The following is a 121345-nucleotide window of genomic DNA, read 5'->3' on the forward strand; positions in this document are numbered from 1 at the left end:
CAGGACAGGTGAATTCAGTTTGATGATGCCTGGGTCTTGGGGTTAAGGGGAAATGTCACTATTATGCTATTTAAAATGCCTTATTGTGTGTTTGATTTAAGGACAGCTTTTGATTTAAGGACAGCTGGTTTGTAGATCTGTTTATTTTGGTTGTGTTACCTTACCCACCGTTAATTGCTTGTCACCATGACCGTTGATCCAAGGCTAGTCTAGGTTGACATGCAAAAACGTTTCATCTCAGCTTGAGTTAACATCTAGAAGCTACCGTTTCATCATATGCTTGTCAGAGCTTGTTTGTAGAGGTTATAACGTCTTTTTTTTTTTTTTTATCAACAACTTTGTTGAGAAAAGAAACGTCAGAAATGTCATTTTAACAGACTATCTTTTGACTACAACATGCTGTAATTGTACTAGTTACATTTAAAACGTTTCATTGTAGCTTGTTTTTGTTTGAATCAATTGAATGTAACAATTAACGGAATGCTAGCTGTTGACCTTCATGTGAAAAAGAACAGATCTACAAGCTAACAACCTGTAGTATGGGCTTAGCTTGTAGATCTGTTCTTTTTTTTGCACAGGACACCGTTGTACTAGCAGTTCAGTGGTGGGAGAAACAGGCCAACTCAGATTTGATTGACTTTAGTAAAAGTAGTAATACCATAATGTAGAAATATTCTGTTGCAACTAGTGGTGTAAAGTAACTAAGTACATTTTCTCAAGTACTGTACTTACTAGCTCCAATCGGAACCTCTCCCACCGCTCCGAGGGAGAGGTTCCAAATGGGGCTATGTACTTACGTACACTTTTGAGGTATTTTTACTTACAAAAAACATATATTAACCACTTCAGCCCTATATACATTTCGGCCATTTGAAAATAGCCGATCTACAAGCTCACAATGCCTCGCGATGTGCTGCATTGTGAGCTTGTAGATCAGCTATTTTCAAAATACTTTTTTGATATCATTATTAATTATATATCATAATATATATATCAATCATTTGAAAACGTGTAATATGGGACATTCTGCATGATGAGTACTTTCTTTGAGTACTTTCTACTGGTACTTTGAGTACATTTCGATACCAATACTTTAATACTTTTACTCAAGTAAATGTGTTGTAACAGAGTACTTCTACAGTGTAGAGGGGAAAAAGTCTAGTGTCTCTACACCAAATCTTGTCACTAAAAATAGCCGATCTACAAGCTCACAAGTTAGATGCTATTTCTGCTCAATATTATTGAAGTATATGCTATTAGGGCAGCTTATTGGCCATGGTTGTAATTTAATGATAATCACCTGTTATTTGTTTAAAATAAATTGGGATATGTTTACCCATAAAATCTTTTTTTTATTTCATAATATACAAGAAAGACAAGCATTTGGTAAAGTTGTAGTACATTTAACAAATGATTACATGATACATCACTAACTCATTTGATTACAAAGATTTTGATCGGTTAATATTTGTCTAATATTTGTCTAATCAATGACTTTTTGTACTTATTTGTGTGATAGGTGTGCACACCTCGCAGACAACGTTCCAGACATGCATGTAAGGGTACAGTGTTGCACTGTAGCACTTTAATATGAATGTTCTACGTTTTGTATGTATTAGCTTGCTTTACTTTTCGTTAATGTCGTGTAGAAAGCTCTTATCTCCATATTCTAACTGTTTTTTCGTAAATTAAATCCCTACTTGACAATACTACAGCGTCACTCAAAAGTAGCAGATCTACAAGCTCGAAACGCAGCACGAAACAACGCGTTTTGAGCTTGTAGATCTGCTGCTTTTGCAATTTTCTAATTAGAATCCTGAAAAGTAACAGTTTTGGACATTCCACCAAACAGAGACGACTTGTAGTTTTTTAAATACTGTGTCAATCCTAATTTTGTACGATTTATAATGTTTTAACATTCAAACTGAAAGAATGTAATACATTTAGCACCAGAAGGACTTGAACTGAACTTTCCTACTTAGGTTGCATGAGCTGTTAGGGGTTTATTTATGTCATTTTTATCCTTTATTTAGATCCTAGAGCAGAGGGAGGAGACGGCAGAGATGCCCGTAGGTCAGAGAGAGGAGAGACCAGGAGGACGGAGCAAGAAAAGGCTTGCTAAAGTTGCACGGTGGATTGGAAAGCGGATCCGTGGGATTCGCAAGGCGTGGACCTGCTGTCTGAACCACCAGGTACCCCTTGGGGACATTTTCTTTTGCATCATACTGCTTTGTTGTGTAAAAGTGTTTATGAGCAACAAACCCAATAATCCTGTTTCTTCAGAGTAAACTTGATCATCCTCTGAAGAACTAACTGAAACAGAATTAACATGATATTTCACTTGTTTATCATCTGTAGGGCTCTTTTTAAGAACACGACTAACAAAAATGTTATCTCTCAATCTACTCATTCTACTGTACAGGAGAGCACCACCAAAGACGCAGACTTCACCTTGCCAGAACCCACCGGTGACCTGCGACCTCTCACACTGGACCACGGCCGCTGTGGGGGGAAACTTGGCGAACCCTCTGAGGACAATGAGACGGGGTTGCTGTCTGCCACCCTCTTCCAGCCTTCCTTCACTGGTGAGATGTGTTTATATGTGTACAATGTGCAATTTCGAAATAGGTGATAACCTGTTCCTTCCACCAGGCCTCTTCTTCTTCTTCTTCTTTTTCTTTTTGTTAAACAAATTTGAATAAATTATTTATTTACTCTTCCTAAATTTGCCTGCTATTCTGCATTGCTACAGTTTTCAAATGATGTAGTCTTTATTACATAACCTCATAGATAGATAGATATTTTGAATGTTTCAGTTGATGTTGCACTACTGTTTTATACTCTTACTGTACTCTTTCCATTATTATTTTACTAACTTGTAGCTGCAATTTAACAATTATGATTGGAATTTCTATGTATTCCTGGATCTGTGCTTCTCAAACGTATTTAACTTCAAGGACCCTACGGGTCCATTTGGTTCCATTTGTACACTCTCAGAGTTACAGGCCTGTAAGGGTCCATTTGGAACCCCCTCAAGGAACCCTCAGAGTCCCCGGATCCCAGTTTCAGAACCATTGTCCTAGACCTTTTTATTTATGACACACTGGTATCGGATCGGTACTCGGTATCGACCGATACGATCGGTATCGGGAAGGAAAAACTAGTATGGGTACATCTCGATAGATAGATAGATAGATATTCAACACGTTGTTATATTGTTGTTAGTTTTAAAATGCAGTAAAAGCTCAACATGGTTTCATGTTTCTCATCCTGTAGTGAGTTCTGGAGGAGTTCTGGAGGAGACAGAGCGGATGACATCATCCTCCCACAGCCACAGCCCAGACTCCATATATCCAGAGATGGATACTTCCATTAAAGGTAAGCTACTGTATGCAGTAGAATGTAAGGGCACAGCTCTTAATCCAAGTAATCGCTTGTATTAAAAAATCGATAATGGATACTTTAATAAAATCTATTAATAATCTATCCCTATTTTGTCCATGTAATTATAGGTTAAACGTTTCAAAAGAAGATCAAAATGATTTGGATATAATAAAAGGTTTCTATCTACAAGCTCGTAACACGTCACATTGTGATGTGTTATGAGCTTGTAGATCTGTTATTTTCGCAGGACACCGTTGTGCGCAAAAAACACGATTTGATTAATCGAGAAAGTAATCGATAGACTAATCGCTAAGAAAGTAATTGATAGTGGCAGGTAGCCCTAATAATTTAGATAGATAGATAGATAGATTGATTAAACTTGTATTTTTTTCCTTCTGTTTAGCTCTTTTAGATATATGTTTGACATACAAATATGTCCAACAAGAGCCTTTGGGGGAGGAAGGGACCGTCTTTGGAGGCTACCGTAGAGCTGACAGCCTGCCTGTAAGGATCACACACACACACACACACACACACACACACACACACACACACACCTTATTTATTGACCTATCATCGATGAAGCCATGATTGATATATTTGTGTCTCTCTCCTCAAGGTGGCAATGAAATACATCCCGAAGGAGCAGGTGCCCTACACAGTAGTGGTGAGTTGTTTTTAGTTGTTTGAAATGTTCACCAGTTTCTCCCCTATTATGTGGGAGAATCTATTCTAGACAATACATTTACCTGAAACCAGTCACTGTCATGGCCATTGCTAGTCAATGCACCTGACAGTAAAATATATAAAATATTCTAGTAGATAATTATGTCTTTGTTACTGTGACTTCAGACTGTGAACGGGAACCTGGTCAGGATTCCCACGGAGGTGTTGCTGCAGAGACAGGTAGCAGGGACCTCTGTTGGTGGTTCTGCAGCCGTCACCCTGCTTGACTGGGTTGACCTGGGTCAGCAGGTGGTCCTGGTCCTGGAGAGACCCGTCCCCTCCTTGGACCTGGACTACTACATCATTGAAAGAGGAGGCAGCCTGCCGGAGCATGAGGCTAAGGTAAGAGGATGGATGGATGGTTGGCCCAGGGGCCCTTGACTACCAGGGGCCCTTGGGCCATGAGGCTTAAAGCTCAAATATGCTAATGCAGGCCCCTCATTTTATACAAGCCCTCTCCTATATGGCCGTAAACTGCATGGGCCCCCTGCACTGTCCGTTCTCGGTAGTGTGGAGGGGGGGGGCTTCAAAGATACTTTACCCAGGGGCCCCTGCAAGTCTTAATCCATCCCTGCAATCTCCCAGCTTTCCTAAAACTCTGTGGAAACAATTAGATTAAAAAATGAACACTGCTTTGCAGAACGTGTGTGTGTGTGTGTGTGTGTGTGTTGGGGGGGGGGGGGGGGGGGGGTGGGTACTATGTCCTTTCAATAGATTAATCTAAGTCAGCGCTACTCATCATGCGGCCCCAACGCAGCGTCTTTTCCGTTCAAATATATGGGTTGCTTCATTTCTTTTCAAAAACAAACAGACAGACATACATACTGTACATACATACAGGTGCGTCAATTGTTACAGGTATAATGCATAGTTTTCTATGCATTTCGTTTTTTGGGGGGGGGGGTTTGACCCCCATTTTTTTAGGATGGATAGGTGTCCCTTATTTCAATCTCTGGGAGTCGGCAACCCTAACCTTGCCATACCTTAGCTTTTGCTGTAACTGATGCCACTGGACATACACACAAAATAAACGGGTACAGTGAAAAGAATATGATGTAAAAATGTACATTTTCTTATAACAATGTGTTACAAAATCAAAAAATCCAAAATAGGACCGACATTTTTAGCTTGCGGCCCCTTGGACTTCTGGTATTTTGCTGAGTGGCCCCTGAGCCATCTTAAGTTGAGTAGCCCTGATCGAGGTCATGACAGCAGTCCAACAGTCTCATAACATGTCTTTCTCTGTCATATCCCCTGGCCCTGTCTCTCTCTCTCTCTCTCAGGCCATAATAAAGCAGCTGGTGGACGCACTGATGGACTTCCAGCATAAAGGTGTTTTTCACAGGGACATCAAGCTGGAGAACATAATCGTGCAGACAGGCTCTCGGGGTCCAGTAGTCAGGGTGATAGACTTTGGCTGTAGCTGCACCCACACAGATGAGGAATACACCGTCAGAGCTGGTACAATATTGTTTTGTATTTTTCTTTTGTGTGCCAACTTTCCCCATTATCTGCCAGTATAGTCGTTATGGCAATTCCCTGATATCGCCACACACTTACTTGTGTGTAATCTTGTCACTGCTGACCCCTACTGGCTGTTTGTTGGACTGGTTGGTCCCAGGGATGATATCACACCTCCTCCTATACATACACATGGAATCGCCTTTTTTGATTGAATACTTTATTAGCAGTTTTTAAAAAAAGGCACAGTTCAATACAATATGGGGTCCTTTGTACTCAATTCATAGAAAATTTGGAGGAACCACCCTATTCCTCACAGTTCAACATGCCTGCTGACAGGCGTACTTGATCAATCTGTAGGAGTTGCTAATGCAGTGACAAAAAACACCGACTGGCTCCCCTCCCACAATATTCTTGTTTGACCATTTCTGTCTGCTCTGGACATTGTATGGGCAGAACATAAGGTTACAATGCCTGCTTGTTAGGTTTCACTTGCTCTTACCCTTTCTTTCTCTCTGTGTGTATTCTAGGAACCTTCGAAAACAACCCTCCAGAGTTCTTTGGAGATGGGCTCTATGGAGATGGGCGCTACAGGGCAGTTCCCTTCACAGTGTGGCAACTTGGAGTGGTGATGTACGTCATCGTGTTTGGATGCTATCCCTTCGACTGGGATGATGACATCAGCCGCCAAGTGCTACAGATGGACTCTGACCAGCTGTCCCAATGTAAGCCATACACACACTCAAGTACACAGCTAAATACTTCATTTTATTTATTTTCACTTATCCTTTAAGCTTTAATGTCTTACTGTACCACATGCTGTTTACATTGCTGACTAATAAAGTATAAAATAAAATAAAATAAACTATGAACTTTTACACTCTCATTGTTACATTTAGACTGCGTCGTATGGATGTATGCAAACATGCTTGCTTTCACATGTCTCTTTGTCACTCTCTCTCACCCACAGTACACTCACTCGCACACACACACACACCTTTTCACTAACTTTTAATTCTATCTTTTCAGGTGGCCAGGACTTTTTGAGCCACTGTCTCGTCAAAGACCCAGCATCCAGGGCGACATTACTGGACCTGTTGCACCACCCCTGGATACGTCTTTAATCATGGATCTTTAGACACATCTTCTCCACCCCAACTATTTCCAAGCAGGTATTGTATCAGTTGTAAAAACTGACCGGAGATAGACAGACAGACAGACACACACACACACACACACACACACACACACACACACACACACACACACACACACACACACACACACACACACACACACACACACACACACACACACACACACACACACACACACACACACACACGTTATTGTGTGCTATACATTTTGTCTACCCAGTTGCACATCTTTGTTGATGTGAGACAAGGAACGATATTACAATTCTTCATATGTAATAAATAAAGATTGAGGCTAAACGTTTGTTCAGTGATATTAGCTTAAAATTAGCCGCAAATGTAAATAGTAAATTTACATTTACTTTACATATTAAAATCTTTCCATTTGTATTGCCTAAGTAAATAATTACCAGTTTACTAAAACCTTTACTTACACACCATTTTCTTAACCCACAAGATCTATTGATTAAAATATAATGCAAGTTTGTTTGTTTCTTAATCAGGAGAGCACAGATCACCTGGACAGAGGGACGACCACAAACTTCAGCAGGAAGAAAAAGGCCCGAACAGTGTCCAGGATGGCCCTCGACTTGATGAGGAACCAGCACTTTGAGGTTCCATTCATAGCGTTCTACTGGAGGGGGTATGTGGAACCAGAACTGAACATCAATGACCTGTGAAAGGTGTGGCAGTGGGATGAGAAGTGAACTCAGCTGAAGAACCGCAAGCAGAACCTGAAGCGTCTCTTCCAGAGGATGCAGTCCTACCAGTGTGAGCAGATCTCCGCTAACCCTGACAAATCCCTGGCCGATGGCACCTTGAACACCACCGACATAGAGAGGCTGAAACACGTCCAGAACTTTGACTAGCTGAGGGATGTGCATGACCACTTCCTGCTGTACTATGGCCTAGACATCCCCAAGATAAAGAACTCTGTGGAGGTCAAGGATCGTCGGAAGCAGGCCTCACACAGAGACATTTACAGCTTCTGCCAGAGAGTGGGGCTTCATGGGTTGACCAAATAATTTGGCTTGACACCAGAGCAGTTCGGAGAAAATTTGCGACACCACTACCAGCGCCACAAGACGCAGCAGTTCCCAGATGAACCTGTGAAGCTGGCCAAAGATTATGTCTGCAATCAGTTCACCACTCTTGAGGCAGTGCTTGAAGCTACAAGGTACATGGTGGCCATGCAGATCGCCTGGGAGCCCCTAGTTCGACAAGTTCTCAGGCAGACGTTCCAGGAGAGGGCGAACGTCAACATCAAGCCGACCATAAAAGGCAAGAAGGAGATAGACGAGGCTCACTTCGCCTACGCTTTCAAGTACCTGAAGAATAAGCCTGTGAAAGAGCTGAACAGGGATGAGTTCCTCAAGATGTGCTTGGCTGAGGAGGAGGGGCTGCTCAACATAGACATCTGTATTGATATGATTGGTGTCAAAGGGCGTCCTGGTAACCAGACATACTTGATGAGATCAAACAGTTCTTCTGCAGGGGTTTGTTCAGGCACCAGTGGACCTTGACCATAGAGAGAGCCCTCAAACAGTTCCTCTACCCTCAGATGTCCAAGGAACTAAAGAACAAGCTCATTGCTGAGGCCAAGGAGAACATTGTCCAAGTAAGTGAGCCTGATACCTGATACTCTTTGCCAGTCGTGGAAGAAGTACTCAGATTTTTAATTTAAGTTAATGCAGCAATACCACACAATATAAACATATTTGGATACATGTAAAAGGCCTGTATTCAAGACGTTACTTGAGTCAAAATACAAAAGTATTGGCATCAAAATATACAAATAAATCAAAACAATGCATCAAACATTTCCGAAAAGAGCAGATCTACAATCTCTCAAGCCGGCTATTTTCGAATAGCCAAAGTATAAAACAGGGCTTAAGTGGTTCATGTATGTTTTGTATTGATAATATAAATCTGCAAAGAAACTAGTAACTAAAGTCACATTAGTCGCATTTCTGACTAATAAAGTATTCAATCAATGAAAAAAGAACACACAGCACCTGTGTTTCCTAGGAGCCTATGTAAGGAGCCTATAACAGCAGGTTTTTTAACATGATGGAACTGTGCCCTGTATGTAGGGAGTCAAGTGGCTAACCACATAACAATCTGCACTTGAACATCTCTACATTTTAACTGCTATGATTGTATTTCATGTCAGCCCAGCTTGTAAAACTTGATGAACACCAACATCCACAACATAAACACACTGACACAGCTAAAGGATAATCTTTCCAGATGTGTAGTAATAAATCGGTGTCCTCCGTCTGTCTGCCCCTGTGTTCAGGTTGATTTCAGAGACTACCCTCCCCTGCTACGACAGGCTGTGTCCATAGCCATGAAGCTCCAAGATCCTCTGGTGGAGTATGCTCATGTCTGCAGCAGTGACCAGGACATCCTCAGTCTGCCTCAAACTGCACCCTCTACAGGTGAGAGATGGGGGAATGGTGGGTGGAGGGTCAGGAGGCGCAGTGAAACCCTTTAATACATTTTAAAATGAGGATTCAATTGAAAAGTCGAGCTGAAAATAGTCCTTAGAGAAAAAATTGACTTACAAACAAAATTCAAATGTCCATGACTTACTAACTCGCAATGATCTTTAGCAAACATTAACTCAGTTATTCAGGTAAGCTCTGTAATGTAATGACTACAAGCCCACAACGTGTCGCAAAGTGTTATGAGCTTGTAGGCTATTTAAAAAAAGGGGTTAGGGAAAAATTAAAAAACATTTTAACAACACAAATCTTGTACGAGGATCTCTTGCACAAAATATTTTCAGATGGTGGGTCTGCGGCCAAATACATATTTATTTTGGGTCCTTGACATGAAAAGGATTGAGAACAACCGCTTTAACTGAATAACTGTGTAATGTTAACCTGTTTTGTTTGTGTTTTATTTCCCCCATCAGGAGCACATAGTGAAAGAAGACCTGAAAGAAGAGGTGGGAGTGGATATGAACAGAGCCATCGCCCATCCTTACACCCAGAGCTTGGTCCAGTTTGTGTGCGACCTTGGACCCAGGAAGGGCTCTCAGCTCCTCAAGGTGTGTGTGATCATTGTTCATTCATGATATGTCAGGAAGAGCACCTGGGAAAAGCCTGGTTCAGATGTAATGGGGTGTGGATCAGGTCATGTTATGAGGGAAAGTTTGGTAAATATTCAGTTCAGTTTATGAATTCAGTCTGCAGCGGCTACATGTAAGAGATTTCAGTTTCTGAACTGCATATTACTTTACCTGCCATACTGCTATATTAGTGTGCCTGGTTCTGCAGATCATCCATTTAGTTTTCTTGTGTCTTTTCAGATTCTGAAACAGAAGAACACAAAACAGTGCCGGTTTCATCAAGATTGACACTGCGTCACTCAGAGACAGAACAGACTCGTACATTGATGTTCTGGATGGTTCCCGGGTCCACCCGGGGACGGACGAGTTGGCTCTGAAGATGGCTGCGGACCCCCAGAGTATGACAAGTTGGCAGAGGATGACAACAAGTCGGCGGAAGCCCTGGACGAGATCCTGGAGAACCCGGAGCATCTTAAACACTTGGACCTAAAGGGAGAAAGGGTTATGGCAAGAAGGGAATCACTCTTCATGATTTCCGCACTGAGCTGAGCTGCAGGTACAGAGACTTAAGAGTTCCTTCCAGAGTCCCCAACACAGAGCAGGTCTTTAACCTGCTCACAAAGGAGACACCACAGACCTTCTATATAGGGAAGCTGATCACCAGCGTGGTAATGGGCATCGTTCACCAGCGGCCGCAAGGGAAGAGAAGATATGACCAGGCCATCCGTAACAAGTTAACAGGGCTGTGGCAACAGGACAACTTCCCTGAACTCAGCCAGGTGTGGGACCGCTTTGACAGCAGCTCCTGTCCAGGCCAGGCCATTAGTGTTCGGACCAGGTTGGACAACGGCATCGAGGGGTTCATTCGCACCCAGTTCCTCAGCGACAACGTGGTCAAACACCCTGAGGAGAGGGTCAAGGTGGGCATGACAGTCTGTGCCGCACCTCCGACCTGATGGACAAGAGCAACGAGTGGAAGCTCCGCAAGGACAGATACTATGATTGAGACATGGAGACAGTCCTTCAAAGATGAGGAACAATTATGGAAGAAAGCACATCAAAACCCTAAGCGTGCAATCATCCACCCCACCAACCTCCACAATAACTTTTAGTCCATGCACCAGGGAGTGGTGACCTGGAAGGTAATGATATTTGTAAATAAAATTGTATATATATAGTAATAACACTGTATGTATGACATTCAATCAAACTTTAATAAAACTGTTCATATGGAATCTTTACAGTCTTTAAAGTCTTTTTGTTAATATGGACAAATGTTGCATTATTGAAGCCCAATGAGTGATGGAGTGGAGTGAGTCTATGTTGGAATGTGTATTGCAGAAAAATCAAGAAAAAAATATTACAAATAAGAATCAGTGTATGGGTAATGAGAATTAAATAGAATCTTTATTCCCATATTTACAGAGAACGTGTACAGGTTTTCTTTTCACTCATAAACACGCACGAACATTGATCAAACAACAACAAACAAAACTAGGATCAGTCAGAAACATCACGTAGCCTACTTGAATCCACACTGGACAGGTTTTAAAATGTTTGTCATGTTACAGTCAGGGGTGAGTTAAGGGTGATTTACTCAAATATTTTCCTCAGTGTAGCTAAAGATTTATGGGATTGCCACTAACAACAATATCCAGTTAGACAAGAGGACAAACCAATAACTACTTCATTTGAAAGGGTGAACAACACTGAACATGAAACAAAGACATTTCATCCAGGTTAATTGCACTCTTGGCAAAATATTGTATTTCAAACTGATATGATTTTGCTTGAGCGAGACACAACCCCCAACATCTTTGGAGATCAATTGGAAATTATAGTTACAGGAGATTATTAATTCGTATGACCACAAGAGCCGTAACTTATCTTTTGTCCCACATGTATGTGAAAATATTTCAGTCCAGCTTTAAACAAAAACATTGATAGTAAAATGTGAAATCCTCTGCTCTTCATAGACTGGATGAATGAGGACACCTGGTGGAGGATTTTACTGGGTAGTCAGTTCATAGCAATGGTTCTCAAATATTTTCATGTCAAGGCAAAGTGGTATAAAGTAACTAAGTACATGTACTCAAGTACTTTACCTAAGTAAAATGTTGAGGTATTTCCAATGTTCAGTACTTTTACTTCTATTCCACTACATCTCAGAGGCAAATCTTGTCCTTTTTACTCCACTACAATTATTTGAAAACTGTAGTTACTAGTTATTTTGTAGATTTGGATTATTACAAAACATATATTAACCACTTCAGCCCTATACACATTTTGGCCATTTGAAAATAGCAGATCTACAAGCTCACAAGCTTGTAGATCTGCTTTTTTAATAAGATTTTATACATTTCATACTTTTGAAAACCTGTGAAATGGGACATTCTGCATAATGAGTACTTTCTACTTTTGGTACTTAAAGTACATTTTGATACCAATACTTTTGTGATTTTACTTAAGTAAATTTGGAATTCTGGACTTTTACTTGTAACAGAGTATACATTGCAGTACTGATACTTTTACTTAAGTAAAACATTTGAGTACTTTTTCCACCACTGGAAACATGCTTAGACTATTTCTTTTACAGAGGACAGAGCTTTATCACATGGTGCATCGACATTCAGCTGAAACTATCTGCCAAACCAATGAACTTGTGCCCTGTCCCTGTACTGTCATCAAGGGAGAGTAAGTGAAGAGGGTGGACTTTTATAGTACATTGTACATTGGAGTCCAGAAACCTGGACTTGATTTGACTTTGTTAAGCTTTGTTGTTGTTCTGCTTTATGTCTGGGATGAATTAAGACTCAAGGCCCTGGGCCAATTAATTTGGCCCACCACCACCACCACCAGACCCCGAGAACCAAGTTGTAATGCCAGTTCCTTGGTCAACGGCAATGGTAGGAGACTTATCTAGTCAATAGATGTCTTTTGGTGTGGCAGAAAAACGGAATATCTACAGAATATGCAACTCCACACAGAAAGACTCTCTGCCCGGGTTTAAACCCAGGATCTTCTTGCTGTGGGGCAACAGTGCTAATCACTCTGCCACCGTGGATGGATGTATCTGCAAAGAAGCAGCACATTCTAAAACATGCTTCACACACATCTTCAACTCGGCCGCACAGAGGATCTGTAAAATCACCACAGTATCAAGGTGGGCACTGGGCAGGGCACCCAAAATGTGTTATTAAACCAATTGCTTAAGTAATATGTGAAATATGGTCACAATCTACCCTTTTGTTTGTTCCTGAGTCGTGGCATTAGATTATGGCCAGAAATTGTTGCAGTCATCGTGAAGTTGACCTTTGACATTTTGGATATAAAACGTCATCACTATCATTTTATCCTAGACATTTTTGTGAAGTGTTGTCATAATCTTTCTTTAGTTATGGCGCAAAGTGTGTTTTGTGCGCTCACAGTGACCTTGATATTTGACCTTTGTCCACCAAATTCTAATCAGTTCATCTTTGGTCAGATAGACGTACTGATGTAAAGAGGTATGAATGTATGTACAGACATAATGCTTCCAGCCATGGCTGTCGCCAGCAGAGGCATAAAAAAAGCAGGGAGGGGCAAATTTGTGTTTTAATGAGAGTAATTTTCAACTGGAAGAAAGTGTCAAGAAATACAGGCGATTGTAAAAAAAAAATATTGTGGAAAAGTTCTTTTATTTCTATAATGTAATTCAAAAATGTAAACTTTTATATTCCACATTCATCACACATTAAGTGAAATATTTCAAGCCAAAAGTCTACCTGTAATTAATTAATTCCTTAAATTGTATATTGGATATACGGTCTGGATAATCACCAGATAGATATACGGTACTATATGTAAATATGTAGTACATAATAGTGCTTAATATGTTGAGGGGGGGGGGGGGGGGTTGGAATAATTTGTGTCATATTCCTTACATATTCCTTACCTGCACATTAACTTTTCCAAGATATTCTTATTGTTTGACATGCACATGTACACATGCTGTAACACGTGGTTCCCAAATTATTTGCCTGGGCACAAAAAAATTGAAAACCACTGCTGCTCTCAGTGTGATGTGGAGAAAACCCTATTTCCTGCTACTGTAATGACCACAGTATATTATGCAAACACCAGAGAAGTGGAGGTTAGCTCTGGGAGTGGCTGCGTTGTGGGCTGCGGGCCAGACTGGCAGAGGACCGACGCACAGGCTGTCATGTTGAAACCACACAGTGGTGCATTGTGGGAGACGGCACGGGTCAGTGGTATTGTGAACTGAACGGAGAACTCTAGTCTCTCATCACCTGAGACAGGGCCGCACCTTACGAGGGAATTCAGCCAAGGTACACAGTGTCAGGAGAGAGGAGTTGGGAGAACATTGAAACAAATTATCAAATGTATCCGATTCATGAAATTTGAAAAGAGAGAGAGAGAGAGAGAGAGAGAGAGAGAGAGAGAGAGAGAGAGAGAGAGAGAGAGAGAGAGAGAGAGAGAGAGAGAGTAAAAAAGGCCAATGGTAAGATGGATTTGTGAGCTTCAACAGAGGATTTTTGGTCCAATGTGTTTGACTGTGACAATGATTTATTTACTTTTTAAAGTCAGAACTCCAATTAGATGAAGTGTGTTGTTTTCCTCTGTCATTGAGAGGCAGCCTAACAGAGGGAAGCCAGGTTTCTCCTAATCCATGGATTATGGAGGTCTGGGAGTGGTACCTAAATAACTACTGTAAGGCGAGGGGAGGACCATGGTTTGCCACATGCGCTTGTGTTTACATTGAAGCCACAACACATACTGTCATTTCCTTTTATCACTGATCCCAGCTTGGCAGGTGCCCCAGTGTAGTCAACCTGCACATCCACAGGCTTCAGTGAAGTCAAGCACTGAAGTATTTTTCTCCCCTGGAGTTTGGTTTCAGTAGTTAACGTCTGGCACATTTTCAAAAAGTGGCCACTGAACAAACTGGATTTCATAGATCTAGAATGAGGAACAAAAGTGTGTTTGTGGTTTCTCAGGTTGAAGTGTCTAGCAGTACTGTAATCCATCCGGTGAACTGTGTAGTGACATTCTCAAGAGGCCAGAGGAGTAAAAAACCATTGGGCTCAAACAATGGCTGCAGCTGGGCATCACTCATCTCACTTCCAAACACCAGGGTATCGTGTTGCTCCGGCAAGAATCTTGAGAAGATTGGACTCTTTTGCAGCCATTTAGCGCCCGCACACATCCTCCAATTCCTTTCCACCCACCCGCCACTGTGCAGGAAAAAGAAAAGCTAGGTGTTGAGCCACTTGATCTGCTGAGAGGAGTGTTGGTGTTTGAGAATAGTGCAGCTGTGTAGTCGCCATCTGTGCATAAAAGGTATTCTCGGAATGCCAACCAGAAAGTTCCTTATTGTAGTAAGTGAAAAGGCAGTGTTTTTGCATTCAAGCGTTGATCTTGATTAACAGTGACATGTCAAAAACAGAGTGATTTGGGCGTTCATGTCATTCATAATGGAATATTAGGTTACTTGTAAAACTTTTCCATTGCATGGCGCAGATGTTTTAAAATTCACTAGAATCGCTTCTTTTTTTTAACAATGCAGTTATTATTTTAAGTGATTTCTCGTTCAGAAATACATTGCTATAGTTAAAATACATATTCAATATTTTAGATTTTTTAAATGACTTGAATGAATTTTCACAAAGTGCTACAGCTTGCAAAACACTCAGCCTTTCCAAAACACGTTTCACTTTCTTTCTTTCTTTCATTTGATATTGGAGTGAGCCCAAACACTATTGTTTTCTTAGTTGTACAGAGATCATCTCTTTTGTTGGCTTGTAATTTGTTTCTTTAGTTTAGTTTCAATGACATGTTTCCCATTGCCCTAAACCTCTACCACTTTCAGGCAATATAGCAACACTTTAATATTGGTCCTAGCTGTCCATGAGAACTGATGACCAAGGGAGCATCAAATGCTAATTGATCTCCTTTGATCTGTGCTATGAGGCCCTTAATTGGTGTGGGAACACATAAGTGCTGTTTGGCATAGGAGATTGGTGTGGGAACACATAAGTTCTGTATAGCATAGGAGATAGAAACCACCATCTACACAGAGTGCAGGACTTTAACAATGCTATAACTGCAATGGATGGATTAGTGTACATCATTTACACTTAGGATAATTAATTAATAATAATATCCCCAGAGCTTGACGTCAATTCCTATAATTTGCATCACCACAAAGTACAAACTTCTCTTGTCTGGGACAATGAACTTCAAACAAAACGCTATCTTACAATATTTTTACAGTTACAGTATATGTGACAACTCATTCACCTGAGTACTTTAAAGGGAATTACATGGGTCTTCATCAGAAAGTTGTGGTGATCACAAAGATATTTATAACAACACTTTTTTTCTGTCAGTGATACAATGAACAGTATAAGTCTTGTTGTTTCGCTCCTATTGTCTAAAACCCACTATAGTCTGTTTCTGGCAGTTTTGGTGCATTCTTCTTTGGTCTCAGATAGCTTAAACTGTGCAGATTGTGTTTAGTCTGGCGCCTCACTTTGTGACATGAGGAGGGAAATCTAGCTTTCTACGATGGACTGAATAACAATATTTATGAGAATGTCATCCTAAGATAGTTCTGATAAATGGTGACCTTGATTTTTTTTACTCCCTTGATCATGATGAGTTCATGAACTTCATGTTTTAATTGGTTTGAGGCATTTAAAAGCTGCAGTTCTACAACACAGAATAAATTAACTGTTCTTGTGAAATGCCCATTTTGCCTCATATCATTGTAGCTGAGAGAGAAATATTCTTTAACTATTTTTGAACAGTCCTATCAGTGGAACCAAGACCAAATTTCCCCCATAACTAGAAACAAGAGAACCAAGTCTCTAATCTGTGATGTCATCAAGTGCAGCCTGGTGCTCCACTGACAGTGAATGAGAGATTTACTTTTTTAACTCAAAGAGTGTTTGAACATTCAAAGGAAGCTTGTAGACTTGCACTCATTTTGGTATCGACTTGATTAATAATAATGAATGGATGTGGCAGATTAGACAGCAACAGTGTCTCGCACAGCGTGGCTTATCAGTGAAAAGTTGCCAACAAAGTACATTATCTTAAGACAGCTGGAACAAACTGATAACAGCATATAAAACATCCATGTTTGCTTTCTTTTGTACATTTATTTAATTAGTAGACGAACATTAAATTCATCTTTTGCATCATAGACTTGTGTTTGGACTTTCCCCTCTCTTCCTGGCTGTGTGCTGATTCACTGTATTTTCCAGGTAGTTTGGTCATCATTTTGGAATTCACAGTTCACACACCTTATCATTATATGGACTTAGTTTAAAGAGACTGCAGAAATACTCCATTTAGTCTAAAAATCTAAATAGATCCTGTTCACATAGTACTTTATTATTCCCATTTAATGCCTTTTAGTGATAACAATACATATGCCCTCTCATGCATGTAAAAATACGTAGCTAATTTTCCAGTGCCAGTTCTCTTTTTTGAGATCTGTGTTTCTCTATCAGTTTGGAGGAGACAGACTGTCTACTGAGAGCAGGTGATCATTATCTACCATCCCAAGCAGACAGACAGGCCTGCTGTTCATGCCTCACTGTATGTGGGTGGTATGCTGTGCTGTGATATGTGCACAGTAAGGCTCTACCTTTCTCTAGCACACACCGTGCTCCAGCTATCATAACTTTGAATAAATAGCTAAACATGTGTGCAGTATAATTGTGAAAAAGCACTTGCATGGCCATGTTTTTTTTAAACATTACTTTTTTCCGCCTATTATGCAATGTACATATATGATTGAGATATCCCTGAATATTTACATATACTCTCTCTCTCTCTCTCTCTCTCTCTCTCTCTCTCTCTCTCTCTCTCTCTCTCTCTCTCTCTCTCTCTCTCTCTATATATATATATATATATATATATATATATATATATATATATGGAGTTATGGCACTTTGAAAGGGGACACAGGTGAAAATGATTTTACTTGTTTTAAACATGACATGTCATTACCTGCAGTGCCCTCATACATCAGTGTTGGCTTCAAAGCATATTTATTCACTTTTTTCAGTGGCAAAGACACTGGAAATGTCACCCTGACCTTTAAAACGTAAACTAAACCGTGCAACTGCCCATCTGTTTGTCAATATTCATTCACCATCCTGGACATTAAACGCAGTCAATGTGAAAACATAGGTCATGGTTCTTTTGATGAACTAATTGCACTTCAAGTGCAACGCCGTCATATTTACAAATTACTCGTCTGTGACCTCTGTTTCAACTTAAATTGACATTTCTAACCCCAGACGGTCTTTTTAAACAGCGTGGGAAACGCGGCAAGATCAAAAGGAGCCGGTGATCGGCTACTGTCCTCTCGGTGGGAGGGTTTACAAACATGTGTGCACCTGTACGTTGGGCACACTTTAAAACGTTGCCTTGTTTAGCAGCACGCCTGTTTGCCAGAACCAGTCCTGAACACATGAGAGATGGATGCCATTAACGACAAATCCCCCGGCGACCAACAAGTACAACTTTTGGACCTCAGCGCCAGCAGCACAGCCGAGTCGAGGCGCTCATGCGAGGGTCCAGAGAAGACTGACCCCAGTGACCCGGCCAGAGAGGATGACCACAACCTGCTGAAGCCCCCGTATTCCTACGTGGCTCTCATCGCCATGGCGATCAAGGACAGCCACGACAAGAGACAGACCCTGAGCGGGATATACGAGTACATCGTCTCGACGTTCCCCTACTACGAGAAGAACAAGAAGGGCTGGCAGAACAGCATCCGACACAACCTCAGCCTCAACGAGTGCTTCATCAAGGTGCCCAGAGAAAGTAGTGGAACGGGGACGGACGCCAGGAAAGGCAACTACTGGATGCTGGACTACGCGTTCGAGGACATGTTCGAGAAGGGGAACTACCGGCGACGGAGGAGGGTGAAGAGACCGTATCGACCCCCGAGCGTGATGCCTTACTTATCTTCCGGGAGCCCAGCAGTCGACTATCATCACCCAGAGCCCCTTTACCACCTGCCGGAGAAGCATGTGTACCTGCAGCACGCGGCGCCGTACGGCAGTGGGTCCCCGTGGAGCTCCCCGCAGTCCACCGGCTACAGCCTCCCGTCACCGGCGCAGAGCAGCGGCTACCCCAGTCCCGTCTCTCCGAGTGGATTTACCAACCTGAGCCCAGTGGGCTCGTATTACCCGAGCCCCCACTTCCACCACCCCACCTACGGCTACCAGTACCACCACCCGTCCGTCGCTTTGGTCCCATCGTCACACAACGGCTATCCCTACGGTGGCAGCATGACCCAGCCGATGAGCCCCACCGGAGGCACCCTCTCCGTCGCGAGCTACTCCCATCAGTTCTACGCCAGACAGCCGGACATGTCCTTTGCGCACTCGGTTTGAACACATGACCCACTGACTGACAAGCTTTAACATCTGTTCAACATTTCAATTAATTCGTCATTTAGTGAGGTAAAAAAATGTAAATGTGCCAAGTGTTCAAGTGTGCCAATTAGGCTTATACTGTTTGGGGTTTAAGTTGCAAAGTGGCACCCATTAAGTTTTATTTTCAAATTTGCCTGATATTGTTTGATTTAGATTAGGCCTAGACTGGTAGGTTATTTATTAGGCTACACAGTTGTGCTGTTTAACATGCAAAGAAATTAAGTCCAGAAATGGCACCAATTACGTTTTATTTTCTGTTTATGGTCATGTGTATGGCAGTTTGCCCCTCTGTCCGTTATTGCTTAATTGCCTATATATCTTTAGGTATTCCATACATTTTTGTTTTTTACAGGCTGACATATTTTTGTTACAGAGTTTGTTGTACAGAGATACACTTGTGTTAATTTATTTCTGTTGTTTGTTCTAAACAATTTAAATATGTTCTGTAGCCTAGTAGCTACACCACCAAACCTCTGTGAAGGCTATTATTTTAGTTTCTAACTCGAGGTACAGTTTGATATTGAACGGTTACTTGATGTATAACATCATGTTTGTTACAATAAAAAAATATTTTTGCAACACTGTCTTTTCATGCTTGTTCCATTTCAAATGCCATTTTGCTCTTTAATTTATGGTCAAATGCATGCTTTAATGGTAATAGATTGGATAGAAAGATGTTTTTTTACTTAAAAAATACAAATGAGCTTATTTGGCCCATTTATATATTAAGTTTGAATAGTCTAACGTACATTTGTTTATTTTATGTCTACTGTATGTACATTTTATGTTGGCCTATTTTCTCCTAGGATAGTGGTATAAATGTAAAATCTGTCATTTACAGCAAAACGCATTTTTGCCTGTAGTTGAGTTGTTAACAACAATTAACCTGGATGTCATCAGTGGTGGAAAAAGTACTCACAAAAGTATCAATACTGAAATGTAGAAATACTCCGGAATTCAAAAATGTCTTGAATAAAAGTACAAACGTATATTTGGCATCAAAATATACTTAAGTAAAAAGTAAAAGTACTAATTTTGCACAATGTCCCATTTCACAAGTTTTCAGATCTCTAAAAAATATTTAGAAAATAGCCTAAGTATAGGTCTGAAGTGGTTAATGTATGTTTTACAAAGTAACTTAAGTTTTCAAATAATTGTGGTGGAGTAAAAGTATTTGCCCCGCACTGAGATGTATAGTGGAGTAGAAGTAAAAGTTTTAAAAACTGGAAATACTCCAATAAAGTAAAAAATACCTCAAAATTGTACTTAAGTACAGTACTTGAGTAAATGTACTTAGTTACTTTACACCACTGGATGTCATGCATGGAATTTCTTCTTTCCTTTGCGGGCAAGTGTACTACAGCCTGATTTACAATCTGCAGTACGACGGTGTCACACACCCCAAACACAGGTGAGGCTCATGGGATGGGACTTGTTGTTAGCTTGTATATCCGTTATTTTTGTCAATAGACACCCTCGCAAGTCGCAACTAAGCAATGGAGTTTGAATTATGTTTACTACACCAACACCATTGACGCATAAAAATGAAGATAGGCCCTTTTGCGAAATTCTGATACCATGGGCAAAGGGCATAGATTTATTGTCCTCGTTAAAAAGCAGAAAGTATCCCCTTTGACACGTTTACTAGTTGATTCAATCTATGAAATGATTAAATTAATCTATAATTGTTGATTCAACTAAGAATCAACAATTATAGAGTAATTTAACCATATAGATCGATTAGGTCTATCATTAGGCTATGGTCATCATCACCAGTATATAATTGCTGGATATGTTAAAGAATATTTGAGTCTTGAGCGCTCTCCAGGTTAAAAAAATAAAACATAAAAATCTCAATCAAATGAGAAATATTACACTAGAACACAAAAAGGAAAAAACTGGATCACCTTTTCCAGGCTCCGTTCCATCACCATACTCGCCTGTCATTCGTTCAGTTGTCTTCTTGTACATCCACAAATATTAGTTTTGTGTGACATGAGAGTCAGACGTATGGTATGTATTTCTAATAGATTCTAGATTTCTTTTCCTGATGATCGATTGGTTTGTTAAACAAACTTTGTTTCAAGAAGAATGAATAATGTAAAGGGGAGAAGGAAGGATGAAATCGACCATATTGGAACGTATCCACGTCTTGCGACGTAAATCCGTTTCCTGTATGCAGGCGAGGAGGAGGAGCAGTGTTGCCATGTCCGCTTATTATAAGCGATTTTGGGCTTGTTTTTCTGTAAAGTTGCTTGTAAATATTGGTAGTTGTTGCGGGTTGCGGCTTTTTGGGCTTGTTTTTTAAAGTATAGTTGCTTAATATTTGGGCTTGTTTCCAAATGTTTTAATTATTGTTTAAACAATAATTAAGGACCCCCAAATTAATATGTATTTGTCCGTAGCGCAGAGCCCCATCTGAAATTGTTTTGTGCCAGAGACGGAAGTGTTTTTAAAATGTTTATTTAAAAAAGCGCAAAGAGCTTGTAGATCTGCTATTTATATACCATATTTAATAAATACCCTTTGTTTTGCAGTTTTCAAAAAAATAAATTATCACATAATCAAATGTTTTATAGTCATGATTCACCAGGGGCCTAGATGGCTTGAGTCTAGGCTTAAAATAAATATATAAATAGTTTTGGAAATCTCATGGGAAAAATGAATGGGCTTTGGATCGGTGGAACCACAAAATGGCCGCCACTGCTACTCTGGGCTTGTTTTCCTAGACCTAGTTACTTATTTCTCACGCAGATTCTGGCAACACTGCGGAGGAGGAGTTCTGCCTGCCCGCGTGTGCGCCTAGTTTCTTCGGCTCGCGGGTGAAAGAAACAGAACAACTAAGATCAAATGTTTACTACTATTTACTACTGAACCTGCTGCTTAAATGTATTCCTGGATGGAGATGGAAGTTTTGAACCAGTTCTTCACGGAATACCCGCACATATTATATGGTGGATGTGGAGCCACAGCAGTCGCCGCTGGAGGAGCGCTGATCTACAAAATAGCGACGAGGTATAGTAATGGTACTACCCTCCTTGCCTAGTGTGGCCATTGTTGCCATGTTGTGGTTCTCAAATATTTTCATGAAAATGTTTTATGCCACAGGGGAGCATTTGTGTTAAAATAACAAACAAAAAAAACAAAAATCCACATTTTATTGCAAGAGTTTTTGAAAATAGCCGATGCATTATAGGTTTAAATGTTCTCATGTGGCCTAAGTTGCTTCTTCAGGTCTTGTTTTCCTAGACCTTGTTGCTTATTTCTCTCACAAAATATGGCAACACTTCCTTTGGCCTGCTGGTGTATTTTAGCCCATTGAGGATTTTGCTGATAAGTTAGCGACCCAGTTTTAAACGCAATACTGACATGGAATAACAAATACAAAAAATATGTTAATGATCCGTACTAACATATCTAATAGCAAATCCTCCACTTCTCAAGAGGGATCACTTGTCAACAGTTTAATAGCTAATAGTAGCCTAGCTTGTTAACACGGTAAAGTGTTAAGATGCAGCCCTGAACTGAATTGAACCAATACAACGATATTTAACCAATCTGTATTAATACAATATAACTAGTGCATGCAGCGGTTGTTTGGAGGAGGTGGTCTGGTCTCCCTAGTCCCTCCCTACTCTTCCACTGAGAAATGTAGACCCCTGGTGTGTCGGGTAGGACACCTACTGGTGTTTGACTAGTAGTACAATATCATACTGGGACACGTTACACAGCCAATAGACTTAAAGCACATTTATTTTAACATTACAGACGACCAGGATGTCATGTGTTGTCATTTCTACAGCAGTTGTTACATGGTAGAAAGCAATGGAGGCAGGAATTTGTGATTATGAACTAATAATCAGAATCATCTTTATTGTCACAGGTTTACAGGTGCAAAACAGTGGGTGAAATCAGTTTTTGTGCAAGCTCTAGCCTTGGATCAAGACTATCTATGATGGTTATTTTATTGTACACTGCTGGTCCTGAGTACGATTTTCGTTTTCATGTGCAAGCATGTAAAATGACAAGTAAAGTGAACCTTGAACCTTGATAGATGTATTTGATCGAGTCTGACTTTTACTTTCGTATCTTATCATAGATATGCAAATGTGAAAAAATATAAAATACACCTACGATAGTCTTGATCCAAGGCTACGCAAGCTCCATCGTTTTGATTTTAAAAAGGAATTAATACAGTTCTTATCCTTGCTCCAAATTATTAAAAAGAAACCTCACTTGGCCGTGAACTTTTCTATGACCTCGAAGGAAAATGTATGTTGCAAAGTAGTTTTATAAGTAGATCAAGAATGACAATTCAAAGCCTCTCCTTATCTTATTGTCTTATAGAAAGAAGCCTGTCCATGCCAATGTCAACTGTTGGTTCTGCAATCAGAATACAGTGGTGCCCTATGGGAATAGGAACTGTTGGGACTGCCCTGTTTGTGATCAATACAATGGTTTCCAGGAGGTAAGCTGAACAAAATATTAGTAGTTACCATTTGTCAATATGGTTTCTCATGTGATTACTCACAATGTGTTTCGATGCGATGTGTTGTGTGAGCTTATAGATTGTGTATTTTTGTGTGACGCCATTGTACAACAAAGGATAAAATAGGGCTGTAGTTAATCAGACTAATTAATTCAGCTGATTCTGAAAATCACCTTGATTTGTTGAAAAAACATTCAATTAATTGACTAAAAAGATAATTGATAGATGAATCGCTAAAAAGATAATTGATAGTTACAGCCCTAATTGTATTTATGTTTTTGTCTTGTCTTGTTGCATCATCAGAATGGCGACTACAATAAACCCATCCCAGCTCAGTATATGGAAAATCTAAACCATGGAGTTTCGGCTAGCCTTCAGCCACCGGAGACTCCCAAGACACTCCAGTGGGTCAACTGCCAGATGCTCCTCTGCAGGAAGTGCAATAACAACCAGTCCGTCAAGATCAAGCAGTTGGCTTCATTCATCCCAAGGGATGATGTATGTATTGAATGATAGTATGATAGTGATCATTGCTATAAAGCAGTGGTTATCAAACTTTTTCATGTCAAGAACCCCCAAATTGACACTTATTAGCCCGCAGACCTCCATTTGAAAAGATAAGCCCCCATAAGAGAAGATCTTTACGGCTCTAGCAGTGATTCTCAACCATTGTAATTTCAAGGATCCCCAGTTTGACTTGCATTAGGCTACGGATCCCCATTTAATGGCATTTCTATCTCTGGGACCCCAATTCATATTGTCTATGTTAATCTATGTTAATTTAACTCTAACCCTAACGGGTCCATTTGGTTCCATTTGGTTCCATTTGTACAATCTCAGAGTTACAGACCCATAAGGGTCCATTTGGTTCCTATCCATCATTTAGCTGGGGTCCTGGGGACCCCCTGGAACCCCCCCCCCCCCAAGTACCCCTGAGGGTACTTGGGGGGGGGGGGGGGGGGGGTATAAAGTGTTTGTTCTGTAACAGGGTCTCCCCATCTCTCCAGCTCTTGAGTAAACGGTCAGGGTACCAATTTGATCCAAAAAGGAGAGCGAACCCCACAAGCAACTTCAATTGTATAGTATTCAGTTCCCATTTTGTCTGCTTATTTATAATGTTTTCTAGTTAATATGAGTTCTTTCTCCTGATTGGATAAAATTAGTATCCCAAGCTAAAAATGTATTTTCTGTTTACTAAAGAGCTGGAGAGAAGTTAGTTAACACGTACTTTTACAAATATAACTTATACCACATTTACGACAAAATAACACCAATAATGGAAACGTCATAAAATAACCAAGGAGGTAAAGGTATGGGGGATCAAGGCCTTCTGTTATATACCGTATAAGTTTGTCATATGTGTTTTTTCTCTCTCCTAGGAGAACTACGACGAGGAGATTGAGGCATATAAACACCATCTGGAGCAGACCTACAAGTTGTGCCGCCCGTGCCAGACAGCAATAGAGTACTACATCAAATACCAGAACCGGCAGCTCCGCACGGTGCTCTTAAACCATCAACTCCGACGCAGCCGAGAATCTGACAAGGGTTTCACAAAGGTCAATACAAATTAAATGTCCCAACTTATGGTTAGAAATTGCTTCCCCCAAACACAAACTTGTTGCATGTGTGAATGTCTTTCTCTAAAATCTGTGATTTAAAAAGCCCTCAGGCTTTCATGGAGTAGAAGTTGATCCCGGAATTTGTCAGTGTGTGCTTACAAACGCCTAACGATAGAGAATTATTGTCATTTTAAACATTCTCTCTTCCCACAGAGCTCTTCCATCACTACTCCCATGGGTGTGATACTGCTGCGTGTCCTGGCCTTCCTCGCCTGCTCCTTCCTGGTGGCAACAGCTGTCTTCGGGACAACAGACCAGACCGTGTCCCCCATTGCCCCCCCAACACTCAGCGGAGGGGTCGTCCCTCCCAAACCCAGCCCCTTCAACGATTCCACCTCCAACAACAACAACAGTGATGGCACCAGATATGCACACGTGTGGCAGCACTGGCAGGGGCTACTGGACTTGCTCCCTGATGCAGCTGTAGAAAAAGCCAAGTTGGCTTGGCAGTATGGAAGAAACAACCAGATCGCTGTGGCCTCTGTTGGCCTGTTGACTTGCATCACTGGTATCTTCTTGGCTGGACCTGTCAGGTAAGGAAGGCAACACTTTGTCTCTTATTGAACAGCAGACATGTTTTGAAGCTCAGAATAATATGCTGATAGAATTGTAATTCTTTTTTTGGGGGGGATTTATTTTGGGGATTTTGGGCCTTTTATTGATAGGATAGTAGTTGAAGCTCAGAATAATATGCTGATAGAATTGTAATTCTTTTTTGGGGGGGGATTTATTTTGGGGATTTTGGGCCTTTTATTGATAGGATAGTAGTTTGACAGGAGATGGGGAGTGACATAGAGACACACGGCCGGAATCGGAAGGCCTACAAATTCACGCCCACTTTTGAGACAGTGCCGCTACTCGAGGTCCGTTAGAACGATGAACTGCAGCTGCCAATGCAATCTCTATGAGAGGCATTGTAAAATACCGTAATTTCACTGGTTAACTACTGAGGCTGTAGCGATTTTCTTTGTGTTCTGATAAACTGTCCCATTTGTTTAATTTATCCTTTTTAATGTCCCATATCTGTCATCTCGATATACTTGCCACAATATACTATAATTTACTCCCATCAGTGTGTCAAAAGTTCTAGCTTCTGAAATCTTACGTTTAAGTGGTCGCATGGTATATACGTCATGGACGCATCCCTTGAGGTTTTCAATACCCAGAAAACCTGCGAAAGTGGCCGTTTTCAATATGTTTTGGTCATTATCTCTGGAACAGAAGGTCCAATCTGCTCGGTTCAAAGCTTGTTGGATGCGTGACTTTGAGGACACATTTTCGGGTTGTTTGGGGTTTCTAGGGGAGGCGAGATCTTAGTTGGGCAGGCGACCGCCTGTCCTGCCTCTACAGTGGTTACGCCACTGGTCGGCGCTCGTAAAGACAGTGATGTCACTGAAATGCGACAACTTGTCTGTCTGCTGCCCCCCACCCCCTCTTCTTCTCCCCCCCCCCCCCCCTCTTTCTTTCTATGGAAACTAACGTTGCGATGGGAACGATGTACAAAAACGAATTTCACCCACTTTTCTTACCTTGTAAACCTGTGATGTGACAATAAAACTGATTCTGATTCTGCTGTCTACCCTCTGCTGTGTTAACATTATGGGTAACTCGTTAAAGTGGCAAATTAAATGTGAAACACATCAACTATTAAGAAAACAAGAAGATATGTTGACAAAGACACTCCATACATTTGGAAACATATTTTTATTTAAATCAATATCCTCTCCAGTTAATGTATGAATATTTTAAAAGTAGGCGTACTCATATCCTCTCATAGGGAATGCATTGGCAGCTGCAGTTCATAGTTCTCACGGACCTCGAGTAGCGGCGCTGTCTCAAAAGTGGGCGTGCAATTTGTAGTTCCCGTGTTGGTCTATGCAGCAAAGGTTGTCGGGATCCGGTCAGGCTACTTTGGAGCCTAGGTGACCGGACGGCTACACCAGCGATCCAGGCCGATTGTATTTTAACAGAATTATTCAACTAAATGAAATGGTATATTATATGGGTGTGAAAGTGCATTGATGCTTGATCGTATTCGTAAGGTGTTAGTTTAACTGCATTAATTTGGAATTAAATTTTTTATAAATTGTTTATTTCTTTGGCTAAAATAAAATGACATATTAACCATAATGTGAGGACGGAGGACTTGAAGCTTATTTAGTGGTCATTTCTATTGTCTACATTCCACAAATACAGAGTAAATCAGTCTGGAGCAAATTGTAAAAAAAAATATGTCTTTCCAGATTGAGGAGAATTGATGCTATGGCCTCTGTGCTGTGGTTCCTGGTCATGTGCGTGTACTTGGCTGAGATCTACCTGACGGGCATCTCGGATTGGCTGGACACTGCCAAGCTGAGCACCACCGCCCTCTGTTGCCTGGTTGGCTTTGCCGCTGCTGTGGCAACACGCAAATCCGTGGGACAGAGAAGAGCCAGAGGTCGAAGGTCAGAATCTGAACAGTAACATTTAAATGTGTTTTAAGACCACCCTGTGCATCTTAGGAGCATCATGGCTACACAATGGGAACTATAATATGACAATGTCATATTTCTTTTTTGAATGACGCTGTCTTTTCATTTCATGTTTCAGCCTCACTCTCATTGCTACTACTTTATTAACCAACTAATATAATTAAGCTGTTACATGGGGGGAAAGACTGGCCTTCAGAGTTTGTTAGTTGGAACATACTATGAAACCATTGAACACTACTGTTAACAATGTAGGAAGATTGTGTAGCATTTCTAACGTTTGACTAACGTGGGAGGGGGAGAGGCTTAGCATGACATTCATTTGTCATGCTAAGCCTAACTAAAGATCTGCCTCTTAAATAATCATATTTCCCATGTAGTTGTACAGCATCTAAACACATTTTAAAGGATTGGGCTTCGCATTTCCAAATATTAAGTTACCATCTTTGGAACCCATCATTATTATCCATGATTATATTGTGTCTAAGTTACACAATAACAGATAGTATGGCAGGGCGGTATGAAAATAAAATGATATCACAATATAATTTGAAGCACTGACGTTGATATACAGTATATCGTCGGTGTCCGGGACGAACCAGCTAACTCCATTTTCAGCTTTTTTTTTTTTTTTCATAAATCAACGCTATTGAACACCCTTTACGTCTGTGTAAAAAATCAAAACATTTTAACCAATGAAAAGTATTCAAAAGAGCCTCTGACGAAAACTCCCAACTCCATTGGATCCTCAAACTGTCCGTCAAAAACAAACAACTCCCCCCTCTCCTCTCCAGTGCTGCGTTTTAACAGCATGAGCAGAGCGCGCTGCGCAGTGAGCCAGGAGGAGGATCACGTAAACACACTCCCCGTAGTCTGTTAAAACTATGCAGTGTACCTGTTTATCAAACTTAGCACTGACGCTAATGTTATGAAAACAAGTAATTATATTTCTAAAATCTATTAAGTGTTTAATGAGGAGAGCAATGTGACAAGAAGAAAGGCGTTCATAGCATTTCTGTCGCGCTGAAACCTCTCCCTCAGCAGCTAGTGGAGCTATTGTTTGGACACTTAACTCCATTTCAGCTTGATTTCTGCTCGTCTGAAACTACTATCTCCACTAGCGCTGGGTAAAGTGTTGATTTACCCGCGATTTGGGTAAAGTGTTGATAATATAATGACACATGCAAGTATCTGACAATATATAAAGTCACTATACCAACTTTGATGAGGCAGTATTGATTTGTTTTAAAAATATAAGGTTTTCTTCATTTCCTGAAAAACTTATATTTTGTTTTCTCGTTTCCTGAACAATGAGCGTTTTGGAGTTAGCGATTTCAGGCTGGACAGCAGAGATATACTGTATATCACGGTAGATTCCTTTTTCTTAAAATTTCAATATAAAAGCTTCTGAAGGGTTGAAGCACTGGTGTGGCAACTGCATAGCAGCTATTATGGTACTCTTAAATTAATTACTAGGACGTAGTTTAAGAACATTTATTGTGCAAAACTGCAGTACTAGAAACAAATAACCTTTTCTCAAGGTTATCTCTCTAATATCTCTCTAATAAATGAAAAACACTTTATGATATTTTTAAAGTCTAACTGCACAAAGTGAAAATAAAAACGGACTTCAAATACAGCTGGAAAAAAAAGTGAAATAAAAACAAGCTCTACCTGTCATCACAGTATAGTCAAAATCCATACTGTAGGGCAAATTCATACCTTCTATACCTTTGCTTATACCCCACCCCTGCTGTAGGTCTTTATGCTATTGTCACGTACGCCTCTAAGGTATTCATATAAAACCAAAAGATGACCATTTATACCATTAATATACAAAAACGTTTAAAGCATTATTTTATCAATCTAAGTCATAACAGATTAAAAACATATAAGATCGCCCATCGCACAGGATTAAAATACTGTACATGAACTTCAATGGTCTGGTCTTACCAGTTGCGTGATCAAAACTGTTACATCTCGTTGCCACTTGGGGCCGCCAATGTACGCAAAGTGTGAAAGCTCTCAAGTAAGCTAAATACAAGTAAGCTAAATACAGGGTATTTCGCATTTTGTTTAAAAGTTTTATCTAATCCTTCGAAACATTTATGCCACAAGTTGTCTTACTGGCATATACTTGACCTGCTTTGATGTTTTTAAGGAGAACAGTGTCTGCATAGGTGTTTGAGGCCTTGTTTTATACCAAACATTTAACATGAAACATGAGTCATGTTAACATGGTAATTTTATTTTAAATAATTCATCAGTTATTTTTAATCTTTTGAACCTTGCACAAAATTTATAAAAGGAGGTATGACTTTAAAAAAATATTTATATATCATCACACTATTTACCTTTAGACTTTTCAATGCAAAACTTAAAACTCATGGAGTTTCCTTGCAGAATTGTGAGCCGTTTTTATTCTTTGTAATTTTATGTACCATCTACTGTATCTGGAGGGTACTGGAATTGACCATGGACATGAGAGTTCACTGAAAGGTTATGTGTTGTAATCATGGTCATGGTATGATGATTTTTCTCTCTATTGAACTAATCTAGTCCGGCACGCGACATTTCCGGCACGTGACACATTCGCACAACAGGGCGTAAATGTAATTAATTATAATGTTGCGGCGGAAATCGTAGCGGTCTGAATTACCCTTAGCAGATGTGAGTCTTTGTTTTTTAAATGGCACATCAGCATAACTTCAGTACTAGAATATCCTACTCAAGTAGAAGTATTAAAGGAGTAGTTCACCCAATTTTTTCTTCTTTTTTCTATCAATTACACACCCCATGAAGCCTTGAATTCATGGAAATTGTTTTAGTTTTTGTCGCATTCCTGAGCCAATAATTTGATGATCGGTAGGAGACTCAAGTGAGTCTTGAGTCTCCTACTAAACAGCCACCCGGTCATCGAATTATTGGCTCAGGAATGCGACAAAGAATTCTCCATGAATTGAAGGCTTCATGGGTTGTGTAATTCAGTGGTTCTCAACCTGTGGGTCGGGACCCCCGGCGGGTCCCCACATGGTTTTTGGGGGGTCCCCAGATAACTGTAAAGTGACAATTTAAGGACTTTTAAGGCCTTTTTAATACCTAATAACTAAAAGAAAAAGACCATTACTGCATTAAACGTAATCAACAAACTATTAAAAAAATTGTCAAACATTGGCCAAATTGTCAAATAATATAAGAAAGGGGCACAAATTGTGAAAATAGCTGATCTACAAGCTCACAATGCCTCGCAACGCGAGATACAATATTTATCTATAAGTCAAAACAAAATGTAATGCCTCAACTAATACATTCAAGTGCTTGTCAGGGTCAAATATGCCTGAAAAGGTTGAGAACCACTGGTGTAATTGATAGAAATTAAGTAATTTCTTTGGGTGAACTACTCCTTTTAGTACTGTTACTTCAATAAAATATTATTCAAGTAAAAGAAAGATTACTTGTTGAATACTACTAAAGTAAAAGTACAAACTGTTGACCGTCTTTTCTTTATTAGAAAGCTTTCTCAAACAGCCTTATGAAGGGAAAGAGGTTGACTGCATGCTCTAAATATAGCCTTTTGCCATAACGGCGTAACTGTAGGCTACTCAAAAAGTACATGGAAAAAGCTGCTCATTTCCAGCTACAGAGTATTTTTAATTAGGTACTTTCCGTCCCAGGCAAATTGTCAAATTAAACATGGTGTTAGAACATTTTTCTATTAAAATAGGAGATGGGATTCTCAAACAGGCAATAGTCCAAAAGATGAAGAAAGAAAAGGGAAGCCTCTGTACAATGGCAGCACGTTTCGAGTGTTGCAAGTGTTTTTTTGTTTTTGTTTTAACACAGTTTCTAATGAAAGTGGAATTTAGCTATTTTTATTATTTAAAACGTACTGCACTAGACTTTTTGATATTTCTTCTCCCCCTTCCTCCGTCCCTTGATACTTCGTCCATTATTGACCCTAGTGATAGTAACATTGTACTATATAAGCACTGGTTGGTAGAATGTATATCCCACCCTCAATGCATGCATTAACCTTCTACCAGTGCACTTTGTATTTGTCATTCAGTTTGTTGAATGGCGCTTTTTAAAAAAAACATATAATGGACGATACTGAAATAGGAAGGTAGACATAGTATTGTAAAATTCAGTATTTAAGTAGTAGCTGTCTGTTAGTTTTACTGTGAAGTGTAATTTGCATGTTGTGCTGTCCTGTAGATGTTCTCAGACCAGCATCTTTGTTGCAGTAATAGCCAGTTCCTGATTGTTTCGGCAACAAAACTGCTGGCCAATATTGAACATTAAAGATGCAGTTGTATACGTTCCTAATTGATGTTTTGCGTGGGCATAGTATACCATGATATGACAATATTATTGTCTCTGACATTGCTTTGTCCGTCTACTGATGAGCTGTAATATATTTATTGTGATGTTTCATTTATCAAGCCAATAAAACATTTTTTTTACCATTATTATTACCACATTTTGGCATTCTACAGGAATGTCATGGTGACAACACACTGAAACTGTCAAATATACAGTTTTAATGGCTTGTTAAATGAATTGCATCACGTTAATACATAATTATACACTAAAATGAACCTTTTTGGACTACAGATGAAACTAAAGTGTGATTGGATGTTCCATCCTATCAACAGCTGTTCAAGCTGTGTGTAATGCTGTACTAGGGCTGGGCAAGATGACAAAATCAAATATGATATTTTTGACCAAATACCTCGATATCGATATTGTGATGATGATAATGTATTGTAGTGAAAATAGCATATCTACAAGCTCACGATACGTCGCATTGTGATCGGTTATTTTCTCTATTTTGGAAATTCTGAGTTTTTGTAAAGTGTAAAATAAGGCTTAAAGGGATAGTTCACCCCCAAAATGACTAGTTACCCCATGGAGACTTGAATTCATGGATATTTGTTTGTTTTTGTCGCCTTCCTAAGCCAATAATTTGATGACCGGCAGCGGTTCCGATAGGAGACACAACGAGTCTTCTTTGTGTCTCCGATCGGAACCGCTGCCTACCTATAATCAAATTATTGGCTTAGGAATGCGACAAAAACTAAAATAATATCCATGAATTCAAGTCTCCGTGGGGTGACTAATTGATACAATCGTCAAGTGATTGAAACCAAAATCACTGGTTTTTGACAAAGATAGTTTGACAAAGATAGTTGACAAGGGGGACAAAGATAGTTTATCTGCACTACCATACTTTGTATCTTTTGTGTGTTTGTGATCTAGTTGAGCTAAAGCATAAAATGTATGCTCCTCGCCAAAGTAAGGTCTTGTATGCTCTTGACGACCAGGTTTAGCTTTTCTTTCTATGCCCAAAATGCAGGTTTGTTGTTCTGGTATGTTATTTTTAACAAAGAACAATTATGTGGCTCATCCTGTTTGGGGTATTTAGAGTATTCTGATGTCTTCCTGATAAACTGTATGACCTCAACCTCCCCTTTTACCAAGTACTCATCTTTTGAACAACACCAGAGTGTTTTGAGCACAAATCTAGTACATTCAAAGCCTAATGTTTGCATAGGCAAGAATATGTTGTCCATCATGTTGATTGAGTATTTGTAACTGAAAAAAGCATTACCTTTTCCACTGAAGCATAAATCGGGTCTAAGGGTGCGGTCACACCGAACTTTAATTAAGTTCGTTGCCATTTAAGGATTTCCGCAACAAAACGCTCCGTTCCCATTGAAAAGCATTGGCAGAATCCGCCCGCATAGGTAGAATCAAAGTTCGGTGTGACTGCACCCAAAGGTGCCAAATGTAGCTGGAGCATATAGAATTCTGTGAAACACATTTGTGGCAAATTAACAAGGGAGTGGCGAAAGATAGCCATATGACTACCTATTTATGCTAATTGTATGAATATGATTTTAATACACAATTATACTGAATATTTGTAGCTAACAAATGTGATTATCTTCTGTATTTGTGTTTGTTACTCATAAGTCATTATGTAGTTTGCGGTTTCTGTACCTGGCAAACATTTTATCAATGTTATGTATGAGTTACAGAAACACAAACTTGTGTGCAAGGTTTCTTTGTATTAAAACCTAACATACCAAATGTACAGTAGGTACTTTATAACTCTTGCGTGTGGGATGTGCCATATAAAGCTAATAGCTAATCAGAATGTATTTAGATTTAACTACTTGTGTTTTTGTATTTTCTGAAGCAATTTGATCACTTTGGTTGATTCCGTCCGGGGCTGAAGACCAAATTAAATGCATTCTCTTTGGGTGCTGCATCTTAAAAGGAGTAATATTGCTAAATTTAAGAATTAAATTATGTTATTCCTATAGCATATGTCGAGTCTGATCTGTTTTTTGTACTTTCCTCTATAACTAAGACCCAAAGAAACGAGTGGGGTAGTCCAGTTTAAAACGGGACATTTACATAAAAACGGGTCTGTGGCCGATTTTGGGCCACAAGTGTCACAACCCTATGTTTGGGAAACACTGGTGTAATCTAATCTGTGACAGCATAGCAATGTGCTGGTCTACAAACTGAAACTGGACTCATGGATTGTTTGTCTGAACTTTTACATGCAAGAGGAGGGTTTTTCAGGGCTTTAACACCTTGTTTTCTTTTGTAGTTTAACATCCAAATTACTGTTATTTTGTGGAAGTGCAATTCTGACCTGGGATGTGTCCGTTGTCCCTGGAAAATATTATTGGTCCATGACAGTCACTTTTTTATTTTTTATTTTTAAGTATTTGTATGAAGTGTTCTATTTGTGGAGCTGTACATTGTTATGATTACATTCTGTTTTGGGGCAAGCTAAGTGATATAAATTAATGGAGAACCTAGTGTGTGTGTGCGTGAGTGACTTTTAGGACTCTGAGATTGGGAATAACATACATGAATGCTGAAATTCATTGTTGTCTACCCCTTTTTATGAATTCAACTACTATTAAACTATCTTTTTGGGGACTTTTGTAGGAGTGATTGCTGTATATTGAATGTAATAAAAAAACTGTGAAAGGACATGCCTTCTCCGTTTGGTGTTCTTCATCAAAAGTTGTTTTCCCCCCTCCCAGTTGTACTGGTAGAGTCCAATTCTTCCCTATAAGGACATCCTTAATTCATACAGGATATGTCAATGTCCATTACCAACTCTATGTAGAAACCAGAGTTTGACCATGTTCTGGTTAAACCTCCTGTCAGTTGTCTCCAGAATGACAAAGTCTCCTTGTAGTACCACTGAAAAAAGAATTGAATGACTTTGTCTCTATGTGAAGCATTTGAGCAGTTGCTGAGCAGCATTTCTCAGTTGGCTCCTTTGTCAGTAGGCACTGTTAACAGTCCCATGATTGTACGGCAGCTGTAATAGCCTATGAAGGGATAGTGTGTTTAGTTTTTTAGTCTGGTGTCTTTCTTCATGCAGCACGTGCTGGACAGGTGGTTTGACCACAACGTTTGTCCAATGCATGGATGATTAGAGCCCCATGACGAGCAATAATTGTGCAGTTATTTGACTGGCTAGGGTCTTAACTCCTTGCATAGGTCAGTTAATTGGCCACTGATTCTGATGTCATTTTTATCACGTTAAATTTAGTGTGTAGCAGAATTTGTTTTTTTGTGGAATTTTTCATTCCTTAAGTCCAGCCAGAAATGCCCTAAAAACGGTTGTAGTGTAAACTTTTGGCTTTGACCTTTTGCTCCATTAGTGTTGAGCTTTTTATGAATGCATGGTCACAGGAGGACTTGTCTTTTTTTTTAAGAATACACTCGCCAACTGCAAAAGGAGTTAATGATCTGTTGCTTTACTCTTACATAGGATCACAAATAAAACATGACAGCCTTGTACAGACCCAGAAGGACTGTGATGTCGGATTGTAGACAATTATGTTGCTTTGTTGTTTTGCAGATACCTTGCGGGCAGCTCTATGGGCCCTCCCTTCAGTTGCAATCCTCCCCTGCTCTCCGCCACCGCCTTCCCCAGCCAGGCGGCGTCTTTCGTTCCCACCCCGCCCCCCAACCTCTCCAAGCTCATCAACCATCACCAGCAGAGTCCCAGGGAGCGGAAGGCCTCCCCTTCCTCCCTGCCCGGACGTCTTAACAGAGCCCTCTGCCTCGGCACAATGCCCTCCCTTGCTAGGACAGGTAAAAAACGGTTGCATTTTCTGTTTTGGCAAAGTATAGACGACAAAACCATAAAGGTTGTGGTTAACCCGTTAAGACCTGGAACGCATCTATGTCACTTTTTCATTTGAGCTTAAAAAAAGCATTATTTTACACTTTGGCTATTCAAAAATAGCAGATCTACAAGCTGCCGCGCTATGAGCTTGTAGATCTGCTATTTTTGAAAAAACGTGAAAATGTGTGCAAATCTTTGAATATATGTATATTCTTTTAAAGCAAGCATTAACTCAAATCTTTGCTTCTGGGGGTCCCTGGAACAAAATATTTTGAGGTGGGGGGGTCCGCGGTCAAATGCGTATAATTTTGGGGGTCCTTGACAATTATGAAAAAGTTTGAGAACCACTGATATAGAAACATACGTTTTTCAGAAAACCGTTAGGATTTAGAAGACATTTTGCAGAATCGGAACCTCAGGCCTCAATGGGTTAAAGACGACTGTCAGTGCATGGAATGTCGTGATGCATATTCTGGTGAGAGCGCTTTGGTCAGTCAGTGGATGATTGCATGCTGGAAGCTGCTCTGAGAACCCTGGTTTGTTTGCAGTCTTCTTCAGGTGGCAAATACATTTAACATTAAGTTGTCAGATTGAAAGCAGGTTGAAAGTGGTTACGTCTTGTCTGTGGGTTTTATAAATTACCAATGAAAAGTAGGCTTGTGACTGAATAGTCGCTACATTGGATCCATTTAGATTTATTTTGCAACAATTAGTATAACCCATGCAATAATATAGCATGGGTTATACTAAACGGGTGTCAGATATTGCTTATATTAGACGCTTTTTAAATGTTGTACATACCAGTATATAGATGGGTGACGAATTAAAGGAAAAGCCTGAATAAAGGAGTGGAGAAACAGAAGGAATGCAGATGCTTCCATACAAATGTACTGCATGATACAGTTATGCAGGTAACATCCTATCATGCTCTGTGGCATGTGTACAAATGGAGAGCAAGCCCAGTTGAACCTTGATGTTAGATCAAGATGTCAAGACAAAAAGATTCAAGTGATTATTGGGGCCGGCAGTCGCAAAGATTGTTCAACTGGCTAGTTATTAGTGACTAAAGTGACATGTGCATTTCAATCTATGGAGAGCACTAGTAGTGTACGTGGTCGGAAATTGTGACTTTGACTGTAATGCTCATGCATTAGTTCAATACGTAAGGAAAAACAGAAGAGCTACTCGAGTGACTGAGCATGTCAATTGCGGGATGTGATGAGACTGTGTCAGCAAGAACGATCTGTCAACAACTACATAGAAAGTGATATTATAGTTCAGTTGCAGGGCATAAACCCCTCATTAAAGAAAACAAAATTTTCAGAGTTAAGTGGTATAACAATAGGCACTGGTCTATAGAGATGTGGATGAAAGTGATATGGTCAGATGAGTCGTCCTACTGAGAGTTCAACACCGCGCTCAACCATGTACGTATCAATCGGACATTAGTAAAGTTTGTGGGCTTGTTTGCTGATTAATTGGTCTGACTCTAAAAGATATGTGCTCTAGTGTCTTTCTCTGTTTGTCCTTCTAATCTACTGTGAAGTTACCCTGAGTGTTTTTATTGATCTCTTTGTCCTTAACTGAGAGCACCACGTCTATGAAGAAGCTGGCTGAAGTGCGAGTGTGTCTCTGATGCATGATGCATGCAGGCCTTGTCTGATCATCTGATTACAGAAGGTATTACACTTTTTGTGATGTTTGATTAACGGTCTGGCTGTGTGTCTTATTTTCAGAATCAGGGTACCTCTTTAGTGGAAGCAGACCTTCATCACAATGTAAAGACTCCCCATCTTCAGGTATGAAATCACCAAGTCTTTCAAGGTCTTAGCGCCCCTTGCTGGCTGATCTGGTTATGGCACAGACTAACGTAAATGTCAACCCTCCTCCACTGTCTCTCTTCCACTGTCCTGTCTGAATAAATAATGAAGATGCCATTCTAAATCTAGAATTGAAAAGTCACCACCATTTCACAATGATCATTTGATTGATATCCAATTAAAATTTTCAATTCAATTTTATTAAAGTGTCAAATCACAACAAGTTGTCTCAAGACACTTGACATGTAGAGAAGAGACCCGACAGTCCCACCCTGAGCAAGCAATTTTGCGACAGTGGCAACGAAAAACTCCCCCTTAACTGGAAGAAACGTCAGGCAGACCCTAGGCGCTAGGGTGGGGGCCTTCTGCCTCGACCGTGTCGGGGGGAAAGAAGAGAGAGAGAGGGAGAGACAGAGGAAAGACAGAAAGTGGTAACAATAACAATAGTAGCAAATATAATAGTGTAAGATAGTATATGATATAGTATATGATATATCCCTTACTGTTCTTCACAGACTACTTCTCCCTGAAGTCAGGGAGTCGGCCGTCATCTCCAGGACCCTCTCCGACACCCTCAGTGGCAGGTTCGGTGACATCAAGTTCCAGCTCTGCCCTTCATCGACGTCCACTCATCAGCCCTGCCCGCCTCAACATCAGTGGCCGAAAACTTCGACTCTTCTCACCCGAGGTGGAGCCCCCACCTATGTCCCCACCTGTTTCCCCGTCCCACTTCTTTGTGGAGCCTGCCCCTTCGATTTACAGTGGCCGCTTTTCCCCCGATACATCACCCTTCCAAAGCCAGAATGGTAAGTCTTTCAAGGGCCAAAATGTAATAGTTTGTTGTGGTTATCAGTCAAGGCTGCAAGGAATATGTCAAGAAATATATTTGTGCCCTGGGGTGAAATTTTTTAAAAGTGAAATTAGGTGTACATACTGTATACAGTAAACATGTATCCCATGCACAATAGACTTAATAACTTAATTTGTAGAGCACCTTTCACAGACATCAGAGTCACAAAGTGCTTCACAACAATAAAAATAAAACATGTCAATAATAAAATAAGAAGACAAAAATTCAAACAATCGGCACTATTATGTCTTAAAGAAGCTCATTAGTAATTGCAACTAATGTGTGAACATTTGCCTTAATGACCGACCCCCGATATGTGTTTTAGATTTAAGTTCATTGCTGAGAGAGGGCAGCGTCATTCATGAAGAGGAGAGGAGGGCCAGTTCTTCAGAGTCCTCAGCATGCCTGGTCGACACCACCACCCACAGCCCGGAGAGCGCACCTCCATCCAAAGGTGAGCTGAGCAGTCTGAGTTAAACATGGGATGGAAATGTGTCTCTTAGTTAACCCATTAAAACCGGGAAAGCATCTGTGTCATTTTAGATTTGAGCTAAAAAGCATTATTTTATACTTTGGCTATTCTTTTTTTTTTATTGTGACAATTTGTGCAAATCTTTGGATATATATATTCTTTTAAAGCGAACATTTTTAACTCAAATCTTGGCTTCTGGGGGTCCCTGGAACTAAACATTTTGAGATGGGGGTCCGCGGCCAAATACACATAATGTTGGGGCTCCTTGACATGAAAAAGTTCGAGCACCACTGATATTACAGCAACATACGTTTTTCAGAAAACTTATGTCATGTCAGAGTGGTGTCATTAAAGTCCTATTTTTTTTTAAACTGACCTAAAATGAAAGCCATCTAAAATGCACATCTAAATCTGAAAGTTTTCAAAAGTCTTGTAAAAGCATGTAATGTTCTTGTACCTAATGTATGTTTGTATATATATGTTTTTGTTTGACATTGACTGTGTTTTGTCCACAATTTTATTTCTAGGTTTTGTGATGCGGCTCATATGGCCAGGGCTTTTATTAGTAAGCCTGACCGCCAACTTGTTCTTTGCCTCCGTCTACATGTACCGCAACTGGAGATGAGCCTTTGGTAGATCTGCTGTTGTTTCATTTCCTGATGGGCACCGTGTGAGTCAGCCTCAGGTCCTTCTCAGTTGGGTTTGCGTTTTGTCAATTGACATGGGTGCTTCAGCAGCACAGGAGAATGTTTTATCTCCTCTCTGACAATAGCTGTTTGGGTTTGGTTAGCCAAAGATTCTAATGTGGGCTGACAAAGTTTCTTTGCACATGTCTATTGTGGCTGCAGTCGTGCAAAATGGCTAGGGAATGCCGTGAGATGCAGAATTAGGCTGTTAAATTTGTGATTGTTCATAGCTCCAAAAAAAATCCCTTTAAATGTGATCTGGCCTCGTTTTGTTATGTATAGTGGTTTGTTGCTGCAAACTCCAAATAATTTACGCCTTTACTTGACTCCAGTGTATGAGTTAAAAGCTCAGCTCTTAGCAGTGATGGTTTGATGTTTTTCTTTAAACCATGCTGTGAAATGTGCAATAAACATACAATTCAAAGAATGCTGCTTTTACACAGAAGACCATTACCTCCTGCTTAAAACTACAACTTTGAGCAGCATATTATTACTTAGTGGCATCTACAGTACAAGTGACTACAAATGCAATGTAGTTTCTATGTTACAATTTCTATGTCACTGTTACAATGCAATGCTTGATATAGCGGGCACTTGCAGTAGCTGTCAAAAGAATGTATATTTTAGTCACTACAGGATAAACACATCCATGGGATTGTCATAAAAGAGGACAACCTGAACTACATATATTCAAGTCAATTCCTTGTTTTAATACTCTACAGGTCAGTGCAGATTTTTGAATTTTATTTACAATTAAAAATTTCTCTCAAAAAACACATACTGAAAATGTGAGTTGTTCAGGTAGTGCTATTATGCATCTGCGCTTATGAAAATCACAGATATTTACTTATAAGAAGTAATACTCTTGAAACTGGACATGTCTTAAACATGAAGATATCATGTTTATTTGCATGTAATTATAAGATGTATATGTGTATCCGTTAACATGTCTACCTGAACATAAAACTGAGCCTCTTTGCTTTTCAAATGCAAATATTCAATATATTTTTATTTTATTTTATTTTCATTATAAAATTACTGAAAAAGGTTATACACTTACTGGACAATACATTTGAGGGTTGTTTTTTTTTGCAAAAAAAATTATTATGGAAATGTTACTATTTTCAAAATGTTCTGTTATTCATATTTGCATATGAAAAGCACAGATGTTTAATTTCATGTATCTGAGGAAAATCCTGCCTCTACTTCTACTGTGTGTGTGCACTGTGCATGTGAGCAACGTGCACATATGTATGGATGAAGGAGTCATATATATAGTTTGGCATGTATAGGCCTATAATGTACATAAACAAGACATAATTCATACTTTTCATACACATACATGCACTGCATTGTCTGAGGGCTTTCCTGATTGTTTATATGTTTATAAAGTATTTATTGAATGATGACGCGGTTTGTGTTGGGAGTATTTTGTTTTGAATATACAACTATTCTTTGGAGTATGTGACAAACAATGCCGTTATGCATGTTTGCATATGAAACAAGATTGTTATAAGGAATCCAGTGTGCAGAAATAGATCTCAAGCTTTATTTATTGTAAAGCAAAGTTAAAACAAAGTTTTCAAGGTCCTTTCTTGTAAAGCAAAAACTAAACATTTTGAGAGTAAAGTGAAAGTACAACCTGCAGCTGAGAACAACTGAGTTTATAACCTAATGAATAGTCTTTAAATAATGAATGAATCCAATAGTTTTGGACAGCTACTATAACCTTTAACTATACTGTACACACATGCCAACTGAATGTCCCTTTTTATATGTAAATAATTTCCCTGGAAAGCAAGCTCTTTCCTTGAAAGAACTCTTGAATGACCATAGATATGTTCATTATGTTGAAATGTAAATATTCTCTTTCTGCCTGGCTAAGATCTTTTTGTGTCTTGGATGAGACTGAACTCCTGTATTTATGTTTGTATTCACTGTCTTAACTCAAGAGATTGACAAACGGTTATAATTTCAGGACTTCACCTCATGGCAGGTACTGCCATTGGCTCTTTACTCTTTGATCTACACAGGTCAATACAAATGTGCCACTTTCAGATTATTTATTTGACATATGCATGCTCTCATATTCCCTCTTGAATCTTGTGTTTGTACTAATTGTGTGAGGTATTGTTGTTTCACTATTTTGCATCCAACACTGCTGTATGTAGTACTGTTTGATCTATGTTCACAGTGTTAGGAAAATAATTTATTTTGAATCCATATTTCTTTACTTTAAACAGTCTTTTTCTAATAAAAAATGTTTTATGTACAGTTTTACGGTGCTGCTGTAGAAATTAATTTTATTGATTTGTTACATCCTGTATTTCTTTTTAAATTGCATCAGCTGTTACAGAAATGGTTAGGATTTCTAGCTGCTTCTGAGTCTATTAATTTATGCTTTCAGCTTTGTGTAATACGCCCCCTTCTGGCAATTAGTATACTTGCAATTTGTTTCTAACATCTTAACCTGAATAACAAGCTGTCCACTATACTGTATTAAGTGTAGTGAACAGAAATATTTCAGCTCTGAACTTGGCCTAAGTGCTTAGAAAAGACAATGGTCTAAATGGACAGAGATAGAAACTGGAGCAAAGAAATGTTATAGTGAAAGACGGAATTAAGTTTAACCATAGTTGATAAAGCAACAATTTACAAGTTTATGGCTAATTGAGAATTCAGATTTGAATCCTTTTCAAAGTAGAGACAGGACAACATAATATGGATTTAGACGAAAAAGCTACAAATATTCTCTTCTGAGGAAATGCCATACACTGGCAATCCGTTTGGACATGAAAGCCAAGCTCTGTGGTTTGCATTCATTGTTGCATAGATCTCTGTTTCTCAACCAGTTGGCTCACATCACGGTGTCGGAAAACATTAAACTATTAATTCTATTGGATCCTAAATTGATATTGAAGGGAAGATTTGGATACAGGCGTATAACCTGTTAACAAAGCCTGTCAAATGTATCAACATATTTTGAATCTCTGCTTATTGTGAGGGTGGACATTAGTCCCAACTTAGCCCAATTTGTTTTGAAAATAGTTGCACATCTTGTAGAGTGGGAGGTGAAACATAGAATTCAATTGTCACCATTTGAAAATCCTATGTGGACCTACATGGGCTGGATATGTTTCAAGAGACTCATTAAGAGAACACTATATATATATTATATATATATATATATACTTTTTTTTTCTCACACACACAAACAGACAATTTAGGATTGAACACGTTAAGCAACCTTCCCCTTGACAAATACAAATGTAATCATACTACTGCTGTGCTGACAGTAAAGTTAAGTTACTCTGGCTCAAAGACACTTGTTGGTCATATGGGCCAAGAGTGTATCCTGTGGCTTTGGCCCACAGTAAAAAGAGCGGGTTCATGGCAGCTCTAAATTTCTCTTAATCTGCACAATTACTTCCTGTTTTCATCAGCTGGTTACATTCACAAATACTTTGGCATGCTTAGAACTTGGACTGAGTTTTGTCGCTGCATTTATGGCTGTATGGCCTTTAGACCATTTTCAGTAAAGAAGTTGGAGTTCTTTGGTGATTGTCCACTACACTTTATGTGTATAATAGGGACTATAACTTTAACCAAACTTTAAAAGGTCATTGTGCAATGATCCAGTTATATTTATTTGACCAGTATTTGTAGCCGAGGCTTAGCATATATTTTATTAACATATACCTTTGTTGAACATAAGTTCAACCAACATTATGTAATTTACTCCTTTGCAGTTAAGAGTAAATGACTTATAGCACCGCATGCCCTTCAATGACCCTGGTCCCTCCATTTCCCCTTTCTTTATTAAGGCAATAAACTTCTATTGTGGTTTATGTTCCACTTTCCATGGGAATTGTGTCAGTGTTTATATTTAGCCTACTACTAAGCATAACCAGCTTCATGTAGTTCTTATTGCTGGGTGCATATCAAATTATTTAACAAGCTATAGGCACTAAACATTTCAGCTGCCAATCACAATTCACAACATGTGTATTTTGTTCATGTGTTGAACATTTTGAACAAGAAATGGGACATTCTGCATAATGAGTACTTTCTACTTTTGATACTTTAAGTACATTTTTAATACTGGACTTTACTTAACAGAGTATTTCTGTATTGCAGTATTGATACGTGTACTTAATTAAAACATTGCAGTAGCCTACTTTTTCCACCACTGGCAATAAGGGTAGGTAGGTAGGCTACATTATTGGACAGGAGTAGGACATTATTGAGCTCGTTTTACTTTCATTTCAGAAGAGAGAGTGAGGGGAGGGCTTTAGTTCAGACGTTCCCCTAACTGTTAACAGTTAACCAGGGATGAAAGAGCAAGCAAGAGCTCAGTGGCAACAGGCAGCCAGTGCAACATCCTTACTCGAATGACAACGCACTGTCTTGCGCCACCACACCACATCATTTCATCTGCGTTGTAAATTCGCGGTGGTCCAGTTAGATCTGGGTAAAGTAAACACATACTTTTGGATTATATTTTCTATAGGTAGCCTATGTCCCTTGGAGGGATAATTATTAGACGATAACAACCACCACCACGTTCTACAGACTGCAGTGCAGTTCTTCATTGAAGAATATGAAGAAGAGATAACCGACAGCAAGGCTTGTAAAGCGGAGGCAAGTATTTGATGGTACAGGTTTGCTTATATATAGCCCTGGTCCAGAGCGTTTGATAGTCAGTTCTCTCTAACGCCCTGACATGCGCGCTGCTCTGCTCATAGACCGAAAATTCCACTGCCGTCCGAGGGCTCCGTCTTTAGTAAAAAAAAATGAATACAACTATTTCGCTACTTACCGAAACAAAGGCTGTTTTGTGTTTTTGAAAGTCCATTCTCCAGGGTGGGAGGCCTTTCAGCACCCCACCTTCTCTGTACAATACACTTTTTTGGCAGAAAATAAAATATGTCCGCAGACGGAACTTATTTTATTTATTCCACTGCGCCCTCTACAGATCTGGTTAATCGTAATTTACCTCGACCAGATGTGTAGAGGGCGCAGTGGAGTAAAAAAACAAGAATTTCCACCTGGCCGACATATTTTATTTTCTGCACAAAAAGTGCATGCAGAGAAGGTGGGGTGCTGAGAGGCTTACCACCTTGGAGAATAGACTTTCAACAACACAAAACTGCCTTTGTTTCGGTGAGTTGCGAAATAGTTTTGTTTATTTCTTTACTAAAGACTGAGACCTCGCACGGCAGTGGAATCTTCGGTCTATGGGCAGAGCAGCACGCCTGGCAGCAGGGCGTTAGAGAGAACTCACTAACGCTCTGGACCAGGGCTAACACATGTACAAGACTCAATTAGACAGTAGGTCTATTCTCATATTACTATGCTACTAACTGGATATATAGCCTATCTTTTCCCGCGTTGTTGCTAACCAAGAAAATGTCTGGTCTTATGTGTATAATATTGTTTGGCTTATAGGCTTTACATTTTACACGTTTATAACTTCTATAAACGGCGTCTTAAGTAAAATGGGTCTACTAAATAAGTTGAAGACAATATAATGTAGGCTTTATAGCCTATGTTGACCTAATTGAAAAGTTAAGTATTTTTTTCCGTAATATGAAGTAGCCTAGGCATGCAGTATGAGTTATGTTATAGCACTGGACATTACAGTTGCCATTCCTGTTTTCTGTCCATACAAATAATTGTCAAAATTTGCCAAGAACAGACCAATTTCAGTTCTTCCTTCCTGTATGATTCTTGTTTGTTGGATGTCTGTGTTGACAGTTTGTGACATAATTGTGTATAAGCCATTTTGCTTTTTTTTGCAGTGCCCTCAATCTACTGTATAAATAGCCTACATGTTTATTCTAGAATGTATAGCTTCTAAAGTGTAGGCTACTGCTAGAAGACATAACAGAAAATATGGAAATGTATCAGGTCAGGTGTATAGCAAGAAAATGTCCCATAAACTATGGCCTTTATAGCCAAGCACAGCATTTTCGGTTAATAGTGTTTTTCCTGTTCTGTAAATACATTATTGCAGAATGCAAATGCAATGTGTTGGGTGCACAAAGAATACTGAACATAGTCCTATGAAAATTAATTAATTAACAATCTATCAAATTCCTATTATCATAAATACACGCACACGCACACGCACACGCACACACACACACACACACACACACACACACACACACACACACACACACACACACACACACACACACACACACAAACACACAAACACACACACACACACACACACACACACACACACACACACACACACACACATATTTATATTTGCATATAGATACAACTAAGCCAGGACATTTCATACTGGGTGTTAACCAAACCCCTGGCTGTGTTGCCTTTGTATGAATGGCTAGCCTGGAGTTCCGGTGAGCAGCAGTGGTGCTGACGGTAAATGAGAGGCCGTCATCATGCCCCCGGGGAAGTATGGGATGCAGGAGGAGTGGGAGCAGGAGGGGGACCAGGAGATCATGATGGACTTCCTCCTGCCAACTGGTATCTTCCTCAAATTCCCAGTGTCTCGTAATGACACCATCAAAAACATCAAAAAGGTAGGTCCCTACATCCCTGGTCATTTTCCCACTTACAACGGAATTGCCTTTTAGCCAATAAAAACATATCCAGAAATTACGCTGTATTTCAGTGGAACTTAGATTATAGTGTCATGTTTCATTATAAATTAGCATAGTATTTTTACCCTATTTTTCTAATTATTCAATCACATGTTGAAGCACAGTGCAGTAAACATTATTCTCTCTGTAGCTAAATGTTATTATTTACAATAATATGCTTTTGGATGTTTTTATTTGGTGAAACATTCATTGATTGATATTGGTATTATTGATTCATCTGAATCTTTTAATTCTACACAGGTCAAAATGGACTTAAATGTTATGTGGTAATGTAGCTGTTATAAAGAAAGGCACAGCTTCTGTCCACAATATAAAATAAATGTCCGAGTCTTTGCTGAGGTAGATCTGCTGCTATAGTCATTGATGCCAGTTTGAATGCCAACCGTTCTGCCACTTAAGTCAGTTTGATTTAGCTGTGGTAAGTAATGATACTCTTGGAAGCTGCTAAGAGATTAAATAGTCTTTGGAGATTGCTTTATTGACAAGGAAGGAATGCTTCTGAAACATTTGTGAAGCATCACTCATTTTAATAAAGGAGAGATCAAGTTGTTGCAAACAAAGGTTTTTTGTTGAATAAAAGAGACCCCCCCCCCCCCCCCTCATTGAGTCTAAGATGTTGGTGGTGGCAGTGCAGATGCACCTCCTTCCACCTCAACTCCCGAAAATGTATTTTAATGAGGTGGAGCTGGGGGGATGGAGGTGGGTTGCTCGTTGCTTGCTGAAAAGAGAATGACGTGACGATGAGAGGCAGTGATATTTAAAGACGGATGCCAATCGCCTGATTGGCTGACTGCAGATTGGCAGATTCTGATTCGCTAGTAGTGCTCTTCTTCAAGTTGTGGATGAAAGGATTTTTCGGGGTGATTTACCATCAATAAACAAAGTGCAATATGAAAGTGTGAGAGAAGAGATCTCCCTGATTGAGCTACATTACAAAAGGTGGTTATCATTTTAGCTCATTAAATAAATCTGAGACCTTCAGGGTAAACTTTTATATTGAGCCGAAGAATAACTGAAATACTTCTACAAGGCAATTTCACTTGACAGATTACATTACATTACATTACATTACAGTCATTTAGCAGACGCTTTTATCCAAAGCGACTTACAATAAGTGTATTCAACATAGGTAGGGAATGAAAACTACTAATCACCAGAAGTCTTTAGTGCATTTTCTGCAAAAAACAAGCAACCAAGAGTATACCTAGCGCTAAGGTAAAAGTGCAATATATCAGCTACCTATTTCCTTAAACAGATGAGACAAAATAGCTAAATCAAATGAGCATGAGCTAAAACAAATAAGTGTATCGACTAAACAAGATCCAATAAACAATCCAATAATCCAATAAACAATACAGCAATAGAAAACAAGCGTTCGTACAACTAGTTAACAACAAGTAGGTCAGGCAGAGAGGAAGGGTAGTGTTTCCTGAAGAGGTGAGTTGAGCGTTCAGTTAGGGTCACTACAGATGACAGTTGTTTTCATCAGTTACCTTCATGTTAAGGACAAAACTCTTCACTGTGTACTAGTATCAACAACATACAGGGTAAGGTTCTGGTGCTTGCAATTTATTGTTGACTTCATCTCTTGTCAGATGGTTTGGAGAAACGCCAGCAGCGAGCCCCTGTTCAGGGCCCTGGGTAACCCAGATGCATACGTCTTTACCTGTATCAACCAGACAGCTGAGAGGGAGGAGCTAGAGGAAGAATCCAGGCGAATATGTGATGTCCGGCCCTTCATATCTGTCCTGAGGCTGGTGGCAAGGGAGGGTGACCGAGTGGAGAAGCTCACCAACACACAAATCAGCCTCTTGATTGGTGGCAAAGGTCAGAGTCAGTCAGCCTTCAGGGACAGTGCATTTCGGAGACTACAGCAGCATAAACCCCAATCCCAGAACTGGGCAGCTGCAAACCTGAGCCAAGTTTTAGTTTTTGGTCTTTATCTACAAATATATGGTATTACTTTCTTTGTCATTGTACAACATTGGATTTATTCCTAAGATTAAGTAATACTTAATTTTGTGGGCCCGCAGTGCTAATATCTGGCCCTGCAAATTATTTCGTACAATATCTGACAGTCCCACATATAGGCTATGGTGTCCAAATAGAAAATCTACCCCCACCTGAAGAATGCGTAATATACTTTTATCCTAGGTGAGAGTAAACCTTTTTAATGTACTAAATGTCCTCTAAGTACAACATTCAAGGATTAGGCCTGCACAAACTTATTATGCGAGCATTTCTATCTCCACCTATATAATTTAATTACACATGCAGTTCTGTCAATATGTAGATATTATAATTATACCACACAAATCTGTATTTATTAACTTTAATAGCAATATAGTTATTATTATTGTATATAAAGCAGTCTGTTGCAGTTCCAGTTTTTATATTAGCCAATGATTATGTTCTGGCCCACCATCCAATGGCTTCGGAAAAAAATTGGTCTGAGGCTGAACTTACTTGCCGTGTCGACTGCTTCTATAGCTTTTGAAACAATTACGGCACTGTACCCTTCTCGTTGTATTATTCTTCTTCATCTCCGGGAATAATTTGCGTCATTGTTATGTTCTAGGTCTGCATGATTTTGAGGCCCAGAAGAACCATGAAGTGAATGAGTTCCGGACCAATATGAGAACATTCTGTGAAGAGAAAGCCCTGGAGCGACAGAGGTTGCCATGGGACCAATGGATGGAGTATAGTTTCCCATGTGACTTGGAGCCATGCTCCCAGCCGGTGCCAGGGAGCATGATGTCAAAAAGCGCCAAAAAGATCTTCATCAATGTCAAGTTTGAGCAAAGTGAGGTGAGTATTTTATTGGTACCGTAAGTCAGAGAACACCAAATGGTTTTTGATAGTATAGGGCGTCAACCACAATAAACAGAAAACCTTTGATAGGGAAACCTGTGGTTCTACCTTGCATAGACACACTCTGGAATATGGTTTTAGGTACAAGTCAGCCTCTGGAAATCCCCCTCCCACACCACAAACACCACTCTACAAACCTTCTCATATATATATATATATATATATATATATATATATATATATATATATATATATATATATATATATATATATATATACAGTATATATACACACACACACACATATACACACACACATATACATTGCATAATGACGGAGGGCACTAGCCAGGAAACCTGACAAATCTACCAGCTTGAATTTATGTGAAATATTCTCCTCTGTAGCAGGATCCTCGGGCACAGTATGCAGTCTGCAATTTAGTATATTTGCATGAACATTTTTGTCTGTCTGTCTGTCTGTCTGTCTGTCTGTCTGTCTGTCTGTCTGTCTGTCTGTCTGTCTGTCTGTCTGTCTGTCTGTCTGTCTGTCTGTCTGTCTGTCTGTCTGTCTGTCTGTCTGTCTGTCTGTCTGTCTGTCTATATCTATATCTATATCTATATCTATATCTATATCTATATCATAATTTCCAGCGCAATTCTTTGAGTTACTATACGTGGTCATTTTGTTTGCTATAGGAAAGCTTTATGCTACAGCAGGATCCTCGGGAGTTCCCAGCGGTTCTAAAGAAGGCTGCCCTCAAAAAGAAGGCCACTGTCTTTCGTTCAGTGCGACTGGAGCCTGAGGACTATACCTTACAGATCAACGGAACGTGGGAGTACATCTATGGGAGCCATCCTCTATGCCAGTTCAAAGTGAGTGACCTCAACAACAGTGACCTGTTTTGTCTGGGGAATTAAGTGTTATATTCTTGGTGGATGTTGTCTGTGTCTGTGTATCATCAGGGTTGACTCTTTGTCTGTTTGGTATTTTGTCTGTATTGTGTCTTGAAATGAAAGTCATTTGTTGTCAGATCAGAGTGGGGTGACTCAAGCTTGTTGGTGGCAGTAGACTCCGCTGTTGATTTTGAAACTCCAGCTACCTGCAGGGATGACTCATATCTGTATAGCAGCCCTGCAGCAGGGAACTGCATCCAACCACACATAATTACATTTTGACTGCATTAACCTACAGCAAATGAACAGCCTCCAGGAGTCAACCAGTGCTATGTGGAGACAGGGAAATATCTGAGGGTGAACTGAGTGATGGCTCAACTAGTACCCACCCCCACCCCATCTCTCTCTGTTTCTCTTCACTCCACTAAATCCAGTTCACCCTGAAGAGATGGCAGAAATAAAACAAATATGGAAACTCTGCACTGTAGCCTAGTACAGTAAATCAAAATGTTTGCATTGTCTGGACTCCAAACCAAAAGCATCACATTTTGAATACAGTGTCCCATTTTTAATACGTGCTATGTACATTCTGAGGAGGGGTTTACAGTGTCCCTGGATCTCTGTTTTTCCTTAGTACATTTTCTCCTGTTTGAGAAGTGGTGAAAACCCCCATCTGACCATGGTTCACCGCTCTACCATCACCAAATACCAGGAGGAGCAGGACAGCCTGTGCAGCCAGGTTTCCAAGAGTCACTCCTCAAACAGACCTCCACCGCTGCCTCTAAAGAAGGTGAGAGGTTAGCCTCTTGAACTACAGTCGTGTTTCATTAACAGGACAAGACTCTCTGTCTTTTGAGAAGCTGTTGTTTCTCAACCAGGAGGTCTGTTGTGTGGACTTTGGCATGCTCCAAACTTGCTGCTATGTAGCAGCATGTTGATAATTTACTTGTTCCCTTTTACTTTCTTTTTTTCCCTTCATGAGCCTATATCTCATCTGCTTGGTTTACTTTACTATTGATTACTGGGTTCTGTCAAGAGTACGATTGTGTTTTATCCAAAGTGTTAAAAGTAAGTCATTATGAAGTTTGAGACATACTGTATGATCGGACATATGTCTCTCTTTTATTTCAGTGGATATCGTTTGGATCCTGATACAAATAGATTTAATCAGCATCATCCTCTTTCAGAATACGTTTCTCTTCCTTTTTAAAGTTAGTTTTGAAATACCATCCTATGTTTTTTGCCTTTCTATTTCGTCATTGTGCCCAAAGATGTAATGATAGAAATTGTTTTGTGAGCCCAAACTGTAAACACGAATGTAGTGAAAATATAAAAGGATATACTGTAGGAAAATGTAATATCCACTGCTCTCTTTTCTCTCTTTTCAACAGCAAAACACTTCATCTTTGTGGTCCATTAATGAGCCATTTTACATTCATCTGGTGCAGGGCAGCCGAGTCAATGCGGATGAAGGAATGAAGGTTGGTTTTGTGTGGGTTTCTTACTTTGCTGCTCAATGAAGAGTAGCATTTGCTTGTTTACCAATTTCTCAATTTCAGTTGTAGGAACAGAGGGTTTGACATGTAAATGACAGGGTCACATGTCCCTGACCACACGTTTCCCATAATTCATCGAGGCGGTTGGTTGAAACTTCAAAACAGGAAGTGGGGAGGGCCTATCTGACTTTCACGTATCATTGTGGGGCCTAGATTCTTAGAAAAGGACAGCATTCACACTCTGTCTCGCCTGTAATGCACTTCTGTTTTTATATAAGAGTGATGGATGTCGTTACTACTGCAGATAGGCATTATGGGCCTGGCCTATCTTTAAACTGCCTTTATGTTTGTTCAAGTTGTGAAACTACAGTACACTGCAAATGTCTGTTAGAAACTTTGGGCACATGCTTGATGAACACAATGATATTTACAACAATATGTTTTCCACTTCGTTTCACTGACCTTTGCAAAGTTCTTCCGTTTTGTAAGGACATATTTCACAAATTTGACAGACAAGAATAATATTGAAAGCACAAATCTGGGTTAATGTGTGTCTGCGTTTGTCTTTTTGATCCAGTTTCATAACTAACTGTGTTACTGTTTAGGTGGCTTATTAAGTGTAAGTGCACTTCCGGCTGCTGCCTCTGAGCCCCATCATGACTCACGGCAAATTTGTCCCGTCACATAATTTATTAGCCATGGCTACGGTTGGCAAGGCCAAGGTCTGAAAAAATATCCCCGGGGAGAGTATCCACTCATATATTTAGTAAAGCTGGATTCGTTCCAGTCTGACTTTGAATCAAAACTGGTAATGGGCCAAGCATTATTGCTCACACAAGATTTAATCTTGAGTCTGAACAAAGTGGATCTCTTGGTTGTTTATTATTTTTGACAGACTATACACTTCAGCGAAAGACATTCATGATCTCCTTATAATAAACAACCAGACCTTTGAATCATATTTTGAAAGATACAGGAACTGCAGGCCTAAACTGTCAATGATAATGTGTAAGCAATGCTGTATGTATGCGTGTGTTGCAGCTTGTGGTCCAGGCTGGATTGTTCCATGGCAGTGAGTTGCTTTGTAAGGTGGTGACAAGCTCGGAAGTGGCAGTAATCTCCGAGCCACTGTGGGACCAGAAGCTGGAGTTTGACATCAATGTGGCTGACCTGCCACGCATGAGCCGTCTGTGCTTCGCCCTCTATGCTGTCATTGAGAAGGCCAAGAAGCCCAGAGGCACCAAAAAGAAGAATAAGAAAGCTGTAAGTCCGCCTGCACTTAAGCCTTATTTCACACTTCGTCACATGACAGTGTTGCGCTAGTTGAATATAACAGATTTTCTTTTTTGCTTCGTTATTTTCGGCCAGGCAACACCGATTTGCTTAACACCATGTGGTTTTCAAACTCTATGTGTGTGTGTGTGTGGGCACGTGCACGTGTGTGTGTGTGTGTGTGTGTGTGTGTGTGTGTGTGTGTGTGTGTGTGTGTGTGTGTGTGTGTGTGTGTGTGTGTGTGTGTGTGTGTGTGTGTGTGTGTGTGTGTGTGTGTGTGTGTGTGTGTGTGTGTGTGTGTGTGTGTGTGTGTCTGTGCGAGAGAGAGAGTGAGCAAGCGAGCATGTTTTTCACTGGTGGGTGTGAATCTATTAGCAATCACAAACAGACATGCTTCCTCTCTGGTCTGTAGTATGTGTAGTGTGTTGTGTAGGTGGGTGTGTTTTGCTGCAGTGTCTGGGTTGTGCAAGTGTGTTCAGTGGCAACACTGCGGTTAACGTCTCATCCGCTTCTAGTCTTTTATCTTGTCAACGCTCCAAAGAAGGAAGGAAGGAAGGGATCCGAGTGCATTTCATGGAATTCTAAATGCATTTTCACAGTTGCCATATGTAGATATGCTGTGGCCCCGCCCCTCTACAATTCAACTTTGACTACTGTGAACTGTGAAGATAATCTGCTATCCATCTCCACAGATCTGTTCTGAGAAAGGTTTAGGTGTTAAGATAAAAAAAAACGATGCAATTTCATCTATTGTTCTTGTTGTTCCTCTTTATTTGCTCTTTAAGATTCTGTGTGAAAAACAAAAAAGAAGGAGAGACATTTTCTTCACTCACTTTAAACTGGCAGAGATGGTGGCTCCCATAGATGAACTCCCCACGTTCTGTTGACCTGTAAGGTGTAGTCCTCCTCAGGCTTCAGTCTGACTGAACGAAAGACAGTAGCTTTCTTTTTGAGGGCAGCCTTCCTTTAGAACCACTTGGGAACGTTTTAATTTCCTGTTGTAGCATAAAGCTTTCCTGTAGGGGTGTGTGTGTGTGTGTGTGTGTGTGTGTGTGTGTGTGTGTGTGTGTGTGTGTGTGTGTGTGTGTGTGTGTGTGTGTGTGTGTGTGTGTGTGTGTGTGTGTGTGTGTGTGTGTGTGTGTGTGTGTGTGTGTGTGTGTGTGTGTGTGTGTGTGTGTGTGTATACTGTATATATATGTATATATGGAGCATATACTGTACGCTTGTGTCATAATAATAATCCATCAATAGTGAACATAAAGCTTCTGTTGGCAAAGCCCAAAGCTTTGCTCGACATCACATGACCTGACACACAATACACTCTGAAGCACAGTCAACAACAACAGCAACTTCCCCTTTTATCATGGTGGCTGATTCAGTTTTGTTTTTGAGGCAGAGCAGCTGTTGTTGTGGGAGAGGCGAGTGCCCAGGTGTGTTTTTGGCGGGCATCGTTTGACATCGCTTCTGCTTTCTCAGCTACTTCTCTCTTCTGTTTCCCGAAGGAGAAGTGCCCTCGGCCAGACACCAGAAAGGCTGACGAAAGTTGATCTATTTTGGCCATTGCTGCTTGTTTTCTTTTAACGGCTCTGTTTTCATCTGTTGTTGTTGTTGGTTCAGGTTAAGCTTAATTTACACTCCATCGCATGACGGTGTAGCTTGTCAAAAATAACCGATTTGCAAGCTAACAACGCATCGTTAGCTTGAAAATGTGTTCTTGTCTGCAAGCGATGCCGTCGTACAACTGAGTATAAATTAAGGTTTATTTTTCACGTTTGTTTTGACATTTCAGTTGAGAAACATTTCCCCAAATTTGTATCCATTCATTTCCATCTTTTGAATAATTAAATTCAAAGTATCCCTGTAATACATTTTATTTTATCTGGCTTTAATTTTAGTACTTGATTGTGCTGTTTAAATCCAAAAGAAAATCATGAATAAAGTTTACATGTTTATGGGTTTTAGAACAGACGTACATAATATAATTATTCCCCATTGTTAATATATGGTCTACAACATGTTTTCTCTTTGAAGAAGTCCTCAGCCAAAGCAGAAATGTTTTTTCAAGTCAAGGTGCATTCGGGTGATGCAAGAATGAGTTGTGTCTAAGACATTTTGTATTCTGTTATTCATTTCAAAACTGGTGGGTTCATTCTGAAGAGCCCTCTGGAATTTTCCAGAGTGCGGTTAAAAATATTACACATGTTCTGCAGATGTTAAATCATAGCTTGTTTTTTACATTGCTTTTGCATGCATGTATTATTTCCCTTTTGTTTATGTCATCATTTATAGTTGATGATTAGAACGATCTATCGTTCACAATGCACTTTTTTCACTATATTTACATGACACTGTTGTACAACAACAGTAGATTATAAAGAATCAATTTATCAAGAAATCGTGTCAATTCATTGATACTGTGTTTAACAGAATACTGTTAAAAAAACAAAAACAAACAAATGAGTAAAAAAGGTAATCCATAGAATAACCATCAAGGGATTTAAGCCTATCCTGTTGTTGCTCTGTAGGAGAATACTAGCTTAAAGGAAAACATATATATTTCAAATTCATGTAGATTTACAAAAGAAGAAATATGAAATATGAGTCACTCTTTTTCTCCTCTCCCCCACCCCACTACCACCAGGACTGTCCAATTGCCTGGGTGAACACCATGGTGTTTGACTACAAGGACCAGCTGAAGACCGGAGAGTTCCTCCTGTCCACATGGCCATCTGTTCCCGGTATTCAATTCAATTCAATTCAATATTTATTTCAGACCCAAGGGAGATCCATATCACAACAAAAACACAACACAATAAAAATAAAAATAAAAAGACTTCCACCATGTTCAGTTTTGAACATACAGACAAGTGCGCCAATGGTTCCACAGTCTAGAGGAGAACCTGACAGAACTACTTAGGGTTAGTTATGACAGCATTGATGTAATTTACTGACTCGGATGCCCAACACATAAAACTATACGTAACATTGCGTAGCACAGCAGAGCAGGTGGGTACCAACACTAACAAACATCTGGCTTGCACTGGAGCTTCTTTGAGCTCTCAGCAGCAGCTCATACACTCATTATAAGCCACTGTGATGCTGCCTTGTTTGTTGCGACACCACAGGTGGGCAGTTTCACACTCAGTCAAATTTACTCAACTTGATCAAAACCACAGTTCACAATGCTCCCACACTACCTGGCAACACTGTAGAGAGACACACAGTCATTGTGAACCTCACACATCCACTGTGAACCTCACACATCCACACATCTACGCGTCTACAGTAAAGAAGAAAACAATACTTAGTTGACTGGAGTCCTCCGGTGCTCCACCCTAGACCCCGTCCTGGTTCGCTCTACACTAAATATCTACAAGCTCACAACGTGTTGCATTGAGATGTGTTGTGAGCTTGTAGATTTTTCACCTAAGGTTTGCCCCATAATAAGGATGTAACAATTCCTATAATTATCGATACAAATATGTGACGATTCAAATCAGTCAATCACAATATTATTTTTAAGTACAGAATCTAGTTTGCTCTCCTTGTTTTGTTTTTTTATTGTTGTTGTTTTTGCATGCGTCACTGTTGTACTACGGAGTATAAATTAGGCTTTAGCTGTAAAGTTGTGAATCTGAACCATTCTTTAACTTGATATAGAAAAGATTAGATAAATAAAATACAGTATTAAAGGAATACAACAACAACAAATCATGAGATTTTGTTTGCGTGATCTGGTATCAGGAAATGTAATCGTGAGTTAAGTGAATCATTACATCCCTAGACGCTATGATTCAAGTGGCTAAGATCAGATGACTGTGGAAACCTGTAAAATGCAACATTTTTGCAACAGGTTTTTATTGTTCTCTAGCAGAACATTTATTGCAATGTTCTGTGTTACATTTTGTATCCCCAGATGACAAAAGTGAATTGTTGAACCCAATGGGAACAGTAGAGAAGAACCCCAATGTTGACAGTGCAGCTGGACTCCTCATTCGCTTCTGCAGCATCCGGCCTCACCCTCTCTATTACCCTCCACTCGACAAGGTACAGAATACCCATCTAGTTCAAATACCTGTTTATGTACCCAATTAAACCTCTGCCATTAGTTTCTGGTAATGCTGACCTCATATAAGTAAATAAATGTAAATAAAAATAATTGATAGGTGATTGGGGGTCCTTGAAATTAAAAAGGTTGAGAACCACTGCAGTATATCGAATCATTTTGTTTTTGTCGCATTCCTAAGCCAATAATTTTATGTAATTGAAAGAAAATAAGTCTTTTTTTTTTGGGTTACTCCTTTAACAAGAAGCACTTACGCAGTCCAACAATGTGCACTTTAACTTTTCTGTGTCATGCTTGTTATTTATTGGTGTATTTTGTTTTTAATCCCTAAAATGTTTTTATTGTATTTTTATGTTGGAGACTGTCTATGAGTCAAAGACATATTTCTGTCTTGGACAATACAAAAAAATCTATTTTCAGACAAGTCATATGGCGAGGAATGGTGATATTGTTGTCGCCACTAAAGAAGAAGTAAGTGGAAATATGTGTTATATTACTTTTTTTTATTATAATAATAAGAAAAATAATAACTGATTTCTTCTGTCCACAAAGCATTCTACACTACAGTGTGCTAATTTCTATACACGTTCTTTGGTTTCATCACTCTCCATAGCACACAAAGCTCCAAGAGATAATGGACAACAAAAACCACACAGAGGTTTTTGAGGATGAGAAGGATCTCCTGTGGAAGCTCCGTGGCGATATCCAAGAACGCTACCCGGAGAATCTGTCCAAACTGCTCCTCATCACCAAGTGGAATAAACAAGAGGATGTAGCGCAGGTATGTAAGAGGTGAAACCACTTAATGACAATGCTTAGTTACACTGATTACACCCAACACCAATGCAACTCTCCAAACAGCTCATCTCAAAATCCATAAGGGATATGAGAATTATTGGAAGTAGTACATTGTTGAAAAGTGCGGAAAGAAATAATATTGCTATACATTTTCTGGTGTTGTACTGACTATAATCTAATGTAACATCTAATGTTCTGACATTTGTGTGATGAGTCATTTTCAGCTACAGACAACAGTCCACAGGCATCACATTTTGGCCTGGGAAATATATTTGAATTAATCAAAATGCGGAAACCTTGTTTTCTCAGCTTCCTTCTATCTTCTTCAGTCAGCGTTTTACTTCCATACAATATATGTTTCTGCAGAAAATACCTACCGTAACTCATTTGCAGGGCTGGGCAATATGGACAAATATTAAAATATGTTAATATTGTCAATATGATACTTCAATATGAATATGTTGACGATAATATTGATATTGTGACGATGATATGAATTATCTTTTTCTTTTTTCCTAAAAAGTGAAAATAGCCGCTAGCTCACAAGCTCACAACACGTCACAATGCAACGTGTTGAGAGCTTGTAGATCTGGCTTTTTTCAGTATTTTCTGACAATGTATGACAATTTCCCCCAGACGATATCTAGGCTCATGACATCGATATGATATCGATATATTGTCCAGCCCTATTCATTTGATTCTCCACAGATGGTGACTTTACTGAGAAACTGGCCTGAACTCGCCGCCCTCCATGCATTAGAGCTCTTAGACTACAGTTTTCCCGACCCAGCAGTCCGTTCTTTCACTATTAGATGCCTCAGGAAGCTCAGGTACAGTACATACAATGCTGCCACTCTTTTTAAATACCTGTTATTCTTGTGCCTCACTGGGAAATATACACCCTTATACTGTAGTCCAGTGGTTCTGAAAAAAGAGGGGTTCCAGGGGGTCCCCAGCAAAATCAGGAACAGTTATCTACTTTAACCCTATTTTATACTTTGGCTATTAGAAAATCTACAAGGTCAGAACACATCGCATAGCGACTCGCTGTGAGCTTGAAGATCGACTATTTTTTATTTTATTTTTTAATATATATTTTGGCTATTTATGCCTTTATTTGGTAGTACAGTGGACGGTTCGTCAGGCTCTGCTGTCAGGCTGTATCAGAGCCTATGTGGTACACGCCTTAACCACTCGGCCAACGGCGCCCCAGATCGACTATTTTCAAAAGATTTTGAAAAATAGTAATAATTGGAATACATCTTCTCTGGTGGTACCTGGCACAAAAACCTTTCAGAAGGGGGTCCGCAGACAAATCACATGGGGACCCTTCCTTGACATGAAAATGTTTGAGAACCACTGCTATAGTCAACATACTTGAGTAGTATAGCTACTATACTTACTACTAGGCATGTAACGATTTATCGCAAATCGATTAAAAACGATTCAAACTGGTGACAATTTAAATCGATTTACTAAAAGATTTAACGTGATGCAAACAGCAGAGGGCGAGTAAAAAAGAGAGAAGAAAATGCTGGATTTGTGAAAAGATTTTTCGCTCATTTGTCTGGAAAATTATTTTGTATAAAAAAATCGTGAAAAATCGTATCGTGAACCTAGCATCGTGATTCGAATCGTATCGTTGAGTGAATCGTTACATGCCTACTTACTACTTACTTACTATACAGCTAAAACAGAAACACCTCCAGCTGCAATCCCTCTGTGCAAACTTTCACACATAAACACACAATCACAGGAAATCACATCCACACATGCGTGCTGTCACATGGAACAGATGTCACATATCTGTCGCATATATCTGTCGCATATATACAGCAACATCTTTTTTTCCTTTGTCTCCAGTGATGATGACCTACTGCAGTATTTAATGCAGCTTGTCCAGGTCTTGAAATATGAGTCTTACTTAGACTGTGACCTCACCACTTTCCTACTAGAGAGAGCCCTGTCCAATAAGAGGATAGGACACTTCCTCTTTTGGCATCTCAGGTCTGATTTTCTGTATTTTTATGTTTTTTTAATGTGTATACTATGCAATCTAAAATAAAAATGTGGTTATGTTAAACAACTGCATACACAGTATACCTTTTGCACGTTCTGTTTTTACTGTGCTTGATAAAACATAATTTCTTTGACCCTTGAACTCAGGTCAATAGAAGATATTACAGTAGGTTGTGACATCTTCGGTTGTGAGTGGAAAATGTGACTGAAGCTATGATCTTTGCTGTAGGTCAGAGATGCACGTAGCGTCAGTGAGTTTGCGTTTTGGCCTGATTCTAGAGGCCTACTGCAGGGGAAACATCTGCCACATCAAGGGCTTAACCAAGCAGGTAAGCACCAAAACATTTACAACAAGCAGTTCAGTTCATTTCAGTAGCTTAACCACTCCCACAGGTCTTTACTAGAGAGTAGACACTAGACACCCTCCTCTTTTTGCTCTATGCGAAATATCTTCGCAGAAAATAGCTGATCTGCAAGCTCACAACGCATCGCAACGCGGCGAATGTTCCCCCCAGAATAGGAATGCTAGGGTTCAAGTTTAATGTCTCTTTGTCATGACCATTCTGAGGCCAAACCGCACCACTTTGTTCTGTGACAGTGTTGTGCGGGTGGTTATCATTTGTGTTTCCACAGAGAGGTAGAGAGGGAGTGTGAGAGGAGGAGGGAGGGAGGGATGGAGAGAGAGGGAGAGGGGGAGAAGAGAGAGCCCACGCTATTACACAGCCAATGCTGGGTACTAAAACCTGAACACACTTATCGATTGTCAGCAAAATAACCCTCGTTTAGGCCAGGCAAGCTTTAGTTTGTACTGCATCTTGCTTGTACCATAAAAATAAGGATATAGTCATTCTCACAGCTGAACCTGGTTCAATTCTGACCCAAGGCGCTTTACTGCATGTTATCCCCCCACTCTCTCCAGGCTCTCTTCTTGTCTCTGAAATTATCTACATATTTACACATGTGGTCAGTTGCTTTGGTTTAGCTGCTACCAAACAGTAAACACATTTCTGTCTTCCTGTTGAAAGTTGTGTATATGACAGAAGGACTGCAGTGATTGGTCAGGCTTAGCCATTACCGATCAAAATAAATATATGACTTGACCAGATCCCTACTTTCATTGGAATGGAGGTGCTTTGCTGAGGACCAGTCCATGTTTGTACAAAACCATTGAGAACCTGAATATCCTGTAACCAACGATGTCATAACATGCAATTGAGTGTCTAGTGTCTAGGTGACAACGACTTGTGTTCTATGAATAGTTGTGGATTTGGAAATGTATCGTTGAATGTCCTCAACTGCCTGGCAGTAGTAAATAGTCAGACATGCATTCAGAGTAGCCTTTTGTGTTTATTCTCAAGAGTGCTTTCCCACCACAGGGCCTAAAACCAATAATTAAATACCTGCGTCATTAAGCACTCCCACTGGTTTGGTTTGGCTGCGCTGAGCATGGTTATGAAACAGTGCCAACTGGGCATGGTTTAAAGCATTCTGCAAATGGAAATGCAATTGAAACGGTTAACCATTCTCAGAACAGTTCTATGGTGTGGTGGAAAATTATTCAGTTCGGTATAAATTAGTTTAGTTAAATTCTTGTCTAGGGAGATTACGTTTAGTTTACTTTAGTTTAGTTGAAGTGAGTTTAGAGATCAATTTCACATTAAAAAAAAAAAATTAAGCAAACAGGATAATAAAAACAAAACCACAGTGAAAATATGATAATGGATTATATAAACTGTACACTAGTCTGGTGTGTGAAATGTGATTATTTTCCTGACTTGTTCCATTCAACACAGAACGAGGCCCTGATGAAAATGAAGGCCCTGAGTGACTTTGTCAAGTCAGGTTCCTGCAAAACGACCGCGGAGGACTTGAAGCTGGTCATCAAACAGGAGGCCTACCTGGAGGCCCTGTCCGACCTGCTGTCCCCTCTCAATCCCAGCATCATCCTCTCTGAGATCTAGTATGTGCTGGAGCAACACGCACATGCACACACACATACACACACACACGTAGGGGTGCTACAGTTAATCAAGCTAGTCATTGTAATCAATTTAAATGAAATAATAGACTTTTTTTTTTAATTAAGATTGGGGTGAAAATCTTTTTAAAATGTTTCTTATCTGTTATCTTTTCTATTATAAATGTTTTGCTTTGATGTTTGTTTGTGTAATGAGTGTTTGCTGTTGCAGCGTGGACAAATGCAAGTTCATGGATTCTAAGATGAAGCCGCTGTGGTTGATGTACAAGAAAAGGTCGACCCAGGGAGACACAGTGGGAATAATCTTCAAGAATGGGGATGGTGAGAGACAGGATGAGATGAACACTTGTTTCACTTGTTTTAAATCCCTCTTAAAAAACTATTTCTACAGAATGGAAAGTAAAACAGACCTGGTACTGTATATTTTGATTTATAGTGGGGGAAATACAGAGAATACAGAATAGCATAGTCTCCATCAACAAATCAACACAGAAAGTGTGTCAATATAACCCTATAAATTGAAAATAAGCCCAGATTGGGCCTTTTAATGTGTAGAATCATGTTATTTTACTAAATCTAAACTCATTAGTCATTACTGCACCTCCCTCCAGATCTTCGACAAGACATGCTGACCCTTCAGATGATCCGGTTGATGGAGAACCTCTGGAAGAAAGAGGGCCTGGATCTGAGGTACAGTATATGCCGCTGTTAGCCATAAGGGTCTATTTAGTTCTATCTGTACACTCTGAGATATGGGAGTCCGTGGCCTAAAAACATACCAAACTGGGTGGCCTTGAAATAAAACAATTTGAGAACCACTGTGGAGCAGCGTTTCTACCTGAGTCTGCGGGACCTCATGAAGTGACAGGTTTCCTGTCATGTGGTCATTCGAATGTGAACGTGTCTCTCTCTCCACTTGCAGGATGATCCCCTACGGCTGCCTGTCCACTGGAAACAAGGCAGGCCTCATCGAGGTGGTGAAAAACGCTGACACCATCGCCAACATCCAACGCAACAACAGCAACAGCGCTGCCACCGCTGCCTTCAACAAGGACGCTCTGCTCAACTGGCTCAAATCCAAGAATCCCGAGTGAGTAAGAACATGGGTTCATTTTCACCATGTCGTATATGCTTCAGCGACATGACCTTAATTATACCCTTAGTATTGATCCCTCTCGTAGCTATGGGTAACTTTTGTCTTTGTGTAGTTGGGACTTCAGAAGTGTACTTCAAAATAGATTCAAGCAAAATAAGACTGGATAAGAAACCATAAGCTTGTTGAGGGGATATTTTTTTATGTTATTTTATTTATCCTAGAAAGTGAATGTTTAGCTTTTAAGTCTAAAGTTCTTCAGTATTGCATTAAGCTCCAAGAACAGGAGCATTGAATACTTTATTGGACAGAAATGTAAACAGCATGAGGTACAGTCAGACCTTTGAGCTAAAAGAAAAACACAGATTCAGTCAGTGTCTGTGCCAGGTCAGGCCCGGTCTGCTGCCAGACGGAACAGCTTGGTAATTAGTCTGCAATGCAGGAGCCTCCAAATTGAACCTGCAAATGGTAGAACAGCGTAATGACTGAACACAATAAACCCCACGCACGTCTAGAGCAGCCATGACAGGACAGGGCAGTCAATCATTTACTGGCCTCAGGAACCCCTCTGTGAATGTGTGCTTGCGCGCATGTGTGTATCTTTGTGTGCTTATTTGCAAATTACTATATATATATATATATATATGTACACACAAATATCTCTGCTGTCCGGCCGCAATCAGTTAACTCCAAAACGCTCATTTTTCAGGAAATGAAAAAACTAAATATACGTTTTTCAGGAAATGAAGAAAACCTTATATTTTTTAAAACAAAGCAATACTGCCTCATCAAAGTTGTTATAGTGACTTTATATATTGTCAGATACTTGCATGTATCATTATATTATCACCACTTTACCCAAATCCAGCTCAAGTGGAGATAGGAGTTTTGTCCGAACAGCTGACGCCTGACAATAGCGCCAATCGCAGCAGAGGGAGAGGTTTCAAATGGGGGCTGACAATGGATCTCCAAGCCCAGAATGCATCACGTGTGAATTAATGCCCTGATGCTTCATGACACTTATTATATAGGCCTACAATAATAAACAGGACTTTCAATATTACAATAACTTCTGCAAAGAGGGGTTCACAGAGTTGGAGTTTCAGTAGAACTAGCGAGAGAAATGCTATGAACTCCTTTCTTGTCATATTGCTCTCCTCATTAAACACTTCATAGATTTTAGAAATAGAATTAATTGTTTTCATAACATTAGCGTCAGTGCTAAGTTTGATAAACAGGTACACTGCATAGTTTTAACAGATTACGGGGCAGAAAACCCTGCGTCGTTACAGTTTGTTTATGTCCGCAGCAGATCTGTCTGTGTCGGCTCACTGCATTGGGCTGTGGAACGGCACAGCAGCAGGAGGAGAGGGGGTGGAGTTGCATGGTTTGACGGACAGTTTGAGGATCCAATGGAGTTGGGAGGTTTTGTCAGAGGCGCTTTTTGATACTTTTCATTGGTTCCATTTTTTTTTTACACAGGGTGTTCAATAGCGTTGAACGGTATATACAAATTTACAATTTCCACCCGACAGTGACGATATTAACCTTTTTGTGTGTGTTTTTGAAAAAATAAGCCTGCTTTGCATTAAAATGATTTCTTGGCAAAATATATAATTGCACCAAAATATTTCATGTATAGTCTATGATGTATTTGTTGGCAGGGACAAACTTGATGAAGCAATAGAGGAGTTCACACTGTCCTGTGCTGGCTACTGTGTAGCTACTTACGTCTTGGGCATTGGAGATCGTCACAATGACAATATTATGATCAGGGAAACTGGACAGGTAAGATTTTTAACTGAGATGTTTTCCTCAATAGGAATGTTTTGTTTGTCAATGAGCATACATAATGTTTATTGTACAAGTAGCCCCCTTGTACCACAAGGAGGCGACCTTACATTAGCTGCATAAATCACTTAATTTCATTTTGTTGCTAATCCTGAATGTATATGGTTGTTTTTCATGCACATGACATAGTTCAAGCTGATTTAAAAAACATCTCTCCTCTCCACTAAAGAATCATCAAATCTCAGACATTGAGTAATCCTGGCCTGCTTTACGTTACTTGCTACAGGGTTGATATCTAAATCAATGCTTATATGCCAGAGGAGAATGTTACTCTGGAAATACTCACAAGAGAGAATGAGTTTCAAAAGCTAAAAACAACTGGAAATCCTTACAGCAAACCAAATTTCAGTTTCAAGACAATGAAGATTTAAATTGAGTAGCAATAGAAGCTGATACCAGGCTACTGGTATTTATTACTCCTCACTTTTGTTCATCAGTTATTCCACATCGACTTTGGGCACTTCCTGGGGAACTTCAAGAGGAAACTGGGGATTAACAGGGAACGTGTGCCTTTCATTTTGACATATGACTTTGTCCATGTCATCCAACAAGGAAGGACCAACAACAGTGAGAAGTTTGAGAGGTACAGCTACTGTAGAACGCTGTCATCATTTTTTAAATGCCATGTTGCCGTCTGTAGGTTATTGGATGCTGTGTCAGCCTCTGAAAATGATTTTGTCTTGTTTGTCTGTGTGATGTCAGGTTCAGGGAATGCTGTGAGAAGGCTTATAAGATCCTGTGTCGGAATGGGACTCTGTTTGTCAACCTCTTCGCTATGATGAAGGCAGCAGGCCTGCCTGAGCTCTCCTCCTTCAAGGATATCCAATATCTAAAGGTATGAAATGAAACCTAATGATGGAGTTGATGAAGTGATCATGATGGTTGTGATAATGACTGTGGTGATGATGATGATGATGATGATGATGATGATGATGATGATGATGATGATGATGATGATGATGATGATGATGATGATGATGATGATTATGATTACAGTACAGTGTAACAATGTTTTCTTTTCAAAAGGATTCTTTAGCTTTGGGAAAATCAGAGGAAGAGGCACTGAAGAATTTCAAAGTTAAATTCAACGAAGCGCTGCGGGAGAGCTGGAAGACGAAGGTGAACTGGATGATGCATTCCTTGGCCAAAGAGATATAGTCAATGATGTCATGGTGTCATAAAGATGAAGAACACTGAATGAAAGACACTTTAAGAGAGCATGCAAAAAGCATGGCTTTTAATCTCTGGAGCCAAAAGGGGGAGAAGATGCACTGAAATATTTATCGTTACTAATGCCATTCAAAGAAGGTTAACATGTTTACATCTGACTGGGCAGTTGTTCTTATAAACTTACTACCAACTGCAGGTACCTAAAGATAATAATATGACTGTGGATTATCAAGTTTGATCACACAAAGATGTTCAAGGCCATGATGAAAGGAAACAGCAGCACTCATTAATCATTCATTACAAAGTGAAATGCCTTTATAGTGGTGACATTGCAGCAAGGATAGGAAATAAATGTAGCACACTGATGTGTTGGAACTCCTATCTGAAAACCACCAGCTTATGTAAACACCTAATCATGGCTGAAAGAGGGACTGGAAGGATGTTTAATACACTGTAAGTAACGGTCCTCCTCCAGTCTTTCATATGGTTTACATCAACTGATGGTTCTATATGTTTGCATTGCAATGCCGTCTTTTAAACATCACAATATCTTGTTTTGTTTTCCCTTTTAATTTAAGAGATTTTTTGATTTTAAAGTATTTGTACAGAGCATTGAACATAACCTGTTCAATGCATTGAACATTGAACATTTTGAAGGTACTTAAGGAAGATACTTTACTTATTTTAATATATAATCCTGCCTTGATTTATGTTGCCTTTGGAGGTGCCTGAAACTTTTTGGACCAATATGACTTTATTAATATTAAGACAAGAAAGTAATTTTGAATGAATACTATACTAGATTAATCAGTAGCTAAATCTCTAAGAAAATAGTAGACTCTTTATCGTAATTATGACATGATTCATTGTGAGACCAAAATATCTTCCTGCATTTACAGTACCTAATCTCTTATAAGTGCAAATGTAGAATCAGCATGAATTCCTAGTTCATCAACATTACAGCAGCTAATCGTATGAAGTACAAAGGTCACCACAATAGACTCCAGATGTTTCTGTGATTCTAAAATGATGTGAACGGGAGTGTCAGGAGAATGAAGTTGCCTCAGGTATCAGGTGCGCCGTACATAGAAATCAGGAACCAGACCATGACATGTAATACCATGGTCCAATAAAATAGGCCTAGATTGGGAGACTGAAAAAAATAGCAAGCCATAGCATGGGGACCTCGATGTTGCTCAATATATTTTAGTACATTGTGTTTATGAACATTTTGGCCCATTTAACTGTGCCTAAAAATGAAAATCTGGATCAGATGCACTCTTTGAGATGATGCAGTAGTGTGTGTGTGTGTGTGTGTGTGTGTGTGTGTGTGTGTGTGTGTGTGTGTGTGTGTGTGTGTGTGTGTGTGTGTGTGTGTGTGTGTGTGTGTGTGTGTGTGTGTGTGTGTGTGTGTGTGTGTGTGTGTGCGTGTGTGCGCGCATGTGTGTGCGCGCATGTGTGTGCGTGTGTGTTAGTTTCTAATATTTAAGTTATGCACTGTAATACTGTATCATGTTGCAGGATTTATTTTTCTACGTGCCAACTACTGTCCATCTTATTTTCGGTTTAAGAGTGGCAATCATCTCTATGCTTTAGCATATTTACTGCTGTGCTAAATAGCAATTAAGCCTATGGTTGTTTTCTTTTTATGGTGCTGTCAAATAATATTGCATAGATGTTGTTAATCCCAGAAGTTATTTGTATACACAGTAAAATCCTCAGTGGTAATTATGGGTCCATTTGGTAACATTTGTACACTCAGAGTTACAAATGGATTATGAACACATGCAGGATTTTATGGAAGTAGTAGTTTGGGAATATTTCCAATGAAAAGGGTTATTGTTGCATTTTGTGGGATGTCTAACTAAAGAGGTGTAATTTCATTTGGTGGTACACATTTCAATAACCATTAAGATGAAGATCGAGAGTCATACAGCAGTGTTTCACCACTGGTTTCACACTGGGACCAGAATTATGTTCACTATGAAGTCGGGACTCACTTGATCCGGGTCCGGGAGATTCTTGCAATCTGACTGTGGGTGCTGAAACACTGGTTGAGAAACATTGCTGTACACAGTACCAAACTCTGCAAGTTACAGGCATTGTGACATATAATGTGATTGTGAATGCATTTTTTTTTTATTGATTGTATTGGGCTATGACAAAAGTTGTGAGTTTTGTTATTGGCCATGCATTCTTGTGCGCAGCTAAAACAATCATCTTTTTAATGGAAGATTTTCTGGTGCTGATCTCTGCTTTATCCTCATTCTTTATCTATTCCTTCTCTACTCATTGTTAAAACTGAAGCCCACACCTTCCATGGTAGGAGTGAGCTTGTCAGGCTAGGCAGTATCTATATTGGGTCACTGGAATTATTTATAATACACTTCCACAAAAGGATTTACAATATAAACACTAAAGACACACTTAATACACTTCAATCTTTCTCAGTAGGCTACACTCTTCCTCTTCCTCACCACCAGCACCACAGAGCAGGGCTGACCCATAAACCAAAGATCAGTAGGCTACATACAGTACATGTGTGAGCAGTCAAACTGAAAGTGGAAAGTACATTGTCTATTCACATTCACAGATATAAACCCTTGTCAAGACCTATGACATTTAAGAAGAAGATCAGGAATCAGAAGAAGAATTTATATGTGTGTATGTACACACACACACACACACACACACACACACACACACACACACACACACACACACGCACGCACGCACGGACGGACGCACACACACACACACACACACACACACACACACACACAGTCACACAGAAAGAGAGAGAGAGAGATAATGATATTATTAAGGATTAGTGGGACACGATTAGAATTTGGCATATGACATTATGATCAAAAATATATATTTTTGAGTGATACCGTGCACATTATCCAGTGGTGTAAAGTAAGTACATTTATATTCAAGTACCGTACCTAAAAAACTAAAATGTTGAGGTATATTTACTTTCCAATTTTCTGTACTTTTACTTCTACTCCACTACATCTCAGAGGCAAATATTAAAAACATACATTACCCACTTCAGCCCTATATACATTTCGGTAATTTGAAAATGATCTACAAGCTCACAATGCGTCGTAATGTGACGCATTGTGAGCTTGTAGATCTGCTTTTTTCAAAAGATTTTTATAAATTTGAAAACTTGTGAAATGGGACATTCTGCATAATGAGTACTTTGGTACTTTTAAAGTACATTTTCATACCAATACTTTTGTACTTTTACTCAAATACATTTTGTATTCAGGACTTTCACTTGTAACAGTAAGTATTTCTACATTGCAGTATTGATACTTTTACTTAAGTAAAACATTTGAGCACTTTTTTCACCACTACACAATGCACATTAGTCCCTAGCAGAGCCCTTTGAGATAAGGTTTTGGACCCCCCCCTCCTCCCCCTTTAATGTTGTTATTTGTGCAGAGGAGGGAGAGGGCGCCCCTAGTGGTTAGGAATGAGCAGCCAGCGGGAGGGAGCCTGTGAATCCCATCTGATCGCCACACAGAGCCTGGCTGCCTGTAGGAGGGATGTGACCCCGGAACAGGACGCCCTCCTGAAACAACACTCCATTCAAATACAACACAGAAGAAAGAAGAAAAACTGGACCAGGAGGGGTAAGCTCATAATAATATGGCGTTTTCTCTCAACAGGTACACGCTACGTGATTCCAGTGGTTTTAAACGGTAACATGTGCTAAGTATTCCTCAACGGTTTACACACTTCTTCTGCTCGACCAAGCGGTACCTGGATGGGATTCGTTGGCACCGTAGGAACTTCATTCAGGCTTTTGTCTCCAGCCTGCTAGCGAGCTAGCTTAGCTGTATGTAGCATTTGCTTGCTTTTGCAGCAAGAGAATATATCGCGGTTTCGTTTGAGATTTTATTTCAACGTTTGTGTACATTTAGTGTAGGTGCAAACCCCCCGACTTATTTACAAAACGGCCATTTGGTGTTGGCTTTACGGTCGGGATATTTAAAAAGCCGTCGATGTGCTACAATGTAACAGTTTGTGCTACAGTGTAACAGTTTGTGCTACAATGCATCAGTTTGTGCTCTGCTGCTGTAGCATGGTTGGTCAGATGATTCCATATGGTTGGAACCCCTTAGCCTTGGATCAAGACTATCATATATGTATTTTTATCGAGTCTGGCTTTAATTTAAGTCAGACTATAAAATACATCCATGGTAGTCTTGATCCAAAGCTAGAAACCCCTCTAGAATTTCCAAACGACCCAAGGCAACAACCAAGTCTTCTGTTCATACAGTTTCAACAAACTGTTTTTTTCCGACTTGGGTTAAACAATAAGGATAGATTATTGCCACACTGTCTTCTTTTTATATCCAGCCTCAGCATGTAACGTACTATTGCGTTTGAAACCAGATATTCCACTGGATAAATATTTACCAGTCAGCTAAAGGGAAGGGACACTTTAAGTCTCCCCCTAATCTTGGGGGAAGTAAAAACAGCCTCTCTGGCTGTCTCACACATTTGGGGGGGAAAAAAACCCGTTTGTTCAACTTTTACTTGAATTCTGCAGTCACTAAATATTCAGTGATTTAAAGTGGTTGGCCTCCTCTGCTGTTCACACGGCTACCACCATCAATATCAATGTGCCGTTGCATTTTCTATTTTTGTCTCCCACTTCACCCATGAATATAATTGTGCTGCTGCACGTCTGCCTTCTCCAACTGTCAGCTAGCTGACAACATGTTCAGCTGTGAAGCTGGCACACTGCCTGCTGCAAGAGGGCATTGACGAGTGGTGTGTGTGTGTGTGTGAGGGAGTGGAGTGTGAGGGGTTGGCCGTGGGCAAAAGATCCGGATTTTCCTGGCATCTAGCAAACTTGGTTATGTCTCTCAGTACGTCAAGGCTGTCTTAGTTTGCACATTCCCCCAGCTGACTGGATTTTGGAATGAGATAAGGACAGGACCGACCATCCCTCCCTCTCTCTCTTCCTTGTCTCCTCATGCTTGTGGCAGGTGCTCTTCTTCAGTGGCTGTTCAGGCCCCAAGGGAGCTTCATCAGCTGCCAGCCAGCAGCAGCCTCAGAGAGGGGAGGGCTAGCCTAGTTCATCTCTCAACCTCATACATACCCTGGTTGGCACATCCACTTGTCAGCCCTGTCCAACATCGTGCTACACAGTAGACTATTCTGGAGTAGAGTGGTGTTGAACTTCTTCCGTAGAACCGTGGGTTACAATCTGATCATGATATATGTCAAAATATTGTCTGTCATTATTAGCCGTTGCTGCTGTGCTCTGTGAAAGACTCAACCGAAAGTAGTGTTCAGTGTCATTGTATGCCGAAAAAGGTTTCAAAATCACACTTTTAGCACAATGTAAACAAAGCACATTCTGCCAATAATATATAATGAAACAAGTTACATCCTTTTTCTCCGCCCACTCGCTGGCAGCAGTGCTCACATCACACCAATATTGGTGAGTGGTGACCTATCTATTTGTTGAGCTAGAGAATTTTATTCTGCTGAATTGCCTGCATACGATGTATGCAGGCAATTCAGCAGAATGGCTTAGGAGCTGCATCCAGAGACTGAATATCCCAGAATACCACACTTATTGGACCTGCTAACATACATTTTCTTGCCACTTTTGCACTAATGAGAAATATACAAATGTATTCTTGTTCCAACAGTGTATACTAACTATAATTGGCTATAGCAGTTAACTTCACAACACAGAATTGTATGCCCTACCTACCTTGACGGTGGTTCTTTTGAAATGTTGCAGTCTTCTCCCCATGGGACCAGCTTAAGCAGCAGCTTCTGTTTCAGTTCCTCAGAGAGCCCATGTGATGCAAGCAGAGACATACTGAGAGATCATAGACCATATTCTAATATGTTCAGTTCAGTTGTGTAGGCTGGTGTATGGGTTGTTTGCAATCAAATGTAATGCAAAAACTAGCATAATCCAGCATCTTTAACCACATGAACCTACCATTCCTATTCTGAGGCTAACATAATAGCAGATCTACAAGTTTTTAGATCAGCTATTTTTTGCAAAGAGATTTAGCATAGAGCGAAAACAGGACCTTGTATAGAGCCTTTGGGAACCGTGTCAACTACAGTATAGGGTGAAGTGGTCAAATTAGTCTATTGTCTTATGTCTAAGTTAAAATCAGATTTTGAAAATGTAGAAAATAGAAATATTCCAGTTTTATGTTGAATTCAGTAAAGCTGGCGGCTGGCCAGTTAAGTGCTGTAAGCTATCACTGAAGATGGTATGCCTGCAGCAACGTTGGTAAATTATTTAGCCTAGCTCCAAGCTAGTGGTGGTGGTTTGATAGCTTAGTCATTGTAATGTTTGAACTCTCTGTATGTTGTGTAACTTGTGTATGAATATACTTGGTTGGTAGCATTATAAAAATGGCACAGCAGTTAAAGCTGTTCCTCTGCATTGGCACAAGGTATCAAAATGTGAACTATGCTGTCAGTTGTGTGATATATACTCTTGCGTGGAGGACCTGATGAAGATCCTCAAATCATTGTCTAGTTGAGGTATTAAGTCTGAATTTGGGCTTGGTGGGTTCTACATGTTAAATGATGCCTTCACTTAACCCAGAAGAACCCACTGTCGTTGAGCGTATAATATCTTTCCACTAAATACACTAGTAAGGACGCATGTCCAGCTGAAATTGTCCGAACAGAAGAAGATTTAAATCCACCCAGGAATCAAACAATGAACTGAGCTTATATGGTCAAGCAGGATACTTTGAATTCATGCCTCACGTGGTGACAACAAGACATGACCTACTTATCAATCATATTTTCACAATCCAGCTCATCACCATTGTCCCCAAATACTGTGGCCATTGTTGTGGCCACTGTAAATGTGAGGAAAAGCGTAGCACAAAGACAGCAGGCAGACATCCAGTAGGACCAAGCCAGAGCCTTTTTGGCCTGCAGCGTCTGCATGTCTGCCTCTCGCTGATTCAGCATGTGAGTTGTACTGGCTCTGTAGATGTCAAAAAAGTTTTTCTTTAAATCATTCATTCTTGTTGATGAATACTAGTCTGTACTCTACTTTAGCAAACATGTTACCTAGGTTTCATGACTGGAGTGGATTAGCCAATGATTTTCAGTTGAAGAGTGCCCCCTACTGAGCATACTGTATGTGTTTGTGACTTGGGCACTTTTCATGTCTTGCGCACTTGTGTGTATGCATGTGTGCTGCTGTGCTCGTGTGAACCTGCTCCGAAACAGCTGCTCCGTAGAAACATGCCTAGTTGTTGGCAAGTGAGCTGGCAAACGCTGTAGGCAGCCTACTTCAGTTTCTCACACATTGGCCTGGGTCATCGGACCACTTCACTACAGAATGCAAGTAATTTGTACCTCTAAACTTCTTCTCAGTGTAACCTACTTATACCGTACTCGGGGTACCATGAAGATCAGGCCTTTCGTGGCATTTGTGTAAGGCTAAGCTAGTAAGCTCTAATCGGTGTCTGTTTGTAAGTCCAACGCAGTTGTTAGCCTACTTCAGTTCCTCGCACATTGGCCTGGCTCAGCGGACCACTTCATGACTGAATGCAAAAGTAATTTGTACCTCTCAACTTCTTCTCAGGGTAACCTACTTCTACCTTACTCAGGGTATCGTGTCATGAAGATCAGGCCTTTCGTGGCATTTGTGTCAGGCTGTAGTGCCATACAGTATCTGTAATCTCCTGTTTCCAATGTGTGCTGGAGGGACACGGTCAGCAAGGCAACTGGAAGTCATCAGTTACTCCCTGGTGTTCAGAGTTAATAATGGGGTCAACAGGTGAACTGGACTGTGTGTGTGTGCCATCAGTCAAGTGCAAGTACACTGTAGTGGTCCTCCTGATCCTTCTGGATCCCACACGAAAGCCTATCACATTGCAAACTGTAATCTTGTGCGGCAGTTAGACCTTTATTGCACTCCATGGCCTAGGGCCGAGTGTAAGAGGAGTACACAACACACACACACACACTGTTGAAATGCTCTCAAGTAATCTTCCTCTTATTCTGGCCCTCATTTTAAGGCTCGGACAAGGCCATGTGTAGCACAGCGGTACCCGACCCTTTGTGGATCAGGGTCCACTTAAAAATCTCGAAAGTGGCAGCTGTCCTCCCATTTGACCACTTTATTTTCAGAGCATATTTATCTTAATGATAACCAATCGATTATGTTCCGGCTTGGCTCAATGGAACTAACATAGTATGCTTTTAAGTTCCTAAACTTCCTATTTGTTGTTATGACAATAAACTCATTTGTCAAGGTTTTATAGAAAAAATACCATTACATTTTTCTTTTACATAATTATTTTAAATATTAATGTTATATTATCATAACAATTTTTGTTTGGGGGCCCACTTGCAATATCCTCAGGGTCCACAGGTTGGGAATTGCTAGTGTAGCGTCTTTCAGAATTGTTGCACACGCCTCCAGCATAGCAGTGTCTGGCTGTCTGCTGTCATTTAGCAAATCGCTCCCATTGAAAATGGACCCAATTTGATGTAACTGTAGAAAAATGTATATGCACACAGTTGCACACTAGTCTAGATACTGAGGTAATAACATCACTTGGCTCTTAGAATTTCAGACATGTCGTCCTGCCGTACCATTTTAATTTCCACACCGTGAAGTGTTCATAGGTGGCAGTGGTTATATTTTATTTCCTTATTTCCTTGCCGTTGTTAAACAAAAAACACAGCACTCACCCACGCCACTCAATAAACCAGATCTATATAAGAAGTGATCATAAAATGCATCCTATTTTCTTTTGCTGTGTACAGATTAGAAATGGCCTGTGTGTGTTTTCTTTGGCTCCCACAGCTTCAGTATTGGCAATACAGAGATTTAACCAGGCTGTTTAGTAGGGCTGGGCAATTAACCAAAATTATAATGATACCGATATTTAGAACCAATAACCGACTTAATCTTACTAGGTTAATCAAATGATCAAAAATCTGTTGGATCGGTTTCTTATGCTCTAAACAGGGTGTACTGTGGATTTTTTAGCTAGTGGAGCGCATACACACGCACGTGAGCGATCGCTGATTGAAATAACCTCTTTAATATGTAGGTCTATTTATTAACCCACAATATACTGTATATCGAATTTTATTCTGTTTACTTGTATAATGGAGTTGTCATATGCATGCATTTACCTTGCAGACGCCACCTCTGTAATGTAATTAGTTCATGAATCCATCAGCCACTGTTATCCAACTCTTTTGACTGCTTCAGACAAAACATCTGACACCTACAGTAGGCTACTTAGCATGTCACACAATGGACCATTGATATGCATCCAGTCAGGTCGGTCATTCCTGTTAATTCTGACACTCGGCGTCGACAGCTTTTGTAAACGAGGTGCGAAAACTGCGAATGGGTTGTTTTTATTCGGGTATGCGGGTGCATGTGTGTGCGTACCTTCAGAGCAAGTGGTGCTGCACTCAACTTTGCTCCACCGGCAGTGCACCCCTGGCTCTAAATATCAATGAATCAACACGCATCGCAACGTGTTGCAAGCTTGTAGATCTTTCACTATATATATATATATATATATATATATATATATATATATATATATATATATATATTCATTCATTAATTGTAACTGAGGCAAAAGTTTGAAATAATCGCGTTATTGAAATCATATCACCCCCAGCCCTACTGCCTGTCTAGCACGGTTCAGACATCAACAGCCCACTGAACCCAGCATCACAACAACAACGCGGACGAGAGTCCAACACTGGCACACAGAGGGGGGATTAGACCCAGATCAGCACTAAAGAAAGCCTTTGATTATCACTGGAATATTAGCTGCTGTATGTCTGAAGCCTGCCTGAGATTCCCTCAGGGGGATTAGTGTTGAGCGAGAGCCCACCATCAATGCACAGCACGTGCGCACCAGAGATTTTGACTTGGTTCTTATAGCGGCCCTTGAAAAGAAACAAAAAACAGACTGTATATCATATTAGACACATGCAGGACTTGGGGTGCAAGTGCAACAATTAATCAAACAAATCCATTTTAAAACATTAGCGATATAATAAAGATCTATGTCCAAAAATAGTGGTTAATCAGACCGATTTAGTTAAAATATTTTAATAAATCAATTGGGACTTTTTTCACGTCAATTTGTTTGGTATATTAAAAAAATCTAAAAGAATAAACACGCTTCTCGATTATTCAAGTAATCGAAATAATGATTGGAAAGAAGATAATCGATAGTTGCTATAGGTATAATGTTGCTATGCTGCATTTATATAAAATGCAGCATATAGTTCCCAACAAGGGATGGCCTAGAATGGATCTTGTTTTGCTGAAGTAGCGCATATATGTGACTCAAGAGTCGGTGTCTATAAATAGGAGAGCGAGTTAGTTTGGGGGTTTTGTGTTGTAATTCCCCTAGAGAATCTGTTCACATAACGGCGCAAGGAAAAGCTAGGAGTCAACTTACAGGGGAATTAGGATCTGCCCTGTGGTTCTTTTATTTGTTGAGCGAGGCTGTGTGTAGTCCTACATTAGAGTGACTCTTTTGACATCTGTATCGGCAATTATAGATTTCTACATTGATTATAGAATTATTTCAAAATAGCAGATTTACAAGCTCACAATACGTTGCATTACGATGTGTTGTGAGCTTGTTGATAGATTTTTTAATAACTTAAATCAAATACATTTTTGACAAAATGTTGGCCAAAACATTGGTAATCGGTGGTATTGAACTCTCCTAAATTGGCATTGTATCCAAAAATCTGTATTTGCCAGAAAGTCTTGAAAGAATCTCAGTACAATTGTGTGCTTCAAATAAGTACAAGTGACAGCATAGCTACTATTATATAAAGGCTAATTTCTCACTAGGTAGCTTATAATATCTGGCCTTTTAGTGCAGCCAGGCCAGCCTGACATGGGCAAAGCATTTGAAATTGTTTTAAATTAGTTTGATTGGATTTCATCAGTGCATGAATGAATGATTTATTTTCGTGTCCGGCTGCCTTTCACAGCCCATCCCTTACGGGATTATTTAAACAGTTTTTCCAGTGCAAACATGCTGACACAAAAAAATAATAAACTAAATAAATAAATACAGAGAGAGAGAGAGAACGTATCTCTATTTTGGGAAATAATCATGAGTCTACCTTTCCACCCCTCCCTACCTGAAGCAGAGCTGCTGAATTTCACATCAGGATGGTATCTCTGTTCCCCTCAATGTTTTTAAAGTGTCTTACAAACACAGTACATTGATACAACAATGATCTTTGAGAGCATCCTCCCTTTTCTCATCCTTCCATTGTTTCTTCTTTCTACAGTCTGTCCCTATGGAATTCTGAGGAGCGATGTTTTTTTAAAGTGTTTTTTTCTTAGCTCTTACACAAGACATTCTCGTTGATGTGTGGATAGATGAAAAGAAACCTGGATGGTAGTAATGAGGAGAAATACAGCTTTCAGTAACTGAGCATTGATTGATTGTATGAGATGTGCTCTGTTTGCAAATAAAAAAGCTAACCTCACACAATCCTTGCCTGGAAGTGTTAGCCTAGCCCCAATGTACATAGGATGATCTTGGATAGGTTCTATCAATCAAACCCTCTATCTTTATCCTTATCAAAAAGCAAAATGTTGACACTGTGAAGAAGAAACCAGAAAATATTTTTGAAAATGAACAACAACTATGCATCAGACGCTAACAGAATATAGTATAATTCATGGGTGTATTTTTTTTATATCTTGCTTCATGTGTAGTGTAGCCAGTAGGTCTCTGTCTGCCTGCCTGCCTGGAGTCTTGGCCCTCCCATTTGTCAGAAGTAGAGAGTGGGGGAGACATGATCAAACGTGTCACTGACTATCATTGCTCTGAGACACTGCCCCCGCCAACCACCCATCCCTGTCCTCCGCCCCTCCCATCACCACCACTGCCAATCCCCAAAGGTGCACCAAGCGACTGAACTGTCAGAGGCGAGCTCTCTCCATCTTTCATGTCTTGCTTTGAGTCCTCTGGGTTGCTTTCCAGTTAAACTCTGCCCGGCGCTCAATTTGCCATGGATGGTTCCTCTCTGCAGACTTCGACACTCAATGTAGAACGCCATTGACAATGCCACATTACAAGCACAATATACCTCACATATTTCTATGTTGTGTAACCCGGCTTTATGCTCCGTTTACTGTGTGGTTTGAACACAGCTGAGAGGAGAAAGTCAACCAAACAACGGAGCACACGGCTAAAGGTTGCCATACTTCACATTGGCTGTCGCCAGGAGTATGATCCCCTGCTGATCTGAGCCTGTAGCACCCACACTCCAGCCAACAGTGCCCCATGCATCCTCCTCCCCTGCGGGCTTTAGGGAGGAGTGGTGAGCCAGCTTCTCAATTAAATATAACCCCACATCAAACAGGCTGTCAACGTGCATTAGTGGTCCTTTGTATAGATAAGAGGCCAAATGAAATCACCAGAACTATCATGGTCTCTGCCCTCCCCCCCATGGGCTTTTTATAGGGTATTCAGAGAAAATAATTAAATAACTAACCCCCCTGACTTACATACTGATATTCACTCCCCATAATAACTATTTTCATTTCATTTCCTGAATTATTTCCTCTAGTTGTGCATATTTTAAAGAAATTCCATTAAGATATTTCACTTTGTCAAATACTAGCTTTGGCATTAGTGAATAATTAGACCAGACTTTAAACCATGTCTTTTTGTTAGAGGGATCTGATGTGACAGCAGCCACCCCTTGATCAATATACCATCGCACAGCAGGGCCGATCCCTTTTCTGTCATTTGCATTAGCAATGGCAGCTCCTTTCATCGCCGTCTCTTTCCCTGCACTTTTTCCCCCTCTTTGCCTGTAATTTGAATCTCCGCAGCTCAGACTGACAGTGAAAATAGGTCATTAGTAATGGGGAGAATAAGAGATGGAAGGAGCAGGCAGGGGCGAGATCTATGAGAAAAATGCCATGCAATATTAATGAGAGCCATTTATGCTGTGAAGTGCTGTGAAAACCTGCTCTGTGAATGCACTGTGGCCAGCACTCTAACTTCCTAGCTCATTAATGTTTGTATTGGGCTTAACCACTAAGCTCTATATACTTTGTCGTACAACGAATAGCAAAAATTGCGGATCTACAAGCTCACAACGCGTCGCATCACAAGGTGTGGTAAGCTTGTATGTCGGCTATTTTCTCTGTTCCTTTTCTTAATTTTTTTTTTTTTTTTTTAAATGTTAGAAAATGTTCTTCAAAATAAGGTTGAAAGTGGTTAAAGGAGAATTCCGGACAAATTAAGTGTTATCTTTGATGTCTCGTTACTCACCTACCGATGTGAAAAGTAGCGTTCTTTTTTTTCATATATTCCCCTGTCGTCATTTTTTAAACCCCCTCCGTTGTCATAATGGGAGCGCGTGGCTAAGGGAAATTCGTCTATTATAACCGACGCAAAGATGTTTTTTTCACTACTAGTATTCATAGTAGAGTCTCATGATAGTCAAACATGCGTTGAAACTATCTGCGAGGCTGCCGTCAATGGCGAACGATTTAACACTGGTTGCTTGTTTCTTCCAGAACCTGGCAACTCGTGTTTCATCAAAGATAACACTTAATTTGTCCGGAATTCTCCTTTAACCAAAGGTGGTTAAAAATTCAGCATCATACTCCCTAATGTGAGTGCAGTAAAACTGGTTAATCGGTCAGAAATTGTCTTGTTACAGATGTGTTTATGACAAAAGCAATAAACTGTTAAAGAGAAATTAATTGATCAATCACAATCAATCAATCAACACAGTTACAGGTAAAAGTGAGGTGAAACTCACTACTTTTTTAATGCAGGCTTTCACGTTTGTAGTTCAAGGAGTAAAAAGAGATGGGAAATATAAGAGGGCACAAAAAGCCTGAAAATAGCAGCATGTTAAAAATCTGTATCATGTCATTTACAGAGGTCCTAAATCACATGTAATGCATACAATATAGTGCATGTCAGTATTATGTAGGTAAAAACATTTTGGATTGGAAGAGAAATAATTTGACCGCTAACACTTGACTTCAATGTATCAGGCCCATATTAGAGCAAGCACTAATAATTGTGCTGCCTGATGTCTGAAAACAAAATGAGATGCCTGTCAGGGATTTTCTCCTGCTGGTGGTGTATGTATGTTATGACATGGATGTCTTTGTGTCTATAGAGCTACCGGAGCAGGGGGGATGAACCGCGAGGAGGCCCCGGGGAAGTCTCCTGAAGAGTTGTACGTCCAACAGAAAGTGCGGGTCCTGCTCATGCTCAAGAAAATGGGATCAAATGTAAGTACATTGTGCTTTGATGTGAAAAAAACGTGGCCACCTTATGGGTACATTTGTACACTTAACACTGAGGGATTTACTGTGTAGGAAATAAACTTGAGCCCAAGCAGTTTCCTAGTACTGCAATTCCACTGAAAAGGTCTATAGTTTTATAGACTGCGGATAATGTGCCAGATACTGTTCAGCCTTGGATATTCTCTATCTCATGTGCACAGAGTTTAATTTATACCAACGATTTCACACATGACCCTGGCTGATGTCAGGCAGTGACATCAGTGCTATTATATGCACAGTAAAACTTGATTATTAGACCCCAATCTTTTTACTGATTATTTGATTTGGAAACACCAATTAGCACACCTAGATTTCTGCTCAGTCTTTAGGTTTATTTAAACACTTCGGGTGCCGGCCTACTTGGGCGCCACGCAAGTCGGGAACGATGCAATTCGGAAATACATGCCTACCCGTTTGTGCAATAGATAGACCAATTATTTGTTTACAAAAATTGAGACTGCACTCGCAGGTGCCGGTTTCATCCAAAAGATCCCCTAACCTGTTGTTTTTGGGAGTGCTGGTTTCTGTTCATTCAACCACCTCTCAATGTGACGTTGTCTGATAAGGGGTCTTATACTCTTTTACCTGATGTAGTCGTTGTACATGTTAGCTGACATGTTGGAGGCTCAGGCTTAACTCACATTTTCTCACATGTTATATTGGCAAAGTGGTACAAACGTGACGATCAGCTCAGCCTATCAGTGACGCTAAACGGGTAGGGTTGGCCAATCAGGGAAGCCGGTGCCCACACCCCTCCCAACAGAGATTCAGTGCGTCTTCCGCAGACCCCGCGGTCAGTCAGATACAGACATGCGTGTTTTTTTTGTTTTTTGTAAACCGCTGCTCCAATCGAATTGCCACTCAGCGCGCCCTCGGTCACACAAGGCAAGTTTGAGGCCTTTATGTTGTGTGGCGCCCGAGTCATACAGACTGCCAGACAGACGCAGGTTTCGTACCTATATACCCATTAGGTTTATTTAATTTGTGTGTAAAGTGTAAATGGTGATGTTGAATTGCACATGCTCTCAGAGGATGTCACCGTTTTTCTGTTTCAGTAAGATTTAGCCATAAAAATGGCTTTCCAAGGTGTTGTGTTTAAGTGGTTCAACAAAGCTAAAGACAAGTGTCCTGACATTTTAGTTTAAATTGAGAGGAATGGGTCCACGGAGGGCTGATTATTGACGTCCGATCCCTCATGTGTACAGACTGAGAGGATAAAGCTTATTAGAATAATCACACTTAGCACAAGACATGTAAACACTGTAATCAAACTATTGCCTTAACCTGATTAGCCCCAGTAATCTGGTTAATTGTAAAGCATGTAAATGCTTGAAAGACGCCTCCTGATTAAAGCCCACCCCATCATCTAATGTTCTACAGAATGTTCTCTCCAATGTTCCAAATGACAGAACTCTGGCTGTCATCCAGAATTTATTGAAGAACAGTAGCTTTTAAATGTGAGTCTTGCTCTGTTAATTTCTTGTTGATCATTGACTGTGCTGAGGCTGTACTGAGCATTGGATGACTTATGCCACCCAGGTCATGAAGACAGTTTCTGCAATGTCACATTTCAGACATTGGAAAGATGGGTTCCATCACATTAGGGCTGGGTGGTGTGATGTAAAAGTGTTAGGAAGATATTTGTGAACCAAACACCTAATCAATTATGTAGAATTTCTCTGTACAAATACAAAATCTTTATTGTCTAAAATAATTGTATCACCATAAAAACGTTGAACATAGAACATTGTATATGATACCTCCAAATGTATTTGCACAGCAGGCCAATTCCTTTGTTTTTGCAATGGACTGAATTCCCTTGGGTTTGAGATAATAAAAAATGTCCAGGTATTGACACCTGTATGTGTTAAACTACATTTCAATTAAAGTATTGTAATTGGAGTAAATTAAACAAGGTACCGGGGCCTACTCTGGGACCACTTAACACATTGATTGCCTAGAACGAGTTAACTCGTTTTTACTCGTTTTTAAAATCCATCACTTGATTGCCTAGATCGAGTTAACTCGTTTTTAAGAAAAAAAAAATTCTTCAATTTTTTCAATTTTTTTATTTGACCCAAAGACCAAGGAGATATGATTAGTCGAAGATCTAGACTCCTATCCACTTCCTTGTTAACTTAAAACTTTAAAATTTTGTATCTCAGCTCCTGAGTACTTTTTTTTTTTCAATGAAAAATCTCTGGCAATAAACTGCAAAAAATCTGAAATAACTCAGGCAATCAATGTGTTAAGTGGAGAATAATGTAAGTCGGGAATGATGCAAGTGGGAATGCATTCCCCACCCAGTTATGCAATACTCGTTGTACCTGCTGTCAGAGTACTCCCTGTTCCCGTTGTTAAACAGTGCGCGAGTGCGGTACCCGTTACCACAGTACTAATAACTTCAGATGTTACAATTAGTGGGTTATTTATAACCTGACAAAGGCCTACTCATGATGCAAATCAGGAACGATGCATGTTGGATGCAATAGCCTTTGTACTCTCGACAACCGCCGGTCCGACTGAATTTCCACTTAAGTGTGGCACTGCACACTTCCGGGTCATCGGCGATACACAGTACACACTCAAGTTTGAAGTAAGACACACAAACAGATACAGGTTTTGGGAATTTATAGATAGATCAAACTTAATGGTTGTGTAAGTGATGTTTTTGTTTAAAACTAAAAGTTTTTGGTAGAAAACGTTAAAGATCTACTGTATTCTGATAGTATCATTTCTATAGTGTTTGTTCAGTAACAGGGGTCTCTCCTTCTCGCCAGCTCTTTAATAAACAAAATACATTTTCAGGTGGGTTGCCAATTTTGTCCAATCAGGAGAGAGTACCCATTTATCAGCTTGATGTTTGTTTATAGTGTACCAGTTCCAATTTTGTGTGCTCATTTATTTGTGTCATCACTTCCAATTCCACTTCATCCTGTATCCTGTATGAGTTCTCTCTCCTGCATTTTCTGTTTATTAAAGAGCGGAGACACAGGGAGACCCCTGTTACTGAACCAACACATTATAGCAATGAATGCTATGAGAATATAGAGCTATTTAACACTTAGTTGAACAAAACAATATCACATGACTGCAGCCTCTTTCATTTGTTTGTTTCAGCCCCCCCCCCTCTCTACTGTTTAGGAGGTGAAATGCATCCTTAAAGGGGTAGTTCACCCCCAAAATAACTTTTTTTCTATGGATTACTCACCCCATGGAGCCTTGAATTCATGGATATTTTTTTGTTTTCGTCGCATTCCTTCCTTTATTATTTGATTATAATAAATTTAGCCCCATTGATTCCGGTAGGAGACACAAATGCATTTGTGTGACAAAAACAAAAAAATATCTATGAATTCAAGGCTCCAGGTGGTGAGGAATACATAGAAAAAAAGTTATTTTGGGGGTGAACTACCCCTTTAACTAGGTTGAGGTCTCATGATTGACTTGGCCAGTCTAAAACCTTCCACTTTTTCTCCCTAATGAAGTCCTTTGTTGTGATTGCAGTGTTTTTGGGTCATTGTCTTGCTGCATTATGAAGTTCCTCCCAATTAGTTTGGATGTATTTCTGCGTACGTTGGCAGACAGAAGGTTGATTTAAAGTTTTGAATTCATTCTGTTGCTACCATCATGACTTACATCATCAATAAAGTAGGGATTCACCAATACATTTTGTCAGTGCATCCGTATCGGCAAAAATCTGGATCTGCATCGGACCTGAACATCTGGCATTGGTCAGGCTCTAATAATGATAATCTTCAAGACAAATTCAAATGTTCAGAGTCATGTGGAAGAGAAGATTTGTGTGGCTGGAATATGAACAATGTGGTGTACTCAAGCATGTTTCCACGACAGGCAGACAGCACAATTTCTTTATGGAGAGCCACTTGTTTACAGAACAACAGCTACACATGCAGTTGAGGTGGTGGAATGCAGCAGGGAGTTTTGTGGGTTTAAGAGAAAGACCAGGATTTGTATTCTACATATAAACCCTCAAATTTACATTTTAATGAATCTTTTCAAATAAAACAAAAGCCTTGCTCTGAAACTATAACTGATAAAGAGGCATCTAGTAAACCACATGGCAGTGGAAAACATTACCAGAAAGAAAAAACTTTATGTAGATTAGATGCTGTTAACCTTGTCTCATTCCATATGTACACGTTTACAAGAAAATGCCTGAGTGCCCATCCCTGTGTTGCGGAGGTACAGCTCTGAGTGGGATCATATCTTGAAGGATGGCACAGTCTTTGTCACGTCTGAAGTTAAATGACAAATCTGACCTTCAGCGAATATGTCACATGCCAAATTTGACATTTGTGTGCCTGCTGGCACTGTCCTAACAGCAGTACACTCATTGGCGTTGGTATTGTATTCAGACACCTGGGGTCATGACAGAATCCCAGTCAAAACGGTGTTCTCTGCCACTGTCTGTTCAGAGAGCAGGGGCAGCAAAATGGATGAACATTGCAAAGCACTGCCACAACAATCACTAATATACTAGTTCTACTATGTAGTTTCCCATTATTTTGTTTCTCACAAATGGCAGTAAACCATGTGCTTAATATCCGAGTTTGTTTATTGTTTATTATGTCATGATAGGTAAAACGATTCCAGATTAAAGTAGAGGTACGCAGAGACATGTAGGTGGATAGTGGATAGATGGTGGAAGTACATTGAGGAATATGGGTATAGATGTGATGTACATGTACTTGTAGAAGTGTATACTTGGACATTATATTCCTGCCAGTGAAGATAGAGGACTGAAGGTTTCCCTGAGGACTGAGTTACATCCCACATGTACTGAGACATTTTCTTAATACCTCTTTAAGTGTATATGCATATAGTATATTTTAAAAGGATAAACTGGAAAGAGGTTCTGTGTATATAGAGGATTTATTATCCTGTGACACTGGCTTTCTCAAATAAAATAAATTCCAATGTATGCTATTGATCTTAAGCCAGTCAATTTAGGTTTACAATGTGTTAACTATGGGCTCAACAGAATTGAGGTTTTCTTGACATCAGGTGATGACATTTGTCAGTGTACAAGATATCTTGAAATTCCATTAGATTTAAAAAACAAAATGTCCTATGAGTCCATTGGGAGAGAGTTGTTCTTATTCACATACTGTATGTAACTGTCCGTTTTCATTCAAGGGCAAATGGGTTTTCCTTATAGGATGTGTTTTTGCTTTGTGTTATTGTTTTATGGTCTCTAATATCACTTTCTCCCTTGCTTTCAGCTCACGCCGAGTGAAGAGGCTTTTCTCCGGAATTATGCGGGCGTGGTCCACAGTCAGATGAGCCAACTACCACAGCACAACATAGACCAGGGTAAGGCTCCTATTGGGACACGCATACACACACACTCAGACAAGTAAAGCTCGTTCAAACCCAGACTACAAACGCTACCTCATCTATCCTAAAGACTACTGCACCCTGAGCTCAGACTAGGGAAAGCCTCTCTATACAAACACACACTCTTTAACCAACCTCAGAGCCCATACACCAAGAGGCTTAACCCCTTGATACCTGGAACGCATCTGTGTCACTTTAGATGTCTTTGGCTATTCAAAAATAGCAGATATACAAGCTCATAGCGCTGCACCGAGTGCCGCGCTATGAGCTTGTAGATCTGCTATTTTTGAAAAATCTTGAAAACATTTTTTTTAGATTTTTTTCCAAAAACTGTTATGATTTAGATTTTTTTTAAAGAATCGCCTCAGTTCTTAATGGGTTAATCGAAATCCTCAGTTTGAGGCCAGTAGAGAGCACTGTGATTAGTCACAGAGCAGTGTGTCTGACTGCAAGTGAATGACTCAAATCTGTCATGATTACATCTAGGGGTGCAGCTGTTAATTGGAACAGAATGGATTATACAAAGTATTATACTTTATTTTTTTCATTTGCACTTTTTTGAAAACAACTTTTAACCTCCAATAGGTTAAAACAAGCACATCCCTATTAGATGAGATTGTTATAAAAAAAAATTGCAGCTCTACAAGCTCATAGCTTATGTCTTTGATTCAGACACACCTTTACTCCAAAGATAGCAAGGTTTATATGTTTAACCAATATGATATGTATACATAGATAGCTGTACAATGGCACATGCAATTGCAAACAAGCTAGACACCAGAGTGTGCTACAGAGCTTCTGCTTTTCCTCCAGTTTTTTGACCTTCCAATTTGTAAAGGTTTCTACCACAAGATGGCGGTATATTAATACAAATTGAAGTATGCTGGCTCACTGCCACTGCAGGTACCTCTGCAATCAGCAGCCAAGCTGTTCAAGGATTGTGATTGCCTTTTTCTTTCCAAAATGAAACACGACTTATCAGCTCCCTTCCAGGCTCAGTCCAAATCCAGCCTTCAGATGAGTCTTGTAACTCCCCGCTGGCCCTTTGGTAGTGACCCTGCTGGGTCTTAGGTTCAGGCCAGTCCCATCTTTTATTAGACCCTTGGGGGAAGTAGCACTGTGAGAAAATTGCCTGTGACACCGTACCTGAAAGGAATTCTTATCTGCGTAGGTTTTCTAAAAAGGAAAGACGGACATTTTTGGCCATGCCTATGAGATTAGGCGGTACATGATATGACTGTGTCCAATGAACAAGCTAGCAGGATTAGGTTCACGGTGATAATAGCAGGTTTAAGGTAGCCAAAGAAATTCATGCTGAGATTGCTGATCCATTTCTTCTTCTTTTTGATTCAATCCATATAGCATTAAACTGCGTCACTATTTAATTTTAGCCCCATTCTTCAGTATGAGATGCATAAAAAGTAACATTCGGTTGTATCATGCAGAGATCCATTGCATCATTCACAGTGATCAAACAGTTGCACAAGCCATTGCATTAACTACTGTAGGACAGACTATGCCATGTTATTTTAAAAGTAGATGAAGAGTATGATGGTGGGGGACTGTTTTCTTCATATATAATCTAATTATATGATGATGGACCTGTTTTGTTCTGATTAAACTAGGAGTGCAACAGCTAATCAAACAAATGGATTATAAGAAATAATCCATGTTATTCAAATATTTGATTTAACACAAATTTAAATGTTTTTCCTTATTTTTTTGTTTTTTTCATTTAAAAAATAAAATGGCAAAAATAACCGATCTACAAGCTCAAAACGCGTCGCATCATTATATATATATATATATATATATATATATATATATATATATATATATATATATATATATATATATAATTTTTTTTTATTTTTTTAACACTTCTCCCCCCTCTTCGCCAAAAATAGTCAAGCTCAGAGTCTTGTAGATCTGCTATATTCACTGAATTGGTTTGACTGGTTGTGTTCAGTGCTGTGACTGAGCTGTGTCAATACCACTCCCATTATGGAAAGCACATCATTAATTATGAACGGGGGTGACTCATCAAAGGTGCATAGAGTATGCATTATACATTACAAAAACAGACGCGTTTAGTGCCATTTGGTGTCTTGCCAACTCCACAGCACACTGATAAATTATTACTGGTTACTATCTCGTCCAAAACACTGTCATTAGAAGTGGTGATTGCTATGATTTAATCACTTTTAGAAATGCAGCACTGGGCTGAAAGGCAGCAGTCATACCAGTACATCATGGATGCTAAAGGTAGTGCAGACAACTCAGTTAATAAAGAGGTATGTCTACAGGGGGATCCTATTCACATTCGAGAGTAGGATAAAGATTCAAAGAAACCTGTATTGTTGTTGTTTTTTCTATTATCGGTATATATATTTATTTATTTTGGACTATTTTACCCTTTTTCTCCCAATTTTGTCATTCTGCCGATTCTCAATCTCCCTTTTACTGTAGTCCATCGTCATGCTGACCTCTACTGGTTGGTTCATTAGGGAGGGTGTACTGTACGCAGACAAACATTTGTCCCTTCTGATACTCATTAAATCGCCAGCTGCTACTTTTCACAAGACACAAGACACAAGAGTAGTAACCGAATTATATTTATAGAAATTCTTGCTTTAGACATTTTGGGTGTGCCAAATGGTTTATAATAAGCAAAAGCCTTACTGTATGTGACTACCCTTCATATATGTAAGGGGGGGGGAAGCAATTACCATCTTGTAATTGTGTATACATGATTAGTTGCTCACAATATTATTGGCACATTTCGGCATTCTTAAGAATTTCTCCCTTCAGCTGACTTCCGTTCTCAAAAACAACGATTTGAGGTTCCACTCGACTGCAGCTCACATCCTTTGCATTTTCTTTTTTTTCTTTCATCATAACATGACCTTTGCTGTACAGCAGCTGAATCCTCATTCTGTTGGGTGCAGCAGGTTCTGACTGCTGTCCTTCCAACTAGATCATCACACAAGTACAATGGCCAGACAGAGGCCGTATGTGATTAGCCAGCAGTACCCAGACAGGGCTTGTCTCTGTCTGTGTACACTGTTTCATTACTACCTACCTAATCCCTTCTGCGCCACACGCTGCCTCAGGCCTTGTATCAGTCTCCTGGTCCCAGTAACAGACTGAGACTGAGATCCGTTTTCTTAAATGGACTTGATAAAGGACAGTTGTGCAAAATATGAGATGAAGAATTACTGTGAAATGTCTGCCACACACAGTTGAACAGTGACAAGAATCAATCCGTCCATGTTGTATCTCTAAATGATTTACGTTTTAAATCCGGGTATAAAGTGAATGCTTCATTAACTAGACCAATGCCCGTTGGGCAACACTGCTTGGTAACGATGCAAGTCGAGAAGGATGCAAGTTGGAAATGCATGCCCCACCCGGTTATGCAATACCCGTTGTACCCATTGTCAGTGTACCCGTCTGTCTGTCTGTGTCATAGGTCTGTGTTCCTTTTATGCCCATAGAGGTATGGACATTTCTGTGTCTGTCTGTCCCTTTTATGCCCATATATGGAGTTCCGAGCAGGGCATGCCGAAATATGGAGTCATATTGATGACATTAGCGTACTCCATATATGGGGATTTACGGTTTTACCATAAATCCGACAACTCGACGCCGGGCACGGCACTCCCTCGGGTCGTCGGCGATGCGCACACTGAATTTGAAGTCGGTCGATCGGACGGTTCTCGAGATACCTTAGACCGCAGAGACGGTATCAAATGTCAGATGTGGCCCTATCGATCTAATGCTGGCTGTGCTTGGAGAGTACTAAAGACATGATGAACAATGTGCATTGAGAAATTGCTATGTCCGTCATGCAAAATAGATAACTGCATAACATTCTCTTGCTAGTTACGAACAGTATAAGAAAACAGACTGCCTGACAGAATGCCTGGTCACATCTCATTAGAAAATGTTGCACATATACATACTGTACATTGAATGTGTTTGTTTGTTTTTTAACAGACAAGATGGAACCAACTTTTGAGACTACCAGTCATACATTTCTTTTAAGTCTTTAGGTCAATGAATTAGCATTTCAAATGGTTTTAATTGGCTGATTACCATAAATGCAAATACGGTTTTCTTTTTTCGTTTTGCAATTTTAATAAGGCCTAAGAGGAATTGAGAAGCAGAGTGCTTTTTTCAAAATGTTTTGCTGCCAGTACCTTCATGAAACTGAATTCTGTCTGAAGGGCAGATGATCGATGTGACTAAACACAACTTTTTGACGAAAATGGGGCTAAAAGTTCAAAGTCCTTTAAAAAAAAAAAACACCTTACTCGAAGCTTCATGTGAAGTCATCTGCCTCAGGACATACTCATGTCCGTTCTGAGCTGATGAGGAAACTTCACTCCTCTCAAAAGGACTTCTGAGGGACATAACAACAGAGAGGGGGTGGATGGGGTTTCCATAGCAACTCGAGTCATCCCAGGAAAGGAAAGCTCCCTTGTGGGGTTTGGTGGCGTGGCGGCGTGGCACTGGTACACAGGAACAGGCCTCATTAGGGGGCCTGGAGGCAAGCTGCAGAGGTAATTACATAGCCAGGGTGTGATATTCCAATCTCTCTCTGTCTCATCCCACCGAACATGTATTGCTTCTCTCTTGATTCACATTGCTACTGCCTCGCACAATCAATACACTATCTTGTTTCCTTTTGTCTGTCTTACAATCCCGTATCACACAATCCTTAAACCTGGCTTTTATAGTGAAAGCTGTGTGACACAAAGGAGGGGCCTGTCTTTGCTCAGCTTCTTGGCTGGGGTAAAGTTTTATTGATTGGACAAGACATTATTCGTTTTGTTATAGTTGCCTAAATCTGAGTTCTGCAGTACCTGCATCATTTTTCATTTTTGACTGCCTGACCCCATATGCTGAATTGCAATTTCCTTCTTTAAAATGTTCTTGGTCCCAAAATATGGGACATACTGTACACAAATGGGAAGGGAGTAGGGACTGGGGGTGTCACATAACACTCACTCACCCCTCTGGCGCCAAAGGACTGTTTTCATTATGAAAATGGATCCAACAAGTTCATATAGATCTTTGGGAACACTCGTTTGTTATCCTTAAAACTCAAGGATTTAACAGGCACGTGGAAGTCCTGTACCCCTATAATGTGTTTACCTTGGTTTGATGGAGGTTCATGGCCACAGGGATCAGATGTTTGAAGCTGAATTTGAATTAATTCAGCTTTAAACATTCATTAATAATAATAGTTATTATTAGTGAAACTTGCAGGACCCAAACAAAGCATATTTTTAAATTTGGCTTGCCATAGTCCTATGAAGTTGGGCCTGTACAAAAAAAGATGGATCAGGATCCCTCAACAGCATCCAGAAATAACTAGTTAAGATAGACATGGTTGTGGATGCTAGGATCCACTTCCTGTATTTGCTATTTTAGGGAGGCGGCTTATATTTGTGTCAGTCAGACAGAACATTTGGATCAGTAAATACCCCCTACTTAGGGGTATTGTATGGAGGGTGAGCATTTTCCACATAAAATGACACCCCTGACTAGCCTAATCTACCTTTTCAGTGAGGCCCATGAGGGAAACATTAATAAGAGAAAGTCATTTACAATGAGAATCCAAATAAAAGTAACCATTTGAAGTCCTGTAAAAATAATGTTCTCAAGGGAAGCAATCATTCATTTTAATTATGATGGATATTCTTTGAAAGATTCAAAGTTTCACCCAAAAAGAAAATAATTCAATGTCCCTTTTTTTTTTCTTCCTGCTAACAGTATATTCAGTTGAACAACTATACAACTATTATTAGCACATTCTTTCACATGAGAGAATGCAGAATAAAACCTCACCAGTATGTCATGTCTGTATAGCAATAAAACAAAGAACATGTAACCCTTATGTTGTATCTATACATTTCATATGAAATTAAATGTGAGGCACTATGTATGGAAAATGGTGAACCTGAGCTTAGAGACGCTGAGTGTAAGTATAGCCACTGTTTGAAAGTCGACTTGAAGAGCCTGGCCCATGCATGAATAGTATTTCCTAACCCGCCCGCTATTGTTTCTATGAGGGGGAGTCCACTCCACTCCTTTATCCTCTCAGCTGACCCTGCACAGATTGTGACCTCAAATGCTGTTGCTACTTTAACTAATAACTGCACCTAACACGGGGTCATTACATGCCCTTTGGCTGCTCCTTCTGGGACAATAGCACCATAACCCATGGAGCTATATTAAATATAACTATGCTTTAACCATGCAGCTTGAAATGAACTCTCTTTCTGTTAATTCGGTAAACAATTCCTTATCTAGTTTCCTTATCTCGAGAGGTTTTATTGTCTGTTTACAGACTTTTGACCTACTGTCTATGTAGCTTTGTTTTGTTTCCTGGTTACACCAGTAATATATTAGTGTTTTAGACCCAAGAGACTCTGTAGACATTTCTTGTTAGGTCTGTGAGTTAGTAAACATTTCATCAGTGATCTTGTGCTTGGTGAGCTGAGTACATGCACTCATGAGTGTCTTGGGTTCAGATCTGGTGCGTAACCAATGCCATGCCTTTATCTCTTTCTTCCTCCTTATGTGTCATTCACCACCGGGGGGACTATTGTAATTTTCATCTCCTTGATTGATTGAATACTAGTCAAAATTTTAAACAGCATGTGGTACAGTTAGACATTAAAGCTAAGGATAACACAAAAAAAATCCATGGACATGTTTGCATTGTGGAAAGATATTTGGAGTATTGAATGAGAACACTATGTAGACTACCAAGTATTTATTTTGGATAAATCGGATGAAACACCAGCTGCCTAATGAGTAGTTCTTTCTTTTTCCTTTTATTTATTCAGGGAAGCCCATTGAGAGCAAGCTCTCTTTTTCAAGGACGCCCTGATCACAGCATATAAAACACAATACATATAATGAAAAACAATAACAAACATTTGAACCACATTACAATGTCACAGATGCAAATAAATATAGGGTTACGTGAAACCGGTGCAGTCACTATGTAGTGTGTCCTCAAGAAGCACCCTACATGTCTCGAGATTCGAGACCAATCAAACCAGTTTCAGAGAGTCCTGAAGTTTGTTCTACATGTGTGGAGCATATTAAATGAAAGCAGTTGCCACATGGGCTCAGATCGAATAAGGGCGCAGAAAAAAAGAAAGAAAGCCGGGTGGCTAGGGGGTAAAGTTCCTGCTCACCACCGTGGAGACTGGGGTTAAAATCCTCAAAGATGCCTCTGCCTTGTTCGGGCGCTCCAGCGAACACAAGCCATGTTTGCGGTTGGGAAGCTGGTAACTGTGGAAATGAGGAGGATAGTTAGCAACTCTGCGTGTATTACGCCCTCCCGGTGGCTCCCAAATGATGTGCCATAATTTGAGGTGTGCCTCGGAATTATGATTTTTTAAATCTATCAGTACTTTATGCACACTCGTTTCTCAATAGAGGCAAATTTCTATACCCTTAAAAAATATTTACATTTTAACCACTTTCAACCCGACATCCCTGTTTTTGCAGGTCGTTATAGGCGAACATTTTATACAATTTAATTTGTTTAAAAAAAATACATTTCTCACACATACATTTTTAGAAAATAGCAGATCTACAAGCTCACAAGGAGTTGTACAGGTGTGTCTTGAGATTTTGACTTGACATTTATTTATCTATCTATCAGGGACAGTGCACATTAATCAACACGTTTGTTTTCACATCCACGTAAATGAGAGAGATATGAGAGAGAGAGTTTTTCATTTTCATCTGTACTCCCAGAGCAGGCTGTTAAAAAGTGCTGATATATTATCCATACAAAAACAGACATCAACGCAGTACAAGACAAGTAGACATAGTACAGGAGACAGAACAATTACAGTGAAATATGAGAAATTACACCAGTGACAAATGCAGCTGATAATTATCCATGATTACAAGGTCAAATAGTTGGTGGTCCATCTTACTTTGGTAGGGAGACTATTCCATTGATGGGAGTCTCTAACAGAGAAGACCGTTTCACCAAACACTACGTCTGGATGGTACATCGCAATCCCCTCTGGTAGTTGCCCTTGTTGCTCTGTCACCACTGTCTCTTCGCTCTATTGGTGTGCTGTGGGCACAAAAACCCTTCCACAGACCAACTGTAGGGCAGTGACTGGGATAGTACACGTGGGGAAAATTGAGAAGTGGCATATCAACTCAATTGGGAGAAACGAGTCGAAAGAATATTAATAAAAGAGAAGGAGGTGGATTCAGCTGTAGTTTGAGATGACCAGCTGGTCAGTGATGTGATCAGATTTGTATTCGTCGCTAAGCAACAGCTCGGAGAGAGGACTTGGTGGTTAACTCTGTTGTGTGAAGGGCCGTTCACACTGAGCACTATAACTATATCGTTCACCATTGTATTTTTTTATAGTTGTTGTGAACTCTGCCATCCACTTGACTTAAAACAATGTTTTAAACTATATTTTTAGTTATTGTTATAGTGCTCAGTGTGTATGTGTGTTTAGCAAGGCGAGGTACAGGCACAACTAGTACAAATGTGCATTTTTTGCATTTTTCTTTAAGTAATACATTTAGTTATTTAATTATTATTTTGTTAGTTCAATTCTGTCCCTGTATTTAGTTTTCTGTTAATTGCCATTGCCTATATGCATCTTATTTCCTATGAGATCTCAGGGGAGTCGGGGACTGAGAACTAGAAAGGAACACATTCACATTAAAAGCTACCATCCGAGTCCTTTTATTGCCCCTGCTCTTATCAGGTGTACACCGACCTGAATGCACCTCAGAAACATCCTAATTAATCTTCCCTATAGAAATTACCAAATGGAAAAGGGAATGCCTGATCCGAAGGTCTCTGCTGTTATGAGGAGGGTCCGCCCTTTGTGCCAAATACATGTGGAAGCACATGGTTCCTGGTTGGCCTACTTTCATTTTTCCACAATAATTAAATCTAACAAGCTGTTTGGAGCAGTGGAATGGAGAGGCTTTTTATAGCCAAGTTGCAAGATGTGCCATTATGTGCTTTTCATCCTTCTCAAAAGGTGTCCGTGATGATATTTGCATTATGATAGCACATTATAGTGGCAAGATTGAGAGTAGGGTGTTGGAACACTGCTGTCATTTTACGTATCGCAATTCTAAGATTATTTAATTGGTAAAGGGCTGGAGGAGGAGGCGAACAATTTACTGGCAATTTCTGGAATATTTCAAGACCAATTCACAGTGCTTATACAATTTGCTATAGTGAATGGATTCTACCGGGCAGCTAATCATTAGCATGGCATCGCCAGACCAATTCGCAAATGTGAATGAGTCTGGAACCTCTCAATTCGTTTTAGATTACCAAGTGGCATAATCAACGGGAGCAAACCAACATGCCACTAGTAGACTTAACCAGAGCAACAAAATGTGTGATATAGCACTGAGGGACTTGTGCAAGATAGGCGTTGCTTGGTTTTGGCTCTTATCATAAACGTACTCATATTGAAGCCAAACGGTACACTAAATATGTTTCTGAAGACATTTGAGGTGGGAAATAGGCAATGAAATGATAGAACCTTGATTAATTTTTTATCATTGATATTTGATGGTTTGATCTGAGTTTTGTGAGCTAGGTGCGTTGCACTGGACGGACCTGCAGATTGTCAGTCATCATATCAAGCCCGCCCCATATAAGATGAACGGTTATGATTGGCCGGAAATCAGGCTGAATAGAAGGGGGGCCAGAAAGCTGCCAGATCCAACAACAACAAAAAGAGCTCGAAGATTTGTCTGGATCCCAGGCCATAACATTGCAGTAATGGGTTCAGAACATCATCCTGCTTAACCAAAAAGAAATTCTGTTGATTAATTAGGCTTACTGTATGTGGAAGACCATTGGTAGACAGGCCAAAATAATGCCCTGGAAGACCAGATCTTATTCTGTTGGAAGATGTTTAAATTGTAGCTGCTGTACCTTACTTTTTAAAATATAATTAACAGGGCATTTCTGCTTAATTGAGACTGGCAAACCAAAGATAGGATTAACCCAGGATGTTGGGGTTACACGGTGAGCATTACTTGGTTGAGCCACCAGGCTGCTCCATGCTGAAGATGATTTAACTTGAGCTACTGGTTACTGTACTGTCACAAATTGTCATGGCAGCTCTGTAGGAGCCCAGATGAGTTGATGAAACATGTAAACGTATGAAGGAAAGTCATTAATGACTCCATGTTTAACTGAACTGCTGCCAAAAGGATTTTCCAACTGGCGGATGTTCTCCCTGGAGTTAACAAATTCTATGTTTTGCTTATTGAGATTCTTAATGTGAGCTGGAATCCAGTATTGACTCGCCATGGGTACTTTGGGCCCTCCCACTGGCTGTTGGAAAACAGTGGAATTGAATTGTTACGAGTCCTCAGATTTAAGTGTTATCTGGACTGAACAGGATGCTGCTGGCAGCAGGGCTCAGTGTGATTTATCTTCTTTTGGGCTTTGTGGTGATAGGTGATGGGTTTGCGCCACAGGTAAACAGCAATAGATGAGATTACCTGTGGATTTTCTTATTGTAGTATAGTAGTATAGTATAGTAGTTTCTTTTTGGCAGCTAAAGCTTGGCCCTTTGATGGTTCTTTTGCAATTTCCAAATTGCAAAAGACTGAGATTGTCTCTATCTTTGGGGTAAAGGTTTTTCAGAAAGTGATCTACAGAACCATAATTGTAGGCAAGGTTTACAGTTGTGCTTTTCCCATTGCCGCTTGTCCACTAGTGTAATTTGATGATTCAGTGGATCATAGATGATCTTACGTAGCATTGCTATCAATTTACAATTGAGGCATTCAACAGACTCTCTTATCCAGAGTGACAAATGCTAAATCAGAGTAAATGGCATGAACCCTCGTTAACAAACTACAGGGTACTACTAAGTAGGGCATTCACCGAATAGTCGAATATTCGACTATTCGAATATCAAACCGACTATTCGAATATCAAACCACTATTTTATAATCAAATCGATTAATCAAATATTCGAATACTTATAGGTCGAATAATTCGAATACTAAAAATCACTATTCGTGAATGCCCTACTACTAAGTAGTCACATAAATAGAGTGCAAAGAGAACGCTGTAGGAGAACACTGTAGGGCTTCAAAGAAACAGGATACCAGGTGAACGTCAAACCAGGTGAACATCAAACCTACCATCTGTCTAAAAAAACATGCTATCTTAAAAACATTCAAGCAAAACAAATCAAAATAAGTAAATAACATGTGAACAAGTAACCAATATAGACATCTATAGTAAAAGAAGCACTACTAGTATTATTATCAAAGCACAGTATATTTACAGTTTATCCTAAACACGAAAGTATTTAATGTCTCTGGTGATGTGAACATTCATTCATTGCTCCATTGATTGTACCATACATAGACATACATTTTTTTATTCTTTGTTACTTTCTACAAAAACAAGTTAGTATTTAAAAAGAAAAGACACCATACAGAATTTCAGCTTTTGAGAGAGCAGATGTGGTTCATATTTTGAATAAGCTTTGGTAATTAAATAATTCATATCTGCCTCCCAGACAACTTCCATTCCCTGACACTTTCGACAAACACGTTTCTACTGTGTTGCACAATGGCCTTCTTTGGATGTCTCCGATAATTCATTTGCAGATCTAGAAGAACGTATTTGGGGTTAAAACAGCAATTGTACGCATTAACCACTTAGACCCTATATACTTAGTTGACCTGGGTCCCCCTGGGGTCTTCAGCTGGCCCCCTCCCTTTTTCCCTCTACACCAAATATCACAAAAGATCTGCTATTTTCTTTGAATATTTGCCGATTCATGTGGTTAATGCGATGGAGCATTGCAAAGGGTCTCCTCTGATGTTCTGCTTTTGGGCTTTCAGGTGCAGAAGATGTGGTGATGGCTTTCTCACGGTCAGAGACAGAGGACCGGCGGCAGTGACCATGTGCCCCACCGCCGCTGCCGCTACCACCACCCCTCCAAACCCCACCGGTGGGCCGCAACAACCCAAACTCCACAAGTACAACACTGTTGAGCTCAGGAGAGGAGGGGCACCTGAACCGGATGGAAGAGGGAGAGGGAAGAGACAGCAGAGGGGGTGGGTGGTCACCTCGCTCTCCCCCAAACTTCTTCCTTCCCTGCTCCTCCTCATAAATGCTGGCATAGCATTTCCTGGGATGCACTCAAGTGGTCTACCACGGGTTGGAGCCTTGGGTAACAAGGCTGTATGAAAATACTCGCAAATTGTGTGGATGAATTTGTACAATGTCTGGGTTCTTTTTTGTTTTGCTTAGTTTTGGTTATTTTTACGTTAAGGGGTGGGGGAGTCATCTAGACAGTGTTATATTCTCTGTTTTGGTCACTTGGTAAATTTGACCCACAAGCAACTGTTAAGGTCAAGTAAAGAGAAACATCTTTTTTGTGGTCATGGATTTTGGTGAGTGTTTTGATTGATGAGCTTGTGGGAAGAGTTTTTTCTTTTTTTCTTTTGTGCTTACTTCGCAGAGCTTAAATTTAGTTTTTGAGTTCACTGTTGTGTGTAATGGCTTCCAAATTCTGTCACATTCATTTGCTCTATGCTGCTTGAATTGTATTTTATTTTATTGTATTTTTATTTTTGCTGTTGAAAGTGCAACTCAGCTTTCCTCCAGAGGGAAAAAGCATAAGAATTAAATACACTAGCATACATACAGAAACATTAAGCACAGGTATTCACATTCTCTCCCCAAGCGAATAAGGTTTTTGGGTTATTGTGAAATGTATAGCCTTTTTTTATTGTACAGACACCAGGGACAATAGAATACTGATTTGATTGTGCCAATTTTATTCCTTTTTTTTATCTGTAAGATAAACTTAACATGGTTATGAAAGGTGTTTTAATGAGTGGAAAGCTGTAGATCTAATTTATTACTTATTGAATTGATTCCCAATCCCTGAAACATACCATAAATGATGAAGAAATGTAGAGAAATTATCATTTTAAAGCCTACATACAGTACGAGCACACCCTAAAGCATTATAGCAAAAGGTTGCTCTTAATTTCACACTAAAGTAAGCCTTTAAACTCTAATTGGCTCAACAGAGCTAAAAACATTGGGCCAAACCTAAGAACTATGTGCTAACTCAGACTTTATTGTAAATCGTGTGTTGTTTTCCATGGGTTTTTTGCAACGACAACAAAATCAACTTAACATTTAGCACAAGGATTTTATGTTTGGTTCTGTGCAACAACCTTGTAAGGGAAAATGCAGTGTTCTTCTGGCAACCGTATCTCCTTCAGTAATCTGTGTGCTCAAAACAAAATGTATCTGTTCTGTGTTAATTGACTCGACTGGAATACTCCATTTAATATTTTTGTTTGTTAAAAACCCAACTTGTTTTTTCTAGTGACATGCTCAATATTTAATGTGTTTTAAGTACATTTTGTTAACTTGTATAACTTAAGTAATTGTAACTTAATGTTTTGAAGCCAAGCATGTCTGCCTTGTGGTTTACAATGTTGATTTTAAGTGGATCTATGTAAGATCTTAAAAGCCTCACCACAATGACCATCGCTTGTACATTCTGATATTTGTGGAAGCTACTTGCTCTTTTAAATCATTTTAGGAAAGGAGAAAAAATCATTTGATATGGGTAAACATTATCCATTATACCATGTTATTGGCAATAACCTCTGAATGTCCTCAGCGATCAAGGCAATGTACTCCATCATCATGGCCATTCGGTTGGTCAGCATCTGCCTATGACAAAGAAATTTGTCTTTTCATGTTTACCTGTTGTTTTTTTAAACATTTCTTAATTTGTCTATGCATTTTATTTTATCAACTCAAAGGTGTCTTATACTGTATACTCTATACCTACCAGGGCTGTCCTACAGCTGTGTGTGAGTGAGTGAATGGGAGAGGAGTTTAATCAAGATTTGGCTGAGGAAGGGAGAGGCAGGAGGAGAAAGAGAGAAAGTGTGTTTGTGTCAGCAGTGCATGTGCGTGCGCGCTTGCATGTTTGTGTGTGTGTGTGGCGGGGGGGTAATTTCCAGCATGCTGTTCAGTTCGGCTAGAAATGTGTACTGTGATGACCTGACCTGTAGTTGTCTTTTGAGTTCTTTTACATTGTCTGTATCTCAGTTTTCTTCTCCGTTGACATCGATTAGTTGGTTTTGTATGGCTGCTGACCATGTCTTGACTCAATGCTTCCAAATCCTATACCAACTGAAACATTAAAGAAATTTAAAACAGTGTGGTTAATGCCTTCATTTTTTCACTTTAACCCTATTTTGGGTATGTCAGGCAAACTTTTTCAAAAATAGCAAGAATAGTAGTTTGTTGTTTATGCTATTTTTGAAATAGTTCTAAAATACTTTCTTATTTTGCTGGGGACCTCCTTGAACCCGCTCAAGGACCCCTGGGTCCCGGCACAGACCCCATTTTGAGAACCAGATTACGTTAAGCTATAATGTGAATTCGCAGTAGGATACACCGTAAAGAAAGAAATCACTCAGATACACACAGTTCAAATTTAGTGTGTAGTAGAAGGTCTTTTTGTTTTTGAAGACTAGATGTGTAGCCAGAACATCTCTGGGGAACAAAGGGTTCATCACACTAAGCCATAATAAAGGTTAGAGCTCTGCTAGTTTGGACCTCTCGTCCTCTACAGTTGCAGATTTTGATGAGATAATTTGGAAATGGGGCCTCTGTTTAATCTGATAGATGGAAATGTGGTTTGTAGGCCTACATATACAAGCACAGGTATGCATATTTGATTTAAAGAACAATGTGACATGGGAGATAAGATCCTCTCTTGATAGTTGGCAGCTGCATTCTTAATTTAGTGACTTCAGTCTATAATGTCTACTGCTCTAATCTACTCATCCTACTCAAGTTTTATTTTGCTGTAAACAATTAGGGCTATATACTAGCAATGACACCTTTTTAATTAAATAAACATCTAACCTGAATTTCCAGTTGGGGCTCTCTGTTTTTGGCGCTGTTTTGCCATATATAAATATAGAGAGAGTAGATCATCTTACTTAAAGGGATGATGGTTGAGATAAGAAGTGTATAGTGATCTCATTCTCAGGGAAAGCTATAGCTGATAAGGGTTTAGGAGAAGTAGGGGCGCAGCAGTTAAAGGTAGGGTAAGTGATATTTGTTGGTTAAAACAAAAAGTATTTTGTTAAAAGGCTAAAGCACTATAGTAATCATTGCTATAGAGTGTTTGTTCAGTAGCAGGAGTCTCCCCGTCTCTCCAGCTCTTTAATAAACAGAAAATACATTTTCCGGTAGGTGTCAAAATCGCCAATCAGGAGAAAGTACCAATTTTTAAGCTTCATTTTTATAGTGTTCCAGTTCCAATTTTGCCTGCTCATTTCTTAGTGTCATCACTTTCCAATTTCACTTGTTTAATCTATATCCTGATTGAGTTCTCTATCCTGATTGGATAAAATTGGAAATGAAACTTAAACTGAAACGAAAATGCATTTTCTTTTTGTATAAAGAGCTGGAGAGACATGGAGACTCCTTTTACTGAACAAACACTATAGCAATGAGTCCTAACCCTAACCCTAATATAGAGCTATTTAACACTTATTTTAACCAAAGAAAATCACTTACCCTACCTTTAATCAAATGAATTGATTTAATCTATTCAAACAAATACTCAATTTAAATAAAATAATTGATGGTGGGGAGTTAAAAAAAAGTAATAAGGAAGTAATAGAGAAAATAAATAAATACATAAAAAAATTGCCAAAATACAGATTGGTAGGCCAGTTTTATTTTTGATTTCATTTTTTTCCTTTATATCTTTTAATTCCAGCTGTTGGCTGTATGGCATTTGAGACACTGAAACCTAATAAATACCTAATAGCCAGAGTCATTAGAAGAAAGAAAATTACAAGACTATGTATGCATAGCAGACGCAGCTTCACGGGACAAATATGGCGGCCGCAGCCACATTGACCAATGCAGTATCTCCGTATCTGGCTGAGCGCCAGGAGAATCAGCAGAGAATGGGGCCCGGTCAATGGAGTCTCCCGAGGCCACAGGTAGGCTACCTACAACCTAACAACCAAGTCATGAATTCCTCTACCTTAATCTACATGGGCAACTGGAGGCCCAGTTGTTGCAATTCCAAACATTGAGTTAGCATGACCCGTTTTAGTCCATTATGTATTAAATAGGCTAGTATTTTTTTGTTGTGTCCAATGTATTTAAGTTCATAACATAATCATATAGACCAATTAGTTACTGTTTACTAACATATGAGACTGGACGCACAGGTGATTGTTTCATGCAATCAAATCCCAACCTGTTGTTTTGGGGTGCGCAACCCCCTCTTGTGTGTTGGCTAGTGAGGCGCATCCTAGCGAGACCTGACAGAATGGGTTTCATTGCGCGCATACTGGTTCCTATCAGTGTGACGTTGTCTGTTAAGGGGTCTATAGTTAATCTAATAATTATAACATCCCTTTATTATTACATTTGTGACTAGTATGGGCTATTTTAGAGATTTATAGAATACACTACTGATGATACACAATGTTGGCCCCTGGAGTCTGGAAATGTAGTGGCCCTCTCCATCATCAAAGTTGCCCACCCCTTGAGTCTATATGTGACATTAGCATTTAACAGACAAAACAAACAAACACACAGAGAACCCCTTCAAGATCGGCTTGCTGTACTTTTGCCACCCAGTAAAAAGAATGAAAACAAGTATGTTTGATCTCTACTACTACTACAATCTACTACTCTACTACAATCATGAAAGGCTTTCACAAAAAAAGGACATTCAGGTTTGTATGAAGTTGTCACAGTTGCCCAATACCTCTGTGTGATGCTAGTGTGGTTATTGATGTTGCTAATCAGAATACTTAGAGGCCAGTCTGACATCTGACTTACCTGACTTAAACCCTTTTGCTCTTTGGGGAGCACAGGTCATTCATGAACTTCTTCCAGCTGGTTCGGTGTAGTCTGGACCCAATATTTGGGCACATCTGACCTAGAATTCCATATCTGGGCATGGCTGACTCATCGTGATGTCATCATGACATCAAGAGCGCCACCACCGGATAGTCTATTGGCCAAGCCATCCCTGGATCACACAAGCAAACATGGCTGTTAGTTCTGATGGGCCACCCCTGCAGCTTAAGTTCTGATCGGACACCCCTGCAGCGGGTCCTGGCCCCAGTCCCATTTTTCTTTTTCCTTTCTTTCTTTTTCAGTAGTATTTACAGTGACATTTTCAAATCTGTCCAATCAGCTTGCAGCTGTGACATACCAACTTGGGAGAGTTTGGGGATATTTAAAAACATGACAGCAATGCAGAATTGAGTTACGTTCCAATGTCTGACTGGCATAGATTTTGCATATAAAACACCTCGATTTAGCAATTTTGTGATCATTTAAGTAAGGTAATGGCGTGCAGTTCTGGGACGATTGCAGTTGGCGGTAATGTGGAAATACGGTGCAGTAATGGGCAGCGAAATGTTAAAATGAATAAAATTGCAAAGAACCATCGCACAGTGCCGTCTAAAAGTAGTGACTCTTCACCCAGAAATCACAGAATGGTGGTGACCCGTGCCAGGCTGGCCCCACAACCTGAACCAGTCCCCCCACAAAACACGAGGAGGGAGTGTGATTTTAAAGCAAGTCTAGACTGCAGACCTCTGACCACAACAGACCCTATTAAAAGACACAGGATATGTGTTTGCGTGAGGAAGCGTCCACTGAACAAGAAGGAACTGACCATGAAGCACCTGGATGTGATAACTATTCCCAGTAAAGACGTGGTGATGGTCCACAAACCCAAACAGAAGGTGGACCTGACCCACTACCTGGAAAACCAGACCTTCCGCTTCGACTACACCTTTGATGACGCCACAACCAATGAGATGGTGTATAGGTTCACAGCCGGGCCTCTGGTGGAGACCATCTTTGAGAGGGGCATGGCTACCTGCTTTGCCTACGGACAGACAGGCAGTGGAAAAACACATACTATGGGTGGGGATTTTTCTGGAGAGAACCAGGATTGTTCGAAAGGAATCTACGCATTGACTGCTCGGGATGTATTTCTCATGTTGAAGAAACCCAACTATGAAAAGTTAGAACTACAAGTGTACATAAGCTTCTTTGAAATATACAATGGGAAGTTGTTTGACCTGCTGAATGGTAAAACTAAGCTGAGGGTGTTGGAGAATGATAAACAGCAGGTTCAGGTGGTAGGACTACAGGAGAAATATGTCAGATGTTCGGAGGATGTTCTTAAACTCATACAAGTGGGAAACAGCTGCAGAAGGTCAGGTAAGACTTCAGCCAACGCATACTCGTCTAGGAGCCATGCTGTGTTCCAGATTATTCTATGGAGGAAGGGGAATTTACACGGGAAGTTCTCACTCATTGATCTGGCTGGGAACGAGAGAGGAGCTGACACCTCCAGGGCCGACCGCCAGACTCGCCTGGAGGGAGCTGAGATTAACAAGAGTCTGCTGGCACTAAGGGAGTGCATCAGGGCTCTGGGACGCAACAAGCCTCACACTCCCTTCAGGGACAGCAAGCTAACTCAGGTCCTCAGAGACTGCTTCACTGGGGAGAACTCCCGTACGTGCATGATTGCAACCATATCTCCAGGTATGACATCGTATGAAAATACACGCAACACACTACATTTCGCTAACAGGGTGAAGGAGCTGGCAGTTGACCCGAACCAGGTAATGAAATGGGGTCGACCCAACATCCACACAGTCAATCAGCAGCTAAAGTTTCAAGACGAGGACACTCAGGACAGGCTATGCAGTTCACAGAGAGACGACCTCAAATTGCTCTGTGAACAGAATGAGGAAGTGTCTCCTCAGTTGTTTACCTTCAATGAGGTGGTGTCTCAGATGGTGGAGAAGGAGGAACAGGTTCTATCAGACAACCGCCCCACACAACTTGAACCAGCTCCCCCCAAGAACGTGAGGAGGAAGTGTGATTTCCGAGCCAGTCTAGACTACAGACCTCTGACCACAACAGACCTGATTAAAAAACACAGAATATGTGTTTGTGTGAGGAAGCGCCCACTGAGCAATAAGGAACTGACCATGAAGCACCTGGATGTAATAACTATTCCCAGTAAAGACGTGGTTATGGTCCACAAACCCAAACAGAAGGTGGACCTGACCCGTTATGTGGAGAACCAGCCCTTCCGCTTTGACTATGCCTTTGATGATTCCACAACCAATGAGATGGTGTACAGGTTCACAGCTGGGCCTCTGGTGGAGACCATCTTTGAGAGGGGCATGGCTACCTGCTTTGCCTACGGACAGACAGGAAGTGGAAAAACACATACTATGAGTGGAGATTTTTCTGGAGAGATGCAGGATTGTTCCAAAGGAATCTATGCATTAACTGCTCAGGATGTATTTCTCATGTTGAAGAAACCCAACTATGCAACATTAGAACTACAGGTGTATGCAAGCTTCTTTGAAATCTATAATGGGAAGGTGTTTGACCTCCTGAATGGTAAAGCTAAGCTCATGGTGTTGGAGGATGGTAAACAGCAGGTTCAGGTGGTAGGACTACAGGAGAAAGACATCAGATGTATGGAGGATGTTCTCAAACTTATAGAAGTGGGAAACAGCTTCAGAATATCGGGTAAGACTTCAGCCAACGCACACTCTTCGAGAAGCCATGCTGTGTTCCAGATCATACTACGGAGGAATGGGAAGTTGCATGGGAAGTTCTCGCTTATCGACCTGGCTGGGAATGAGAGAGGAGCTGATACATCCAGTGCCGACCGCCAGACTCTCCTGGAGAGAGCCGAGATTAACAAGAGTCTGCTGGCACTAAAGGAGTGCATCAGGGCTCTGAGACGCAACCAGTCTCACACTCCCTTCAGGGGCAGTAAGCTCACTCAGGTCCTCAGAGACTCCTTCATTGGGGAAAACTCCCGTACGTGCATGATTGCAACCATATCTCCTGGTATGAAATCATGTGAAAATACATGCAACACACTACACTACGCTAACAGGGTGAAGGAGCTGGCAGTTGACCCCAACCAAGTAATGAAAAGTCGACCCAGCATTCTCACAGTCAATCAGCTAGAAATTCACGACGACGTTTGGCTAAGCAGTTCACCACAGAGAGACAAAATTGAACTGAATGAGGGAGAGTCTCCTCAGTTGTTCACCGTCAATGAGGCGGCAGTGTCTCAGATGGTGGAGATGGACGAACAGGTTATCGAACACAACCGAGCCCAACAACCTGAACCAGCCCCCTCCAAGAAAGCGAGGAGGAATTCCGGGGATTTTCAAGCAATTCTGGACTTCAGACCTCTGACCACAGCAAACCTGCTAGAAGACCACCAAGCTGTCTTCCAGGAGTCATTCTGTTGGTGGGGGGATGAGAAGGTGAAGGAGAAGATAGAGCAGATGGATTATGAAGTGGACTCATATGTTACCCTGTTACATATCCTAGACCAGAAGATACAGGTCCTCACTAAACTTCGAGATAAACTGAAGTTGTGCTGTTCTGCACTCCAGGAGGAGGAACTGGCCAGTAAGCAGATCAACCCCAAGAGACTCGTCAGCTGTCAGCCTGATGAGCCTCAGGCTCAGCAACCATCATCCCAAACAGCCATGGATGATCATCTGAGACTGACGCAACTAGAGGCTGAGAATAAAACTCTGAGAGAGGAGAACGCCAAACTTGCCAAAAAAGAAATGATTTGGGCCAAAGAGAGGGAGGCTCTGGAAGCACGCCTCAACAACAAATGCAAAAAGAAGAGTGTCTGGAAAAAGTTCTGCTTCTGGAGGAGATCGGGAGAGGCGATTGGCAGCCCTGAACACTCGGCAGAGGCCAAGGAGGCGAAGGAGACCTTGAAGAAAGGGAGGCGTCGGATGAAAAGCTCTTCTCTGCACAGCATAAGCAATTCTTTGTGCAAATGAGAGGGAAGCTTTGGAAGAGCGCCTCAACAACAAATGCAAAAATAGGTGTTTGGAAAGGTGTTCTGCTGCTGGAAGCCATTTAGACCACATCTTGTTCAGTTAAAACTAGAAAAGTGCACTCCTCAGAGCGCCAGGCCTGCAGGTTGTCTATCCTGGGCTGTGTCAGTCGTTGGATGTAGCCATTGGAACACCAGGAAGCTGTGTGGGGAAATGGAGTTTGAATGACAGACTGTTCGCATTTGTAGCTCAATCTATGAACAGAAGTGAAAAGTGGTTTTAGAGCTAGGTGCACTCTATAGAGGTCCCTCAACATGTGATTCCAATTTGATTATGATTGGATGTTGCATGCATGCTATTGCTATATGGCTCTGCTTGAAACAGAAAAAAGGGGAAAATTCCTTCCTTGGTCTACTGGGGCCTGTACCCAAGATTAGCAGTATACAGAGTATATATAAGAACTAGAGAACGGACGGCCCCACCCCCACCTATTCATTTCAATTAAGTTTCTCACCCAGCTTTATTTGGTCCTAGAGCAGGCACACTAGCGCTTCAGGCGATAAGCATGCGCAGTAGTGTTTTAAATATGGAAGTCTTGCAGTACCAGATTTGACTACCAGGACACGGTAGCTTCACTAATCCCAGCGGTTCTGGGGGCTTGGCTGTACACAGAAAACAAACAAACACACAAACAAACACATGGACAATCACATGGACGGACGGACGGACGGACGGACGGACGGACGGACGGACAGGGGCAAAAATATAATCCCTGCCCCTGGTCGGAAGATAATGAAAAAATATAATCTAAGAATTAAGTAATTGCACTGAACAAACTTATTATAATGGCTGTGATGTGGATTAGTCTAAAACATGCGAACGGCACATTTCTCCTCACACCATAAGCTTGTGACATTTACAAATATTTTATATGATGGAATCACACTGATGCCGGTGGTTCAGATTAGTTGAGATTTATTTGTTGGTTGGGCAAATTTGAAACATTATCTAAATGTACAGTTATATTTTTATCACACAGAGACTAAGTGACTGTTTAGGCTGCTTATTTCTTTGGAAACAGGGGGCTGAAATACCCCACCCCACAAATTTGAGAGAAAGAACGTAACTTTGCAGATGAAATTATGAACAGAGAGCTCCCTCCTTTCATCTTCAAAGCAAGCAGGAGCTCAAAGCGTTTATAAGCATGGCATCTGCAGAAGTGAGGGGAGTCTCTCCCTCCCACCACCCTATGACTCAACAATATTAACCAAACACAGCATGGATTCATTCACCAGACATAACGCAGAGGCAGGCTGGCACTGAAGATGGATGCATGCTGGTGTTAATGCAGTATGATTATTCATGGCCCTGTATAACGCTCTGCAGATACACCCCAAACCTCATGACTAATAGATGAGACCATTTTCGCTTAGAGAATTTGTCTCCCTTTTATATATTTGTATTTATTTTATTTTGCATTGGTCAGTCAAGTCTATGTGCTGTTTTTATATCTGATCTGTAAATCCCATTGACACCATACATTTTGAACCCCATTTCATGGGTTCTGATTTGTACTTAAATTGATATGAACTGGGCATAGCATAATAGGTGAACGATCTGCAGTAATAGCAGATTTACAAGCTCAGCGCGTTGTGAGCTTGTAGATTTTTAGCCAAGAGAGATTGGTGTTGAAGGAAAATAAGGAGGGACCAAGTATGGACCCCTGGGGAACCCTGGTCAACTGAAGTATCTAGAGTGGTTTACAAAAACAATGAACAACCAACCAACAAACAACCAAACAAACAAAACAACAAACAACTATTTGCCATAAGCCTGAGAGAATAGGTATCTTTTCAAGTCAGCCTCAAAAGAGTCCAATGTTGGAGCATGGTGAATCTCCATTTGGAGATAGTTCCAATAATTTGAGAAAAGAAAACACAAATTGAGGACAGTGGTGTAGTTGCTGCTGTGGGCCTTGTGTTAGAGCACGGTGGCGTGCTTCAAACACAAGAATCTGTTAAACTGCCTATTTTTGCGGCGTGGCCACTGGTATCTCTAAAACCACTGGTACTCAATTATTCCATTTAATTTCCAAGAAAAAAGAAAGGAAAAGGTATGGCGCAAAAAAAGGCATAAAGAAGTCCAGGTCCAGGCACTCAGGTAGGTTTGAAAAGTATATAGCCTTTATTTCAATGGGCCTGATTTAAAAAATAAAATGTTGGCTTGCGCCTTCGGGGTGTGTCAGTGGAGGTAGGAATGGGCTGAAACTTTGCCCATACATGGAGGTGTCTAACGTCATATACTGATGTCATAGATGACTGACCTTAGACTTGCAACATGAATGACATGGAAGCCACACCCTCATTACACCCTGGCTCACATCGTGGCTGTGCAATAGGCTAGCTGTCTATAACGGTGTGTGTGTGTGTGTGTGTGTGTGTGTGTGTGTGTGTGTGTGTGTGTGTGTGTGTGTGTGTGTGTGTGTGTGTGCGTGCGTGCGTGCGTGCGTGCGTGCGTGCGTGCGTGCGTGCGTGCGTGCGTGCGTGCGTGCGTGCGTGCGTGCGTGCGTGCGTGCGTGCGTGCGTGCGTGCGTGCGTGCGTCTGTCCAGACAAGTGACGGCACAGATGACTAATGGCACAGGATGGTCACAAATCCACATTAGCGCCACACCGTTTCTTTTTGGATCCTGAGTAACTCTTCGGGTTGTACTGACGAAACGCATGCACCATGAGAACCTGAGCTTTTTTGGGGTGTCTCGTGTACACCTGATATTTTAACACTGCCTACAAGGACAAAGATGAGCAAGAAGAGCAAGTTTATATGCGGTTCAGAGAGAGTCCTCTCTTTATCAAGATTTCCTTTCATTGCCATTCATGGTTAATCAGATGGCAGAGAGAGAGAGACCAAGAGTAGAGGTTCGATAGTCAGGCTCACATGTAGCCTTTACAGTAATGCAGAACATTAGCTGTATTCAGCAACACCAAGGTCATCGCAGTCAGTCAGTGGTTGAGCCACCAAAAAGTTAAGCTTATCCCCCAGGCACATAGGTCCTTGCCCCCTTCGTTTTCCACACAGCAAAAGGTATGGGGAAAAAATGAGTGTAACAGAAGTAAAAATGTTATACTCATTAAATTAAGGTACTGTAGATGATTTTGCTGGGTCAATGTTGGTTCAGTTATTCGGCAATGCCTTTGTCATATGATTTTGTGGTTTAGAACACATTAAATGCATCAACCTCTCCCTTTTAGCAGATGTGTATGAATTTGAGAGTACAGTTTCCCACTTGCACTGTAAAATCCTGAGTGTACAAGTGAACAAATGGAGTGTATAAATACAGTCAAATGGATCCATAAGGGTCCATTTAGCCTCCATTCAGTTAAATGAACACTCAGAATGTTACTGTGTGAGTATTAAACCATGCTGGTCCTCTGACAATGTATTAAATCTAGACTGCTGCTCTAGCTTCTTTAACAGAGGCTTATTTCCGCTATATACTCTGTGGACTGACATACCTGTCCACCTCCAGGATTTGAACTCGTGTCATTGACTATTTACGGCCATCATCTTCAAGTCGCCCATCTTCTGATGCTTGATGCAGTTTCGAGTGGGACACATACAGTATATGGAGATGTCATCTCTGGTATTCTCGTACACTTCCAGTGCGGAGGAGGGTATTGTGGGAGAGAGATTTGGACATGTGTGTTGATCATTCTCTTAGTGGAGGGGAGATCTACCGCTCTACTCTTGACCCTTGTTGTGGGTCCTTGAGGTTACCGATGCTGTTAGTAAACTGTACCTTGTAGGACTTTTGAAGTTAGATTAGATGTGGTCATCTGTAAGGGATCGTGGCAGTTTAATAGCCGAAATGCCTAATTTGGATTGATAGCCTCGTGTCTCAGTTGTCTATGAATAATGGCAGGTTCATTTTCAGTGGCAGTGATAGTGAAATCCTTCGGACTTCACATGGATAATGACAGGCGCCAATCTGTCAACATCTGTCCATCAGTGCCCCTATGCTTTCCATAAACAGAACTATTTAGGACCTGGCAAAATGTCAATGGCCTGCCTGCAATATACACCACATGTGACTTTATAAATAAATTGTTATTTACGTGCTATTTATGTGTCAGACAAAGATAATGTTTCTTCTGACTCTAGCCTTGAACCTTGCCAGACCAGCTTTTTTAAGACTGCCTTGTCACAGACTGTCCTAACAAAAAGATTCTTACAATGTGATCCTGCCAGAACTTTGCATCACTCAGACTGATCTGTGCATGAGTGACGAGTGTTGTTGCTGTGGGAACTGAGCACTCCAGTGTTTAGAGAAGCTCCAACTACAACAACAATACAATGGCGCAGCTGACAGCATCGATGCCTTAAACCCAAAAGCTTGACAGGAATTTGCAACAGGAATCCAACACCCTTGTCGGGTTGTGTGTGTTTCATGTGACATCTTGATAAAGATTTGTCCTGCCTCTTCAGGACCCAGAGAAAACTTTGTCAAAGCATTGTCTGATAAAATGGGAGCCAAAGGCTATCTGATCAAGTCCTCTGAACTCCCTCTCTCATCTTAATGCAACTCACGAGGAATCTCAGTCCTCAGAGAACTTCAAAACAGAGTGATAAAATTCTTCCCGGAGGAGATAGTAGGAAAGAGTAGAGGTGCAGCTTGCACTTGCTAGCATTGAATAATGAAAGGGACTCCAAGCTCTTAAGTTCAAAGTTGCATTTATTATGCTCTCTTTTCTTCTTCCTGGGTGTGAAGAGGACCGTGTTAGCGGCTGGAACAGTACAGAGGCACTAGTAATAGGGTTTAACCCGAAGGTGTTTTTATTCACAAAAACAGGACAAGACATTTAGGAGACACACCCAAATATGGTCTAGCTTCTCACCCTCAGCTCTCCTCTAATGAGCTGGCAGCAGCCTTTTATAGCCAGCTGAGCTAATCTGGACTATACCACTTTACTGCATTCACAGGGGTGTTTCTAAAACATATAAATACCTAACTAAACATAGAGTAAATACATGAATATAAATAGCCTTAAAACACACAAGTATTACAAGTCTAATTAACTACACAGGTTATTGTCTCCGCCAGGCCGAAAGGCATGGCGAGAGAGTATGTTTTACCCCCTGTCCGTCCTTCCGTCCGTGTGTCCGTGTGTGTGTGTGTCCTGTCCGTGTGTTACCAGCTAATCTCCGGCACCGTTGGCCCGGTTGCTGCGAAACTGTGCACACACACTCCCTGGATGCCAATTCAGAACCTCTGCCTCAAATTTTTCACATGGGCCTGTTATAGCGCCACCTGGAGGCCGATTTGTGCAAAACCCATTTTTTTATATTACTCCTACAGATTTTATCCAAACGTCATGCAAATCGGTACACAGTATCTCTATAGTCATGTGATCAACACGGATCTGTCCGATTTCCCATATTCCATCCTCATTGGCTAAGGTTGCCTTCCAAAATTTACAGGATTGGTCCGTTTTGAACAAAATGCCTCAAATCATGAACGCAGCTTGTGATTTCCGTGAAATTTCACAAACACATTCCCACTAGGCAGAGGAAGAAATGCCACCTGACATTTTTCACATCAGCCTCATGGTGGCGCTATAAAAGGCTGATTTGTGTTTTTAACTATAACTGCACCGATCTGCGTGAAACTTTGCACGCACACTCCCTAGAGGCCAAGGAAAAACATCCGCCCTGCATTTTTCACATTTGCCTTTTATAGCGCCACCAAGACGCCGACTTATGTAAAACACATTTTTGGATATTAAGCACATTTTATCCAAATTTCACACAAATCGGTACACATGATCTCTATAGTCATGTGATCAAGATGGAACTGTTTGATTTTTCATATTTCATCCTGATTGGCTAACAATGACATCTAAAGTTTGCAGAAGTGGCCCGTTTTGAACAAAATGCCACAAATCATGAACGCAGCGTCCGATTGAGGTGACACTTTACAAGCACATTCGCACTAAGTTGAAGAACAAATGCCACCCTTTAACATTGCCCTATTATAGCGCCACCAGGAGGCCGATTTTTTCTAAACTTTTCTTTGTTGTATTACTCCTACAAATGTTGTCCAATCATCATGCAAATCGGTATCCATTATCTCTATAGTCAAGTGATCAAGATTTTTCATATTCCATCCTGATTGGCAAATTCCGAACATTGTTGGCCCACAATAACCTACCTGACCTGCCAGAGACCTGTGCTCCGAGGAGCACTTTTTCTAGTTCAATAATTCCTTCTTAGTTCCCACTACAACATCATTTCAATCACACCAGCACATCATAACCCCCCCAGCTATCCTAATATGGTCCAGCCCAATCATGCTGAAACACACAGGCAATTGTTAGGCATTCAATCAGACCTCAACAATAAAACTTATATTGCACCTCAACCATATTGCACCTAGTCTCCATTGCACCTATAACACACATTACACTTGCCCATCATGATTGTCAATACTTTGACTCCCCAGGTGGAACTCGTTGGCACTCAGTCAAACAGGGAACAAGTAAATGTATTAAACAATAAAATAATGGCTGTGCAAAATACGCTGTGCAAATTACTAAAGTGCTAATACTTTGTGCAATTAAATCAACTTGGGTTTACAATATATGTGCAACATTTGTAACAGAGGTCCTCTCTGTTACACTGGGTGAGAGTCTATAGAGGCAAAACTCTTCAATACAGTGAGAGAGAGAAACTTCGTTCTTTACAGCAATCAGCCACCTCAATTAACCAGTACAGGCAGAACATTGTTTAGAGTGAGATTTCAAGATTCCCGCCTATTTCTGAACTGTTGTTATAACCACAATGTTTGCACAAAAGACACATATCACATGTTTATGTGATTTATAGTTTGGGAATTATGATAATTCAGTCACTTGCCCCAACACACACACACACACACACACACACACACACACACACACACACACACACACACACACACACACACACACACACACACACACACACACACACACACACACACACACACACACACACACACACACACACACACTTACTTACTTATGGTATTGATTGATTGATGTAGTTTATTTAGAAAGACATGAGAATAGTACATGACAGTACATAACAGTACATGGAAGTACAAATTCACAATACAAGGTCTACTAAACTGGAAACCCTCATTAAGCATTACGCTTGTTTAAGATGAGAACCCCATGCACACAAATCATGATGAAATATAAGAGGCAGGCAGATATACACACTACTATACAGAATGTCATACAATCAGCTTTCAGGTTACTGGTATGACGAGAGGAAAAAAATATATATATATACAAAAGAGGAAAATGAAGGAGGGGGGGGGGGGGTAGGGGGGGTAGGTTAAGACTTAGACAGGGGCCATTTTCGAATTGCAGCCTCCTGAAGGTGTATCTTTAGGGCAGTTTTGAAAGTGAGTAGGGTTTTACACTCCTTTACTCCTTTTGGTAGGGCATTCCACATTTTTGATGAATAGCATGAGAACGAGTTCATACCCTTAGTTGAGCCAAATCTGGGTTGAACATGATCAGTGGAGCTGCCTCTGGTGTTATGATCATGGACTTCATTAACATTTTGGAAGTATTTTGACAAATACAGGGGGATCCCAATGTTGTGGTGTATCTTGAAGACCAGGCCCATAGCAAGTTGCTGTACTCTGTCCTCAACCCTAAGCCATCCAATCCTAGCAAAATGAGCAGGGGTTAGATGGGTTCTGTGATTGAGGCCAAGAAGTAGCCTTACAAGTTTGTTTTGGGATGTTTGGAGCCTTGTTTTTAAGGCCTTGGAGGTGTTGTGATACCATGAAGTGCATGCATAATCATAATGACCTTGAATGAGGGCCCCTGCAAGAATCTTCAGAGTATTCTTACTGACTAGGCGATCAATCCTCCACAAATAGCGTGTTGTTCGGTTGACATTTTTGATCACTTTTTCGGCGTTTTTGTTACCAGAGAGGTTTGCCTCCAAGATGGAGCCCAGGTAGGTAATTTCATCCTTTCTTTTGATGACATCATCACCCACTTTGATCGTGAAACTCTCTGCCTTGCTAAGGTTAGGACTGGACCCAAAGAGGATGGATTCAGTTTTACCCAGGTGTAATGAAAGTTTGTTGTCAGAGAGCCAGATGCAGATCTTGTTGAGTTCGGAGCTGAGAGTTTTCTCAACCTGCAGCCTGTCCCTGTCCGAGACTAGCAGGGCCGAGTCATCTGCGAACAGGAACAGCTTGCAGTCGCAGGCCGATGACATGTCATTCACATATATCAGGAACAGTAAAGGTCCTAGTATACTTCCTTGTGGGACACCACAAGTCACAGGGAGGGGGGGGGACTGGGTGCCGTTTACTTCCACCACTTGCTCCCTCCCTTCCAGGTAGGATCTCATCCAGTTCACTGACGTATCATCAAAACCTATTGCTTTGAGCTTATTGATCATAATTGGGTGATTGACGGTGTCAAAGGCCTTCTGGAGGTCCAGCATGACCATGCCGCAATATTTGCCCTTGTCGACATCTTGTTTGATAGAGTCGTTCAAATAGAGAAGGCATGTGTCAGTGGAGTGGTTTGTTCTGAAACCAGATTGGAATTTGTAGATAAGATTTTTTTCGGCAAGATACTTATCGACCTGTTCATAGACTATTTTTTCCATGACTTTCGAGATGGAGCTAAGAATAGAAATAGGGCGGTAGTTGCCAGGGTCTAATTTGTTTCCTTTTTTGTACAGAGGGGTCACCCTTGCTTTTTTGAAATCGTTAGGGACCCGTCCCTGTATGATGGAGAGGTTTATTATGTGGGTAATGATTGGAGCAATGGAGGCGGCCGAGTCTTTTAGAAATTTGGCGGGGATATTGTCGAGGCCTGTGGCTTTGTGTTGATGAAGAGCACTCAATTTTTTAAACACCTCTTCTGTTTTCACAGGGGAGAGTTTAAAATCATCTTTGCGTACACCCTGTTTTTCGTAAAATGAGTCAACATGCTCTTCACCATAGCACCCAGAGTGAGTAGTCCATCGTATCCGATGATGACTTCTACTTCTTCCTTTGGTGAGTACACACACACACACACACACACACACACACACACACACACACACACACACACACACACACACACACACACACACACACACACACACACACACACACACACACACACACACACACACACACACACACACACACACACACACACACACACACACACACACTGGCTCTCCATCTCCACTCTCAGTTGGAATTATTTTTGCCTTATTTTTCCATGATTCTTAAATTGCCAGAACTCACACAGTTTATATAGCTACTATATAGACGTACTATACCTTACAACATACACATACCTCCACTGGAAATGATAGGCTTAATGGTTGGGGAGAAATCAATATCGGAGTGGGCCATGGTACTCAACAAGTACAACTGTGTTGGTTTGTTGTCAAGGGAGACAACAAACCAATCTCTCTCTCTCTCTCTCTCTCTCTCTCTCTCTCTCTCTCTCTCTCTCTCTCTCTCTCTCTCGCTCTCGCGACTGCAAGGCGTGTTGAGATTTCTGGAAGCCTGGCAGAGGGCTATGGAGCAGTCACAGATACCAGATCTTTTCACATAGATGTATTGTTATCAGCCGGAATATGATAAAGAATTTCACAAAAAAATACAATATATTATCTTTTTAAAAGCAGCTTTAAATCGTATTCATCCAAGACATATCAATGTACCAAGTCCAAGGACCTGCATTCCAACACATTTACCAAAAAGCATAACAAAGTCAGCCCGTTATGCTAGGGTGAGTTCTTCTGACGTGCCTACGGTTGCGATATTGGTGGACTTTGACCCAAGACAAATAATTGGAGTGAAGCAAACCCAACAGTATCCCACTGAATGCTGGGAATGCGTAGAATGACTCAGCATTCTTCTCAGCAGAACCTGGCAAAGAGGACATCCATCACACCACCGCTCCCATCCGCCATTAGCCTATAGGAACCTGACGCCTGCTCTGACATTGTGTCTCCTGGCCGGCACAGTGCGCTGGCTGGTCGGCTGCTGCTGAGCAAGAGGAAATATTACTGATCCAGCTTGGCTGGGGGTCAGATCTGTCTGTTCTCGGATGAGGAGACAAGAGTAATTACTGGATTGGAAGTGGCCATAATGGAGCTCGTGAATATGATTGAAGTCATTGATTGACTGGAATGGAATGGAATTAACTTCTGCTCGCAGTTTAGATGCCAGTTCTACAACAGCAGGAGAGCCATGAGGATGTGATCATGTTAGAATGATGATCATCGTGAGATGGGTGTCTGGCCCAACTGTGCACAGTAAAATCTGCACTGTTCATTTATTCATTTGTAACTCTGAGAGTGTACAAATGTACACATGTGTACACACTCAGAGTTAAACACAGAAATGAGGATTTTACCTTGTGCCGATGGACCAATTGTTTGTGTGTGGGATGGTTATACTACTCCTACTCCTACGGTTTTACTTGCCAATATCTCTTGGCCACTATGCAAAATGGCCATGCCATAGACTGATGATGCACAGGAAGCAACCAGCTAGATCTTATGTAACAGCAGCGTAATTAAGACATGGGAGCGGCAAGCCAGCAGCCCAGCACCACCTGTTATTAGCAGATGTTAATGACTCCTGGAGCCATGTCATCTGCTATGCAAAAAATAAAAGAAAGAAAGAAAATTAAAAGGATTATAAAGCAAATTGGCCAATGATCTGGCCCACAGGACATGTTCGTGTTTGTGTGAAATACTGTAGATATGCCCCCTGAGTCTGGGGCAGTGGCTCATGAGATAGAGCGGCCACCTGGGAATCGGAAGAGACGCTGAACCCCTAACTACTCTCAATGAGCACTTGGGTGCCTTGCTTGGTTTCCTCTGCGGTCGGTGTGAATGTGTGTGAATGTAATGCACATTGTAAAGTGCTTTGGATAAAGGCGCTATAAATCCATTTACCATTTAGATATATAGTACACATAGTCATCTAACGGTTACTGCCAGTATAAAGGAAAATTTTAGACCCAAACGCGGATTCAAAAACAGACAAAAAGCTGATTAACATTTCTTTACAGCTTGCGAGCTTCTCTACACGACACTGTACATGTCAATTCTTAACAATCAGCCTGCACACACACCCATGCGCACAAACACAGCACACCCTCCATTCCCATTCTCACAACATGCAGGGAAGCGTTTCCAAGGTGTCACCATGTGGGCCTTTATCAGTTTGCAGGTCCCGTTGCCATGGCAACAGAGGATGAAGTTGTCTGTGTGAATCATGAGTCGGCTGCCTGTTCCCTCTCCTCACCCCCCGTAGATCTATTCCTGACCCAGTGGCCCCTTGTGGGAACATGGTGTCAGAAGCCAATGAAGTGACATTCCACCCCACATTGTATCACACAACTCCATGTGGTGAGTGTTTTTTTTTTCTTTTTTTCGCTGACTGAACATCCCCCTGCGGTCTTGCTTTCCCCTAAACGACACTCATATCCTAAGGCCCTCCACTTAAAATTAGAGAGCAGCTGTTCCAGGATTATCTTATCCTGAGTTGGATTCCTAAAATACCCCAGACGGAATTATCTTGGAGGCAAAGCAAGTAGGGAAGAGGAATGGAGCTGAGAGCATTTTTTTAAGGTGGGCGTGCGTAAATACCTATTTTCAACTATACTAGCAGTGGTCTCGCTGGAATGTTGTTGTGTGTGTGTGTGTGTGTGTGTGTGTGTGTGTGTGTGTGTGTGTGTGTGTGTGTGTGTGTGTGTGTGTGTGTGTGTGTGTGTGTGTGTGTGTGTGTGTGTGTGTGTGTGTGTGTGTGTGTGTGTGTGCGCGCGTGCGTGTGTGTGTGTTTGTGCATGAACATAGGTTTACACCTGTGTAATTGGGTTCATGTGCACACGGTGTGTGTGTGTGTGTGTGTGTGTGTGTGTGTGTGTGTGTGTGTGTGTGTGTGTGTGTGTGTGTGTGTGTGTGCTCGTGCGTGTGCGTGTGCATGCACTGCTCTCCTGACAGCAACCCAGAGAGAGTTATGACGGCCCCTGAACAAGCAGCCTATTTACAGTAGGCCTACAGTCTCTAGGGACTCTAAGGACTGGGCTGGTTGCTCCATGGAAAACACGCTCAAACTCACACTCCTAGCCTCCTGCAGGCATGTGATACTGACACAGCCTCCCTCACTCCCATTCCATGGGCAAGAATTGCATCTCATTGTGCAATGTGGCGCATTATCTCGTCAGTGGAATGATATGTGGCTGCGTCCAAATCATATTATTCGTTCTCCCCAGCTGTGGGTATGTGCTATGGCAGTGATTTTCAACCTTTTTCATCTCAAGGACCCGCAGTTTGATATGCATTAGGCCACGGTCGGACCCCCATTTGATACACTGTGTCATCAGTGTTTATTAACTCCAGAGTGTAAAAGAAATGGACACATAAGGGTCAATTTGGTTCCAGAACCAGAATCAGCTTTATGGTCAAATCTTTTTTTATTTTATTTTTTTCGTGCAATCTTCATCATAGTCTTCCGGAAAGGAAGGAAGGATAGAGGAAGAGCTAGGAGAAAAGCACTGGATAGAAACAGTTCAAAATAATATATAATAGCATAGGTTAGGAGAAATAGCATCAGATGCAGATGTGTACAGAATGTGCAGCTATAAGGTGAGGTTAAAAATAGCAGCAGGTGCAGTACATAAAGTGTGGCACTAGAACAGTAACAGATATGTTACATAGTCTCATGGTCAGGTGAGATATAAGGGAAGTACTGTAGTCCACATAAAGGGAGTAATGTGCACAAGGAAGGTAAATGCACATAAGGTAAATCCACATCATTTACAATTACAATTTAGCCATTTAGCAGACGCTCTTAATCCAGAGCGATTTACTGTAAGCAAGGAAAACACAAGGTAATACATCGAATGCATAGAAATAGTCATCTAGGATCATAGGTAAACAAAGAACCTCAGTCCAAGGAAAGTAGTTCAGATTTAGTTTCAAAAGCTATGAGCAGAGAGCTCATACAACTGAGCAGAGAGCGTTTGCCGGTCGTCATGGTATCTAATGAGTGTGTGAGGTTGTCATTAGCATAGGCTGAGGTGTTAGATTATTGATGGCCGTGAGCTCCTCTGCTGGGCTCGTTTCTCCATGTCTCCTTGGGGAAGAGGAGCATTCATTCACCTCCAGTACCGGCTGACAGTCTGGTATGAATTACCTTTCCCCCGAACCCCCTGCTGACACTGCAGCGAGCAGCTAATGCTAGGCTGGGGTTTTAATATGCAGACAGTCAGGGAGATAGGGAGGCAGAGAGAGGATAATAAGGTGTGTGTGTGTGTGTGTGTGTGTGTGTGTGTGTGTGTGTGTGTGTGTGTGTGTGTGTGTGTGTGTGTGTGTGTGTGTGTGTGTGTGTGTGTGTGTGTGTGTGTGTGTGTGTGTGTGTGTGTGTGTGTGTGTGTGTGTGTGTGTGTGTGTGTGTGTGTGTGTGTGTGTGTGTGTGCACTGTGTACGTGTGGTTGTCTAGTAGTTGTGTGTGCTAAAAGAAAAAGAGGCAGAGAGGAAAAATTGAAGGAGAGCTGCAATGGGATGGAGAACGAGAGGCGGAAAGGAATGAGCTATAGCTGGTTCAAAATCAATAATTAAAAGGTCACATGGAGAGAGAGAGAGAGAGAGAGAGAGAGAGAGAGAGAGAGAGAGAGAGAGAGAGAGAGAGAGAGAGAGAGAGAGAGAGAGAGAGAGAGAGAGAGAGAGAGAGAGAGAGAGATGGATGCTAGTCGTGGAGAGCAAGAGCATAGTGGAATGCTAAACCCTTTCACAAACAACCAGACCAGAGACACATGCCATAATCGCACCGTAATCCACAATTAGCATGCACCAGTCAAGCTCTTTCCTCATCATGTCAGGTCAAATGCTACCTCAACACTAATGAACCATGGGATTTATTCAAACAAAATCTACCTCCTGATGATATTTTTTATTTATTTGTATTTCATTATTTATTTTAAAGGGGGCTTTTCTGCCTTTATTTATAGGTATAGTGGAGATGGACAGGAAACGGGGAGCGAGGGTTGGGAGAGACATGCAGCAAAGATCTTCGGGATAGGGACTCGACTCGAACCCACGATGTACTGTCAGGCTACATTGGAGCCAAGTGCCCATACCGCTAGGCCAGCGGTCAGGTTATTTTCAATAAGAGATGGCTGATGAAATTGCATGAGGCCAGCTGTGCAGCATCATTTGTCATGATTCATCATCACAGTGCAAAGTCGTGTCCTGTTACACAAGTGTTTGTCAATCACTTTAGCTGATGCACTCCAGTGTTCCCATGTCTATTCGCTGACCTGCCCAGTTAATAACTGGTGACCGATCTCACTTAATGACTGCCTGCCTTCATAATCACCATCAACTAGGGAGCGCCACAGAAACTACCCTACCCTTAAAGAAACCTGAGTCACAACCCAGCTACATGGCTGCAAATATGCCAGACTCCTGTGTACAGTGTGTGCGTGTGTGTGCGTGTGTGCGTGCGTGCGTGCGTGATCTACGCTTTCTTCCTTGTCTGCTTACCAGAGGCCAGGGGTTCAGCTTACTCTAGCCACCCACTTTATATCAGAGGAAGGAATCAGTCCCCAATTTCAAGAAGGAAGTGAAATAGCCATCATCATCATTAAACAAAATGTAGCTCCCGGAGGTCGGAGGGGGATACTTATCAGACTCATCAAGGCCAGATCAACACTAAGTCAAAATGGTAGTTTG

The 121345-nt window shown here is 40.5% G+C and overlaps 6 protein-coding genes across 6 annotated transcripts; all 6 read left to right on the forward strand.

The window, feature by feature from the left end:
* Positions 1-18274: 18274 nt before the first annotated feature.
* On the forward strand, positions 18275-19830 carry foxl2l (forkhead box L2-like). The gene has a single exon (XM_080444873.1). The coding sequence runs from the start codon at positions 18294-18296 to the stop codon at positions 19215-19217; it is 924 nt and encodes a 307-aa protein (XP_080300999.1). The 5' UTR covers positions 18275-18293; the 3' UTR covers positions 19218-19830.
* Positions 19831-22040: 2210 nt separating this feature from the next.
* Positions 22041-42110, forward strand: tmem201 (transmembrane protein 201). Its single transcript, XM_080445779.1, has 11 exons — positions 22041-22274; positions 23607-23727; positions 24052-24246; positions 25128-25307; positions 25524-25903; positions 27614-27814; positions 35736-35971; positions 37742-37804; positions 38341-38631; positions 39001-39129; positions 39675-42110. The coding sequence occupies exons 1-11, from the start codon at positions 22147-22149 to the stop codon at positions 39770-39772; spliced, it is 2022 nt and encodes a 673-aa protein (XP_080301905.1). The 5' UTR covers positions 22041-22146; the 3' UTR covers positions 39773-42110.
* A 2088-nt stretch (positions 42111-44198) lies between these two features.
* On the forward strand, positions 44199-68154 carry pik3cd (phosphatidylinositol-4,5-bisphosphate 3-kinase, catalytic subunit delta). Its single transcript, XM_080445620.1, has 23 exons — positions 44199-44474; positions 46199-46393; positions 48070-48301; positions 49053-49282; positions 49981-50157; positions 50813-50968; positions 51570-51659; positions 52716-52937; positions 55588-55684; positions 56863-56993; positions 57433-57483; positions 57626-57793; positions 58519-58640; positions 59674-59817; positions 60059-60158; positions 61623-61789; positions 62019-62128; positions 62419-62497; positions 62730-62897; positions 64565-64688; positions 65189-65334; positions 65454-65586; positions 65778-68154. Exons 2-23 carry the CDS (start codon positions 46253-46255, stop codon positions 65907-65909), a joined length of 3120 nt encoding a protein of 1039 aa, XP_080301746.1. The 5' UTR covers positions 44199-44474; positions 46199-46252; the 3' UTR covers positions 65910-68154.
* Positions 68155-69413: 1259 nt separating this feature from the next.
* On the forward strand, positions 69414-99895 carry ctnnbip1 (catenin, beta interacting protein 1). Its single transcript, XM_080444109.1, has 4 exons — positions 69414-69565; positions 80112-80226; positions 85527-85617; positions 97546-99895. Exons 2-4 carry the CDS (start codon positions 80131-80133, stop codon positions 97602-97604), a joined length of 246 nt encoding a protein of 81 aa, XP_080300235.1. The 5' UTR covers positions 69414-69565; positions 80112-80130; the 3' UTR covers positions 97605-99895.
* Positions 99896-103224: 3329 nt separating this feature from the next.
* LOC308096397 (kinesin-like protein KIF2A) lies at positions 103225-106584 on the forward strand (the record flags this gene model as incomplete). The annotated part of the gene is made up of 2 exons (XM_080443820.1): positions 103225-104562; positions 105988-106584. The coding sequence occupies 2 exons, from the start codon at positions 103225-103227 to the stop codon at positions 106582-106584; spliced, it is 1935 nt and encodes a 644-aa protein (XP_080299946.1).
* On the forward strand, positions 104590-105918 carry LOC308097367 (kinesin-like protein KIF2A; the record flags this gene model as incomplete). The annotated part of the gene is made up of 1 exon (XM_080445124.1): positions 104590-105918. A coding segment is annotated over one exon (1329 nt), but the record flags the coding sequence as incomplete, so codon positions are not given.
* Positions 106585-121345: the final 14761 nt, after the last annotated feature.

The sequence above is a fragment of the Gymnoscopelus braueri genome (assembly GCF_963280865.1).
Source record: "Gymnoscopelus braueri genome assembly, chromosome: 12".
Taxonomy (NCBI): domain Eukaryota; kingdom Metazoa; phylum Chordata; class Actinopteri; order Myctophiformes; family Myctophidae; genus Gymnoscopelus; species Gymnoscopelus braueri.

Bases quoted from the DNA above. Each gene is read 5' to 3' on its own strand.
- foxl2l (XM_080444873.1), top strand. From the start codon at position 18,294: ATGGATGCCATTAACGACAAATCCCCCGGCGACCAACAAGTACAACTT.
- ctnnbip1 (XM_080444109.1), top strand. From the start codon at position 80,131: ATGAACCGCGAGGAGGCCCCGGGGAAGTCTCCTGAAGAGTTGTACGTC. The intron at 80,227-85,526 runs GTAAGTACATTG...CCTTGCTTTCAG, and splicing joins TCAAGAAAATGGGATCAAAT to CTCACGCCGAGTGAAGAGGC. The intron at 85,618-97,545 runs GTAAGGCTCCTA...TTGGGCTTTCAG, and splicing joins ACAGCACAACATAGACCAGG to GTGCAGAAGATGTGGTGATG.
- tmem201 (XM_080445779.1), top strand. From the start codon at position 22,147: ATGTATTCCTGGATGGAGATGGAAGTTTTGAACCAGTTCTTCACGGAA. The intron at 25,904-27,613 runs GTAAGGAAGGCA...ATGTCTTTCCAG, and splicing joins TTCTTGGCTGGACCTGTCAG to ATTGAGGAGAATTGATGCTA. The intron at 37,805-38,340 runs GTATGAAATCAC...TGTTCTTCACAG, and splicing joins TAAAGACTCCCCATCTTCAG to ACTACTTCTCCCTGAAGTCA.
- pik3cd (XM_080445620.1), top strand. From the start codon at position 46,253: ATGCCCCCGGGGAAGTATGGGATGCAGGAGGAGTGGGAGCAGGAGGGG. The intron at 61,790-62,018 runs GTATGTGCTGGA...TTGCTGTTGCAG, and splicing joins ATCATCCTCTCTGAGATCTA to CGTGGACAAATGCAAGTTCA. The intron at 62,498-62,729 runs GTACAGTATATG...CTCCACTTGCAG, and splicing joins AAAGAGGGCCTGGATCTGAG to GATGATCCCCTACGGCTGCC.